Raw genomic sequence first — 144179 nt, forward strand, 5'->3', positions numbered from 1 at the left:
TTTAAAAAAATGAAAGAAACAAACGAATTTTGAAAGAAAATTGGGAGACAAATTAAAAATGTTCCAGCTTGCTTTTACATATCCGTCTATTTTTTTAACATTTAAAATGACTGTTTCGATTAAATGATTTGTGTTGTTCTTGATCCTTAGCTTACGAATTCTTCAGAATCAATCAATTGCCACAATGCAGTCAGATTTGAGTTTATTGATTTCATCGTCAATATTCCATTTCATTCTATAATTTGTACATTCAAGAATTAATAATTATTCATTATTTTATTTACTAATAGGGCTCAGGCCCTAGAATGTGACACGGAAATCTGCAGGAAAAAATCTTTCTAGCCATTAATCCGGAGGATTAAAAGATTCCCCAAAAATATTTATTTTTTCATATTTCGCGGTCTAGTCTCACCCAATAAGCTTGAGACAGTTAACGGTTCCAGCACAGTGGGAGCACACCTTTAAGAAAATATGCAAATATTTATTGTTTCAGTTGTATATTATTTTTTAATGTATTTATTACGATCTAATAGTAATTATATTATATTAAAAATTGCATTTTCTAAATTTAATAGCCTTGCTATACACTAAGAAATGATTACACTCGAAAGGTGTATACCCCAAATGACAGTAGAGTTGTTTGGGTTGTCGTCAGCTGATGGTCGTTGAAGGTTCTTGAGAGAGACAAAATACGAAAGTGATACGTGTGTTTGTCAGGCTTTAGGGCAGTCGCAATGCCTGCTCCAATGCCCGTCGGGGCCCTGACGATGGCGTCCTTTGGCCTAACTGCTGCTGTAATTGGTAACGCCTATTACCAGAAAAAACAGTTTTACCCATCCGTCGTCTACATCACCAAGTCCAATCCTAGTATGGCTGTAGGTATCTGTTCTTTTTGGGGTAATTTTTATATGTACATTTTATTTACTGAATATTCTGCTATTTTTTTTATTTGCTCTATATGTGAGATAATAGCCGTGTATTCTTAAATTCACCCTACCGGTAAATTACATGCTTAGTAGGCCTTCTTATAGGTTTATGTTAACAAGTAAATATTTACTGTAGGTCCATATTCCTAATAAAAAAACAAGATGTGTTTTTTATTCAATGGTACTTTGAACTGTTTTGATGTAAATAATTGTGAAATTTAGTAATCTTGCGAATATTCAAACTGCACATTTGTGAAAAGTTGGGTTATTCCTCGGTCTTTGTTAGGTGACGGTCAAACTATAGAATAGTTGTGTATTTTGGCTGAAGAAAGCCAAAATGCGAGTGATTTGCAGCGATGTAAAACCAGTAGGTGCTAGGGGAATTCTGCCGAAGGACGGTGGCTGTTCACGAGTTCGCACCTAATCAACTACAAAGGCTCCTATTTCCTTATTTATTGCAAAGAAAATTACCCAACATTAATATATCAAAGGAATGTCCTCAAAATGTTAGTTAATAATCGATTATTGAATGTTACATAAGTGTAAAGAATGTATTGAAATGAAAATGGAAAATAATACTCTAACAAAAACTTTTTGGTTTGGGTGATGAAATAGTTTTTGATGCATTTACATTTTGGGGTGTATGTAGGATAGCGGCCACCTGTATGTATAATTACGGCTTACTTGGAATACGGCAGTGTAAGGGGGGGTCGCAGGTGACGTTAGGCCCCCTGTTATGCAAGTAGGTAAGGACACGGCTTGTAGGTTTGGTTAGGGGGAAAGTTTAAGTTAGCTCATGTCCATTTTTAATCCACACAGGAACTGGCCTCTGATATACAAAGGCACCCTTGTGTGGAATGGATGTTTGTATGTGTATTTGGAATTGTGTTTTGTCATAAGCATTCTCTGGCCAACACTTAATATTACCTACTTATGAAAATAAGAAAAACAAAAAATATAGAAAAATTGTTACAAACATATTTACAATATATATGTACGTATGTACAGACGTCATTTTGGTGTTATACATTTTCAGCTGTCTTTGATGCCTGCTTTTAGTAACACTTCACATTCTTGACAGAAATAAGTCCAGTACATATACATGATCCTAGATACCATAAGATTTTCTCACAAAAGACAGGTATCCTTCAAGCATAAGATGTTATTGCGTCTCCTGACATTTGCGAGTCATTTCAGAGATATTTTTGATTTTCCTAAAAGCGAATGTAAACATCACGTGCAGTAACTCACCATTATTTTCCCAAAGGTAAACATGTGTGAGACATCGAATGATGAAAATGGCGACAGCAAGCAAATGCAATCGGTAAAATTTATGGGTATGAGTGTATCTGCCTGAAAATCTTAGTGTTGGAACTAATTTTAGCTTTTTACATAGCATATAGGGGTGGTTAACATACTGAAAAGCAAATCTTAGTTCCAAAACTAAGATTTTGTGGCAGTTTCACTCATACCCATAAATTTTACCGATTGCATTTGCTTGCTGTCGCCATTTTCATCATAAGATGTCTCAATCCATGTCAATGTCAAAATCTTTAAAAGATACAAAATCATTATCATCATCCTGAAAGACCATTCTAATGTATAAGAACAGAAAACAATAAAATGTATCGTAAATGAAAGGCGCTTTACCGCTAACATACTATAGGAACCAAAAAAAAAAAAGTGTCAATGGCTCTGCCCACCCCCTGAAGTTGTTACTTTTTCCTCTTTATTGTATGTAAAACAGTGTAGTGTATTATCTGGTACTTTTTTCCTCCTGCCACAAGCTGATTGGTTAAAGGATCTATTATATTACGGAGCCAAGCCCAAGAGGCATGAGGGAGAATCCCATGATGTTTGAAAATAAAGCATTAATAATACTATATTGACGTTATTCTTTGACAGCTCATAATGCATTGATAAAATCGACGTGTAACACCAGTTAGGTTAATGGTCAGAAATGTGTAATAAACAAAAGATAACCAGTCAGGAAATTATTATTCATCTACAGTAAGTGGCGTGATATTGAATTATGATTAACCTACAATTTATACCATAGCCCTGCAGTGGGCTTTGCTTGTATATAAACATTATCTCAAAGCTCCTCCGTTCTGGTGAAATTAATATTGATGAGCTGCATGTGCCAGGCATGAGAGTCTTCATTTCAGAGATATTTTTGATTTTCCCAAAAGTGAATGCAAACAACATATGTGCAGTAACCCACCATTATTTTCCCAAAAGTGTTGTTAGCAGACATTAAGTATTCACATACTCTTGCACACACCACAGATGGTGTGTGCCCATTAGCACATAGAGTGCTTCCTGGTGTAAGGAAGCTTCAAGGAAAATAAGGGCAATTTTTCCATATGAATTTTAAACCTTACAAGTACAATACATCAGGTATAAACACTCTCTCTCTCTCTCTCTCTCTCTCTCTCTCTCTCTCTCTCTCTCTCTCTCTCTCTCTCTCTCTCGTGAGAGACTGCCGAGTGGTAGCGCAGGCCCTAGTGGTGTTTCCCGACCTCAGGGTGCGGGAGAGGGCGTTGCCTCCCTTAGCGTGGCAGCTCCCTCTTCTCTTCCGGGGGAGGATAATTTGGATTTTAATGAATATGACCAAACTGTGTCTAATAATGATTTGTTCCAGCTTTGGGCTTCCTTGGGGCTTAAGGGCTCTCCCTCCAAGGAAGCCCTGTTTGACCTGGTCCAGTTGGGGGCTGCGGTCAAACAGTCGCCGGTAATACCGGAGGTTTTCCTTCGGATTTTGTCGACACTGTCTTAGCTGAGCCTTCCGACGGGTCTGGTCAAACCCTTGATGCTGCGCCTGTTGCGGGCGTTGCTGAAGATCCTCCGAGGGGGGAGGGGAGTCCCACGGTCTCTCCTGCGGGCGGGTCTCCCCCTGGGGGGAGCGCGCTGACAGAGACTCCTCTTCGGGGGACTGATGACCCGGACGCCCTTCCTCGTGGTCGTATTCGACGTAAGGCCCATCGGCCTCTCCGCAGCAGAGGACTTCCTTCTCCCTATAAGGGAGTTAGGAGGCGCCTCTTTGGATCGTCCTCTCCTGATCCTCCCCCTAAGGAGGAGCCCCCCCGTCAGGAGCAGACCGTCGCAGTAGCACCCCTTGACCTCTCCGCAGATCGTTCGCGATCTCCTACGCCTGCCAGACCTTCTGACCTGCCTTCTCCGTTCCTGGCTGCAGATGCGCTTTGGGCGCCTTCTCACCCTGTTATCCAACAGGCACCGATCCCTTCGGGGAAAAGGGACTCTACTCACGGGGTGGGTAAGTCCCTTGCGCGTCAGGGTTTCCCTGCGCGTTCGTGTGCAGTAGCGCACAAGCGCTCCCCAGAGTTACAGTCTTCGGACTTAACTCGCCAGCGCTCTCCTGCTCGGCAGCGATCACCTGCTCGCCAGCGCTCTCCTTGTCGCAGGTCTCCTGTGAAACAGTGCCCTCATGTTCCTGATGTGCGCAAGGCGCACCTACGTTCTCCTGAGCGCCCTCGTTCTCCTGTGCGCAGCCGCGCTACTACTCAGCCTGGTCCTGAAGCGCGCCCAGCGCACCAATGATCACCTCCGCGTCCACGATCACTGGATCTGGACTTAGGCAAGGGTTCCATCCCGTCGCCTCGGCTGCGCGCCCTTCTGCTCCGGCGCAACAGCGAGCTAAAGCTCCTGTTCGCGAGCGTTCGCCTGCGCGTTCGTCTCCATCCATCTCTTCAGATGTGCGCAGTAATATTACTACGTGCCAACGATCTCCTGCGTGGCCACGCGATCACTCGCCTGTGCGCAAACGCTCTCCTGAGCGCCATCGCCCTCTTAAGTCTGATCGCCCCAGGTCTCCGACTCGCCCGCGCGATAAATCGCCTGTGTGCAGTCGTTCGCCCGTCCGTGGTACTCGCCGTCTTTCTCTGGAGTACACGCGACATCGCTCGCCAGCGCTCTCCGCCTGGCAAACGCTCGCCAAGTCACTCGCGATTTTTTTCACCCGAACATCGTCGTTCTCCTAGTGCTCAGTGCACCCCTTCACCTACGCGACCACGCGCGCCATCGCGTCCCTTCGCCCGCGCCCCCACGCGTCATCTCGCCCGCGAGCGAACACGCCCACGCGCATTCTTCCACACGCGGCAATGTGCCCGCGCTTCGGAAATCGCCCGCGCGCGATTCCTCGAATGCCTTTTCGCGTGAGAGCCGCCGCGATCCCCATTCTCGCAGGGATCATCAACGCGGCCAACTGATAGGGACGCGGACTTCCAGATCGGCCTCTGGATGACCACCGCGCAAGCGTAGGATTATCTACCAGGATCAGGACCAGGAAGGATCTATGGAGAGGTCCATGCAACATTCTTTTTCTTCTTCTTTTCAGGCAGGCCCCGTGGCGTCCACTCCGAAGGGTCAGGAGATCCCCTTCCCTCCAGCAGGGATAACTGACACAGCGTCAGTTACCCGTCAGCCTTGGTTCCGTCACATAATGAACGCAGTGGTTCTGGCTGTGAAGCCTGCCCTCGTTGATTTGGGACTTAAACCAACGGCAGACTCATCCCCGCTGAAGAGAAGGAGAGGAGTGGACTTTGTGGTGACTTCTCCTCGGGAGAAGTTGGCTCCCAAGAGGTCGGTCAGGAAGGCTCCTTCTCCTTCGCGTGCTGTTTCTCCTTCTCCCGTGGACGAGGTTTTTCCGTCCTCAGGAGAGTCCAGCGAGGCAGGGTTGTCCCCCACGGCACCAATGGGAGGAACCCCTCCTCTTAGGCGAGAAACTTCTCGCGAGGAAGCTCCCTTCCGGACCTCTTTGCTGGAGTCCTGTATCATCCAGGATCCGTCCAGAGCCAACTAGACCCCGGGAGGATGTCCACGTGTCTCCCCAAGATGAGCCTTTGGGGACCGGAGACTTAGCTGCCAGTCCGCAAGGAGGAGACCAGTTCGAGTCAGAACACGCTTTCTGGCAGGTCCTAGGCTTGATGAGGCAACTCAACAAGTTTAAGGACCCGGAGACTGCCCCTCGTGAGGGCAAGGACACGGTGCTAGACCAAGTCTACGTCACCCAGAAACCCCCTAAGTCCAGCGCAGCTTTGCCTTGGTCCAAAGGGGTGAAAGGGGCCAGGGACAGGGTCGTTCTTCTGCCGGGTTCAAACTCCTCCCGCCTCCTCGAGTACATCAGAGGAGATACTTTGAGATCATGGGGGAGTCCAGTATGGCCCTTCCGCTCCACCACTCTGTGGAAGAGCTGACCAGGGGAACTCCTCTCGAGAAGCTCTCCGCCCGGCAGGTGACGTTCTCGGCGTCGGAGATCCTGAACCTTGAGAAGGTCGCGAAGAGTGCCATGCAGGCAACTTCGTGGCTGGACGTTTGGCTGGGATCTGTGGGCATCCTATTGCGCTCTGAGGATCTGTCCAAGGAGAGCAATATTATTTCTGGGTCGATCTGTGGCGCCGGGTGAAAAAGCAATCAAACGACTATCTCTTAGGTACGGACCTTACTTCCCCGTGGGACCGTCACCACCTCTGTCGATCTTACCGACCGCTATTAGCTTGCGCCTATAGCTCGAAACTTCTCTTCTTATCTGGGTTTCCACCTAAGCAGGAAAGCCTTTGTGTTTAAGACATGCCCTTCGGCCTCAACATTGATCCCAGGATATTCACGAAACTGGGAGAGGCAGTGTTAGAACAACTCAGGAACCAAGAGATACAGATCATTGCTTATCTGGCAGGTTGGCTCATTTGGGCCCGGCCGGCCATAGAAGGCAACAGAGCTACGAAGGAATTACTTCGATCGCTCGACAACCTGTGATTTCGGGTCAATCTCCATAAGTCTCGCCTGCGACCATCAGGCCACTTAGAATGGTTAGCCATTCAGTGGGACCTTTCGAAGCACACGTTGTTTCTCCCTTCCAAAAGTAAGAGGAATAGGTTCCAAGATCAAGAATTTCTCAAGCACAAACAGGTGTCCAAAGAGCTTAGAAAGTATCCTCGGCCTTTCCCAATTCACTTCAGTAACAGATCTCCTAATAAAAGCCAAACTCAAGACATCAATCGATTTTGGAGAAAGAGAGCTACAGTACCTATAAGAAGACAAGGTCTCGAAGATCCCCTCTGTCGGGAAAATGAGACTACGCCCATGGTCCGAACCGAAGAACCTCTCCAAAGCGGTTCCTCTACAATTCCCACCTCCACAAGTGACATTCCATTCAGCCGTGTCTCTAAGTGGATGGGGGGATTTCTCCGAACATCAGATGTTTCAGGTTCTTGGTCACTAGCCATGAAACAGTCCCATATCAATGTTCTCGAAGCCATGGCAGTGTTCTTGACCCTGAAGAGAGAGACTCCTCCGAGGTCGACCCACATCAGAGTAGTGTCAGACAGCACAGACGAGGTACACTACGGAAACAGGGGAGGATCCAAGTCACCCATCCTGAATCAGATCCTGGTCACTTTCTTCGCCTGGGCAACAGAAAAGAACTGGTTCCTGTCAGCACCTCACCTAGCGGGAGGCCAGGATGTGAGAACGGGCTCACTATCCAGGACGAGTTCCCTGGAGTCAGAATTTCACTCCGGTGGATACTCGGGTTCGTTCCAGGCATCCAGGTAGATCTATTCACATCTCAGATCAATCACAAACTTCCTTGTTATGTGACCCCAATCCTGGACCCTCGGGCTCATGCCATGGACGCATTACCCCGGGGTTGGAACCATTAGAGGAAGATTTCCCTATCTCTCCCAGTGAATCTTCTAAAAACTTAAACACCGACTGCGCTCCTTCCGGGGCGCAGTGGCTTTAGTACCACCTCACTGCCCAAGAACAGTTGGTTTCCTCTCCTCCTCGAGTGGAAACTCCGTCCCATCCGGATCCCGTTCCTCAAACTGACCCGAGTATTCCAAACTCACTGTGTCAGATTACTCAAGGATGTCCAAAACCCTAACTTTGTGGACTACAGGAAGTTGGCAGCTCGTAGAGACTCGAACATTGAACCGGAAAACGATTTCTTCATCGAATCAGACAAAAGGGACTCGACAATTCGCCAATATGATTCGGCCGTTAACCCCCAAAATAGGTGGTCCCCTTGGAAAGTTATTCCTCTTCTCCAAGATACTTTTCTATGTCCGGTCACCACTCTCAGGGCCTTTTTAGCCACGACTGCTACCCGATCGTCTGGCCCCTTGTTTATCAGAGAACAAGGAGGTACCATTCCCATACGTGGTATTAGGCTATAGATCCTATACTTCGTTTAACAAGCCAATCCGGGATCATTTCCCCCAGAAGATGGACTTTGATGACCTTATAAAGTTCACGGGTTGGGAATCTCCTATGGTCTTCAAACGCCACTATCTAATGAACTTACAGGCTCTTAAATACCCAACAGTTGCAGCTGGGAGCCGTATCTCTCCCCAGTGATCTTTTGTTCTTCCTTTCATCCATCTCTTTTCTTCTCCCTCCTACCCGCCACTCGCACCACGACGCCGCTTCCTTGGTGGTTCGTTAGCCCTAAGTTTATTACATATTAGGTTATGTTTGTAACTATTATTGATTACCGTTGTTACAGGGTTGGGATATTCTTAGCCATGTCAGTTTTGTAGCATGTTTCCTCTGATACTCGGAGGCTTCCCTGTTATCATGTTTGTTTACCTTAATTATTTATGATTTTCTTTACATGGTGTTGTTTCTCTCCCCTCATTAAATTAGTTATTGTTGGGCTTGGAAGGCATTCTCTGGTACATTTTCACCCGGCGCCACAGATCGACCCAGAAAAGGGATTTTGACGAAGGAAAAATCTATTTCTGGGGAGAGACCTGTGGCGCCCGGTGAAACCCTTCCCCCTTTATTTTACACGATCCCACCCTTTCCTTTCCAAGCCGTCATGACCATTACAGAAGGATGTTGTTCAGATGGCGCTCGCGTCGTGGCGTGGGTGGTGCGGCGATGGGGGTGTGTCTAGGGCCGTTGTATCGGCCCATCCCTTTGACGAAGGAATTAACTAAATGGAAGACAACCTGTGAATAGTGGATTTCACGCGCCTTTGCTTTATACACGACACCCAAAAGGTGCTCGCGCGAGGGTTGTAACCTCAGCATTCCATGCTTTTATCTTTCTCTGGTATAATTGGAAGGTTTTATCAGAAAAGACATACAAGAAGGACTTTTGGGATCAATGTTGAGGCCGAAGGGCATGTCTTGAACACAAAGGCTTTCCTGCTTAGGTGGAAACCCAGATAAGAAGAGAAGTTTCGAGCTATAGGCGCAAGCTAATAGCGGTCGGTAAGATCGACAGAGGTGGTGACGGTCCCACGGGGAAGTAAGGTCCGTACCTAAGAGATAGTCGTTTGATTGCTTTTTCACCGGGCGCCACAGGTCTCTCCCCAGAAATAGATTTTTCCTTCGTCAAAATCCCTTTATTATTATTATTATTATTACTATCCAAGCTACAACCCTAGTTGGAAAAGCAAGATGCTATAAGCCCAGGGGCTCCAACAGGGAAAAATAGCCCAGTGAGGAAAGGAAATAAATAAATGAAGAGAACAAATTAACAATAAATCATTCTTAAATAAGAAACAACGTCAAAACAGACATGTCATATAATAAACTATCAACAACATCAAAAACAAATATGTCATAAATAAACTATAAAAAGACTATGTCTGCCTGGTCAACAAAAAAGCATTTGCTCCAACTTTGAACTTTTGAAGTTCTACTGATTCAACCACCCGATTAGGAAGATCATTCCACAACTTGGTCACAGATTGAATAAAACTTCTAGAGTACTGCGTAGTATTGAGCCTCGTGATGGAGAAGGCCTGGCTATTAGAATTAACTGCCTGCCTAGTATTACGAACAGGATAGAATTGTCCAGGGAGATCTGAATGTAAAGGATGGTCAGAGTTGTGAAAAATCTTATGCAACATACATAATGAACTAATTGAACGACGGTGCCAGAGATTAATATCTAGATCAGGAATAAGAAATTTAATAGACCGTAAGTTTCTGTCCAACAAATTAAGATGAGAATCAGCAGCTGAAGACCAGACAGGAGAACAATACTCAAAACAAGGTAGAATGAAAGAATTAAAACACTTCTTCAGAATAGATTGATCACCGAAAATCTTGAAAGACTTTCTCAATAAGCCTATTTTTTGTGAAATTGAAGAAGACACAGACCTTATATGTTTCTCAAAAGTAAATTTACTGTCGAGAATCACACCTAAAATTTTGAAAGAGTCATACATATTTAAAGAAACATTATCAATACTGAGATCCGGATGTTGAGGAACCACCGTCCTTGACCTACTTACAATCATACTTTGAGTTTTGTTAGGATTCAACTTCATACCCCATAATTTGCACCATGCATTAATTCTAGCTAAATCTCTATTAAGGGATTCACCAACCCTAGGAAGGCTTTGGAGACCTTCCTCCTCTCGGGCACGCGTTCGATCGAGTTCCTCGCTCACTAGGTTGCTAACCTGTGGGCTAACTCGATCCTCAAGCGTCGCGACGTAGTGACCGAGAGGTTCCATCCGAAGGTCCCCGCCGTGGACGTCTGCAGGCTCAGGCACTCGTCCATCACTGGGAGAGATCTGCTTGAGCCCAAGGAGATAGAACGAACAGCTGAGAGGTGGAGGAGATCGAATCAAGATTCTCTCCACCAGAGGGCCCTGACATCTCGGCCCTACAAGCCTCCAGCACCTCAACAGCAACAGCAGCCTCGCAAGACACCGAAGCAGGTGCCGGTAGCTAAGACGGGTGTCTAAGTCGCAGCCCTTTCAAATTAAGGACAGAAGGCGCGGCAAGTCCTCTAGGGGAGGAAAGAATCCTAGGGGCAGTGGCCGAGGCCACAAGCGCTAGGATCGGCAATCCCCCCGCGTGTCCACCTGTGGGGGGATGCCTGAAAAGTTGCGTGCACAGGTGGTAGCAACTTGGGGCCGATTCTTGGACGGTCTCTGTGATCGGCCAAGGTTATCGCGTCCCATTCACGACATCTCCACCTCCCCTGACAGCGAATCCAGTGTCGCTGAACTCCTATGCCATGGGATCGGCCAAGTGGTTAGCCCTTCGGGCAGAAGTCGAGACTATGCTCAAGAAGGATGCTCTCCAGGAGGTCGACGACGGCTCCCCAGGCTTCTTCAGTCGACTCTTTCTTGTAAAGAAGGCGTCTGGAGGTTGGAGACCGGTCATCGATCTCTCAGTCCTGAACAAGTTTGTCAAGCAAACTTCGTTCAGCATGGAGACAGCGGACACGGTCAGACTTGCAGTGAGACCGCAAGACTTCATGTGCACACTGGATCTGAAGGATGCGTACTTCTAGATCCCAATCCATCCGTCTTCCAGGCAGGAAGTGCTGTACTTGAGATTCAGCCTAGACAGCAAGATCTACCAGTTCAAGGTGCTGTGTTTCGGTCTCTCCACAGCACCTCAGGTGTTCACACTGATTTCGTCTTGGGCGCACAGGAATGGCATACGTCTCCTCCGTTATCTGGACGACTGGCTGATCCTGGCAGACTCAGAGTCGACCCTTCTTCGACACCGGGACAGGCTTCTGGAGGTTTGCCAAGATCTGGGAATCATGGTAAATCTCGAGAAGTCCTCTCTGCTTCCGACGAAACGACTGGTATATCTAGGCATGATATTAGACACCGATCTCCACAAAGCCTTTCCAACAGATGACAGGATAGCAAGGCTGAGGAGGGTCGCAGAGGCTTTCCTCAGGCGGGAAGAGCTTCCGGCCCAATCATGGTTACGTCTTATAGGCCACCTTTCCTCCTTGGCACGTTTAGTTCTGAACGGTCGCCTCAGGATAAGATCCCTGCAATGGCGGCTAAAGTCCCGGTGGAATCAAGGCTCCGATTCTCCGGACTTAAAGGTTCCTATAGGATCCACGGAACTGACGGACCTTCGGTGGTGGCTGAACGACGAGAACCTTCGAAAGGGAGTGGATCTTCTCGTCCTCCCCCCGGATTTGACTCTGTTTTCGGACGCGTCAAAAGAAGGGTGGGGGCCCCACATTCTGAACCAAAGGATCTCAGGCCTCTGGTCAGAATCAGAAAAGTACCTCCACATCAACCTGCTAGAAATGAAGGCCGTTTTCCTGGCCCTTCAACAGTTCCAACGGACCCTGGCGGGCCACTCCGTAGTGGTGATGAGCGACAACACCACGGTAGTGGCTTGCATCAACAAGCAGGGAGGTACCTTTTCTCAACAGCTATCCCATCTTGCAGTAGAGATTCTGAGGTGGTCCGAAATCCACTCGATAACACTTTCGGCTCGCTTCATTCCTGGCAAGAGGAATGTGCTCGCCGACAGTCTGAGCAGAGCGACGCAGATAGTGAGTACCGAGTGGTCTTTGGATCCTCAGATAGCCAACAAAGTCCTGACTTTGTGCGGTTCCCCGATAGTAGATCTGTTCGCAACAGCCTTGAATTTCAAGCTGCCCCTGTACTGCTCTCCAGTCCCGGACCCCAAGGCTCTCTGGCAAGATGCTTTTCAGCAGAGGTGGGACAACATCGACGTTTACGCATTCCCACCATTCTGTCTGATGAGAAGGGTGCTCAACAAGACCAGACTATCGGTCAATCTCTCCATGACTTGTAGCTCTGCTATGGCATCCCGCGGAATGGTTCCCGGACCTTCTGCAGCTCCTGACGGAGCTTCCGAGGGAACTCCCCCCACGACACGAGCTACTCAGACAACCACACTGCAACATCTTCCACAAAGCCGTAGCGTCGCTTCGGCTTCACGGCTGGAGACTGTCCAGCGTCTCCTCACGGAGAGAGGATTTTCGCAACAGGTTGCGGACAGGATGTCTCGCCACCTGCGCAAGTCCTCTATCAGAGTCTACCAGGCGAAGTGGAAAGTCTTCTGTGGTTGGTGTCGTGGGAGGGGTATCTCTCCACTCGATGCCACTATTCCAGCAATAGCGGAGTTCCTTGTGTATTTACGGGAGGAAATGCCCCTTTCAGTTCCGGCGGTGAAAGGCTATCGCTCAGCCTTAAGCCTGGCTTTTAGGCTGAAAGGAGTGGACATTTCCTCTTCGTTAGAACTTTCCCTACTCATATGCAGCTATGAGCTTACCTGCCCTCAGTCAGAAGTAAGACCTCCTCCTTGGAACGTGGTTCAGGTCCTCAGGGCTCTGAAGAGAGCTCCGTTTGAACCATTACGCCAGGCGTCTGATCACCACCTGTCTTGGAAGACGGCTTTCCTGCTCGCTTTGGCCTCGGCCAAGCGGGTCAGTGAACTTCATGGTCTTTCTTACGACGTCGCCCATTCAAGGTGATGGGGGGAGGTAACATTCAGGTTCGTCCCTGAGTGTATTGCCAAGACTCAGAACTCTAGGGTGTCGGACCCTAGGTTCGACTCCTTCGGGGTAACGAGTCTTCGTTCTGTAACAAGTGACCCAGACCATCTGTTACTTTGCCCAGTGAGGAGTCTGAGGCGTTACTTGAAAAGAACAGCTGCAGTCCGTCCTCATGTGCAAGCGTTATTCATAAGCACAGGAAGGACGAAGAGGAGGGTCACCAAGAACACCATCTCGGCCTGGATACGGAAGGTTATTCAACATGCCTTGAATCCTGACCCTCCTCCGTCATGTCGCCCTAGAGCGCACGATGTCAGTGGCATCGCTACGTCCCTGGCTTTCAAGAGAAATTTCTCTGTGACGCAGGTCTTGCAAGCTGGGGTGTGGAAGCGCCAAACGACCTTCACAGCCCACTACCTGCAGGACGTGACCCACAGGAGCCTCGATACATTCTCTATTGGCCCTGTGGTGGCTGCACAACAGCTGGTCTAACCTCAGGCTCCTTAATGGACAGGTAGCAGAAGGTTGGGGGCATTGTTACCCAGTTTTAATCTGCGTGATTGAAAGAGTATGTCTGGCCCTTACTTCTTTCTTCATTCTCCCCTCCCTTGGGGAAAGCAGCATCCTGGTCTCTGCATAGCTGACCTCAACCTCTGCAGGTAAACCATGCTTTCTTGTGCTCCTAGTAATAGCTGTAATACTGTTTGCGTCCCCCATACCCTGACGAGGTGGTATTGGGAACGTCCCAGCCTAGATTTCTATCTAAAGAACTCCAGGTCAACTTCCTAGGACGAGTCACAACTTCCTCCACACACAACTTATGTAGGCCGCACATTCGTAGCAAGCAACGAAAGTGCGAGGTGCAGGGACCCCCTTTCTCGAGTGCTGCTCACTCGGATTTCGGGTCCCCGGGTAAAGCCAAAAGCCAGTAAGGCTGGGGACTTTCTGTCCTTCCTAAGGGGTATGTCACCCTATGTAAATAGCGTGGTTTGTATTTCGGTTACGGAACAAATGACAAATTCGGAGATAATTTGTATTTTTCCCAACCATACAAACCTTAGCTATTTACACATATTTTGCCCGCCAGCCCTGTCCCCCAAGTCAAGTCCTACCTCTAAGTGAAGTGAGACAACTCATCAGTGTGTGGGAGGGAGGGGTAGCAAGCTACCCCTTCCCTACCCCCTGCTAACTAGCAGGGGGTAGTTAACCCTCGTTATAAATCTAATGGCTCGTCATTTCAGCTACGCCAAAAGTAATACCCTATGTAAATAGCTAAGGTTTGTATGGTTAGGAAAAATACAAATTATCTCCGAATTTGTCATTTTTTTCCTTTTTCCTTTCCTCACTGGGCTATTTTCCCTGTTGAAGCCCCTGGGCTTATAGCATTTTGCTTTTCCAACTAGGGTTGTAGCTTAGAAATCAATAATGATAATAATAATTATAATTCCCAATGTTGTTAGTGCTGCCTTGCTCCATTTTTTAATTCCTATAAGAAATAATATTGGGATTTCTTAAAGATATCAAAATGTTACTCGAGGGCTTGTTAACTTTATGTATCATTTTCTCAATTGATTTTTGCAGAATGTTCTTATATTGTGATTATTTGTATACTGAACTGTATTTGTCCCATACTATATAATTCCATGTAAAGCTATGATAACTAATTTGAAAGGTTTATTTGTTAAATGAAATTTCTCTCTTTACATTATTCATTTTATTACAGTTTTGTATGTTAGCTACAATCATAGTCTCTGATTTGAATTTTTTATCATTAAGTTTTGGTTAGATTCTAATCTATTTCTCTTTTCCATCAGGCTATTTATCTCCTGGCATTCACACTAGTCATTCTGTTAGGGAAATTCCTCAAGAAAATCTTCTTTGGTTCCCTGAGAGCAGCTGAATTTGAGGTAATGTAACTATTTAATTTTATTTGTTAATTTCTTTTGTAGTACAGATGGACTGAGGGTCCACATATGGTTTTCTCTTTAGCAATATTTTATGTTAATCTAATCCGCAAGTGGTTCCCAACTTTTTATTACCATTGACCACTTTTATATAAAGGAGGTTTCCGTAATCAGACACATATAGAAGGTACTGCTCTTTTGTAAATATACTATACCTGACATGTCAGTTTTACTCACAAATGTTAAATGCATAAAATAGAAAAAAGAAGAAAGAGAAAATGTGTTTGTTCCGTAACCGAAATACAAACCACGCTATTTACATAGGGTTTACCTTTTAGCGCAGCTGAAATGACGAGCCAATAGTTTTAACGAGGTTAATTACCCCCGCGCTAGTTAGCGGGGGGTGGGGAAGGGTAGCTTGCTACCCCTCCCCCCTCCACACACCGGTGACTTGCTTCACTTCACTTTTGGCTCGGCGGTGATCAGACGTGTCTGCTCATCGTCCTCGTGACAGCCTTTAATTTTCTGCTTTTTCTTTACAGCGTGTGTGTTGGTTGGAAGTTGTCCTTCATTATTATTTCTTTACAATGCGTAAATGCCCTGGAGTTGCCGGTCGTCCTTGTGGGACTTTCATGTCGGACGTAACTACGGATCCGCACACCCTTTGCCCTCAATGTCGGGGCCGACGGTGTGACCAGGAGAACATGTGCCGTGAGTGCAGGGAGTGGTCTGCCTCCCAGTGGGAGAGGTTTGGCCGTCGGCGTGAGAAGAAGTCCAAGAGAGACCGTTCTCCTTCGGGGTTAGCCTTGAAGGAGGAAGGTTCTCGAGACTCTTCTTCCGCCGCCCAAACCTCCTCCGAAGCTCCCCCTCGTCCGCCTCCTAAGGAGAGTCGGCCGAGTGGTAGCGCAGGCCCTAGTTCTGTTTCCCGACCTTGGGTTGGGGGGAGAGGGCGTCGCCTCCCATAGCGAGGCGGTTCCCCCTCCTCCTCCGGGGGAGGTTATTGATAATGCCTTAACCAATGAAGATCTTTTACAGATTTGGTCGTCCCTGGGGCTTAAGGGCTTGCCCTCCAGGGTCGCTTTTATTGACCTTGTCTCGTTGGGGGCCGCTGTTAAGCAGTCGCTGGCGGTAGCAGAGGTAGACCCTCTGTCTATTGTCGACGTCGTGGTGACAGAGGCCTCTGACGTGGCTGGGCAATCCGCCGCAGGTGCTGTTGCGGATGATGGTGCTAAAGGCTCTCCTCCCCCTTCCGTACATCCTTCGAAGGGGGAAGTGAGTCCTTCGGTCTCTGCTGCTGCTCAGCTTCCTTCTGAGCGAAGTGCTTTGACGGAGACTCCCCTTCGGAGGACCGATGGTCCCGACGATCTCCCCCGAGGCCGTCTCCGCCGTAAGGCTCACCGTCCGCTACGCCGCAAGGGCCTACCTTCCCCTTACAAGGGGGTAAAGATGCGCCTTTTTGGGTCTTCTTCCTCCGAGGGGGACTCTCCTCATCAGCCTCAACCTACAGCTCCGTCTTCCTTGGACCTCTGCAGACCGTTCACCAACTCCTGCCAGATCTTCGCCTTCTGGAGAACTCGTCACCCGACGGGCAACAATCCCTTCGGGGCTAAGGGATCCTTCCCTTCCACGAGCAGTGCTAGCGCACAGGCGCTCTCCTGCTCGTCAGCGCTCTCCTGCTCGCCAGCGCTCTCCTGATCGTCAGCGGTCTCCTGCTCATCGGCGATCTCCTGCTCGCCGACGCTCACCTGCTCGTCGGCGCTCTCCTGATGTTCGCCCTCCTCGCCAGCTCTCTTCTGAGCGTCAGCGCTCATTTGAGGACCATCGCCCTGCGGTCTCTGACCATCCTACAGTTCCTGCTGAGCTCCCTGCTCACCATCTGCCTGATCCTGTGGCTACGCAACATCGTGCTGCGCGTGTGTCAAAAGCACATGTTCGCCAACGCGCCAGCGATCTTCCAGCTCCTGCTCGTGAACCTGCCCTCGCCGCGCCACCTGTCCTTTCACAGGACACGCTTCGACCTTCTGCTCGCCAGCGATCTCCGGCTTGCCAGCGATCACCTACGCGCCAGCGATCACCTGCTCGCCAAGCGTTCACCTGCTCGCCAGCGCGCATAGGCGATTTTAGTATCGCCTATTCAACAGCATTCTACGCATCAGCGATCACCTGTCTCTCGACGATCTCCGGATCGCCCGCGTGTTACAGCCGGCGCGCCAACGTTCTCCAACGCTTCTGAAGGAACATGGTTCGCTAGCTACTAGCTCGCCATCGCGCGATCGCCCACCTGCGCATGCTGCTCGCCATCGAGCGATCGCCCACCTGCGCATGCTGCTCGCCATCGCGCGATCGCCCACCTCCGCATGCTGCTCGCCATCGCGCGATCGCCCACCTGCGCATGCTGCTCGCCTTCGCGCGATCGCCCACCTGCGCATGCTGCTCGCCATCGCTCGCCAACGCGTCGACATGCCACAACGCGCCATCGCCAACCTGCGCGTCAGCGCTCACCAGCTCATCATCGATCGCCTGTGGATCTACATCGCCAGCGGTCTTCCTCACCCACGCGGCAGCGCGTTTCCTCGCTATCGCGCCAACGCTTGCGTTCTCGCCTAGGACACGCGTTCATTCACCTGCCCACCCTCGCGCCCGCTCGCCTGCGCGCCCGCGCGATCATTCGCCTGCACGCCCGCGCGATCGCTTGCCCGAGCTCCCGCGCGACCATCGTTCGCGGTGGATTCCGCAGCCGGTAGTAGCAGCAGGAACGCGTGTTCCTAGACGGCACTCGGGATCACCTCCACCCAAACACAGGTTGGTAGTGCAGGACGAGGAGAGGTTAGTACATCATTCTTCCCCACCTTCTTTTCAGGCAGGTACCGTGGTGTCCACTCCAAAGGATCGCCCGATCCCTTTCCCTTTAGCGAGGATTTCGGACTCTGTGTCCTTGGTGCAACAGACTTGGTTTGGTCCTCTGGCACGGGCGTTAGTGAGGGTTATGAAACCAGCACTCGCCGACCAGGGTAACAAACCAACGGCTTTCTCTCCTACGCTGAAGAGAAAGAGAGGAGTGGACTTCGTGGTGACTTCCCCCAGGGCGAAGTTGGTTCCCAAGAGGTCGGTCGCGAAGGTCCCTTCTCCTGCACAAGTGCTTTCTCCTTCTCCCGTAGACGAGGCCTTTCCGTCCTCAGGTGAGTCCAGTGGGGCGGTAGTCTTCCCCTCGGCACCAGGGGGAGAGACTTCGCTTCATGCAGGAGAATTGTCTCGTGAGGAAGGGGCCCCTCGAACCTCGTTGTTGGGATCCTGTATCCCTCCCAGGAGGGAATCCAAGGACTCCAAGACCGTCCCTAAATCCTCTGCAAGGATTCGTCAGGAACCCACGACTACCTGGGGGAATGTCCACGTGTCACCCCAGGAAGAGATCCCTGGGGCAGGAGACTTAGCTGCCAGCCCGCAGGGAGGAGAACAGCAAGAATCCGAACATGCCTTCTGGCAGGTCCTAAGCCTGATAAGGCAACTTAGCGGGCTTATGGATCCAGTCATCGCCCCCCGTGAAGGCAAATACAAGATTTTGGATGAAGTGTTTGAGGTTCGGAAGGCCCCTAAGACCAGTGCGGCTCTGCCCTGGTCTCGGGGGCTGAAGAGTGCCAGGGCTAGGCCCAACGCTCAGCTCGCACTTCTTGCCTCCTCCAGTCGTTCCACTGCCGGGAACAAGCTCATCCCTCCTCCTCGTCTTTAGCAGAGGAGGTATTTCGAGATCCTGGGTGAGCACAACCTCGCTCTTCCTCTCCATCACTCTGTGGAGGAGCTGGCAAAGGGAGTTCCCCTTGAGAAGCTCTCTGCCCGGCAGGTGTCGTTCTCGGCGGCAGAGATCCTTAGCCACGAGAAGGTCGCTAAGTGTGCCATGCAGGCCACTTCGTGGCTGGACTTTTGGCTAGGATCTCTGGGCATCCTATTGCGATCGGAGGACTTGTCCAAGGAGACCAATAGGAAGGCCCTGGAGACCTTCTTGCTCTCGGGCACCCGCTCCATCGAGTTTTTGGCGCACCAGGTTACCACCCTGTGGGCCAACTCGATGTTGAAGCGTCGCGATGCTGTGTCCGAGAGATTCCATCCGAAGGTCCCCGCCGTGGATGTGTGTAGGCTCCGACATGCTTCCCTTCTGGGGGAGAACCTGTTAGAGCCTCAAGACATGGAGCAAACGGCTGAGAGGTGGAGGAAATCCAGCACGGACTCCCTCCTCCATAGGACCCTTACAACTCGGCCCTATAAGCCTCCAGCCCCGCAGCAACAGCCTCGTAAGGCTCCCAAACAGGCACCGGCAGTTAAGAAGGTGGTGTCTAAGCCCCAGCCCTTTCCAGCCAAGGTCAAGAGGGGCGGTAAGTCCTCCAGGGGAGGCAAGACTCCTAGGGGTGGCCGCAAGCCCTAGGGGTGGCAGTCCCCCTGCGTGTCCACCGGTGGGGGGATGCCTTCAGCGTTGCGTCCGCAGGTGGCAGCAACACGGGGCCGATGCTTGGACGGTCTCAGTGATCGGCCAAGGCTATCGCGTCCCGTTCACAACATCTCAACCTCCCTTGACAGCGAATCCAGTGTCGTTGAGCTCCTATGCCACGGGATCGGCAAAGGGGCGTGCCCTTCAGGCCGAAGTCGAGACCATGCTCGAGAAGGGTGCTCTCCAGGAGGTCGTGGACGGCTCCCCAGGCTTCTTCAGTCGACTCTTTCTTGTAGAGAAGGCTACTGGAGGCTGGAGACCCGTCATCGATCTCTCAGCTCTGAACAGGTTTGTCAAGCAAACCCGGTTCAGCATGGAGACAGCAGACACGGTCAGACTTGCAGTGAGACCACAAGACTGCATGTGCACACTGGATCTAAAGGACGCGTACTTCCAGATCCCAATCCATCCGTCTTCCAGGAAGTACCTGAGATTTTGCCTAGACAACAAGATCTACCAGTTCAAGGTGCTGTGTTTCGGTCTCTCCACAGCTCCTCAGGTGTTCACCAGTGTTTTCACCCTGATTTCATCTTGGGTGCACAGGAACGGCATTCGTCTCCTTCGTTATCTGGACGATTGGCTGATCCTAGCAGACTCGGAGTCGACCCTTCTTCGGCACCGAGACAGGCTTCTGGATCTTTGCCAGGATCTGGGGATCGTGGTAAACCTCGAGAAGTCCTCTCTGCAGTCGTCCCAATGACTGGTTTATCTAGGCATGCTAATAGACACCAATCTCCTCAAAGCCTTTCCATCAGACGACCGGATAGCAAGACTGAGGAGGGTGGCGGAACCCTTCCTCAGGCGAAAAGAACTCCCCGCCCAATCGTGGTTGCGTCTATTAGGTCACCTATCCTCCCTGGCCCGTCTGGTTCCAAACAGCTGCCTCAGGATGAGATCCCTTCAATGGCGGCTCAAGTCCCGGTGGAATCAAGGATCCGATTCCCCGGACATTCTGATCCCAATGGGGTCTCTGGAACAGACGGACTTGCGGTGGTGGCTGGTCGACGAGAACCTGCGGAAGGGAGTGAGTCTTCTCGTCCTCCCCCCGGATTTGACTCTGTTTTCGGACGCGTCAAAAGAAGGGTGGGGGGCGCACGTTCTGAACCAGAGGGCCTCAGGCCTTTGGTCAGAATCAGAAAAGTGCCTACACATCAACCTGGTAGAATTGAAGGCCGTCTTTCTGGCTCTTCAGCAGTTCCAACGGTCCCTGGCGGGTCACTCCGTGGTGGTGATGAGCGACACCACCACGGTAGTGGCTTATATCAACAAGCAGGGAGGCACTTTTTCGCAACAGCTATCCCATCTTGCAGTAGAGACTCTGAGGTGGACCGAAACCCACTCGATAACACTTATCAGCTCGCTTCATTCCTGGCAAGAGGAATGTGCTCGCCAACAGTCTGAGCAGGGCTTCGCAGATAGTGAGTACCGAGTGGTCTTTGGATCCTCAGATAGCCAACAAAGTCCTGACTTTGTGGGGTTCCCCGACTCTGGACTTGTTCGCGACAGCCTTGAACTTCAAGCTGCTCCTCAGTCCCGGACCCCAAGGCACTCTGGCAACGGTGGGACAACATCGACGTGTACGCCTTCCCACCGTTCTGTCTGATGAGAAGGGTGCTCAACAGGACCAGACTATCGGTCAACTGTTCGATGACTCTGGTAGCTCCGCTATGGCATCCCGCGGAATGGTTTCCGGACCTTCTGCAGCTCCTGACGGAACTCCCGAGGGAGCTTCCTCCACGACACGAGCTTCTCAGACAACCCCACTCTGGCCCTCTTAATGGGAGAATGCCTTGATGAAGTCATTGAGCTTCAGCACGGCATTCCATTCCCGTGCTGAAACTTAGTGACGGGCAAGAGGGCTCTCGAACTTGGGGAAATTGCTCCCCCAGTTCGAATCTAAATTTCTCACTTTCACCTTTTTCTTTTTCTCAATATTACTTTGACCTTATCCTAATTTCATAAACTTTCTTTAGTCTTGCTTTCCTAACTCTGAGAAAAATTTCCCTCATTATATGTGTGTATATATTATGTACATATATATTTATTATTTATTTATTTTTTTTTTTCCTCCTATGGCTTGGATGTTTTTACATCCATTGTAGCCGCGGCGGGGATGTTCATACATCCTTTATTGCTGCCTGCTTTGATGAGTGGGAGGAGGTATCACGGTTGGGAGGTGTTTGCATTCAAAGCTATATGTGAGAGTATTGGATGATTTCAGCCATCCCGACCCTCTTAATGAGAGAATGCCTTGATGAAGTCATTGAGCTTCAGCACGGCATTTCATTCCTGTGCTGAAACTTGGTGACGGGCAAGAGGGCTCTCGAACTTGGGGAAATTGCTCCCCCAGTTCGAATCTAAATTTCTCTCTTTCACCTTTTTCTTTTTCTCAATATTACTTCGACCTTATCCTAATTTCATGAACTTTCTTTCGTCTTGCTTTCCAAACTCTTTGAGAAAAATTTCCCTCATTATATATGTGTATATATTATGTACATATATATATATATATATATATATATATATATTTTTATTTTTTTTTTTTTTTATTTTTTTTTTTTTTTCTCCTATGGCTTGGATGTTTCTACATCTATTGTAGCCCCGGCGGGGATGTTCATACATCCTTTATTGCTGCCTGCTTTGATGAGTGGGAGGAGGTGTCACGGTTGGGAGGTGTTTGCACTCAAAGCTATATGTGAGAGTATTGGATGATTTCAGCCATCCCGAAGATGGTTTGGACCTTTTTGGCGGAACTATTCTCAAGTGTTGGGTCTTCGGAATCCAGGGGGATCCGATGCTTGGGGTAGGACTCTTGGCTTTTGGCCGGAAGCCCGTCATTACAGATATGGGGAGGATGATTCCATAATTTCTTGGTCTCAGTCCTAACAGGCGGGTTCAGCTTACACCTGTGCCTCTATATCTGTTTTGATGCTATCCTTCGGGTAGGGTATGGAGTGGATCATCTGGGAAGTATACTCTCATTGTGCCGATAGTGGAGAGTGCAAATTTCCTTTCTGATGTGTGATGGCCTAACATTCTCGAGCAGGTACATCAAACTAACCCTTTTCTCTCTCTCTCGTCTATGGATTCTTTAAGTAACGAACCCCCATCCCCTGGATACGCTGACTCTCCCCCGGCACTGTTGACGACCTCTGCTAATTCAATTAAGGAAAATTCTGTTGACGACCTAGGAACAAAAAAGGACCCCTCTACTCATGTTTTAAACCCAATTAAGTCGGGTAACAAACGGAAACTCCAAATCCTTCATGTTACCCAAATTCCAATAAATACTGATTATGATATGATATATAAAGCATTTAGATGCTATGGAGTGATAAAAGAAATTAGAATGAAACTTGAATTGGACCCCTCTCTCTAGTCACGGCTTATTTTTTCTTTGCCTACACTTACACGGAATAGTCTGGCCTATTCTTTACATATTCTCGTCTTTCCTCATACATCTGACAACAATGAGATACTTAACACTTCTTCACTAAGGGGTTAATTTACTGCACTGCAATTTGTTCAGTGTACTTTCCTCTTGGTAAGGGTAGAAGAGACTCTTTAGCTATGGTAAGCAGCTCTTCTAGGAGAAGGACACTTCAAAATTAAACCATTGTCCTCTAGTCTTGGGTAGTGCCATAGCCTCTGTACCATGGTCTTCCACTGTCTTGGGTTAGAGTTCTCTTGCTTGAGGGTACACTCGGGCACACTATTCTATCTTATTTTTTTTTTTCTTCCTCTTGTTTTTTTGAAATGGTGTGTTGGGCAGGCTTAATAGAAGGGCCATGGATGCCTGGTGGTTTATCAAGAGGTTGTCTTTTCCTTTTTCTGATTTTTTCTTCTCAAAACCATCCTTACTGTCCTCCCTTCAGTTGAAGTGGCTATCCTGGAGGGTATTTAGCCTTGCATGGTGTATCGGCTCCTCCATGTTGACCAGTTTTTCCGACTTTTTACTATAGTCTATGGATATCATCAATCACTTTTATTATTATTCTCTACATATTGTTTTTGTTTTAATTCTTGTTAATCTAGTTTTTAAGTATGATGTGTCTTTTTTATTTCTATTAATTCTTATGCTGTCTGGAGACATTGAGCAGAATCCGGGACCAGTACGTCCTAGATTTCGTCAATGTCGTCTTCTGTATTGCAATATTCGTGGTCTTCATGCAAATATCCGAGACCTTACAGTTGCGTCCAGACAGTATGATATTCTTTTGTGCTCAGAAACTTTGGTTTCTAATATGAGGCACTCATCTGAGCTCCTTATAACTGGTTTTAAGAAGCCAATAATGCTGAAACGTGATTCCATTCCTAGGGCCAGGGGAATGGCGGTGTATATTAGGACCGAGTACCCTGCTTCTCATAAGTCCTGCTATCAATGTGGATGTCATGAGATTCAGGTAATAAAAGTTTGTGGCAGGCATAACAACTTTTATTTGTGTTCAATCTACCGGAATCCAGACATGGATGATTCTATCTTTGATTGTCTTCTTACCATTATGGCTAAGATACAAGAAGATGATAGAAAGGCTTCGTTTGTCTTTGTTGGTGATTTTAATGCTCACCATAGGGAGTGGTTGAGTTCTATCTCTCCTACCGATCGCCATGGCTTAAGAGCTTTAGACTTTGCCTCAGAATCAGGCTGTGAGCAAATCATAAATGAAGCTACTCACAGGTCTGGTAATTGCTTGGACCTCGTATACACTGACTCCCCTGGCGTTATAACTAGTAAGGTTGGTTCTCCAGTCGGGACTTCTGATCATGCCTTGATTTCATTATTAGTGAAGACTGAGCAGCCTGTCCCTGATATATCATATTCTTGTAAAATTTATATGAAATCCCAAGCAGACTGGAATGGGATTTTGCATGATCTTTTGTGCTTGAATTGGTCACAATTATATAATAGTGTAGATCCTGTTGTCCCTTTGAATGAGAATCTAGTCAACATAATTGATAGGCGTATCCCTTCTCGTGTGCTAAGGTACCGAATGAAGGACAAACCGTGGTTCAATGATGATTGTAGACGTGCTTATTTGGAGAAGCAGGAGGCCTATCACCTTTGGAAGGGTAACAGATCAGATTTGACCTGGAATAACTATACTCAGCTTCGAGCTTTTGCTCAGAGAGTTTATGCCTCAACTGAAAAGGAGTACAATTTAATCATAAAAGAAACCCTCTCTGGTACAACTCAGGAACATAAATGGTGGTCTACCCTTAAATCTGCACTCTTTGGTGTAGATGCAACAGTTCCTCCTTTACTTAAACCAGATGGCTCAGTCACTCACTGTCCAAAGGAAAAGGCAACCCTTTTGGCTGATGTTTTTGACAGTAAACAGAGTAATGAAAAACTTGAACTTCCTCATTCCTGTTTTCCTGAGGCTAAACTAACTAGTTTAGCTTTTCGATCTCGTGAGATTAAAGCTCTGTTGATGGACCTTGATGCTTATGGAGGTGTAGACCCTAATGGTATTTTTCCTTTGTTTTTTATAAAGACAGCAGATTTCTTAGCTCCAAAGTTATCTGTTATTTTACGCAAGTTAGCAAGAAGAGGAGCTTTTAGCACTTGTTGGAGAATTGGTAATGTTACTCCTCTATGTAAATGTGTTTGTGGTAGCTCAAGTCCCACTGATTACCGCCCAATTTCCATAACTCCCATATTATCTAAAGTTTTTGAACGTCTTCTGGCAAAACGTCTTAATAGGTTTGCTGAAGGTAATCATCTATTCCCTAGTTTGCAATTTGGTTTTCGGAAAGGCCTTGGAGCATGTGATGCCCTTCTTACAATCTCCAATGCAGTACAGAAATCCCTTGATTGTGGTCGGGAAGTTCGTATGATTGGCCTTGATTTTAGTGCTGCCTTTGACCGTGTTAATCATGAGGCCCTTGTTTTCAAACTGAAACAGTTGGGAGTGGGTGGGTCGTTTCTTAGCATTATTATTGATTTTTTAAGTAGTAGATCTCAAAGAGTTGTTGTTGATGGGCACCATAGTGAGTATAGGAATGTGATATCCGGTGTTCCACAGGGTAGTGTTCTGGGCCCATTACTTTTCATACTATATACACATGACATGTGGTTTGGCCTAGTAAATAAGCTTGTTGCATATGCAGATGATGCTACTCTCTTTGCATCAATTCCATCACCTGAATGTAGATCTGGGGTTGGTGAATCCCTTAATAGAGATTTAGCTAAAATTAGTGCATGGTGCAAATTATGGGGTATGAAGTTGAATCCTAACAAAACTCAAAGTATGATTGTAAGTAGGTCAAGGACGGTGGCTCCTCAACATCCGGATCTCAGTATTGATAATGTTTCTTTAAATATGTATGACTCTTTCAAAATTTTAGGCGTGATTCTTGACAGCAAATTTACTTTTGAGAAACATATAAGGTCTGTGTCTTCTTCAATTGCACAAAAAATTGGCTTATTGAGAAAGTCTTTAAAGATATTCGGTGATCAATCTATTCTGAAGAAGTGTTTTAATTCTTTTATTCTACCTTGTTTTGAGTATTGTTCTCCTGTCTGGTCTTCAGCTGCTGATTCTCATCTTAATTTGTTGGACAGAAACTTACGGTCTATTAAATTTCTTATTCCTGATCTAGATATTAATCTCTGGCACCGTCGATCAATTAGTTCATTATGCATGTTGCATAAGATTTTTCATAACTCTGACCATCCTTTACATTCAGATCTCCCTGGACAATTCTATCCTGTTCGTAATACTAGGCAGGCAGTTAATTCTAATAGCCAGGCCTTCTCCATCATAAGACTCAATACTACGCAGTACTCTAGAAGTTTTATTCCAGCTGTTACCAAGTTGTGGAATGATCTTCCTAATCGGGTTGTTGAATCAGTAGAACTTCAAAAGTTCAAAGTTGGAGCAAATGCTTTTTTGTTGACCAGACGGACATGAGTCTTTTTATAGTTTATATATGACATTTTTGTTGTTGACGTTGTTAATAGTTTATATATGATATATCTCTTTTGACATTACTTTTTTTAGAATGATTTATTGTTAATTTGTTCTCTTCAGTTATTTATTTCCTTATTTCCTTTCCTCACTGGGCTATTTTTCCCTATTGGAGCTCCTGGGCTTATAGCGTCTTGCTTTTCCAATTAGGGTTGTAGCTTGGATAGTAATAATAATAATAATAATAAATGAAAAATGGCATTCATGGATAACTTATAACAATCATGAAGAAGCATTCAACGCAATATGTAACATCAATGATATCAAAATTAATAACTTAAATGTCATGAGTGCCCTATGTGATAAGATACCAAACAGTTTGGATGTATATAGACCTGCTGACTGGTTTGAGAAAGATATTGATTTAACTATGCTCCCCCAAAGAAAGCCAAAACCACCAATGTGGCTTGTTGCTGAGCCTAAAGGGAGTAATGGGAATTATTTTAAAATTAGCAAACTAATTCAGAAAAAGGTAGGAACCATTGCACCAGGTGATATATCTCGCTTTGGGAAAAATAGCTTCCTAATCCATGCAAAATCATACACGCAATCAGTAATACTGTCTAACCTTATGACAAGCAGTGATGAGGATATGTTAGATGTCAAACCCCACCTAAACTTTAGTTACGGAAGGGGAGTAGTCTTCAATAAAGATCTGTATGAATTTACAGAAGAGGAAATACTAGCCATGTGCCCATTAACAGTGTGGAAAGTGCATAAGATTCCTGGGACGTCAATAATTATCCTTACTTTCCAGGATGCTGATGTGCCTTTCCACATCGATATTGAAAATGAAAGAATAAAGGTTCGACCTTTTAAACAAAAGCCCTTACAATGCTTCAAATGTTTCAAATTTGGACATCCTTCTAAAGTTTGTAAAAATGAAAAAGTGTGTAGCATCTGTGCCAGTCCTTATCATGGAGAGTGTACACTTGAGCCCAGCTGTTTGAATTGCAATTCAAACCATAAGTCAACTGACAGGAGCTGTGAGATTTATAAGTTTGAAGAAGCAGCCCTCAACAAATCCAGTGTAGAACACATAAGTGTAGGACATGCCAAAAGACTACTGAAAAAACCAAACAGCTATGCAAAGGCACTGAAATCAAGAGAAAATATACCACAGGAGTCATCGAACCCACATAGTGCTGCCAGTAATTCCAAGAAAAGAAATACATCATCTAATGATAGTAAAGTTTTACGTGACAAGGTAAGCATATTGCCTTCCAAGGCTTTGCCACTGTGTATTAAAACTGCGACACTGCCCACTTCTATACAAACTTCATCCCCCATTACCAGCAATAGTACTAACCTCTCTCAGGCCATGTCCTTGCCTGATTTGATGGAGGTTCCACCCGAAACAAAGTTACCAGGTGCACCTGTGGTAGGGAAGGTGCAAAAACCTGGTAGATCCTCACCACCTATAAATAGGAAAAGAGAGAGACCTCCATCTCTCTCACCCCCTTCCATAAGAAATATTAGAGTTATGACATCAAATAAATATGATGTTTTGTCTGTTGATGTTTCTGATCACCCAGAAGACAATTTAAATAAATCAGAAATTCAAGTTGAGGTCCACCATCCCCCTCAACAATTGGATCAGAGGGACAACAAGAAAAGCACAAACAAAAAACCATATTTATCAAGACCCTCTCTAATAAAACCACCGGGAAATAGCATTAGATCAAAAATTGCTAATGGGAAGACTTCATCTAAAAGCTCTTCCAAAAAATAAACCATAGTTTTTTCCTCCATTTTGCAATGGAACTGTCAGGGTTTGAGGGCGAAATATGAAGAACTTGAGCTCCTAATTCACGAGCAATCCCTCATAATTGTATGTCTACAGGAAAGTATGCTTGATTCTAACACTCCTAGTCCTCGAGAGTATGTTAGCTATAGAACACCATATAATCAACAAGCAGGGAGCCATGGCGGAAGTCTCATGTACATTCGTCGAGATGTTCCCCAAATACCTATGTCTATACGTACAACCCTGCAGGCAGTTGTTGTACAAATTGATATAGGGAGAAAATATACAATATGCTCTCTGTACTTACCTCCAAATGATAATATTTTATATGATGATTTAGCAGAGGTCATTCAACAACTCCCTCAACCTTTTCTCTTACTGGGAGATATGAATGGTAGACATCCTTTATGGGGTGATGTTTTGGCCAACACAAGGGGCAATATTATCTCATCAATTGTGGAGAATGAGGATGTGGGACTCCTTAATACAGGAGAGCCCACACACTTCCATGTTCTGACAGGTACTTTGTCATGCATTGACCTTTCAATTGCAAGCTCTAACTGCCTTCTTGATTTTGATTGGAGGACATTAGATGATTGGCATACTAGTGATCATGCACCAATCATTATAAACACCAACAAGGGTCCGCCTTTGCAAAGATCGCCACGTTGGAATCTAGACAAGGCAGACTGGGTTAAATTTTCCGAGCTAAGCGAAATCGAAGGGAGAGCAGAACAGTTTGAAAGTGTTGATGATGCCATAGACCTACTGAATGGAACTCTTCATACAGCAGGAGTCAATTCAATTCCCAAAACAACAGGGTTATTCAAACGACGACCAGTCCCGTGGTGGTCTTCAGAACTAACTGCACTCCACAGAGCCACAAGAAGATCTCTAACACGATTGCGTAGACGCAGAACTGATGAGAATTTAACTATGTACAAGAAATGTAGAGCACAGTTCCGTCGTGCCATGAAAGAAGCAAGGCGCCAGTCATGGATGTCTTTTGTTTCCTCCATTAACAGTAGAACACCACCATCTTCTGTGTGGAGGAAAGTAAAAAAGATAGCTGGCAAATTCACCCCCAACCCACCACCAGTGTTGAAGGTGAATGGCCAGTATGTAACTGAAGCAAATGAAGTTAGCAATGCCCTGGCTAATAATTTTTCAAATGTATCCAGCAAGTGTGAAGGAGCCCCTGGTCACCAGTATAGGAGCACTGAAGAAAAGAAAATTTTAAATTTTGCAACAAGAAGGGAAGAGTCGTATAATTCTCCTTTCACTGAAAGAGAATTTGATTCCGCACTTGCTCATTGCAACGATACAGCCCCTGGACCCGATGGAATTCCATATGCAATGATTAAACATGTCCATTTTAATACAAAGCTATTTATTTTAAGCATTATTAATAGAATATGGCATGATCATAGTTACCCAAGTGTTTGGGAACTAGCCATTATTTTAGCCTTTTTAAAACCCGGTAAAGACAAGTTTTTAGCAGCAAACTATCGTCCTATTGCATTGACATCTTGTTTATGTAAAATCATGGAGAAGATGGTCAATGCAAGACTGATATGGTACCTTGAAAAGAAAGGTATTTTATCACCGATTCAATGTGGATTCCGAAAAATGCACTCAACGACTGATGTGTTGATACGACTTGAGTCTTCTATTTGTGAAGCCTTTGCTTCCAAACAGCACCATGTTACAGTATTTTTTGACCTTGAAAAGGCATATGATACCACATGGAGATATGGTATTCTTAAAACCATTCATGAATTGGGATTGAGAGGAGAGCTGCCACTATTTATTCAGGCATTTCTTTCACGTAGAGTTTTTCAAGTGAGAGTGGGGGAAACTCTATCAGAGAGTAAGTGCCAGGAAGAAGGAGTTCCTCAGTGTAGTGTGCTGAGTGTAACCCTTTTTGCACTAGCAATTAATGGGATATCCTCAGCCATTCCCCAGGATGTTCTCTCAACATTATTTGTGGATGATCTCTCAATATCATTTGCTGGCACTAGAATGGCAATGGTTGAGAGAAAAATCCAACTCTCTATTGATAAAATTATCCAGTGGGCTGACATGAATGGATTTAAGTTCTCGACAAGTAAAACTACCATTGTCCATTTTTGTCGTATCCGGGGAGTACATCCAGACCCGGATATATACATTAAAGGTCAACGGATACCATGTGTATCGGAAACCAAATTTTTAGGTTTGATATTTGACTGTAGACTTACATGGGTTTCTCACCTAAAAGCGCTAAAAGCTAAATGTGTTGAAGCTCTGAATATCTTAAAAGTATTGTCCCATACATCATGGGGGGCAGACCGCAATACTATTTTAGAATTATACAAGGCCTTGATTTTTTCCAAAATTAGTTATGGTTGTGAGGTATATTCTTCAGCCACCCCAAGCCGGTTAAAAATATTAGACTCGATACATCATGCAGCTATTAGATTGTCTACTGGAGCTTTTAAAACCTCGCCTATCCCAAGTCTCCTTGTTGATGCTGGAGAGTTACCTCTAGACCTTTACCGAATGTCTTCCATTCTTCGGTATTGGTTTAGATTGCAAAGACTCCCTAACTCTCTAGCCTTTCAGACTGCAAGCCTTGTAAGACAAGCATCATACTTTGAGTTGCACCCAAAATCTCCTCAACCTTATGGCTTTTGGGTGAAACGATTATTAAATAGTCTGGATATAATTAGAAATAAGGTACTTCCATTCAAGGTATCATCAACGCCTCCATGGAAGTTACCAGAGATATCTTTTTGTAAATATTTTATTGGAGATAAGAAGAATATGTCAGACATAGAAGCCAGGTCTCTTTTTAATGAACATGTTAAAGAACATAGAGGATCAACTTTTATCTATACTGATGGCTCCAAATCTGATGCTGGCGTTGGATTTGGAGTACATAGTAATGGTTTTAATTGTAGAGGTGCACTTCCTCTGACCGCTTCCATATTTACTGCCAAACTGTATGGCATATTAACTGCTATTGAGAAAATAGCGTTGAAGAAGGAGGGTAATTTTACAATTTTTAGTGATGCAAGGAGTGTCCTTCAAGCTATGGAAGTTTTTAATTCTAATAACCCTCTAGTTTTAAAGATTTTAGAATGGCTTTTCCTTATTGGACGGAGAGGTATAACAGTTCAATTTTGTTGGGTTCCAGCACATGTAGGTGTGTCCGGGAATGAGAAGGCAGATTCACTGGCTAAGGAGGCTGCATCCGAGTTGCTGCCAAGAAGGTATCCCATTCCCTGTAATGATTTCTTACCTGACATCAAGAAATTGGTTTGCAATAAATGGCAACAGCAATGGGATAGTCAAGATGGCAATAAAATGAGGGAAGTAACAAATGACATATCTCCTTGGAGGTATAATATGATGCCCCGATAATGGGAGACGTCTCTTTGTCGTCTCCGTATTGGTCACACTCGGTTGACACATGAGTTTCTGCTGAAGGGCCAACACCAACCGTATTGTGACAACTGTTTAGTACCTCTAACAGTAAGGCATTTGTTGACCGAATGCCCCAATTATAACATCTTGCGGAATAGACATTTGTTTGAGGCTCGAGGTGAGGGTGGCAGGTTCATCCTTGCCAAGATTCTTGGAAATGATGTGTCCTACCATGCAAGTGGCATTTTTAGATTTCTTTCAGAAGCAGGTCTTCTGAAAAATATTTAACTTTTATGACATTCAATTTTTATGATTTTAATTGAATACTCTTTAATTTTTTATTTTCTTTCATTTTTTACTTTTGTATACATAAATTAAATGTTACCGGCGTCAACGACCTTAGATGTCAGGATGCCTGAAAACTTTAAATCATTCATTCATTCATTCATTCATTCAGCCATCCCGAAGATGGTTTGGACCTTTTTGGCGGAACTATTCTCAAGTGTTGGGTCTTCGGAATCCAGGGGGATCCAATGCTTGGGGTAGGACTCTCGGCTTTTGGCTGGAAGCCCGTCATTATAGATATGGGGAGGATGATTCCATAATTTCTTGGTCTCAGTCCTAACAAGCGGGTTCAGCTTACACCTGTGCCTCTATATCTGTTTTGATGCTATCCTTCGGGTAGGGTATGGAGTGGACCATCTGGGAAGTATACTCTCATTGTGCCGATAGTGGAGAGTGCAAATTTCCTTTCCGACGTGTGATGGCCTAACATTCTCGAGCAGGTACATCAAACTTACCCTTTTCTCTCTCTTTCGTCTAATGGATTCTTTAAGGAACGAATCCCCATCCCCTGGATACGCTGACTCTCCCCCGGCACTGTTGACGACCTCTGCTAATGGGATAAGGGAAAGCTCTGTTGATGACCTCGGAACGGGAAAGGACCATTCTACTGATATTTCTAAATCAAGTAATTTGGGTAACACAAGGAAACTTCGAATCCTCCTTGTTACACGAATTTCAATAGACAAATTATGATGATCTATGTAAAGCATTTGAATGCTATGGATGCTTAAAAGAAATAAGGATGAAACTTGAAGCTGAAACTTGGGATTCATGGATATCTCATAGTAGTTATGACGAAGCATTTAGTGCAATAAGTAACTTGAATAATATTAAAATTAATAACTTGAATGTCGCGGCTGCTCTCTGCGATAAGGTACCAAAAGATTTGGATGTGTACAGGCCTGCCGATTGGTTGGAAAAAGACGCAGATTTGGTTATGCCCTCCCAGAGAAATCCAAAACCACCGATGTGGCTTATAGCTGAATCAAAGGGGGTTACAGGGAATTATTTTAAAATATGCAAATTGATTCAGAAAAAAGTAGGAACTATTGCACCAGGCGATAAATCTCGTTTCGGAAAAAATAGTTTCCTTATCCATGCCAAATCCAGTACGCAGTCGGTAATATTGTCCAATATGAAAATAAGTAATGATGACATTAAGTTAGATGTCAAACCCCACCTAAATTTTAGCTACGGAAGGGGCGTAGTTTTTAACAGAGATCTATATGATTTTACAGAGGAGGAGATACTGGCCGTGTGTCCATTAAATGTATGGAAAGTTCATAAAGTCCCAGGTACATCAAGGATAATCCTTACGTTCCAGGATGCTGATGTACCTTTTCATATTATTATCGAGAACGAAAGGATTAAAGTAAGACCCTTCAAGCAGAAGCCATTGCAATGCTTTAATTGTTTTAAATTTGGGCACCCGTCCAAAGTTTGCAAAAATGAGAAGATGTGTGGTATTTGCTCCAAATCTTACCATGGAGAGTGTGCACTTGGAGCCAGGTGTTTAAATTGCAGCTCGAATCACAAATCCACAGACAAGAGCTGCGAGCTATATAAGTTGGAGGAAGCTGCCCTCAACAAATCAAACTTAGAACATATAAGTGTGACCCATGCCAAAAGACTATTAAATAAATCAAATACATATGCTAAGGCATTAAAATCAAACCAACCTAGCGCTGCCAATAGCTCAAAAAAAAGTATACTATCTGACAAAATGTCAAATAACGAGGTAACTATATTACCTCCTGAGGCTTTACCACGGTGTATTAACACTAGGTCATTGCCCATTGCTGTACAGCCTTCAGCCGCCATTACAAAAAGTAATACAAACCTCTCTCAGGCCATGTCCTTGCCTGATCTGATGGAGGTTCCACTTAAGACTAACTTACCTGAGCACCTGCTGTGGGAAAGGTGCAAAAACCTCGAATCCCACCATCTATTAATCGCAAAAGAGAGAGACCTCCATCTCTCTCTCCACCCTCCATTAGAAACGTTAAGGTTATGACATCAAATAAATTTGATGTTTTGTCTGTTGATGTTTCTAATGAACCAGAAGATGGACTGAATAAATCAGAAATTCAAGTTGAGGTCCACCATCCACCTCAACAAATAGATAAAAAGAATACAAAGAAAAACACAAATGTAAAACCCAACATAACAAGACCACCTCTGAAGAAACCTACTGGTAATAATGTTAAATTAAAAACTGCTAATGGGAAGACCTCATCCAAGATGTCTTCCAGAAATAATCCATAGTTTTCTCCTCCATTTTGCAATGGAACTGTCAGGGTTTGAGGGCGAAATATGAAGAACTTAAGCTCCTAATTCATGAGCATTCCCCCATAATTGTATGTCTACCGGAAAGTATGCTTGATTCTAACACTCCTAGTCCTCGAGAGTATGTTAGCTATAGAACACCAAATAATCAACAAGCAGGGAGCCATGGCGGAAGTCTCATGTACATTCGTCGAGATGTTCCCCAAATACCCATGTCTATACGTACAACCCTGCAGGCAGTTGTTGTACAAATTGATATAGGGAGAAAATATACAATATGCTCTCTGTACTTACCTCCAAATGATAATATTTTATATGATGATTTAGCAGAGGTCATTCAACAACTCCCTCAACCTTTTCTCTTACTGGGAGATATGAATGGTAGACATCCTTTATGGGGTGATGTTTTGGCCAACACAAGGGGCAATATTATCTCATCAATTGTGGAGAATGAGGAAGTGGGACTCCTTAATACAGGAGAGCCCACACACTTCCATGTTCAGACAGGTACTTTGTCATGCATTGACCTTTCAATTGCAAGCTCTAACTGCCTTCTTGATTTTGATTGGAGGACATTAGATGATTGGCATACTAGTGATCATGCACCAATCATTATAAACACCAACAAGGGTCCGCCTTTGCAAAGATCGCCACGTTGTAATCTAGACAAGGCAGACTGGGTTAAATTTTCTGAGCTAAGTGAAATCGAAGGGAGAGCAGAACAGTTTGAAAGTGTTGATGATGCCATAGACCTACTGAATGGAACTCTTCATACAGCAGGAGTCAATTCAATTTCCAAAACAACAGGGTTATTCAAACGACGACCAGTCCCGTGGTGGTCTTCAGAACTAACTGCACTCCACAGAGCCACAAGAAGATCTCTAACACGATTGCGTAGACGCAGAACTGATGAGAATTTAACTATGTACAAGAAATGTAGAGCACAGTTCCGTCGTGCCATGAAAGAAGCAAGGCGCCAGTCATGGATGTCTTTTGTTTCCTCCATTAACAGTAGAACACCACCATCTTCTGTGTGGAGGAAAGTAAAAAAGATAGCTGGCAAATTCACCCCCAACCCACCACCAGTGTTGAAGGTGAATGGCCAGTATGTAACTGAAGCAAATGAAGTTAGCAATGCCCTGGCTAATAATTTTTCAAATGTATCCAGCAAGTGTGAAGGAGCCCCTGGTCACCAGTATAGGAGCACTGAAGAAAAGAAAATTTTAAATTTTGCAACAGGAAGGGAAGAGTCGTATAATTCTCCTTTCACTGAAAGAGAATTTGATTCCGCACTTGCTCATTGCAACGATACAGCCCCTGGACCCGATGGAATTCCATATGCAATGATTAAACATGTACATTTTAATACAAAGCTATTTATTTTAAGCATTATTAATAGAATATGGCATGATCATAGTTACCCAAGTGTTTGGGAACTAGCCATTATTTTAGCCTTTTTAAAACCCGGTAAAGACAAGTTTTTAGCAGCAAACTATCTTCCTATTGCATTGACATCTTGTTTATGTAAAATCATGGAGAAGATGGTCAATGCAAGGCTGATATGGTACCTTGAAAAGAAAGGTATTTTATCACCGATTCAATGTGGATTCCGAAAAATGCACTCAACGACTGATGTGTTGATACGACTTGAGTCTTCTGTTTGTGAAGCCTTTGCTTCCAAACAGCACCATGTTACAGTATTTTTTGACCTTGAAAAGGCATGATACCACATGGAGATATGGTATTCTTAAAACCATTCATGAATTGGGATTGAGAGGAGAGCTGCCACTATTTATTCAGGCATTTCTTTCACGTAGAGTTTTTCAAGTGAGAGTGGGGGAAACTCTATCAGAGAGTAAGTGCCAGGAAGAAGGAGTTCCTCAGGGTAGTGTGCTGAGTGTAACCCTTTTTGCACTAGCAATTAATGGGATATCCTCAGCCATTCTCCAGGATGTTCTCTCAACATTATTTGTGGATGATCTCTCAATATCATTTGCTGGCACTAGAATGGCAATGGTTGAGAGAAAAATCCAACTCTCTATTGATAAAATTATCCAGTGGGCTGACATGAATGGATTTAAGTTCTCGACAAGTAAAACTACCATTGTCCATTTTTGTCGTATCCGGGGAGTACATCCAGACCCGGATATATACATTAAAGGTCAACGGATACCATGTGTATCGGAAACCAAATTTTTAGGTTTGATATTTGACTGTAGACTTACATGGGTTTCTCACCTAAAAGCGCTAAAAGCTAAATGTGTTGAAGCTCTGAATATCTTAAAAGTATTGTCCCATACATCATGGGGGGCAGACCGCAATACTATTTTAGAATTATACAAGGCCTTGATTTTTTCCAAAATTAGTTATGGTTGTGAGGTATATTCTTCAGCTACCCCAAGCCGGTTAAAAATATTAGACTCGATACATCATGCAGCTATTAGATTGTCTACTGGAGCTTTTAAAACCTCGCCTATCCCAAGTCTCCTTGTTGATGCTGGAGATTTACCTCTAGACCTTTACCGAATGTCTTCCATTCTTCGGTATTGGTTTAGATTGCAAAGACTCCCTAACTCTCTAGCCTTTCAGACTGCAAGCCTTGTAAGACAAGCATCATACTTTGAGTTGCACCCTAAATCTCCTTAACCTTATGGCTTTCGGGTGAAACGATTATTAGATAGTCTGGATATAATTAGAAATAAGGTACTTCCATTCAAGGTATCATCAACGCCTCCATGGAAGTTACCAGAGATATCTTTTTGTAAATATTTTATTGGAGATAAGAAGAATATGCCAGACCTAGAAGCCAGGTCTCTTTTTAATGAACATGTTAAAGAACATAGAGGATCAACTTTTATCTATACTGATGGCTCCAAATCTGATGCTGGCGTTGGATTTGGAGTATATAATAATGGTTTTAATTGTAGAGATGCACTTCCTCTGACCGCTTCCATATTTACTGCCGAACTGTATGGCATATTAACCGCTATTGAGAAAATAGCGTTGGAGAAGGAGGGTAATTTTACAATTTTTAGTGATGCAAGGAGTGTCCTTCAAGCTATGGAACCCTCTTAACGAGAGAATGCCTTGATGAAGTCATTGGGCTTCAGCACGGCATATCATTCCCGTGCTGAAGGCTTGTGACGGGCAAGAGGGCTCTCGAACTGGGGAATTTCTTTTCCTCAGTTTGACTCTAAATTTCTCTCATTCTTTTTCTATTACCTCTTATTGCTTATTCCTCCTTCATAATTATCAGCTGTCTCCAACCTTGCTGTCAAAACTCTTTTACCCATTTCACTGTCCAGGTTTTTTAGAGGGGACATTGTATCCATGATCGGTTTTTATTTCAAAATCAATTGTGGGAGCTGTGGTGGTCTTGCCAACTGCCCGAAAATGTTTGGACACCTAGGAGTGTCAGTATTCCCATACTGGCACGCGGAACTATCTCTTAGGAAATTTGGCCTTCGGATTCCAGGGGTTGGCGATTTTATAGAGATAGGACTCTCGGCATTCTGTCCGGTTTGCCTGCCACTATGATTAGAGTGGGGATGATTGTATTCATGAAATGCTCTCAGTCCCATCAAGCGGGTTTGGCATACACTTGAGCCACTCTAATCATAGTGGTACCATCCCTTTGTGGTAGGGTAGGGAGTGGACATTTGGTAAGCAGCTTTCACAGGTGTCATTGGTGGAGAAATTAATTCCAGGAAAGGCTAACGGTGTCTTCTTTGGAATTTCAGACAGTCTTAATTTTTCTCTCCCTTAAACTATATTTTTTTCCATTGTTTTTTTTTTTCATTGTTATTATGACCCCTTCCCTCCCCCTGAAAAATAATTAATGAGTAAACTTAATATTTCCCGTACCCCTGGATCAAATGGCGAACCCCAGACACCGTTGACGACTTCTGCTTGTTTAAATAGGGAAAGCTCTGTTGACAACCTCGGCAATAAAAAGGATTCCTCCAACAATACTTTTTTGACCAGTGTTGTTAAAGACAATTTATCGGCACTGGTGGAAAATGATGCTTGTAATAACCGTAATACTTTACTCTCTGGTTCTGGCTCATTACCAGATCCAACAAAAAATCTGAAAATTCTCCACTTAAAAAACATACCAATTGGTTGTAGCTATGACATAATTCATGAAGCCTTCTGTAGATTTGGAGCAATCAAAGAAATTTTAATGGAGCTTAATGGTAGTAAAGGCTTTTGGGAAGCTTGGGTATCATTTTCAAGTTTTGAGATTGCTTTAGAAGCAAATAAAAATTTAGAGAGCATAAAAATTGACAATTGTTTGATTTCTGGGGCTTTATGTGATAAAGCACCAAGACACCTAGAGGTATATAAACCAGAAGAATGGATGGAAAAAGAAATAGAGCATAGACTTCCAGAAGTAAGAACCCCCAAGCCCCCAACATGGATAATTGCATCTGGAAAGATAGATAATTATAACTATTATAAGATGAGTAAATTTATACAAAAAAAAGTTGGTTTAATTAAAAGTAAGGATATTAGTAGATACGGTAAGCAATCTGTTTTGATTAATGCAAAATCAGATACTCAAGCTCACATGCTTTGTGGCATGAAGATTGCAGAAATTGATCCTATTAAGGATATTAAACCACATATGAGCTTCAGCTATGGTAAAGGAGTAGTTTTTGATAAAGATCTATATGAATTCTCAGAACCAGAAATTCTGGACATGTGCCCTGCTAATGTTTGGAAAGTAAGTAAGATTCCTCAAACAAGCATGGTAGTTTTAACATTTGAAACCCCTGTTATACCAGATCATATAATTATTGAGAATGAAAGAGTACGTGTTCGAGAATATAAACCTAGGCCTTTACAATGCTTTAATTGTTTCAAGTACGGTCACCCTTCCCGGTACTGCAATAATACGAAGATCTGTATTAACTGTTCTTTGTTAGAACATGGCCAATGCAACAGAGATACAACCTGTGCAAACTGTAAAGATAATCATAAACCAAATGATAAAAGATGTAGAGAATACAAGAATGAAGAAGCTGCAATCTTGAAAGCAAATGCTGAACATATAAGTGTAGGTTATGCAAAGCATTTACTCAATCGGCAACTTAATTTTGCTCGCGCGGTTAAGATGCCAACAAAAGATTATAATCCACTACCCCTTACTACCACAGGGGGACCAGTGGCAGCACCTGGCCCGTCAGGTGCATCTCCCTTAGTGGTAGTAGCCCAGCCATCTGGGTCAAGTGCTCAGGCTATAAAAGCCAGAGCACAAACCTCCAAAGAGGTCAATATGGTGTCCAACACACCAAAAGTATTGTCACCGATAGGAGCATCTCCCCTAGAGGTAGTAGCCCAGCCTTCTGGGTTAAGTGCTCGAACTGTTGAAGTTCTAGCACAATCCTCCAAGGAAGCCAATGTGGCTTCCACCACCTTAAATGTATTGTCTCAGGCAGAATCTCTACCTGATTTAATGGAGATTGGAAAACAAGATCTTCCAAAGAGGAAAAGGTCCCCATCATCCTCACCTTCATCTAAGTCAGGTAAGTGCCCTACTGCTCATGATCCTAAGGTTGACTCTTATAAAGATCCTAGAAAGAAAGAAAAGAAGAGTGGTGGCCTAGTAAAGCCTTCCATCTCCAGGCCTTACATGGCTTCATCTGAAAAGTCCCAAAAGACAAATGAGACAAAGAAAAAATAACAAAAGATAATGTCTATCATCCAGTGGAATTGCAGAGGTCTAAGTACTAGCATTGAGCAAATAAAAACTTTAACCAGGGACTCAGACACGAAGGTAATTTGCCTACAGGAAACCAAGATCAGTGACAAACCATTTAATCCTGGACTCAATTATCATTTTTGTAGATCCCCTCCTTTGCAAGCTGCAAGAGCTCAAGGTGGTACAGGTTTTATTATTCACAAATCTGTAAAATTTGAAACAATCCCACTCAATACACCACTACAGGCATGTGCAGTTAGAACTCATATCGGGAAAAAAATTACTTTATGCTCGCTATATATTGAACCATCCTTAGAACTTTTCCTCTTAGATCATGCTGGTAATCGAAGAAGGCTTAGACTTTCTGACCTCCAAGACTTGATCAATCAGCTTCCTGCCCCTTTTATTTTAATGGGTGATTTTAATGCAAAGCATACTTTATGGGGTGGAAATGTGTGCGATAGATGGGGTAATCTTGTTGAAGAATTAATCGACAACAATGATGTAATACTAATGAATGATGGTTCTCCAACTAGGTATGATGTATTCCACAACTCTACATCAGCCATTGATTTGTCAATCTGTTCCTCATCCATTCGATTGGACTACCTTTGGTCAGTAAATGAACACCTACATGGCAGTGACCATTGGCCAATAATGTTAAATTATGTCCATAATCTTCCTTCTCAGTGTCCACCAAAATGGAAGATAGATGAGGCAGACTGGGCAGCTTATGAAAACTGTTCACACACTGATAAAGAATATGATGAATTTACATCTCCAGTGCATGCCTATCAACATCTTGAAAATATTATTGATGATAATGCTAGCAAGTTTATACCTAAAACATGCGGTTTACCTCATCGCTCTGTAGTTCCTTGGTGGAGTAAAGAATGTGCCAACGCAAGAAAAGTGACCCGAACTTGCTTCAAAAGATACTTGAGGACAAACTATTTAGCAGATAGAATAGCATATCTCAGAGCCTGTGCCAAACAAAAAAGAATTTTTAAAAAAGCAAAGAGAGCATCTTGGAAGAAATATATATCTAATATTAATACCAAAACTCCTTCAAAGGAAATATGGGACAAGATTAGAAAACTTCAAGGTAAATTCGTCCCTAAGCCTCTACCAATATTAAGGGAAAATAATAGATATATATCTGACCCCAAAGATGTAGCAGAGGTTCTTGCTAAGCACTTTGCTCATGTATCAAGTGCTGAGAACTATTCCCCAGCATTTCAACAAATTAGAGCATCAACATCTGTTGTTCCTCCTGCTTCTTCAAATACTGAAGCTTTTAACCTGCCTTTTAGTATGGAGGAGATGCAAAATGCTATCTCCAGCTCTTCTTTAACTGCCCCAGGTGAGGATGGCATCCGGTATGAAATGATATCACATCTTCCAGTGGATACCAAGGAATTTTTATTAGAAACCTTTAATGGTCTATGGGCTTCCCATACATCTCCTGATTCCTGGCATACTTCAATTGTAATTCCAGGCCACAAGTCTGGTAAAGACCCAGAACTGCCATCTAGTTATAGGCCCATATCCTTGACCAGTTGCATATGCAAACTATTTGAGAGAATGATCAACAACAGACTTGTGTGGTATCTAGAATCAAAAAATCTTTTATCTAACAGACAGTTTGGTTTTAGGAAGAACCGAAGTACTCTGGACCCTTTGCTGATGTTATCAAGGGAAATTTCAAATGCTTTTTCTAACCAAAACCAGGTGGTGGGTGTCTTTTTTGACCTCGAAAAGGCATATGACACCACCTGGAGGGGTGGTATTTTAAAGCAATTGGCCTCGTGGGGTATAGGAGGACATATGTTCTCTTTTATTGAAGAATTTTTATCAAACCGCTCCATTAAAGTGAGAGTAGGGTCAGAACTATCTTCATCCTACATGCAAGAAGAAGGTGTCCCCCAAGGCAGCGTATTGAGTGTGACCTTGTTTGCTGTTGCAATTAATAGTCTCATTAGTCACATACCTCCTGGCATACAAGGATCACTATTTGTCGATGACTTTGCAATTTATTGTAGTGGATCCTCTGCACTACAAGCATGCCAAAATCTTCAAATTGCAATAAATGCTGCTTCCGCATGGGCAAATTCTCGCGGATTCATGTTTTCTCCTCAGAAGACCAAAGCCATTCGCTTTACTCGTACTCGTAAAAGGGAAGAGATCCCCACCCTTTTCTTAAATGATTGTATTTTGCCATATGAGGATAGTGTCAAGTTTCTTGGAGTCATTTTCGACAAGAAAATGAGTTTTGGTCCCCATATAAATGACCTATCTATCAGGGTTAAGAAGTCACTGAACATTCTGAAAGTGATATCGCATTTTGATTGGGGTGCTGATAGAACAACTTTGCTTAGAATTTATACATCTTTGTGTCTGAGCAAGTTAGACTATGCATGCCAAATATATGGGTCAGCTACAAAGACTTTACTTGGAAAACTTGATATTGTTCACAATGCTGGGCTTCGCATCTGCACAGGTGCTTACAGAACATCTCCCATTGACAGTCTCTATGTTGATTCTGGCATACCTCCCCTTTCCATTCGCAGAGAGGAGTTGAGTTTGAGGTTTTTAGCTAGGTCCCTTGCTGTGAGAAACAATCCTAACTGTAAATATGTTAGGGCGCCTTTAGATCGGGCTCCTAACAGATCTAGAGTGCCTAAGCCTTTGGAAGTACAGCTGAAAAATGATGCTAGAGAAGTAGGCTTGTTAACAGCACAGATAGCAGAGGTAGGATATCCCAAGTCTCCTCCTTGGTGTAATCCACCTGTTAAAGTATGTTTTACGGCAGGAGGGAAAAATACCTTACCTAGTAGGGTAATGAAAAGTGAGTTTTTAAATCATGCTGCTCAACATCATGGGAAACATGTTTTTACAGATGGCTCCAAATCGGCTGCAGGAGTTGGAAGTGCAGCTGTGGTGGGGGATATTGTTATTAGAAGGAAACTCCCATCCTCTTGTTCAATTTTTACTGCTGAGCTGTACGCAATAATTCTCGCAGTCCAACATATTTTTAAAAATGGCAACCAAAATAGTTTTTATACAATTTTTACGGATTCCAATAGTGTTTTACTCTCATTAAAACAAATTATGCCAGGCCATCATCTAGTACAAGAGGTGCAGGACTGGTTAGTACTTCTGCAGTCTAGGAAGAGTATCAGTGTTCACTTCTGTTGGGTCCCTGCCCATGTTGGGGTGGATGGGAATGAACAAGTAGATAAGGCAGCAAAGGAAGCTTCAGGGCTAAGTAATCCATCCCCCTTGAGTATTCCTTACAAAGATCTTAGAAGTGAGATTCATCTTTACTGTAAAAATAAGTGGCAAGCTCGATGGTCTGAACGGACCACCAATACAAAATTGAAACAAATCCACCCATTGGTGGATAAATGGTCATCTTGTAATTCTACAAGTAGAAGGGATACCATTATTTTAACTAGGCTGCGTATTGGCCATACACATGCAACGCACAATTATTTAATGAAGAGTGGGGAAGGGAGACAGGCCCCTCTTTGTAATACCTGTCAAGTGACAATGGATGTTAAACATATTTTAGTCGATTGTCCTGTTTTTAATCTCCAGAGGAGGACACATTTACTCCAGGACAAACCGTTAAGAGATATACTGGGGGAAAACTGTAATACCCTGAACTTGAGAAAATTTATACAAAGTATTGGGTTATATTACGAGCTATAATTGATTTTATTAATTTATTTATTTATTTTACCCTTTTAATCCCTATTTATTTCACATATAGATTTTATTGTATGAAAGTGTTACGATTTGTATTAAAGGTTAAAATGATACTAAATGTTGTGAGTGTACAGATATGATTGAATGATTTTAGTTATATAGCGCTGAATGGCCTTTGATGCCCCAGTGCTTGGCTTAATGCCTAAATCCCATATTCAATTCAATTCAATTCAAGCTATGGAAGTTTTTAATCCTAATAACCCTCTAGTTTTAAAGATTTTAGAATGGCTTTTCATTATTGGACGGAGAGGTATAACAGTTCAATTTTGTTGGGTTCCAGCACATGTAGGTGTGTCCGGGAATGAGAAGGCAGATTCACTGGCTGAGGAGGCTGCATCCGAGTTGCTGCCAAGAAGGTATCCCATTCCCTGTAATGATTTCTTACCTGACATCAAGAAATTGGTTTGCAATAAATGGCAACAGCAAAGGGATAGTCAAGATGGCAATAAAATGCGAGAGATAACAAATGACATATCTCCTTGGAGGTATAATATGATGCCCCGAAAATGGGAGACTTCTCTTTGTCGTCTCCGTATTGGTCACACTCGGTTGACACACGAGTTTCTGCTGAAGGGCCAACACCAACCGTATTGTGACGACTGTTTAGTACCTCTAACAGTAAGGCATTTGTTGACCGAATGCCCCAATTATAACAACTTGCGGAATAGATATTTGTTTGAGGCTCGAGGTGAGGGTGGCAGGTTCATCCTTGCCAAGATTCTTGGAAATGATGTGTCCTACCATGCAAGTGGCATTTTTAGATTTCTTTCAGAAGCAGGTCTTCTGAAAAATATTTAACTTTTATGATTTTAATTGAATACTCTTTTATTTTTTATTTTATTTTATTGTATATTTTTTTATACATAAATTAAATGTTACCGGCGTCAGTGACCTCAGATGTCAGGATGCTTGAAAACTTTAAATCAATCAATCAACCCCACTCCGGCGTCCCTCATAGGGCCATAGCCTAGCTTCGGCTTCACGCCTGGAGACTATCCAGCGTCTTCTCGCGGAGAGAGGTTTTTCGCAACAGGTTGCGGAGAGAATGTCTCGGCACCTGCGAAGGTCCTCTGAGGGAGTCTACCAAGCAAGTGGAGAGTCTTTTGTGGTTGGTGTCGTGGAAGGGGTATCTTTCCACTCGATGCCACTATTCCAGCAATAGCGGACTTCCTCGTGTATCTGCGGGAAGAAATGCGCCTTTCTGTCTCGGCAGTGAAAGGCTATCGCTCAGCCTTAAGCTTGGCCTTCAGATTGAAGGGCGTGGATATTTCTTCATCGCTAGAACTCTCTTTACTCATACGTAGCTATGAGCTTACCTGCCCCCAGTCGGAAGAGAGACCCCCTCCTTGGAACGTGGTTCGAGTCCTCAGGTCTCTTTAGAGACCTCCCTTCGAGCCATTACGCCAGGCCTCCGATCGCCACCTGTCTTGGAAGACGGCTTTCCTACTCGCCTTGGCTTCGGCCAAGCTGGTTAGTGAACTTCATGGTCTCTCGTACGACATCGCCCATTCAAGGGGATGATGGGGGGAGGTAACGTTCAGGTTCGTCCCTGAGTTTGTTGCCAAGACTCAAAATCCTGGAGTTCCGGATCCTCGGTTCGACTCTTTCAGGATCGCGAGTCTCCGTTCTGTAACAAGCGACCCAGACCAGCTGCTACTATGTCCAGTGAGGTGTCTGAGGCACTACTTGAAGAGAACGGCTGCAGTCCGTCCTGAAGTGCGAGCTTTGTTCGTGAGCACAGGCAGGACTAAGAGGAGGGTCACCAGGAACACCATCTCAGCTTGGATTCGAAGGGTTATCCACCATTCCCTGAATCCTGACCCTCCTCCGTCACGTCGCCCTCAGGCCCACGATGTCAGGGGTATTGGTACATCCCTGGCCTTCAAGAGAAACTTCTCGGTGATGCAGGTACTTCAAGCTGGGGTCTGGAAGCGTCAAACGACCTTCACAGCCCACTACCTGCAAGACGTGACCCACAGGAGCCTCGATACGTTTTCTATCGGCCCTGTGGTGGCTGCACAACAGCTGGTCTAACTTCAGGCTCCTTTTTGGACAAGTAGCAGTAGGTTGAGGGCGTTGTTACCCGGTCTTAGTCTGCGTGAATGAAAGAGTATGTCTGACCCTTACTTCTTTCTTCATTCTCCCCTCTCTTGGGGAAGCAGCATCCTGGTCCTCGCATAGCTGACCTCGACCTCTGCAGGTAACCCATGCTTCTTTGTGCTCCTAGTATTAAGCTTAATACTGTTGCGTCTCCCATACCCTGACGAGGTGGTATTGGGAACGTCCTATCCTAGAATTCCTATCTGAAGGTCTCAAGGTCAACTTCATAGGACGAGTCACACACTCCTCCTCACACTGCTTATGTAGGCCACTCGTTCCTAGCGATGCTAGGAACTTGTGAGGTACAGGGGCTCCCTCTCTCTAGTGCTGCTCACTGAGGGATCGAGCCCCCGGGCAAGCCGAAGTCAGTAAGGCTGGGGACTTTCCACCCTTCCTAAGGGGTAAGTCACCCTATGTAAATAGCGTGGTTTGTATTTCGGTTACGGAACAAATGACAAATTCGAAGATAATTTGTATTTTTCCTAACCATACAAACCTTAGCTATTTACACATATGTGCCCGCCATCCCTGACCCCCAAGTCAAGTCCTACCTCTAAGTGAAGTGAAGCAAGTCACCGGTGTGTGGAGGGGGAAGGGGTAGCAAGCTACCCTTCCCCACCACCCACTAACTAGCGCGGGGGTAATTAACCCTCGTTAAAACTATTGGCTCGTCATTTCCGCTGCGCTAAAAGGTAAACCCTATGTAAATAGCTAAGGTTTGTATGGTTAGGAAAAATACAAATTATCTTTGAATTTGTCATGTTCTTTGAGAAGTCAACAACACAGTAGAGCTGTTTGCAAGGTTCATCCAGGTGAGGGTGATGATGACCAAATCAATGCAAACCCATTTCTGTGACTCCTAGTCAGTCGGTGAAGAAACTCTCGTTAACCTTACCAACTTCTGTGACTGGTTTTAACACTGCGGCCATGCCACCCCCCCCCCCCACCCCACCTGCAGGGGGGAACGTTGATTTGACCTGTTAGATCAATCTGAGACTTTGGAAGGTGTATTTGATTACAGATCCCCACTTTCCACCACTTTTTGTCTCCAGTCAGTTCAACCTTCACATGACAATTTCGAGAGAGTTAATGAAATACCTTCAGCCTCCCTCTCCTACCTGCCTTATTACCATGACCTCATTGTCTACAATTGATGCGGGTAGTACAGTACTTGTCTCCCATAGGGAAAGAGGAGAGTGTGCCTTCAGAGCTTCTCAAGGAGATCAATCTCTTCATTGGTTATTCATACAAAGAGTGTACAGTACTTCTAAATTTTTTCACAGAGCACAAAGATATTCTAGTCTTCATGAGAGACCTTACGCATGCGCCCATGCTAGCATGTGCTTACCAGTTATGCACATTCATCAGATGATACCCATTCTCTGACTGCATGCATACTCGCCTGTGAGCGAGCATACTCCTGATCCTAATCGTTCATCTATTCGTATGCACTCGCCTTACTAGGCATGCTATCATACTCTCACCTGTTAGGACACATTACTCAAAGCACTCATGTTCATCTCTTAACACACATTTGTCAGATTTTGTGGGGTCAGCTTCACGGTATGCTCAGCTTTTCATGCTTGCTTATCTCTTGATGCTTACATTCTTATGTACACAAGTGACATTATACACCCGCTTCCCCCAATAAGACCACTCTTATCTGAACTTGAACATTCTCCTGTTTGTTAGCACAATCCTCAGATCTTGACACCTTATCTGGGTGTGTCTATAAGAACCCTCACTTGCCTTCGGAAGTAGGCTCATCACTTTGTGGTCACTTCTGGGCTCGCACACGACAATTATCACACAAACTTCAGGCCAATAGTATTCATCTATGGCCATGCAGTCTTCAGTGCACGCACACACGCCAAGGAAAACATTACCACTTATTTGCGCACTCTTCTCTTCAAGCACGCTCACCTTAGTAAACACCTCTATGCAAGTGCAATCGAAGTCTTGTGCTCAGTTTAAGAATAACACGCACACACTGTATTAAGCATACCCACTTGATCTAGAATGTACATGGGTTTGCAGATGCACTACTCCCTACATGTGCTCACCTTTTTACACTCCCATGCATCCACGCACGCATGCTTTCCTCTGTGCAGAACTTCCCCTCGTGCTGCAATTGCACACTCCTTTTCATGCTTGTTTTACTACCGTCATGCATATTATACATGTATAGGGGATTCTTTGGGTCAGAGGCACTTCTCTTCTACAACACATCTGTGCACTTGCGCCCTCCTGTTAGTGAGCAGTCGCCTCTTAGGTCACACTCACCTATATAGTAGATGAGCACTTACCTGTTCTCTCATGGCCTGGGCAACAAGCATTCACCCTCCATTGAGTTATTCCATGTACTTCTGTGCTCTCCCTTTCTTTTTTTTACACACTGTGCTCGCCCGCCCTTCAGGCTAAGCACGGTCTTTCTATATTAGAGCGCACGCTAACCTTGTAGTGCACAATCCTCAGGGGAGGAGCCCACAGCTTTTAGGTCAACGAGTTAGGTTCAAGTGTAAAGTTTTTTCTCATGATTGATCCTCATTGATCATTCGCTTTTATAGTCATTGGATATCTCTTTTACGCTCTCCAACTCCTGAGATCTTGTGTGTCCCTGATCATAGAGAGTCTTGATGCATGAAGTAATGATTGCCAAAACAAGATACCCATCTAGAAGGAAAGCTTCTTTCTCAATGACAGATAGAACTAGCTCAGAATTTCCATGATCTTGTCAAAGAGATTCCCCTGAGCCAAAGGAGGACTGTCCGAGGACAACTCAGTTCATAGGCATTCATGACTTGACTGCAAAATAAAAGGGTACTCCTGAAACTGTAGGAGACAGTTCTGCCCCGTCCATTTCATCGGGCTACCATTCAGGCTTGGTTTCTGGCCAGACAGAATTCCTAAATAGTCCTCTGAATGAGTCTACTCCCCATCCCCTAGGACTGAAGAGTCATTAGACATAACCGACCCTTTATCACCAGACTCTGGTCCTGCTCCATCAGAAGCTGAAACTTTGGAAACCGAGTCACGTTCTTGAAGGTGCTTTGCCCTTTTCAGGCAGCCAAAGGGCCAGTTAAGAGAGGGAAAGGGGTCGGTAGACAGTCTCTTTGGAGCCCCACAGGGATTGATGTCCTCCTTGGAACTACCCTAGTCATAAATGGCCAAGGAATTTTTAGACAGCATGTACACCTAGGTCTCCAGTCAGAGTAATTAACTCTAGGCCAGCAGATTAAGTAAGATCTTATCTCCTGCTCTTTCAAGATAGAAGGTTCTTTGTCCCAGAAAAGGCCATCCAATCTCATCTTTAAATTGATCCAACTGTCACAACATTGACCCCAGGTACTTCTGTCAAAAGATTGGGAGCACAGACTCCAAGCAACCTGCTGTTTGGACCACTGGTCGGGGATGGGGGATTACTTCGCTTTCTCTCAGGGTCTCTCCTGTACAAGAGGGAGGATGGATTGAATTGGTGCACCCCCCATTTATCTTATTGCCCATACATTCAGACATCATATATAATTTGTATCTATCATAACCTCCAGAAAACAAATCTCAGTCCTGTAAGTTGCACTGCCTCCCGCAACCACGCCACAAGTCCTAGGTTTACCTTGTTAAAAGTTTAACAGCTGTTCCAACTTCACTGAAGTCATATTCCTATTAATGGTCTCAGTTTTGTATATTCAGGGAAAATAAGTATTACCATACTATAAACATTTAATTTTTTTCTCATAAATCTGTCCGATAAGCACTTGCTGCCATCTGGTCTGCAGATGCTGGTTCTACTAATTTTGATATTTTTACAAATTACATCTCCTGAACTCATCAGCCCTTCCTTTACTTGTTGTAAACAGTTTATCTTCTCTGGTTCCTATAATAGTGCCACTGGTGGTATATTCTTGAAAGTGTAATGACTTTGCTGTAACACATAAGCATCCTTCTCTAGGTCACATTCTCAATCCACATTTGTTCCGTAACCGAAATACAAACCACGCTATTTACATAGGGTTTACTTTCGGCGTAGCTGAAATGACGAGCCATTAGAATTTTAACGAGGGTTAACTACCCCCCACTAGTTAGCAGGGGTAGGGAAGGGGTAGCTTGCTACCTCTCTCCCCCCACACACTGGTGAGTTGTCTCACTTCACTTTTGGCTCGGACGAAGTACAGACGTTGCTGTTTTCGTCCTCGTTAATGACAGCCTTAATTTGTTTTTGTGCTTTTTCTAGTTCTGTGTGTTTGGAAGTTGGCCTCGACTGTTATCTTCCTTTTGCGCAAATGCCCTGGACTCGCTGGCCGCCCTTGTGGGACCTTCATGTCAGCGGAGGACACCGATCCTCACACCCTTTGCCCGCAGTGCCGAGGCCGACGGTGTGATAGGGAAAATACTTGCAGTGAGTGTAGGGAGTGGTCTGCCTCCCAGTGGGAGAAGTTTGGCCGTCGGCGTAAGAAGAAGTCCAAGAGAGACCGTTCTCCTTCAGGGGCAACCTTGAAGAAGGAAGGCTCTAAGGACTCTTCTTCCGCCGCTTGAACCTCCTCCGAAGCTCCCACTTGATCGGTCTCTCGTGAGAGACTGCCGAGTGGTAGCGCAGGCCCTAGTGGTGTTTCCCGACCTTGGGGTGCGGGTGAGGGCGTTGCCTCCCTTAGCGTGGCAGCTCCCTCTTCTCCTCCAAGGGAGGATAATTTGGAATTTGATGAATATGACCAACCTGTGTCTAATAATGATTTGTTCCAGCTTTGGTCTTCCTTTGGGCTTAAGGGCTCGCCCTCCAAGGAAGCCCTGTTTGACCTGATCCAGTTGGGGGCTGCGGTCAACAGTCGCCGGTAATACCGGAGGTATTCCCTTCGGATTTTGTCGACACTGTTTTGGCCGAGCCTTCCGATGGGTCTGGTCAAACCCTTGATACTGCTCCTGTTGCGGACGTTGCTGAAGGCTCTCCGCCCCCCTCCGAAGATCCTTCGAGGGGGGAGGGGAGTCCCACGGTCTCTCCTGCGGGCGGGTCTCCCCCTCAGGGGAACGCGCTGACAGAGACTCCTCTTCGGAGGACTGATGACCCGGACGCCCTTCCTCGTGGTCGTATTCGACGTAAGGCCCGTCGGCTTCTTTGCAGCCTAGGACTTCCTTCTCCCTATAAGGGAGTTATGAGGTGCCTCTTTGGGCCGTCCTCTCCTGATCCTCCCCCTAAGGAGGAGCCACCCCGTCAGGAGCAGCCAGTCACAGCAGCGCCCCTTGACCTTTCCGCGGATCGTTCGCGATCCCCTACGCCTGCCAGCCCCTTGACCTCTCCGCGGATCGTTCGCGATCCCCTACGCCTGCCAGACCTTCCGACCTGCCTTCTCCGTTCCTGGCTGCAGATGCGCTTTGGGCACCTTTTCACCTTGTTATCCAACAGGCACCGATCCCTTCGGGGAAAAGGGACTCTACTCACGGTGTGGGTAAGTCCCTTGCGCGTCAGGGTTCCCCTGCGCGCCCACCTGCGCGTTCGCGTGCAGTAGCGCTCAAGCGCTCCCCAGAGTTACAGTCTTCGGACTTAACTCGCCAGCGCTCTCCTGCTCCGCAGCGATCACCTGCTCGCCAGCGCTCTCCTTCTCGCAGGTCTCCTGCGAAGCAGCGCCCTCATGTTCCTGATTTGCGCAAGGGGCACCCACGTTCTCCTGTGCGCAGCCGCGCTACTGCTCAGCCTGTTCCTGATGCGCGCCCAGCGCGCCAACAATCACCACCGCGTCCACGATCACCAGATCTGGACTTAGGCAAGGGTTCCATCCCGTCGCCTCGCCCACGCGCCTCTGCGCGCCCTTCTGCTCCGGCGCAACAGCGAGCTAAAGCTCCTGTTCGCGAGCGTTCGCCTGCGTGTTTGTCTCCGTCCACCTCTTTAGATGTGCGCAGTAATCTTACTACGCGCCAACGATCTCCTGCGCGTTCACGCGATCACTCGCCTGTGCGCAAACGCTCTCCTGAGCGCCATCGCCCTCTTAAGTCTGATCGCCCCAGGTCTCTGACTCGCCCGCGTGATAAATCGCCTGTGCGCAGTCGTTCGCCCGTCCGTGATACGCGCCGTCGTTCTCCGGAGTACACGCGACATCGCTCGCCAACGCGCCGGCGTTCTCCAACGCACCAGCGCTCTCCGCCTGGCAAACGCTCGCCAAGTCGCTCGCGACTTTTTTCGCCTGAACGTCGCCGTTCTCCTACCCGCCGCCGACGGTTGCCTAGTGCTCAGCGCACACCTTCACCTACGCGATCACGCGCTCCTTCACGTGCGCGCCATCGTGTCCCTTCGCCTGCGCGCCCACTCGCCATATCGCCCCTTCGCCCGCGAGCGAACGCTCCCGCGCGCATTCTTCCACACGCGGCAATGCGCGCGCGATTCCTCGAATGCCTTTTCGCGTGAGAGCCGCCGCGATCCCCATTCTCGCAGGGATCATCAGCGTGGCCAACTGATAGGGACACGGACTTCCAGATCAGCCTCTGGATCGCCACCGCACAAGCGTAGGATTACCTACCAGGACCAGTACCAGGAAGGATCTACGGAGAGGTCTATGCAACATTCTCTTTCTTCTTCTTTTCAGGCAGTCCCCGTGGTGTCCACTCCGAAGGGTCAGGAGATCCCCTTCCCTCCAGCAGGGATAACTGACAGCGTCAGTTACCCGTCAGCCTTGGTTCCGTTACATAATGAACGCAGTGGTTCAGGCTGTGAAGCCTGCCCTCGTTGATTTGGGACTTAAACCAACGGCAGACTCATCCCCGCTGAAGAGAAGGAGAGGAGTGGACTTCGTGGTGACTTCTCCTCGGGAGAAGTTGGCTCCCAAGAGGTCGGTCAGGAGGACGCCTACGCCTTCTCCTACGCGTGCTGTTTCTCCTTCTCCTGTGGACGGGGTGGTTCCGTCCTCAGGAGAGTCCAGCGAGGCAGGGTTGTCCCCCACGGCACCAATGGGAGGAACCCCTCCTCTTCGGAGAGAAACTTCTCGCGAGGAAGCCCCCTTCCGGACCTCTTTGCTGGAGTCCTGTATTCTTCTTAGGAGGGAGCCCAAGGACTCCAAGACGATTCCTAAATCGTCATCCAGGATCCGTCCAGAGCCAACTAGACCCCAGGAGGACGTCCACGTATCTCCCCAAGATGAGCCTTTGGGGACCGGAGACTTAGCTGCCAGTCCGCAAGGAGGAGACCAGTTCGAGTCGGAACACGCTTTCTGGCAGGTCCTAGGCTTGATGAGGCAACTCAACAAGTTTAAGGACCCGGAGACTGCCCCTCGTGAGGGCAAGGACATGGTGCTAGACCAAGTCTACGGCACCCAGAAACCCCCTAAGTCAAGCGCAGATTTGCCTTGGTCCAAAGGGGTGAAAGGGGCCAGGGACAGGGTCGAAGCCCAGCTCTCCGAGCTCGCCTCCTCCGGTCGTTCTTCTGCCGGGTTCAAACTCCCCCCGCCTCCTCGAGTACATCAAAGGAGGTACTTTGAGATCATGGGGGAGTCCAGTATGGCCCTTCCGCTCCACCATTCCGTGGAAGAGCTGACCAGGGGAACTCCTCTCGAGAAGCTCTCCGCCCGGCAGGTGACGTTCTTGGCGTCGGAGATCCTGAACCTTGAGAAGGTCGCGAAGAGTGCCATGTAGGCAACTTCGTGGCTGGACGTTTGGCTGGGATCTCTGGGCATCCTATTGCGCTCTGAGGATCTGTCCAAAGAGAGCAATAGGAAGGCTTTGGAGACCTACCTCCTCTCGGGCACGCGTTCGATCGAGTTCCTCTCTCACCAGGTTGCTAACCTGTGGGCTAACTCGATCCTCAAGCGTCGTGACGCAGTGACCGAGAGGTTCCATCCGAAGGTCCCCGCCATGGACGTCTGCAGGCTCAGGCACTCCTCCGTCACTGGGAGGGATCTGCTTGAGCCCAGGGACATAGAACGAACAGCTGAGAGGTGGAGGAGATCGAATCAAGATTCTCTCCTCCAGAGGGCCCTGACATCTCGGCCCTACAAGCCTCCGGCACCTCAACAGCAACAGCAGCCTCGTAAGACACCGAAGCAGACTCCAGCAGCTAAGACAGCGGTGTCTAAGCCGCAGCCCTTTCAAACCAAGGACAGAAGGTGCGGCAAGTCCTCTAGGGGAGGAAAGAATCCTAGGGGCAGCGGCCGTGGCCGCAAGCACTAGGATCGGCAATCCCCCCGTGTGTCCACCTGTGGGGGGATGCCTGAAAAGTTGCGTGCACAGGTGGCAGCAACTTGGGGCTGATTCTTGGACGGTCTCTGTGATCGGCCAAGGTTATCGCGTCCCATTCACGACATCTCCACCTCCCTTGACAGCGAATCCAGTGTTGCTGAACTCCTGTGCTATGGGATCGGCAAAGGGGTTAGCCCTTCGGGCAGAAGTCGAGACCATGCTCAAGAAAGATGCTCTCCAGGAGGTCGACGACGGCTCCCCAGGCTTCTTCAGTCGACTAAAGAAGGCGTCTGGAGGCAGGAGACCGGTCATCGATCTCTCGGCCCTGAACAAGTTTGTCAAACAAACTTCGTTCAGCATGGAGACAGCAGACACGGTCAGACTTGCAGTGAGACCGCAAGACTTCATGTGCACACTGGATCTGAAGGACACGTACTTCCAGATCCCAATCCATCCGTCTTCCAGGAAGTACTTGAGATTCAGCCTAGACAGCAAGATCTACCAGTTCAAGGTGCTGTGTTTCGGTCTCTCCACAGCTCCTCAGGTGTTCACCAGAGTGTTCACACTGATTTCGTCTTGGGCGCACAGGAATGGCATACGTCTCCTCCGTTATCTGGACGACGGGCTGATTCTGGCAGACTCGGAGTCGACCCTTCTTCGACACCGGGACAGGCTTCTGGAGGTTTGCCGAGATCTGGGGATCATGGTAAATCTCGAGAAGTCCTCTCTGCTTCCGACGAAACGGCTGGTATATCTAGGCATGATATTAGACACCGATCTCCACAAAGCCTTTCCATCAGACGACAGGATAGCAAGGCTGAGGAGGGTCGCAGAACCTTTCTTCAGGCGGGAAGAGCTTCCGGCCCAATCATGGTTACGTTTTCTAGGTCACCTTTCCTCCTTGGCATGTCTAGTTCCAATCGGCCGCCTCAGGATAAGATCCCTGCAATGGCAGCTAAAGTCCCGGTGGAATCAAGGCTCCGATTCTCCGGACTTTCTGGTTCCTATAGGATCCATGGAACTGACAGACCTTCGGTGGTGGCTGAACGACGTAAACCTTCGAAAGGGAGGGGATCTTCTCGTCCTCCCCCCGGATTTGACTCTGTTTTCGGACGCGTCAAAAGAAGGGTGGGGGGCCCACATTCTGAACCAAAGGATCTCAGGCCTCTGGTCAGAATCAGAAAAGTACCTCCACATCAACCTGCTAGAAATGAAGGCCGTTTTCCTGGCTCTTCAACAGTTCCAACGGACCCTGGCGGGCCACTCCATAGTGGTGATGAGAGACAACACCACGGTAGTGGCTTACATCAACAACCAGGGTGGTACCTTTTCTCAACAGCTATCCCATCTTGCAGTAGAGATTCTGAGGTGGTCCGAAGCCCACTCGGTCACACTTTCGGCTCGCTTCATTCCGGGCAAGAGGAATGTGCTCGCCGACAGTCTGAGCAGAGCGACGCAGATAGTGAGTACCGAGTGGTCTTTGGATCCTCAGATAGCCAACAAAGTCCTGACTTTGTGGGGTTACCCGACAGTAAATCTGTTCGCGACAGCCTTGAATTTCAAGCTGCCCCTGTACTGCTCTCCAGTCCCGGACCCCAAGGCTCTCTGGCAAGATGCTTTTCAGCAGAGGTGGGACAACATCGATGTTTACGCCTTCCCACCATTCTGTCTAATGAGGAGGGTCCTCAACAAGACCAGACTATCAGTCAATCTCTCCATGACTCTTGTAGCTCCGCTGTGGCATCACGCAGAATGGTTCCCGGAGCTTCCGAGGGAACTCCCCCCACGACACGAGCTACTCAGACAACCACACTGCAACATCTTCCACAAAGCCATAGCGTCGCTTCGGCTTCACGCCTGGAGACTATCCAGCGTCTCCTCACGGAGAGAGGGTTTTCGCAACAGGTTGCGGACAGGATGTCTCGCCACCTGCGCAAGTCCTCTATCGGAGTCTACCAGGCGAAGTGGAAAGTCTTCTGTGGTTGGTGTCGTGGGAGGGGTATCTCTCCGCTCGATGCCACTATTCCAGCAATAGCGGAGTTCCTTATGTATTTACAGGAGGAAATGCACCTGTCAGTTCCGGCGGTGAAAGGCTATTGCTCAGCCTTAAGCCTGGCTTTTAGGCTGAAAGGAGTGGACATTTCCTCTTCGTTGGAACTTTCTCTACTCATACGCAGCTATGAGCTTACCTGCCCTCAGTCAGAAGTAAGACCACCTCCTTGGAACGTGGTTCAGGTCCTCAGGGCTCTGAAGAGAGCCCCGTTTGAACCATTATGCCAGGCGTCTGATCGCCACCTGTCTTGGAAGACGGCTTTCCTGCTCGCTTTGGCCTCGGCCAAGCGGGTCAGTGAACTTCATGGTCTTTCTTACGACGTCGCCCATTCAAGGGGATGGGGGGAGGTAACGTTCAGGTTCGTCCCTGAGTTTGTAGCCAAGACTCAGAACCCTGGGGTGTCAGACCCTAGGTTCGACTCCTTCGGGGTAACGAGTCTTCGTTCTGTAACAAGTGACCCAGACCATCTGTTACTTTGCCCAGTGAGGAGTTTGAGGCATTACTTGAAAAGAACAGCTGCAGTCCGTCCTCATGTGCAAGCGTTATTCGTAAGCACAGGAAGGATGAAGAGGAGGGTCATTAAGAACACCATCTCGGCCTGGATCCGGAAGGTTATTCAACACGCCTTGAATCCTGACCCTCCTCTGTCACGTCGCCCTAGAGCGCACGATGTCAGGGGCATCGCTACGTCCCTGGCTTTCAAGAGAAATTTCTCTGTGACGCAGGTCTTGCAAGCTGGGGTGTGGAAGCGCCAAACGACCTTCACAGCCCACTACCTGCAGGACGTGACCCACAGGAGCCTCGATACCTTCTCTATTGGCCCTGTGGTGGCTGCACAACAGCTGGTCTAACCTCAGGCTCCTTAATGGACAGATAGCAGAAGGTCGGGGGCATTGTTACCTGGTTTTAGTCTGCGTGATTGAAAAAGTATGTCTAGCCCTTACTTCTTTCTTCATTCTCCCCTCCCTTGGGGAAAGCAGCATCCTGGTCTCTGCATAGCTGACCTCAACCTCTGCAGGTAAACCATGCTCCATTGTGCTCCTAGTATACTGTTTGCGTCCCCCATACCCTGACGAGGTGGTATTGGGAACCTCCTACCCTAGATTTCTATCTATAGAATTCCAGGTCAACTTCCTAGGACGAGTCACAACTTCCTCCACACACAACTTATGTAGGCCGCACGTTCGTAGCAAGCAATGGAAAGTGCAAGGTACAGGGACCCCCTTTCTCGAGTGCTGCTCACTCGGATTTTGGGTCCCCGGGTAAAGCCAAAGCCAGTAAGGCTGGGGACTTTCCGCCCTTCCTAAGGGGTAAGTAAATAGCGTGGTTTGTATTTCGGTTATGGAACAAATGACAAATTCGGAGATAATTTGTATTTTTCCTAACCATAAAAACCTTAGCTATTTACACATATTTGCCCGCCAGCCCTGTCCTCCAAGTCCAGTCCTACCTCTAAGTGAAGTGAAGCAACTCACCAGTGTGTGGGGGGGGGGAGGGGTAGCAAGCTACCCCTTCCCTACCCCCTGCTAACTAGCGGTAGTTAACCCTCGTTAAAATTCTAATGGCTCGTCATTTCAGCTACGCCGAAAGTAAACCCTATGTAAATAGCTAAGGTTTGTATGGTTAGGAAAAATACAAATTATCTCCGAATTTGTCATTTTTAAAACTTTGTTTTTACTCAATTTTATTGTGTACCTTTAAGCTCACGTAAGCAGTGGAAAGGGGAATGGCTATGATTGTACCTAAAATTTATTCTCCAATAGAAAATCTCCCAAGTAAAAGATTTGCTCCTTTATAATACTTTCGGGCAACATTGGTAAATTATTTTTCTTTTTATATTGAAAATAAATTCGACTTGAAAGAATACCAGATGAGCCCACTTTAGCTTTGTACCAAGTCTTGAATCACTTATAACATGCTGTATCTTGAAAACCAGTTGCAAAAGATGTGGAACAGCACTTGGCCCAATTACAGGTTATACACAGTCATCTTAATATTGTACATTATCACTGCTTGAGGAGAGGAGGATGAATGGTGTGATTTGACAATTTTTATTATTAAAGTCATTTAAAAGTGAATTGTTGTCTATAATTGTTAACAAACATACCTACAATATTTTGTTGGCCTCTTATAAGTGAACCCAGAAAAGGACGACGTACTGTACTCAAATTGGTTACTGTATAAGATTTCTTACCTTACAATAGTTTTAGTTTCTTTTCCATCTGAGTAAACTGCTTCAGTCACTTTACAAGGAAATTTAATGTAAGGAAATAAGTAACAAAAGAAATTATTCTGGTCTCAGTAAAGGACACTAAACTTATAATTTGAAAAGAATTTGTATGATTTTAATATTGATAAAGATGTTTCATAAAATTTTGATGTGTATCACTTTTAAGTTATAATTAAAGCACAGTAAATATTGATAATCTTCACTAATGACTTTATTTCATTTACAGCATCTTATCGAACGATCATTTTATGCCGTCACAGAAACATGCCTGGCTTTCACAGTTTTCCGGGATGATTTCTCTCCAAAGTTTGTGGCACTATTTACTGTGCTACTTTTCCTCAAAGCTTTCCATTGGCTTGCCGACTACAGGGTTGATTTCATGGAAAGATCCCCTGTCATAACATTCTTGTTCCATATCAGAGTTACTTGTAAGTATAATGTATATTTTACTTTTTACATTATCTCAATATTTATTGAATGTTTTTGAGGTTGAAAGAACTTGGTTGGACCCTTGAAATAAATTTTTGATTTGCTTAGACAAGAATGAATATTGTGTACAGTTTAACAGGTAATTAATGGATAGAAAGAAAAGACTGGTTAAGTTTGACATGTGTAGATTGTGTAATATTATAGTTATATACAATATGTGTTTACTGTTAACCCAAGTGCACTCTCAATTCAGATTATGTAGGAGCTGAGAATTGCAAGGCAGAAGTAATACCAATGAAAATTGGGTTAATTATCATTAAAGTATTTAATGGTTATTAATTTATATGAACCTTCCTTGGCATTCATATTGGTTCCTTCTCGAAGGTGGTTAAATGCCAACATCTGTGAAATCTTAAAAGTATCCCATTTCTTTCACTATACTGTATAAAAATTACATTGCCCCAGTAATGGAGTATTAAGATTTTAAGGCCCTGAGTGTGTTATTCATCTTGTCACCACGTTGCTTCCTTCTACTCATCATTTCAGTGTGAAATGTGTGGCTGTTCTACCCTCAATTCCAGGTTGTTTTTTTTTATGTTTTGAGTTGTTACTTAGTTTTATTTTGAAAGGGAATCTCTTTTGCATTTGGTGTGGATTGTTCAGTTGGATTTATTGCTTTGGGATGAATATCCACATTCTCATAGTTTCACATTTTGAGGGAAACGGTGTGATTTAAACAATCTGTTATGAATCTTGTGACTCATGAGTCCATTACAGTATATGGAACAATGTGTTTAGCTTGTGTCTGACCCCTTGCACATGAGATTCCAAATATAGAAGAAAATCAAGGTAAGACTAAGCTAGTGAGTTACAGTGGGGATAGTAATTAAGCCACTCATGCTATTACTGAGCTTGGATTGGTGGTAGTGAGCTTCAGAAGTTGCTTACTAAATTTATTATGTTCGTGCAAGAAAAGGCTAATGTGCCTTAAGGTGAAGGCAGTGATTCTAACTTAATCTAACCTACCCCGTTGGAACAGTCACTAACTAGTATTCCATTGGTTTGGAGTTTAAACCCTGCTGAAGCCTTATTGTTCTTGTGAGGTAAGGGTGGTGGGGTTAGGTGAGCTCATAGGTCTATCTGCTGAGTTATCAGCAGCCAATGACTTGACTATACCTGGACCTAGCTTAGGTGGGGAGGAGTTTAATTTGTTCTTAAAACAATTTTTCACACAAGAAATAAAGGAAATTCACTTGATGCTTTTTTATGTCCTTAAATACACGTGCATTAATTTTTGTAAGTTTTATAATGGTAATTATTTTACATATTATATCCCCAACTTCAGAAATGAAATTAATGGCAAATATAAATGATTGATAATTTAACTCTCATTTTACCTTTGAGGAGATTCATGGCTGGTGAGAGGGAAATGAAGCTCTTTCCACAAAACTGGTAAAATATTAGAGTTCTCTTCCTTGAATGAAGTTCACCATTGCTAACTGAATCACATTATGTGTGCTTTTTAGACACTTGGTCATTTCTTTATACTCCGACATTCAGTTTTGAAGAGGAACCTATCTAGAGAGGACTGTGTTTGCCATTTCTTTATAATGCATTATCTGGGTGATATTTCTACAAGTTTTGCAAGGTTTCCCACAATTCTAGCATATCCATAATATCATGTGAAGCAAGAAGTTTGTTACTCTGTATCACTCTCTTACTGCTTGTCATTAATCCAGATAAGAAATTCAACGTTATCAAGAACACATGCGTGTTGTTTCGTCAATTTCAGCACCCATATCGCAGCATCAATTGATTTGATATCTTGATTCCTACGTGAATGTAAACCCTCCTCCTTTAGTAGGGTAGTTTCGGGCAACAGCTGGTAACAGCCAGTGAAGAATTATCAGGGTTCTGGAAACTGGCGCCCAGTATCACTGAAGGTGTGAGTGCCAGACTGCTGCACCTCCTTCAGATTCTGGCAGTTGTGTTGAACAGTCATGTTCCCAACACTCTCCAACCAGCCTTAGTAAAGATTTGCACAGTACTTTCTAATAGTCTCCTCTTTCTCAGTACAGTACGTGTGAGTGAACCTGGTAATATGTAGACATATCCAGGATTGCTGGATCATCATGTGGAACCTTTATGAGAAAGGTTCAGGTTGATCCTTATTTTTGGTGACCGACATGCAGAGCGCACTTTGGATTCCAACTGTGATGTGTTCAGGTAGTGGTTGCCCTCCAAGTGGGTGAGATTTAAACATGGGAAGAAGTAGAAAGCCAAGCCTGATCGTTCTTCTTCGGCTTCATCAGCAAGATCCCGCCTTCTGATTACCAAATCTCACCTCTCCAAATCTTCAGTTAATTCTTTGGATGGCAAAGCAAAGAAGATCGGGACCTTTGTCCTCAATGGCATTCGTCCTAGGTGATAGACCCCTGCTTCCCCTAGAGAAGAAAGGAGGCTTACACTCCAGGGTGATTGCCGATCGCCAGGTTCGGATATCCCGGCCGTTAAGCTAGCACCGGCAGAAGCTTTTCATTAATCAGATGAGAAGCCCCATGTGGCACCATCAAAGCACTCTGTTGTGTCATGGCCTTCTTCGCCACCCATGAGCATTGATTCCTATGACAAGGACTTTGTCTCTGAGGGTTCTGCTTACTCCTGTGAGAGAGAAGGAACCATGTTTTTATGTTACAGTCTTGTAGATCGTTCTGCTTTGACCAAATCAACGAAAAGCGCTCTTGTATCTCTCCTGAGAGATCTTGTCACAACTCTCCCGAAAGCGCCATTAACAAAGAAAACAGGAACCTCAGAGAAGCAAGGCTTCAGTCATGAGTGTGAGGCTTATGGGCTTACCAGACTGACCAGAGCACCGCACTAACAATGTGCTACTCTCACTCATGATAGCGCGACCTTCAACCATGAGCATACAACTCTCAACCCAGACAGCGCAATGCTCAGTAGCGTGCGCTGTTCAATGAGGTCTGACTTCCACCAGATAGGCTGACATTTCCTCAAATAATTGTCTGTGCTGCAAGGAGGCATTCAGAAGATATGCCTCTTGAGGTCCTCATTGATAGGAAAGCGTAGAAGCAAGCTGCTCGGTTGAGCGAATGTCCTGTCCATTTTCTTCCTTTCCCTAGAGTGGTGATTGATAACAGGAAGGAGGTGAAACTCAAACACTCGTCAGAGTTGCAGGTCGTTCCTATGAAAGTTGTGGACTTTCTGGTGTACCTGCGGGATGAGAAACTCCTCGGTGTCAGTGGTTAAATGCTATCCCTTTGCCTTTAGCCAAGTCTTTAAACTAAGAGGAGTAGACCTCTCTTTCTTGTGAGACTTATCAACTTTAACTTAAAAGTTTTGAACAATCTTGTCCCCCTTGTGAACTCAGTCACTTGAAGAGCGCCATGAACAATGATCTCACTTTTAAGACAGTTCCCCTGTTAGCCTTAGCCTCATCCACAAGAGTGGGAGAACTGCATATACTATAATATTTTGTGTCACATTCCCGTCGATGGAGTCAGATTTCGTTCTCATTTGATCCTGAATTTGTTGCAAAAGCACAAAACCCTTTGATCAGTGACTCTAGGTTTGATTCCTTTTCAGTATCGTCACTAAAGGGAACGACCGATAATCCTGACAACCTTAGGCTGTACATTAAACAAACAAGATCATGTAGACCACACTTGCAGAATCTTCGTTAGCACAAGGAGGACAGGTTGTTATCCCCCTAACCCCATCATTAATGGTGGAGTACATGTAATCTAATTTTGATTGAGAGAAGTGCTTTCCCCCACCCCATCCTCCTGACAATGGTGAGGGACTGATAGTAATGTAAACCCAAGACTTTATTTTAGCCTTACATTTAAGACCATATCCCTTGGGGATAACGGTTCCTCTATTGCCTTCTGTTTAGTGACAGAAAACTAGCCTTATCATCTGAATTTCAGGTCATAGAATGTGGATTGGATTCGAGACACTTTCTTCTCCTAAGGTCCGAATATTTGACATTCTTGGATTTTAAACCTGCCAGTTTGGTTAAGGGACTTCCTCCCACCTAAGGATAAGTTTCCTATTAAAGGACAAGTGTTTGTATCTGTAGGAACAATTTACAATCTTTTAAAGTAAATTGTATTCTTCATAACAATTTAAGCCTTAGTTCTTTGAGTTATACTTCCCGCCTCAACCACCCAGCAAGCCCGAGGAGAGGGTCACACTGGCTACTCGGTGAGCTGATATTTGGCTGGGGCTTTCCCTGCTACTTGCCAGTAAATACTTACACCTCTCTTTATATTTTAACAGCAGAATTTCCATCTTCTCTGAAATCATTCTCTTAAATGACTCGGGTTTCTGCAGTATAGTTGGTAAAGATACTTAATTTCTTAAAAGAAAATAAAATTATATTTTTGTGTTAAGTTTTGAGTTTTGGAACTAGTTAATAACTTGACATGAGGTATAGCTGTTTTTTTAGATGGGAAACATTAAAAAACAAATTTGTAAGAATTGGATAAATAGTATTTTATCTGTTGATCATTTACTTTTTAATTCAACAAACTTTCATTTAAATGATTTTTATATCAAAATGTTTATACAAAAAAAAATTATGGATGTCATAAATGTGGAATATGATTCAAGTCGAATGGGAGTGAAGAAAACTAAAGGAAACTTTGTGCCCTATATTTTATGGCTGTTCTTCAATATTTTGCAAGAATAGTTGTATAGTAAATAATGAAGCTTACTACTTTTGTGTATATACTGTAGTTAGTTCATTTAGTCTGACCGAAAGATGCAGCATTATTACCATGTGTTGTAATCTTGTTTTTACTTGAAATTTTTTGTTATATAGTATTTTGTTTGGGTGCTACATCTCCTTCTAGCATAAACATGAGTGCTAGATAGCTGTATCACTTGTATGTATCCTGTTGCGATAAAGATTTTTTTAAGAAAACTAATTTTTGGGAACTTTTCAAATTGCCAAGTCTTTATTAATTTATATTACATAGTATTAACTTATATTATTTAGTACTTTTTTTTTTTTTATTCAGCTATTGTAATAGTTCATCACATATTACCCTCTTTCAGCTTTATTGTTGTTGTTGAGTCTTCTGGACTTGGTGCTTGTAAGTCATGCATATCTCTCGACAATCACCAGGGGAGCGTCGGTACAGCTTGTGTTTGGCTTCGAATATGCCATATTGTTAACTGTGGCATTGAATATAGGAGTCAAATATGTTTGCCATACAATCGATCTTCAATCAGAAAATCCATGGGAGAATAAAGCCATGTATCTTTTGTATACAGAACTCTGTATGGGTAAGTATTGTTGCTTGTTTTGATAATTTTTAACTACTTGGATTTTAGCTTTTTGTTTTATATGCAAAACCTTGCAATTTTGGTTCGGTTGCAGGCTTGAAGTTTAGCCAGCTATTATTTTTGGCAAGATCTTGAGACTGGGTGAACTGTTATAATTCAAGAGTGTTGTTTACTTAGGTTGTAAATGATATGCATTCTGCTGATACCAAAAGTAAAATTTATCCAGAAAAATACATTGTAATTTCGTTGCTTGTTTATATATTTAAAATCTTTTGTTATAATTATGCTGAAAGATGCATAGTCTCAGATGATAACTAAATATTGTATGTCAAAAGCGTAAAATTTATCCAGAAAAATAAAGATGAAAATATATTATGGGAACTACATTTGTTCCTGTGCGTATTTGGTACATATAACATGTATTTGTGTGTGGAGAGCAATATTTTTGGATTTGAGGGAAGGGGCTCACCACTGATTATTAAATAACATTAAAATAAGATGATTGTGTCCTTGTTATTCTCAGTGGTGAGGAAAATTAATGCTAAAAGCCCATATCTAAAATTTAGTAAAGTCAAATCAATAAAGTAATGAAGTTAATCAAAATTAAAAAATATTATGAAGCCCTATTTCTCCAAACATGAGATTTTTGAAGAAAAATTTCAACTTCATTTATATTAAACCATTTTTGTCATATAAACATAAAAGGATAGGGGAAATTTATAGCTCACACACTGTAGGTTCATTGAAAAAAAAACAACAAAAAACGAACTATATAAAAAGTCACCTTTAAAAGTGTCTTTTATACATACATACATATACCAAGGCGCTTCCCCCAATTTTGGGGGGTAGCCAACATCAAACAAATGAAACAAAAAAGGGGACCTCTCCTCTCTACGTTCCTCCCAGCCTGACAAGGGACTCGACCGAGTTTGGCTGGTACTGCTAGGGTGCCACAGCCCACCCTCCCCCGTTATCCACCACAGATGAATCTTCATAATGCTGAATCCCCTACTGCTGCTACCTCTGCGGTCATCCAAGGCACCGGAGGAAGCAGCAGGGCCTACCGGAACTGCGTCACAATTGCTCGCCATTCATTCCTATTTCTAGCACGCTCTCTTGCCTCTCACATCTATCCTCCTATCACCCAGAGCTTTTTTCACTCCATCCATCCACCCAAACCTTGGCCTTCCTCTTGTACTTCTCCCATCAACTCTTGCATTTATCACCTTCTTTAGCAGACAGCCATTTTCCATTCTCTCAACATGGCCAAACCACCTCAACACATTCATATCCACTCTAACTGCTAACTCATTTCTTACACCTGTTCTCACCCTCGCTACTTCGTTCCTAACCCTATCTACTCAAGATACACCAGCCATACTCCTTAGACACTTCATCTCAAACACATTCAATTTCTGTCTCTCCGTCACTTTCATTCCCCACATCACAGTTGGTACAATCACTTTCTCATACAGAACTCTCTTTACATTCATGCCCAACCCTCTATTTTTTACTACTCCCTTAACTGCCCCCAACACTTTGCATCCTTCATTCACTCCCTGACGTACATCTGCTTCCACTCCACCATTTGCTGCAACAACAGACCCCAAGTACTTAAACTGATCCACCTCCTCAAGTAACTCTCTATTCAACATGACATTCAACCTCGCACCACCTTCCCTTCATGTACAGCTCATAACCTTACTCTTACCCACATTCTCTCAACTTCCTTCTCTCACACACCCTTCCAAATTCTGTCACTAATCGGCCAAGCTTCTCTTCCTCTTTTGCAACCAGTACCGTATCATCCGCAAACAACAACTGATTTACCTCCCATTCATGGTCATTCTCGTCTACCAGTTTCAATCCTCGTCCAAGCACTTGAACATTCACCTCTCTCACCACTCCATCAACATACAAGTTAAACAACCACGGCGACATCACACATCCCTGTCTTAGCTCCACTCTCACCGGAAACCAATCGCTCACTTCATTTCCTATCCTAACACATGCTTTACTACCTTTGTAGAAACTTTTCACTGCTTGCAACAACCTTCCACCAACTCCATATAACCTCATCACATTCCACATTGCTTCCGTATCAACTCTATCATACGCTTTCTCCAGATCCATAAACACAACATACACCTCCTTACATTTTGCTAAATATTTCTCGCATATCTGCCTAACTGTAAAAATCTGATTCATACAACCCCTACCTCTTCTAAAACCACCCTGTACTTCTAAGATTGCATTCTCTGTTTTGTCCTTAATCCTATTAATCAGTACTCTACCATACACTTTTCCAACTACTGTACACTCAACAAACTAATACCCCTTGAATTACAACACTCATGCACATCTCCCTTACCCCCTTGTATAGTGGTACAATACACGCACAAACCCAATCTACTGGTACCATTGACAACATAAAACACATATTAAACAATCTCGCCAACCATTCAAGTACAGTCACACCCCCTTCCTTCAACATCTCAGCTCTCACACCATCCATACCAGATGCTTTTCCTACTCTATTTTATACATTGATAGAATATTACATATAAAAAAGATGAAAATAATAAGAAAACTTCCAAAGTACAACATTTAGTGCATAAAATTCTCTTTCAAATGATAATAATAATTATTTTAATTATAGGAACAAATTATAGTTTGGGGTTATTAGTTAATCAGATAAATAATCAGATATATATAACTGGACAGAATATCAGCGTCTACCTTAAACTAAGAATTTTCCTTTTCTTTCCTTGTAATTGCCCTCTTTGTATTGTGTAGTATTGGGATCACATGAATGTGTATGGCAATACTACTGCGTGTGTAAACCACATACCTTTGCCTTTCAGTTCTTTTGTTACCAGGTTGTAGTGCACACACTACCCCTTGTTCCAGATTGAATGGTGTATGTTAAGAAGTGCTATAGAATTTTGGTATTCTAGGTAGGGGATGTCTTTCTGGCTTCTCTGTCTTGTCACATGGTGGAGGCAAAAGTGTGATTTGAATAACCATTGTGAAACATGTAGATTTCTTTCAGTTCCTCTCATTAATGGTTATTTTCGGTTACTAGTTTATCACCTAAAATAAGCTTCGAGTCGTAAAAGAAACCAGTCTTTTGATTCCAGTGAAAAGGTAAAAAAAGACTAGGTCACTGGAATACTGTGGAAGGATGATGGGTAATAGTAAAAATATAATTTGAAAATTAAGTGTTTATATATCTTAGAGGAATATTTAGGCTTTAAAATACTTTATATCCTTATTAAGTTTTAGCTCCTTAAGAATGTAGTTTTATCATTTTCAATCTGGATCTGCACTTTTATTGTGAAATAATGTTAAACTAGTTTTAAGTAATGGTAAATCTCTAGTAATTTGAAGTACATAATTAGGCTACAGCTTTAGGTTTCGTGATTCTTTCCTTCTCGGGCCCACCTCCAGTTTAATTCAGTAAGTCAGCTATATGAATGCCAGTGTATGTTCATAGCAATAAAGAATTTCAGTAATACAATTACCTACGGTATTTACATACAGAACTTACCTGGCTCTCATATTCATACCCCCACCTCCCTATCAAGAGGCTGATGAACTAATTTTTATTTCAAGGCTGAAATTCTAAGGTATATGGTCTAGTCATATGATATTATTGCCATACACTACCACCTGATCCAATATTATGCTAGAAGTTGGGGCAATTAATTACAATGAAAGAAATTGGAAAAAATATTAGTTATAAGGTAGACAATATTTAACCAGCATTGAGAGAGATGCAATATGCCGGTTGTGTATAGAAATAAGTAATTTTATTATTGAATTCTATTTTTCTGTATTGTCTTTCAGGTTTGTTCAAAGTTCTACTTTATGCAGTATTCATGATCATAATGATCAGAATTCATACCTTCCCATTATTCATCATCAGGCCAATGTATTTAACTATGAGGTAAGATGTTGTTTTATTATATCATTATTGTTTATTTAATGCAGTTTTTTATCCATATATTCCCATTTTTCCCCAGATTTTACTTTTTAAATTTTTGTTGAGAACTCCCTATTGTTGGTTGTTGAAGCCAGAAATGATTATTTTATATCTTAATCTTTACTGTACAAACTTGTTCCTTCGTTAAAAAACATAAGAAAAGTGGATAGTTAGGAGAAATTAATAATTTTAATACCAATATAGGTAATTATCAAGCAGAGAAAGATTTGAAAAATTTTACAGTCTGAAATTATTGGCTTCCAAGGGGTGAAGTGAATAATACTGTGTGGCTCATACAAAATTTCTTTATTTCAGGGCATTCAAGAGAGCTTTGAATGATGTCATTTTGTCCCGCCGAGCTATACGAAATATGAATACATTGTACCCGGATGCCACACCTGAAGAGTTGCGAGCTGTTGATAATGTGTGCATCATCTGTCGTGAGGAAATGGTCACTGGTAAGAAACTACAAACACCAAATATCTTTGCATGTTGCATGCATGAACTTTATGTAATTTTATAATCAGGGCATTCAGACCTTAAAGAATTTCAGTAACATTGGAGTGGCAGTTTATAAGAAAGAATTTTAAATGTTTTGGCCAAACTATTGATCAAAGCCATATCTATGATTTACAATACATACATGTAAATTGGAGGTATCTGCAAAGATTTCCTAACCATGTTAACTATAAGGTACCGTATCTTTACTTTGAATATCATACAGTTGCTAAGTATAAAGTCGGAAAATCTACAAATGAAATAAGAGAGAGCGAAAAATATAAATATTATGTATTAGATATGCTAAATATGTGAGAGAGAAAATAATAACAAGGAAAAATGAAAGTACCTGTATAATTTTCAAGCTTTTTATTAGAAGTACTGTAACGAATAAACCCTGATTTTTTTTTTTTAGATTAAACTTTAGCAAGGCTTTCCAAAATATTTTCTTCTGTATAAGTACCTGTAACCCAGTGTTTTAGTAGAAGTAGGCGGTTGGAGGGAGGAAAGTCTTCAGATGACGAAAGGTAGTAAGCTTAGCTTACTTTGTGAACATAGGTATATAAAATTTATGTATTTCTTTGCTACTTTTTTACTATAAGAGGAAAACTGTCACCCTTGATTTCTTATTGTAATACCATGACTCACTATGATTGTAAGTAGGTCAAGGATAGTGGCTCCTCAACTTCCAGATCTTTGCATTGCCAATGTTTCTTTATACTGCACAACTCATTAAAATTCTTGGTTGTAAATGTACTTTTTGAGAAACATATCTTAAATCGTCAATTGCTCAAAAAAACTTTGCCATATCGAGTTTTGTAAGGTTTTTGGTTATCAGTCTGTCCCTGAGGAAGTGTTTAAATTCTTTCATCCTACCATGTTTCGAGCTTTGTTCTCTTATCAGGTCTTCAAATGCTGACTTTTATCTTAATTTGATGGAAAAAATCTAGTGGTCTATTAAATTCCTTATCCCCAACTTGGATATTAATATTAAATTATTTATCGCTGATTTTGATATTAATCTCTGGCACTGTTGTTTAATTAGTTCTTTATGCATGCTTTACAGGGTTTTTCCTGATTTTGACTATCCTTTGCAATCGGATCTTGCTAGACTACCATTCTGTATGCTGTAGTATGGGGTATGCAGTTAATTTCAAGTCTATTCAAAATAATACTGAATTCGCATTATTCTTGATGTAGGTTTTTCATCTGTGACCAGATTTTAATCTCGGTTGTAGTTTATTTGTTATTTATTTCTTTAATGTTCTGCAATTGGCTGCTTTCCTGTTTGAATCCTTGGGCTCTTAGCATCCCAAATTTCCAGCTAGGGTTGTTGCTTTGTTTGTTTGGCTAGTAATAATAATGACTTATGAATGTTACCTTTACTTTATAGAATATTAAATTTTATTTTTGTTAATACCATGACGAACTTCAGCCTTTTGTCAGTGACTTGGGTTAACAATGAAAAAAAAGAGTAATTTCAAAACCATGTGACTTTAGTAGATTGTTTAATATACAGTTGATAGATCCATACAAACAGAATATGTTTCCGACTTAGCAAGTTCTTCTTTTAATAATTTTTATAATTAAAATAGCATAGTGTTAAGAGGTTTATTGTTTTATGATCAGGTGCCAAGAAGCTTCCTTGTGGTCACATCTTCCATGCATCATGCTTACGATCGTGGTTCCAACGCCAGCAGACCTGTCCCACTTGTCGTATGGACATCCTGCGACAGACTCAACCTGCACCATCCGCTCCTCCTCCCCAGCCAGAGCAACCCGCACAAGGGGCACAACCACTGCAGGCTCCTCAACCTGCACAGCAACCCCAACAGCAGCAGCCTCCACAACAGATTCGTAAGTATTTAGGGAATTCAGTAATATAGCATCCTATTTTTCCAACTAAGGTTGTAGCTTACATAGTAATAATAATAATAATAAGATTTGATGTATTTAGTCTTCTTAAGTATTTTTATTTGCTTTAGGGTAGGTTTCAACAAAATTTATTTCCCCTTACAGCAAATCCATTTGCTGGGTTATTTGGAGGTGCACATGTACGTATTGGTCCACCTCCTGCTGGTCTTCCTCCTTTCCCATTCCCGCCAATGCCAATGCAGCACCTGCAACAACAGCAAGATCAGCAGCAATCACAAAGTACAACAAGTGCGTCAAGTGCCACACCATCTACAAGTACAAATACTATGGGAACTACGACTACAACTAATTCAACTAGCACTCCTGCTGCCAATGCTTCAGCTTCAGGAATAGGTATTTTATCTTGCTTTTTTTTTTACCTAAGTATTTTATTTTCACTCTTAATATAAGTAAAGCTGTAATATAGGTTTATTATTTGTAAAACCTAATCTCCCCTGATGTTCGTAATGATTTTCTCCAGAGGCTCGGTTTCATCAAAATTTAACTATACAGGGTATACCTAAAATTTCCCTTTTATGAATAGAACTTAACCTGGCAGTTATATATATATAGCTGAGTCTCTGACTGCGGCAGAATTTAATCGAAAATCGCGGCAACCGCCTTGTGGTGGTTGTGTGGTTAGATGGTTAACAACCCTTACAGGGTGGTACTTGGAATCATTCCCATTTTCTGTTCCTCAGATTATCTCTGCCGGCCGGATCGACAACATTGTTGGTCCGCCTTTCAGAGTTTTTCGGATTGCTTTCCTTTCATCACCTTTTTGGACTTCGTTTTTGGTGAAGTACACTGTGTTGGGATTTGGCAATTGTGTTGTTTTTGTTTTTTGTCTTTTTTCCTTTATTATCATGAGTGAGAAAATTCATTATCGTGTTTGTGCAAATGATATTTGCAAGGTGAGGTTGCCGAAACTTTCGGTTGACCCTCACACTATCTGTATGGGTTGCAGGGGGTTTGAATGTGCTTTAGATAATAAGTGCAAGGAATGCGAGGTTTTAAGTGATAATGATTGGTTAGCTATGCAGCGCTATGTGCGCAAACTCGAGATTGATAGAGTTAGAAGAGCTAAATCAAAGTCAAAGTCTGCTAGTGAGCCTAGCTTAGATTTATCTATTGACCCTTTGCTTGTATCCCCTTTGGAAGGTATTCCTTCCCCAAATGTAGTGACTCTTGCCCCTTCTACAGGACCTGTGCCTACGTATGACCCTGGGTATGCTAAATTAGATGCTGAATTGGAGGCCATTAAAACACAGTTGGAGGCCTTTAAAGGTAAGGGTGTTGGTGAAATTAGTGCTTGTGAAAGTGCAGTGGAGGTGGCGACTGATCGAATCTGTCATACCCCTAGGTCTAGACCTCTACCAAGGTCCCAGGACCAAGGGAGAAGGTACGTCGAAAGCCGAAAGGGGGTGAGAGGTGCTTATCCTCGGTCAGTCGTCGCCTCAGACAGTCCTGTTGCGATCTCCCAGGCTGCTCTTGACCGCCGTAGGAAAGGCATGTCGGATAAGTTTGTGTCTTCGCCTGATCGTTCTCCCAGACGTAATTGGCGTTACGAATCAAGACCAATGAAGAGAGGGTGGAACCGGGACGTGCAGTCTCGTTCTCCCTCTCCCGGTTCGAGTAGCAGAGACCCTGATCCTTCGGAAGACGATTTCGATGTTCCTGTTAAAAGGGCGAAACAGAGAGTCCTTAGCCCAGTTAATCCTGCTAGACTCCCTGCTTCTTCTGCCAGCGCTCCCAGTCAAGCCGTACGACAACGGCCGTCTTCGGCACCGCGAGAGCCAGCGGAGGTTGCTAAAGCTTTCATGGTTGTTATGCAGGAACAACTTTCATCGTTAGTTAAAGCTTTCAGCCACCCTTCTCAGTCCGTCAGACGTAAGGACGTCTCTTTGCCTGTTAAGAGATCTTCTTCTAAGAGAGATTTTAGTATCTCTCCCAAGAAACCTCTGCGCACTTCGTCGGCCGTACGACAACGTACACCCTCTTCATCGGCACGCTGCCAGGAATTTCCTTCCCCCCCCTCCCGCCGCCAGGGCGATACTGCCTCTCGTTCTCGGCGCCGTGACGATTCCGTTTCCTTTTCAAAACGCCTGGACGTTACTGCCTCGTTTCTTAGAAAACAGGATGAATGCAGTCTGCATTTTCAAGGCGACGGCAGCCTGCATCTTCAGGACGCTTCCGTTTCTCGTCATCGTGACGATACTGCCTCTCGTCATTGTGACGATACCGCTGCTCGTCATCGTGACGATACCGCCTCTCGCCGACTGGATGTTAGCGGCGCTCGGCGCCAGGATTCAAACAGCTCTCGCTGCCAGACTGCTGGCAGCCCAACTCTTCGGGATGTTATCCTTGAGCAGGACCTCGAAGATATTTCGGAAGAGGAAGAAAAACCTGCCGACTCTTCTAGCGATTACAAGGTTCTTTCTCGCTCTCTTTCGGAACTTTATGGGGAGGAATTTCAACCTTCGGCCCCCTCGTTCTCCTCAGTCTCAATTTACCAGGAAGAAAGCTACTAAGTCTTCGGCCTTCATCAAAATGAAACTTTCTATTTCGGCCAGGAAAGCTCTCACTAAAGTGGATGATTGGATGAAGGAACGGAGACAAGCTGTCAAGACCACCTTTTCTTTTCCACCGTCCCGGCTCGCTTCCAAGGCCGGTATGTGGTATGAGACAGGGGAACCTTTGGGGTTAGGAGTGCCTTCCTCCTCCCAAGGTGACTTCTCGGCTCTTGTGGACTCAGCAAGAAGGCATGCTTTAAACTCTGCCAAGGTGATGTGGTCCATGTCGGAGCTTGATCACCTCGTCAAGGGAATTTTCAGGGTTTTCGAGGTTTTCAGCTTCCTGGACTGGTCTCTCGGGACTCTGGCCAGTTAGTCTGAACTCCTGGAGGACACGAAGGACCTGACGAGTATCATGTCCTGCATGGACAAAGCTCTAAGGGATGGAGCTAATGAATTGGCTTCCCTTTTCTCAGCAGGGGTCTTAAAGAAGAGGGCCCTTTTGTGCTCCTTCACCTCTAGATCTGTGACTGTTGCCCAGAAGTCGGAGCTGCTTTACACCCCTTTTTCTCGTCATCTTTTTCCTGAAGCTCTTGTCAGAGATATCTCCCTTTCTCTGGCTCAGAAGGCTACTCAGGACCTTTTGTCTCGGTCGGCTAGAAAGACCTTACCTGTTGCTCCTGCTCCTCTGAAGAAGGAGGAGAAGAAGTTTCAACAGCCCTTTCGGGGCAGGATCTCCTCGAGAGCGGATTTTAGGGGGAGAAGACGAGTCAGGGCCAAGGACCAGCAGGGGTGCGTTTAGGCCCCGGTCCAAAAAATGAGATGGAAGTCCTCCAGACACCAGTAGGGGCAAGACTGTCTCGTTTTTGGCAGTCTTGGGAAAGGAGAGGGGCGGACACCTGGTCCCTCTCAGTCGTCAAGGAAGGTTACAAGATCCCCTTTTTAAAGAAACCACCTCTCTGAGACTCTCCCCTGGCCTTAGTGGCTCAGTACACCGACGCGGGGAAACGAGAGGCTCTTCTGGAGCTAGTCGACCAGATGTTGGTCAAGGGAGCAATAGAGCCAGTTCAAGACCTCGCCTCACCAGGCTTTTACAATCGCCTGTTTCTGGTTCCCAAGAACTCGGGTGGATGGAGACCAGTCCTAGATGTCAGCTCTCTGAACGCCTTCGTGGAGAAAACAAAGTTCTCCATGGAGACGACTCAGTCAGTGCTGGCTGCAGTTCGTCCAGGAGACTGGATGGTTTCTCTCGACCTGCAGGACGCTTATTTTCACGTCCCCATTCATCCGTCTTCGAGGAGATATCTGAGGTTTGTGTTCCAGGGCAAGTGCTTCCAGTTCAGGGCACTTTGCTTCGGTTTCAGCACAGCTCCCCAAGTCTTCACCAGACTTATGGCGAATGTGGCAGGCTGGTTACACCAGGAGGGGATAAGGGTCTCCTTCTATCTAGACGACTGGCTGATCCGGTCACAGTTGAAAGAGAAATGTCTGGAGGACCTAATGAAAACTTATACGATCACTCAGGACCTGGGACTCATCGTCAACTGGGGGAAGTCTCAGACCGAGCCGAATCAGACTATTCTCTATTTGGGGATAGTTCTGAATTCAGTTCTTTTTCAGGCTTCTCCCTCCCAGGAGAGGCAGACCAGGTGCCTGGACAAAGTCAAAGACTTTTTGAGGAAGCAGGAATGCTCAGCGAAGGAGTGGATGAGTCTGCTGGGAACTCTATCCTCCCTGGAGCAGTTTGTCCCTTTGGGGAGACTGCACCTAAGGCCTCTGTAACACTTCCTCGCAAAGGTTTGGAACAGAAAGATCCAGGAGGACACTTTTTCTTTTCCCATTCCGACAGAGATCAAGGATCTTTTAATGTGGTGGCTGGACCCAGCTCTGTTGGGAAAAGGGATCTCCTTGTTCAAGAAGAACCCCGACCTAGTGTTATTCTCAGACGCGTCCGAGTCAGGCTGGGGAGCAACACTAGGGAACAAAGAGGTCTCAGGTATTTGGGAAGGGAGTCAGGTCAGTTGGCATATCAACAGGAAGGAATTGATGGCCATTTTGTTAGGGCTCAAGGCCTTCAAAACCTCGGTCTCGGGAAAGACTGTGGAGATCAATTCCGACAACACCACAGCTCTCGCGTACATAAGGAAGCAAGGGGGAACTCACTCCCTCTCCCTGTTCTCAACTGCGAGAGAGCTTCTCCTCTGGGCGAACGAGAACGAGACCCAGCTGTTGACAAGGTTTGTTCAAGGGCAGAGAAACATCAGGGCAGACATGCTCAGCAGGAGGGGACAGGTCTTTCCTACAGAGTGGACTCTCAACCCGCATGTCTGTCGGAGCCTCTGGAATTTGTGGGGCAGACCAGTAATAGACCTTTTCGCCTCCGGTCTAAACAAGAGGATCCCCAACTACTGCTCCCTAGTCCCGGACGAGGAAGCTGTTGCAGTGGACGCCTTCTTGATGGATTGGACGGGGCTGGACATGTATGCCTTTCCCCCGTTCAAGATCATCAATCTGGTTGTCAGGAAGTTCGCTCTCCTCGATTCGGGACGAATGACCCTAGTGGCTCCATTCTGGCCTGCGAGGGAATGGTTCACCGAAGTGGTAGGGTTACTGATGGACTTTCCAAGAAGACTCCCGGCAAGTCCAGATCTTCTCAGACAACCCCACTTCGAGAGATTTCACCAAAACCCCCTCGCTCTCAATCTGACTGCCTTCAGACTGTCGAGAAGCTCGTTAGATCTCGAGGCTTTTCGGCACAAGCGGCGAAAGCTATTGCCAGGGCAAGGAGGATCTCTTCACAAAGAGTCTACCAGTCAAAGTGGGAGACCTTTAGAGCTTGGTGCAGGAGGCGCAAGGTTTCCTCGTCCTCTACCTCTCTGAGCCAGATTGCAGACTTTCTTTTGTACCTCAGGCAGGATGCTAAGCTGGCTGTATCTACCATTAAAGGATACAGGAGCATGCTCTCAACCGTCTTTAGGCATAGAGGCTTAGAGTTATCTCAGAATAAGGACTTGCAGGACCTCATTAGGTCTTTTGAGACAACGAAGCAGGTGCACTTAAGGCCCCCTTCTTGGAACCTGGATGTGGTGCTTAAGTTTTTGTGCTCCAGGAAGTTTGAGCCTATCTCGCAAGCTTCTCTCCGAGATGTGACTAAGAAAACCCTCTTCCTTTTGTCTCTAGCGACTGCCAGGAGGATCAGCGAGGTCCAGGCAATCGAGAAGCGTGTAGGCTTCACCCTAAATGGAGCGGTTTGTTCCTTGAGGTTCGACTTTCTCGCCAAGAATGAGAACCCTTTGAAACCCTGGCCTAGGACTTTTGAAGTCCCTAACCTCACGAATCTAGTAGGTCAGGAACAGGAAAGCCTCCTCTGCCCGGTTAGGGCTCTCAAGGCTTATTTGGCCCACACTAAGAGCGTGAGGGGTGCTTCCAACTCCTTATGGTGTTCAGTGAAGGATCCTCAAAAACCCCTGTCAAAGAATGCTTTGTCTTTTTTCCTGAGGGAAACTATTAGGGAAGCCCACCTCTTTTGTGAGGAAGAAAACTTCGCCCTGTCAAAAGTACGGGCTCACGAAGTAAGGGCCATTGCTGCTTCGCTGGCATACTGGAAAAATATGTCAGTTAAGCAGATCATGGACGCAACGTTCTGGAGGAGCAACTCTGTCTTCGCTTCTCATTACCTCAGAGAGGTAAGAGTGGACTATGACAAGTGTTATACCTTGGGCCCATATGTAGCTGCGGCTTCTGTATTAGGCAAAGGAGTTACTACCCCCACTCAACCTTAGTTTATGTACTTGTATATAGGTTTGTGTTTTTTTTTATGGTTGTCTGAGGTCCTCGTCCTGTGGTACGGTTCCCTCAGTCTAGATAGATAGTTTATATCTATTTCTGCAAGGTTAGATGGTTAGCTTTAGTAAGGTTGCAGGTTTTTTTATTTGGGAAGGTAGTTTTCTGAAGTCTAGTCAAGTTGTTGGTCCTACCCCTTTGACAGACTCGATTGAGTTGTTTGCAGCGTAGCAGGTCTACTCCTGGCTGAACACTCCTAAGGGAAAGCGACTCTAGAGGCAGTTACCTTTGAAGTCAGCTACCTTAGCAGGTAAGGAATCAAGGTGTTTGTTCTCCTACAACTCTTTTGTTGTTTCCCCAACTATGTTTTTGCTGTCTGTTTCCCTCCTCCAAATGTGTGAATCGGCTATATATATATATAACTGCCAGGTAAGTTCTATTCATAAAAATGGAGTTTTTATGATAAAACAAAGTTTTATGAATACTTACCTGGCAGTTATATATATATTTTAAAGCCCACCCACGTCCCCTCAGGAGACAGGTCGGGCAAAGATAATCTGAGGAACAGAAAATGGGAATGATTCCAAGTACCACCCTGTAAGGGTTGTTAACCATCTAACCACACAACCACCACAAGGCGGTTGCCGCGATTTTCGATTAAATTCTGCCGCAGTCAGAGACTCGGCTATATATATATATAACTGCCAGGTAAGTATTCATAAAACTTTGTTTTATCATAAGAACTCCATTTTGCTCCAACACTAAATACTAACCCTTCGCTATTATAGGGATTTACTTTCAGTGAAGCTGGAAGACTAGCCATAAAGACTTGTAAGCGAGGTATAACTGTCAACCTGCTAGTTAGCGGGGATAGCCAGTTACCCCATTCACTCTCTTTTGGCTTTGCCGAGAATGGAAATCTCTCCTCTTGGTCTCTCAACAGACTTGTCATTTTGATTAATTCTTCTCTCTTTCTTTTCAAGTGTGCAGTTTCTTCTTCCTGCCATCCATCATACGGACCTGTCCAGGACCTGAAGGACGCTCTTGCGGGAACTTCTTGGCCTCTGCTGAGACCGACCCCCATTCGTTGTGTCCGGCCTGCAGAGGACAATGTTGTAACCAGGCTAATACCTGCTATGAATGCTGGGAGTGTCCTCCAGTGGGAGAGATTTGTGTGCCGGCACAAGAAGACGACCAAGAGATTCTTCACCTTCAGGGTCTTCCTCGAATCTCTTCCTTGACCCCCAAATCTTGTCCTGAAGCTCCTGCTCAATCAGTCTTTTCCGAGGATCGGTCGAGTAGGAGTGTTGACCAGCTAACACCAGGCCAACCCCAGGGTTCCAGGGATAAAGCTCCTAACCCTAGAAAAGCAATTCTGCCCCCGCCCTCAGGGGAATCCTTTTCTCTTTCTGATTTGTTACAGGGTTGGTTGTCGCTGGCTGTTGCAGGCCCACCTTCGAATGGCTGGATATAGATAGTCGTCGACTTACCACCTATGCTACTTACGACTATTGGACTTTACGACCACTGTGATAACTTCACAAGCATGTCGGAAATAGTACACTAATAGGACAAACATTTTCTCAGAAATAATCTATATACTGTATAAAAATGAACTGATTTATCTTGGTAAGTTGGTATTTTCTCTTATTGATAATACAGTAATCCCTCACCTATCGCGGTTAATGGGGACCAGAACCGACCGCGATAGGTGAAAAACCGCGAAGTAGGTTCCCTCCTTATTTTTGGAATACGTACATTTTTTGTGTACATGTACATGTATATATAATAACAATAAGTGTATATTAACCCTATGAATGCATATGTTATCATTAGAACATTAACGAATCATGTGAATAAATACTGATAATATAAATTATATAATGTACCTAAAAAAAAGTACTGTACTGTATAAATACTGTAATATAAATTCAGTATTTAATACATTACGTATACTGTATGTACATTTACATTTATACATAAATAATATAAATAGAGTGTAAGTGTACATGTACATACATATGTAGATATAAATAGTGTACGTGTATATACTGTAGATATGATTTTAGAACACTTATTCTTATAACAAGATATGTAACTCACCTCTAACAATGACGATGATCTTGTTAAATGATGATGAAACACCTGTGCAGTATGATGGAGGTGATGAAGATGATTTACTGCACAGGTTAATGAGAGCTTTACTGCTCCTCAGGTGACGCCTCATCGTCAGTTGATAGAGGCGGTGGATCGTCAACGACAGCTTCCAATAGAGCTGGAGAAACTGCAGGAGGCGGCGTAGTGGCTCGGTGAGAAGCCGGAGAGTCAGCAGGAGGAGTATCTGATGCTTCTGCAGAAGGTTTTTGGCGCACTAGGAACATCGTGATGGGAAGTTGTTGACGTTTTTTCATCTGAGCAAAGATGCTCTTGTACAACGCCATTACACCGTCAATACGGTTACTAAATTCGATGGCTCTGATCATATTATCATCGATTTCTTGCGCCCTTTGTTGCAGAGCCCATGCCATGTTGCAGAGCTCTTGCAGGTTGTCCAAGGGAAGGCCACGTTCTTCAGCTTCGTCGTCGTTGCCGACATCGGCTGCCTCTTCTTCCTCACTCGCTGATCTTGTCATTTCGACAAGGTCCTCGTCGGTTAGGGGCTCCGAGTGGCACTCGATCAGTGAGTTGACGTCATGCGTCGTCATGACAGAGAAACCTTCGTTGGCTACTAACTGTGCCAGTCTCACTGCCTTATATACGGCGGAGTGGTGAACTTCGTCCATTTCGACAAGGTCCTCGTCGGTTAGGGGCTCCGAGTGGCACTCGATCAGTGAGTTGACGTCATGCGTCGTCATGACAGAGAAACCTTCGTTGGCTACTAACTGTGCCAGTCTCACAGCCTTATATACGGCGGAGTGGTGAACTTCGTCTGGCGTAAACCCCTCATAGTCATGAACAACAATGTCTGGCCACAATTTTCTCCAACTTGTATTCGGTGTTTGCTGTTTCATCTCATTAAGAGCTTTCTGAAGGTTGGCCAGGCACGTTGCAATATTGTATTCCCGCCAATATCTCTTGAGGCTGAAGTCCTCGTCATCTTCATCGATGGAGGAGATGAGGCCCTCCATCGTGGATCTCGTGTAGAGGGCCTTGAAGGCCGGAATGACCCCCTGATCCATTGGTTGTATGAGGGAAGTGGTGTTGGGGGTTAGGAACTCCACTTGGACCCCGTCATAATGCAGGTCCGTTGCATGTCCGCCTGCACAGTCCATCAAGAGGAGGACCTTAAAGGGCAACCCATTCTCCGCGAGGTACAGCTTCACCTGTGGGATAAAGCAGTTCACAAACCAGTGGAGTGTGAGGGCTTTAGTTATCCATGCCTTTTTATTATTCATCCTGTAGACGGGCAGCAAGGCTTTGTTTTTGTTTTTCAAAGCCCGAGGATTCATGGACTTGTAAATTAAGCCGGGCTTGAGCATGAAGCCCGCAGCATTCCCGCACATGAGGAGAGTGACGCGATCTTTGTGGGCCTTGGACCCTGGCTTCTTTACTTCGTCCTTGTAAAGGAACGTCCGGTACGGCATCCTCTTCCAGAAGAGGCCAGTCTATTCCATATTGAACACCTGCTCCGGGAGATAGCTACCTTCTTTAATTAATTTCAGGAACTCTTCCTCGACGTAACGAAGAGCTGCCTCTTGGTCTGCCGAGGTGGCTTCCCCATACAAAGGAACGCTGCGAAGGCCAAACCTCCTCTTGAATTTCTCGAACTAGCCCTTACTAGCAACAAAACCACGTTTTTCTTGTGGGGCAGGATCATCATCTTCGTCGTCATCATCACCTTCGTCGTCTTCGTTAGATTTTTCTTCAGGAACTAGGCTATCATACAGGGTTTTGGCTTTCGTTCGAATCATGTTGGTATCGAGGCTAACCTTCTTTTCCTGACAGTCCGATATCCACATTGATAATGCATTCTCCATTTGCACAATCGTCTTATTACAAGGAGTTACAACGCGCTTAGTGTCCGTGGAGAACGTTATTGAGGCAGTTTTACGTATTTTCATTTCATCTTTTTTTATGTAGCGAACCGTCGATTCATTCACTCCATAAATGTGGGCAACAGACTCATAGCTACTGCCTGCCTTAAGCATGTCCAATAATATTACTTTCTCGTTCACCGTCATCATTTTTCTCTTCTAGGGTTCACTAGAGGATGTAGAGTACGTTTAGGAGCCATTTTCAAGGGCGTCACAAGCACTATTTTACACTAAAAAGCTCAAGAAAACAGCTAAAAGTTCCACGTGGCAAGACTAAGCAACACAAGCGAAGCAAGAGAGAACAATGAATGTGGTCTCCCTTCGCGGGGCGCACAGCAGGGAGAGATGCTGGGTAAAGCGTTTCGGCGGCTTGGCCAATCAGCTTGTGAGATTCTGGAGCCGAGATGGCCAGCGAATCAGAGAGGTGGACTTTGAGTTGCGCGCCATCTCCGTGTTGATACCTGATGTTCTACTGTACTCTCTGCCTTCTGCTAGCGCCCGCGTAACTCTATGGATGTGGTTCGCGTCCTTTGATCTCTGAAGGGTGCTTCCTTAGAACCATTACGCCAGGGAACAGATGGCCACCTCACTTTGAAGACTCTTCCTGTTCACTTTGGCTTCGGCCTAGAGGGTTAGCAAACTTCATGGTCTATTCTACGACATCGCCCATTCAAGAGGAGGGGGGAGGTAACACTCGGTTTCATCCCCGAATTTATTGCAAAGACTCAAAATCTGGGAGTAGTGGATCCTAGGTTCGGGCCTTTTTGGATTTGGAGTCTTCATTCTGTAACTGATGATCCAGATCAACTGTTACTTTGTCTAGTGAGGAGTTTCAGGCATTACCTTACATGTACTGCAGTCAGTACGGGGAAGGTCATGAGGAGGGTCATGAAGAACACCATCTCTACTTGGATTCGCAGTCATAGACCATGCATTGAATCCCAACTCTCCTCCTGCACAACAACTTGAGCTCATAATGTTAGGGGCATTGCAATGTGCTTAGCTTTTAAAAAAAAACTACTCTTTGGTGTAGTTACTACAAACAGGCATGTGGAAACGTCAGACGACCTTCAATCCCCACTACCTGTATGATGTGATCCAGGGGAACATGGAGGCATTCTCCATTGGTCATGTGGTGGCTGCACAAGAAGTGGTATAAAATGCCTCTGGCTCCTTGATGGACAAAGTAGCAGATGGTTGAGGGTATAGGTTACCTGGGATTAGTCTGGGATGAATGTCAAGAATGACTGGCTCTTTCTTTCATCTTCCCCTCTCTTGGGGAACAGCACCCATGATCCTCTGCAAGCTGGCCTCTCTTATCTGCAGTTAATGACTATTTCCCTTGTGTAACCTAGTATAGAAATAATACTTAAGTCCTCATACCACCTTGCGAGGAGGGATTGGGTAATGTCTATGGATGATAACAATACAAACCTGTAGCTATTTATACAAATTGTCCCACCATCACATATCCCCCTAGAAAGTCCTACCTACAATTGAAAGGGAGTTGGACACTAAGGTGTGAGTGAATGGGGTAGCTGGCTACCCCCTGCTAACTAGTGGGTTGACAGTTATACCTCTCTTAAATGTCTTTATGGCTAGTCTTCTAGCTTCACTGAAAGTAAATCACTATAAATAGCTACTGGTTTGTATGATTAGGAAAAATACAAATTGCATCCAAATTTGTCATGTTTTCTTTCCTTTCAATAAACTTTTGCTTCTAGTAAAGTAATGAGATGATCTAGTGATTAATGGCAACCAATGATGGCTTATGGAGCCACAGGTCATTTTTTTTAGGGGGGGGGGAAGGCAGTACAGTATTGTGATGTAAATAACTGTTATGAGGAATCTGAAGGCCTTGCAGTTCATTTTATGGGTAATTATGTTTCTATGGTTGCTAACCATGTTTAAGTGAAGGTGCAAAAGGAAACTTTTAGTTCAGGGGATATCCATAGAAGACTAAGCTAGTTGATTATAACATGCCAGTACTAAATTCCAAGAAAGCACTAAACAATCACATATTGATAATAAGTTTGAATGCTCTTAACTACTTTTGCTGCTTTTTATTCTTGCTTCGGGGAATAATCACACATGCACTCCCACAAAGGGCAATCTTGCAGAGAGGAATCAAACTAGGAAATTCTGGATAGAAGTTTTCACATTATTACATTCATGAAAAGTGAGGAAGGTGACAGGAAGATGCTTACTCAGGGTCCAGATGGTGCATATGCCTGACTAGACAGTCTGCTTTTGGCTTAAGAAAATAGTCATTCTCAGACAATGGAGAACACAAAGATTTGATGAAATGATAATTCTCATGGGTTTTGTAAACACAGGTTCACCTTAGAATTATTAGTATGGATTTCAGAAAAAATGTGTGGTACTAGTTCCTCTTAATTCTAGTGAGGATTGATATATTTACTTTATATAAGTTTTTGTATAAAGTACTTTGACTATTGGATATAAAAAATATATAATTTATTTATTAATAAAAGCAAACTTTTTTTTATGCTTATTTTTAGGTGGCAGTATGGGGCAACCATCTGGAACCTTACCAAGTGCTCCTTTCAACTTCATGCCTCCATTCTTTCCAGTCCTTCCTTTCAGTAAGTATTATCTTTATTTAGAATCTTGAAAATTATTAGTTTGATAGCAAATCTTTTTTTCCTCTTTCAACTGTACCAGTGTTTTATTATATGAGGACTAGCAGGCTTTGTAACCACAATTTTTTTTTTCTTTAAAAACATAAGAGGTACTGCAATAAAATATCAAAATAAAATTCAAAACTCTAGGTTAAGGCTGTCACTGAATAAAAAAAAAAAAAAACATACTTTATTAGCGACTGCTAGAGCCTAGCAAGTACTGTACTAGGGAGTAGTTTTGCCAGAGCACCAGCCACCCATTGAGATACTACTGCTAGAGTGTTATTGGGTCCTTTGACTGGCCAGACAGTACTACACTGGATCCCTCTCTCTGGGAAACTTTAAGAAGATTACAACAATAGCATTCTGAACGCTTCATATCTTCATGTTGACTTGGAAAAATATTGTTGTATCCTCTAGATTGTCAGGTTTTTGTATGTGGTTTGTCTTTTATTGGTTTAAAGATTTCTCCTCCCAGATTTGTTAGCAATTGTTGCTTAGCCATGAATTGATACAAATGTTTAAGATTAAATCATAGCAATACAAAATACCAGTACTTTATTACTTCAGAATTATCAAAAATGACCTAAAGGTTACTTACTCCTACCTCTAAGGGCCAAGTCATAAAAGACCCAGAATTATAAATTTAAAAAAATAGTGAGAAGTTGGAAAGATGCAGAATAGCTAATCATAACCTTTGTATATACTGTACCGTAAAACAAACTTCATTTTGATTGAATATATACTAAAGGCTTTAACTAATTTGATCAAGAATTAGTTCTATAAAATTTTAACTAGCTAAATATATTGTCGCTTCCTGATTGATGTGAAACAATGAGCCTTTATTAAAAACTAAAAACTTTGAAATCTTGAAACTACCTGAATAAGCATAAAAACTCACTCAAATCATTGATAACTGCTACAAAAAAAAAACAGTGGATAATTACTTAAGCCCATGAAAGTAAGGAACCATTAACCTATGTGATTGAATTCAGCATAAAGTTGCTCTTATGTTAAGGGAAGAAATGTACTCGTTATCACTTTTGGGAAAAAATTAGTAAAAGGGATGAAATTGTCAATTGTTCTCCAAACACAGAAAAAGAAGGCTATCAGCTGCTTTGGATCTGAGGATCCAGGTGATGGATGTGTAGAATTTATTGGTGGTCATTTATTTGTTTGTTATACAAGTCTACAGTGTCTGGGATGTTCAAAGATGATAAATGTAGAATGTATGAATGATGAGTTTATGGTAAACAATACAATTTGGTCTTGGTTTATTTGATTGTCAGCAAAACACACCTGTTAATATGACAAATTCGAAGATAATTTGTATTTTTCCTAACCATACAAACCTTAGCTATTTACAAAGGGTTTTACTTTTAGCGCAGCTGAAATGACGAGCCAATAGTTTTTAACGAGGGTTAATTACCCCCGCGCTAGTTAGCGGGGGGTGGGGAAGGGTAGCTTGCTACCCCTCCCCCCTCCACACACCGGTGACTTGCTTCACTTCACTTAGAGGTAGGACTTGACTTGGGGGTCAGGGATGGCGGGCACATATGTGTAAATAGCTAAGGTTTGTATGGTTAGGAAAAATACAAATTATCTTCGAATTTGTCATTTGTTCCGTAACCGAAATACAAACCACGCTATTTACAAAGGGTGACTTACCCCTTAGGAAGGGTGGAAAGTCCCCAGCCTTACTGACTTCGGCTTGCCCGGGGGCTCGATCCCTTAGTGAGCAGCACTAGAGAGAGGGAGCCCCTGTACCTCACAGGTTCCTAGCATCGCTAGGAACGAGTGGCCTACATAAGTAGTGTGAGGAGGAGAGTGTGACTCGTCCTATGAAGTTGACCTTGAGACCTTCAGATAGGAATTCTAGGATAGGACGTTCCCCATACCACCTCGTCAGGGTATGGGAGACGCAACAGTATTAAGCTTAATACTAGGAGCACAAAGAAGCATGGGTTACCTGCAGAGGTCGAGGTCAGCTATGCGAGGACCAGGATGCTGCTTCCCCAAGAGAGGGGAGAATGAAGAAAGAAGTAAGGGTCAGACATACTCTTTCATTCACACAGACTAAGACCGGGTAACAACGCCCTCAACCTACTGCTACTTGTCCAAAAAGGAGCCTGAGGTTAGACCAGCTGTTGTGCAGCCACCACAGGGCCGATAGAGAACGTATCGAGGCTCCTGTGGGTCACGTCTTGCAGGTAGTGGGCTGTGAAGGTCGTTTGACGCTTCCAGACCCCCGCTTGAAGTACCTGCGTCACAGAGAAGTTTCTCTTGAAGGCCAGGGATGTAGCAATACCCCTGACATCGTGGGCCCGAGGGCGACGTGACGGAGGAGGGTCAGGATTCAGGGCATGGTGGATAACCCTTCGAATCCAAGCAGAGATGGTGTTCCTTGTGACCCTCCTCTTTGTCCTGCCTGTGCTCACAAACAAAGCTCGCACATGAGGACGGACTGCAGCCGTTCTCTTCAAGTAGTACCTCAGACACCTCACTGGGCATAGTAGCAGCTGGTCTGGGTCGTTTGTTACAGAACGGAGACTCGCGATCCTGAAAGAGTCGAACCGAGGATCCGGCACTCCAGGATTCTGAGTCTTGGCCACAAACTCAGGGACGAACCTGAACGTTACCTCCCCCCATCCCCTTGAATGGGCGATGTCGTACGAGAGACCATGAAGTTCACTAACTCGCTTGGCCGAGGCCAAGGCGAGTAGGAAAGCCGTCTTCCAAGACAGGTGGCGATCGGAGGCCTGGCGTAATGGCTCGAAGGGAGGTCTCTTGAGAGACCTGAGAACTCGAACCACGTTCCAAGGAGGGGGTCTCACTTCCGACTGGGGGCAGGTAAGCTCATAGCTACGTATGAGTAAAGAGAGTTCTAGCGATGAAGAAATATCCACGCCCTTCAATCTGAAGGCCAAGCTTAAGGCTGAGCGATAGCCTTTCACTGCCGAGACAGAAAGGCGCATTTCTTCTCGCAGATACACAAGGAAGTCCGCTATTGCTGGAATAGTGGCATCGAGTGGAGAGATACCCCTTCCACGACACCAACCACAAAAGACTCTCCACTTCGCTTGGTAGACTCCCTCAGAGGACCTTCGCAGGTGCCGAGACATTCTCTCCGCAACCTGTTGCGAAAAGCCTCTCTCCGCGAGGAGACGCTGGATAGTCTCCAGGCGTGAAGTCGAAGCGAGGCTACGGCCCTGTGAGGGACACCGGAGTGGGGTTGTCTGAGAAGCTCGTGTCGTGGAGGAAGCTCCCTTGGGAGTTCCGTCAGGAGTTGCAGAAGGTCCGGAAACCATTCCGCGTGATGCCATAGCGGAGCTACTAGAGTCATGGAACAGTTGACCGATAGTCTGGTCCTGTTGAGCACCCTTCTCATCAGACAGAATGGTGGGAAGGCATACACGTCGATGTTGTCCCACCGTTGCTGGAAAGCATCTTGCCAGAGTGCCTTGGGGTCCGGGACTGGTGAGCAGTACAGGGGCAGCTTGAAGTTCAAGGCTGTCGCGAACAAGTCCACCGTCGGGGAACCCCACAAAGTCAGGACTTTGTTGGCTATCTGAGGATCCAAAGACCACTCGGTACTCACTATCTGCGAAGCCCTGCTCAGACTGTCGGCGAGCACATTCCTCTTGCCAGGAATGAAGCGAGCTGATAGTGTTATCGAGTGGGTTTCGGTCCACCTCAGAGTCTCTACTGCAAGATGGGATAGCTGTTGCGAAAAAGTGCCTCCCTGCTTGTTGATATAAGCCACTACCGTGGTGTTGTCGCTCATCACCACCACGGAGTGACCCGCCAGGAACCGTTGGAACTGTTGAAGGGCCAGAAAGACGGCCTTCAATTCTAGCAGGTTGATGTGTAGGCACTTTTCTGATTCTGACCAAAGGCCTGAGGCCCTCTGGTTCAGAACGTGCGCCCCCCACCCTTCTTTTGACGCGTCCGAAAACAGAGTCAATTCCGGGGGAAGGACGAGAAGACTCACTCCCTTTCGCAGGTTCTCGTCGGCCAGCCACCACCGCAAGTCCGTCTGTTCCAGAGACCCCATTGGGATCAGAGTGTCCGGGGAATCGGATCCTTGATTCCACCGGGACTTGAGCCGCCATTGAAGGGATCTCATCCTGAGGCGGCTGTTTGGAACCAGACGGGCCAGGGAGGATAGGTGGCCCAAGAGACGCAACCACGATTGGGCGGGGAGTTCTTTTCGCCTGAGGAAAGGTTCCGCCACCCTCCTCAGCCTTGCTATCCGGTCGTCTGATGGAAAGGCTTTGTGGAGATTGGTGTCTATTAGCATGCCTAGATAAACCAGTCGCTGGGACGGCTGCAGAGAGGACTTCTCGAGGTTTACCACGATCCCCAGATCCTGGCAAAGATCTAGAAGCCTGTCTCGGTGTCGAAGAAGGGTCGACTCCGAGTCTGCTAGGATCAGCCAATCGTCTAGGTAACGAAGGAGACGAATGCCGTTCCTGTGCGCCCAAGTCGAAATCAGGGTGAACACTCTGGTGAACACCTGAGGAGCTGTGGAGAGACCGAAACACAGCACCTTGAACTGGTAGATCTTGTTGTCTAGGCAGAATCTCAGGTACTTCCTGGAAGACGGATGGATTGGGATCTGGAAGTACGCATCCTTTAGATCCAGTGTACACATGAAGTCTTGTGGTCTCACCGCAAGTCTGACTGTGTCTGCTGTCTCCATGCTGAACCGGGTTTGTTTGACAAACCTGTTCAGAGCCGAGAGATCGATGACGGGTCTCCAGTCTCCAGTAGCCTTCTTTACAAGAAAGAGTCGACTGAAGAAGCCTGGAGAGCCGTCCACGACCTCCTGGAGAGCACCCTTCTCGAACATGGTCTTGACTTCGGCCTGAAGGGCCAGCCCCTTTGCCGATCCCATGGCATAGGAGCTCAACGACACTGGATTCGCTGTCAGGGGAGGTTGAGATGACGTGAACGGGACGCGATAACCTTGGCCGATCACCGAGATCGTCCAAGCATCGGCCCCGAGATGTTGCCACCTGCGGACGCAACGCTGAAGGCATCCCCCCACAGGTGGACACGCAGGGGGACTGCCACCCCTAGGGCTTGCGGCCGCGGCCGCCACCCCTAGAAGTCTTGCCTCCCCTGGAGGACTTAACACCCCTCTTGACCTTGGCTGGAAAGGGCTGGGGCTTAGACACCACTTTCTTAGCTGCCGGTGCCTGTTTTGGAGCCTTACGAGGCTGTTGCTGCTGTTGTGGCGGGGCTGGAGGCTTATAGGGCCGAGTTGTAAGGGCCCTGTGGAGGAGGGAGTCCGTGCTGGATTTCCTCCACCTCTCAGCCGTTCGCTCCAAGTCTTGAGGCTCAAACAGGCTCTCCCCCAGGAGGGAGGCATGTCGGAGCCTACACACATCTACGGCGGGGACCTTCGGATGGAATCTCTCGGACACAGCATCGCGACGCTTCAACACCGAGTTGGCCCACAGGGTGGTAACCTGGTGCGCCAAGAACTCGATGGAGCGGGTGCCCGAGAGCAAGAAGGTCTCTAGGGCCTTCCTATTGGTCTCCTTGGACAAGTCCTCAGATCGCAATAGGATGCCCAGAGATCCTAACCAGAAGTCCAGCCACGAAGTGGCCTGCATGGCACACTTAGCGACCTTCTCGTGGTTAAGGATCTCTGCCGCCGAGAACGACACCTGCCGGGCAGAGAGTTTCTCCAAGGGAACTCCCTTCGCCAGCTCCTCCACAGAGTGATGGAGCGGAAGAGCGAGGTTGTGCTCACCCAGGATCTCGAAATACCTCCTCTGCTGAAGGCGAGGAGGAGGGATGAGTTTGTTCCCGGCAGTGGAACGACTGGAGGAGGCAAGAAGTGCGAGCTGAGCATTGGCCCTAGCTCTGGCACTCTTCAGCCCCCGAGACCAGGGCAGAGCTGCACTGGTCTTAGGGGCCTTCCGAACGTCGAACACTTCATCCAGAATTGTGTCTTTGCCTTCACGGGGGGGGATGACTGGATCCGTAAGACTGTTAAGTTGCCTTATCAGGCTTAGGACCTGCCAGAAGGCATGTTCGGACTCTTGCTGTTCTCCTCCCTGTGGGCTGGCAGCTAAGTCTCCTGCCCCAGGAATCTCTTCCTGGGGTGATACGTGGACATTCCCCTGGGTAGTCATGGGTTCCTGTCGAATCCTTGCAGAGGATTTAGGGATGGTCTTGGAATCCTTGGGCTCCCTCCTAGGAGGGATACAGGATCCCAACAACGAGGTTCGAGGGGCCCCTTCCTCACGAGACAATTCTCCTGCCTGAAGCGAAGTCTCCCCCCCTGGTGCCGGGGGGAAGACTACCGGTCCACTGGACTCACCTGAGGACGGAAAGGCCTCGTCCACGGGAGAAGGAGAGAGTACTCGTGCAGGAGAGGGGACCCTCGAGACCGACCTCTTGGGAACCAACTTCGCCCTGGGGGAAGTCACCACGAAGTCCACTCCTCTCTTTCTCTTCAGCGAAGGAGAGACAGCCGCTGGTTTGTTACCCTGGCCGGCGAGTGCTGGTTTCATAACCCTCACTAACGCCCGTGCCAGCGGACCAAACCAAGTCTGCTGCTCAAAGGACACAGAGTCCGAAATCCTCGCTAAGGTGAAAGGGATCGGGCGATCCTTTGGAGTGGACACGACGGTACCTGCCTGAAAAGAAGGTGGGGAAGAATGCTGTAATGACCTGTCCTCGTCCTGCAATACCAACCTGTGCTTGGATGGAGGTGATCCCGAGTGCCGTCTAGGAGCACGCGTCCCTGCTGCTACCACCGGCTGTGGAATTCGCCGCGAACTATGGTCGCGCGAGGGTGAACGGTCGCGCAAAGGCGAATGGTTGCGCGGGCGTACAGGCGAGCGGTCGCGCGGGCGCGCAGGCGAGCGGTCGCGCGGGCGCGCAGGCGAGCGGTCGCGCGGGCGCGCAGGCGAGCGATCGCGCGGGCGCGCAGGCGAGCGATCACGCGGGCGCGCAGGCGAGTGGGCGTGAGGGTGGGCAGGTAAAGGAACATGTGTCCGAGGCGACGAACGCAAGCGATGGCGCGACGGCGAGGGATCGTGCTGCCGCGTAGGTGAAGAAGATCGCTGGCGATAATGATCACGTGATGGTAAGCGATGGCGAGCGGCATGTGAAGGTGAATGATTGCGCGCAAGAGGGCGGTCGTTCAGGGTATTGCGATGAGGAGCAGCATGCGTAAGCGGGCGATCGTTCAGGGTTGTGCGATGGCGAGCAGCATGCGTAGGTGAATGATCGCGTGAAAGGGTGCGATGGTGATCAGCATCCGCAGGAAGGCGATCGTTCAGGGTTGTGCGATGAGGAGCAGCATGCGTAAGCGGGCGATCGTGCAGGGTTGTGCGATGGCGAGCAGCATGCGCAGGTGAATGATCGCGTGAAAGGGTGCGATGGTGATCAGCATCCGCAGGAGGGCGATCGTTCAGGGTATTGCGATGAGGAGCAGCATGCGAAAGCGGGCGATCGTGCAGGGTTGTGCGATGGCGAGCAGCATGCGTAAGCGGGCGATCGTGCAGGGTTGTGCGATGGTGATCAGCATCCGCAGGAGGGCGATCGTTCAGGGTATTGCGATGAGGAGCAGCATGCGTAAGCGGGCGATCATGCAGGTTCGTGCGATGGCGGGCAGCATGTGAAGGTGATCGCTGGCGAACTGGTGATCGCTGGCGAGCTGGTGATCGCTGGCGAGCTGGTGATCGCTGGCGAGCTGGTGATCGCTGGCGAGCAGAAGGTCGACGCGTGTCCTGTGAGAGGATAGGTTCACGAGCAGGAACGGGAAGATCGCTGGCGCGTTGGCGAACATGTGTTTCTGACACACGATGGTGAGCAGGGAGTTCAGCAGGAACTAAAGGGTGGTCAGAGACCGCAGGGCGATGGTCCTCAAATGAGCGCTGACGCTCGGAAGAGAGCTGACGCTCGGAAGAGAGCTGACGAGCAGGAGAGCGCTGGCGAGGGGGGCGAACCTCAGGAGAGAGCCGACGAGCAGGTGAGCGTCGGCGAGCAGGAGAGTCTTGGCGAGCAGGAGATCGTCGACGAGCAGGAGATCGCTGGCGAGCAGGAGAGCGCTTGTGCGCTGGCCCTGCTCGCGTAAGGGAAGAATCCCTTAGCCCCGAAGGGACCGTTGCCCGTCGGGTGACGAGTTCTCCAGAAGGCGAAGATCCGGCAGGAGATGGAGAGCGGTCCGCAGAGAGGTTCAAGGAGGGCGGAGTAGTCGGTTGAGGCTGACGAGGAGAGTCCCCCCCGGAGGACGAAGACCCAAAAAGGCGCCTCTTAGTCCCCCTGTAAGGGGAAGGGAGGCCCTTGTGGCGTAGAGGGCGGTGAGCCTTACGGCGGAGGCGGCCTCGGGGGAGATCGTCGGGACCATCGGTCCTCCGAAGGGGAGTCTCCTTCAAAACACTTCCCTCAGAAGGAAGCTGGGCAGCAGTCGAGACCGAAGGACTCACTTCCCCCTTCGAAGGATGCACGGAAGGAGGAGGAGAGCCTAGAGCACCATCACCAGCAACAGCACCTGCGTCGGAAGGCCCAGCCACGTCGGAGGCCTCTGTCACCACGACGTCGACAATAGACAGAGGGTCTACCTCCGCTACCACCGGCGACTGTTTAACAGCGGCCCCCAACGAGACAAGGTCAATAAGAGCGACCCTGGAGGGCAAGCCCTTAAGCCCCAGGGACGACCAAATCTGCAACAGATCATCACTGGATAAAGTATTATTATCAATAACCTCCCCCGGAGGAGGAGGGGGAACCGCCTCGCTATGGGAGGCGACGCCCTCTCCCCCCACCGAAGGTAGGGAAACAGAACAAGGGCCTGCGCTCCCACTCGGACGACTCTCCTTAGGAGGCGGACGAGGGGGAGCTTCGGAGGAGGTTTGGGCGGCGGAAGAAGAGTCCCGAGAACCTTCCTCCTTCAAGGCTAACCCCGGAGGAGAACGGTCTCTCTTGGACTTCTTCTTACGCCGACGGCCAAACCTCTCCCACTGGGAGGCAGACCACTCCCTACACTCACGGCACATGTTATCCTGGTCGCACCGTCGGCCCCGACATTGAGGGCAGAGGGTGTGAGGATCCGTACTCACGTCCGACATGAAAGTCCCACAAGGACGGCCGGCAACTCCTGGGCATGTCCGCATATTAAATAAAAGAAAATAACTGAAGGTCAACTTCCAACCAATCACACAAGCTGTAAAGAAAAAGAAGAAAATTAAAGGCTGTCAGCGAAGGCGATGAACAGACACGTCTGATCACCGCCGAGCCAAAAGTGAAGTGGAGCAAGTCACCGGTGTGTGGAGGGGGGAGGGGTAGCAAGCTACCCTTCCCCACCCCCCGCTAACTAGCGGGGGGGTAATTAACCCTCGTTAAAAACTATTGGCTCGTCATTTCAGCTGCGCTAAAAGTAAAACCCTTTGTAAATAGCGTGGTTTGTATTTCGGTTACGGAACAAATTGCAAAGTCTCCCTTACATACTGTAGCTGTTACTTTCAGTCTGGTAAAATTAAAACTACCAATTTAAATAAAGTTTAACATATTAATTTTTAGGAAGATTTTCTTTTATGTCACAGGACCAGTTGTTTAAGACTGAGAAACCAACTAAATGGAACTATTGTAGTATTCAGTAATACAGTTTGTGAAAACCTAGTTATTAATATTTTCAGTTCATTGTAATTTAAGTTTATTTTTCTGTTAAAGTTTGTTTGTTCCGTAACCGAAATACAAACCACGCTATTTACAAAGGGTTATTACTTTTAGCGTAGCTGAAATGGCGAGCCATTAGAATTTAACGAGGGTGTATTACCCCCGCGCTAGTTAGCGGGGGGGGTAGGGGAGTGGTAGCTAGCTACCCCTCCTCCCCCTCACACACAGGTGAATACTCACTTTAACTTTTGGCTCGGACTGTGACAGACGTCTCTGTCTTGGTCCTCGCTTGGCAGCCATTGTCTGTTTTGTCTTTACTTAATCGCTTACTTTTCTTTTACTCAATATATATGTAAACATGTTTTCATGTTTGTATATATATTTGAGTATAGAAATAAGTAAGTTTCCTTTTCAGATGTGTGTGTGTAGTGTACGATATCTACGTGGAGGCCTCGGCAGTTAGGCCACCACGGCGTATTTTATGGGTGGCAATCGAGTTTGACTTAGGTCTTTCTCTCTCTCTCTCTCTCGAGGTCATTCACCCTTTTACTACGTGTTACTACGCCCTTGTAGCCTAGCTTCCTTTCCGTGTGGGGGGTTGCTACGCCGTACGTTTGTATCAATTAGTTATGAATCTAATTGTAGTTGTATTTTGTTTTTTTTCAGCTTGTAGAACGATTCCTTTCGGGGTTTTCGTTCTTTCTTTAGTGTTCATTCATTTTTAAATTACATAATTACATATTTACATAATTATAATTGTTATAATTCTGTTTTGGTTACAGCTCTCCTTCCGCGAGTGTAAGTGGTTGTGAGGGCTTGTGCCTGTTGTGTAATTCTTGTTCCTTTCCCTCGTGATTCCTCTTCGGAGCCTTCCCGGGGGAATGAATGTGTACTAATATTATTTGTTTTACAGTTACCGATCTAGTTCGTTTCTGTTATATAGCAACGGTGTGAGCTGTCTGGTTGAGTCCTGGGGATTCGGCTGTTGCTGCCTCCCCCCTTGTATTTTCGTCAGGGGCGTGTCTCCTTCTACTGGTAGTACTCCCGTGTCGACGGACAACTCTCCAGTTCATTTTAGAACAGTCAGGAGGCTTGCCTCCTTGGGCGGATAACTTTCCTTCCGAGGGAAGTTTTTCCTGTCCAGGCTTGAGTTTTTCCCCTTTTGGGGGGTTCTTCTCTTGCCTTTTTTTCGTGCGACTATGCTCTTGGTGCTGAGCGGTCGCACCTGCAGTTTCGCTCAAGGGGCTGGGCAACTGCAGGAGCTCCTCTTCGGAGGATTGCTCCTTTTAGGTCACTGGCTGACCAGTCTCTTCCACGAAGTGTTTCTCTTTTGTTCGCGAGAGAGTACGCTCATAGAGACTCCTCTTCGGAGGTTTCTTCTGTTGCTGTTGCTGTTGGCCTCCCTCGCCGTAAGGCCCACCGTCCGCCTCGTCGTAAGGGCCTCTCATCTCCCTATAAGGGTGCTTGAGGCGCCCTTTTGGATCTCCGTTTGCAGCCTACAACTCCTTTTTCTCGATCTTCCGCCTTGGTGCAGATGGACAGCAGTCTGATCTCGTCTTCCAACGGGCAACGGTCTTCCCGACGGACAACGGTCTGCCCGACGGACAGCGGTCTTCCGACGAACATCAATCTCCCGGCGGACAACGATCCCTTCGGGGCAAAGGGTTGCCCCCACGGGGGTTCTTCCCTTGCGTGTCAGGGTTTCCCTGCGCGCCCTTCTGCTCATCAGCGCTCTCCTGTTCGTCAGCGCTTTCAAGATGATCTTCCCTGTGGTTCCTGTTACGTGCCCTGTGCGCCCACGTTCGCCCTCACGATCTAGAACTTCGGTCCAGGTCGGGGTCAAGGACTCTTCTTCTTTGCGCAGCCTTCCACGCGTAGCCTTCTGCTCGTCAGCGATCATCAGCTCGCCAGCGATCTCCTTATCGCCCACGTGTGTTACAGCTGGCACGCCAACGTTCTCCAACACTTCTGAAGGAACATGGTTCGCCAGCTACTAGCTCACCTGCGCATGCTGATCGCCATCGCGCGACCCTCAACTGCGGATGCTGATCGCCATCGCGCGACCCTCAACTGCGGATGCTGATCGCCATCGCGCGACCCTCAACTGCGGATGCTGATCGCCATCGCGCGACCCTCAACTGCGGATGCTGATCGCCATCGCGCGACCCTCAACTGCGGATGCTGATCGCCATCGCGCGACCCTCAACTGCGGATGCTGATCGCCATCGCGCGACCCTCAACTGCGGATGCTGATCGCCATCGCGCAACCCTCAACTGCGGATGCTGATCGCCCGCTTACGCATGCTGCTCCTCATCGCACAATCCTGCACGATCGCCCGCTTACGCATGCTGCTGCTCATCGCACAACCCTGAACGATCGCCCTCCTGCGGATGCTGATCACCATCGCACCCTTTCATGCGATCATTCACCTGCGCATGCTGCTCGCCATCGCACAACCCTGCACGATCGCCCGCTTACGCATGCTGCTCCTCATCGCACAACCCTGAACGATCGCCCTCCTGCGGATGCTGATCACCATCGCACCTTTTCACGCGATCATTCACCTGCGCATGCTGCTCGCCATCGCACAACCCTGCACGATTGCCCGCTTACGCATGCTGCTCCTCATCGCACAACCCTGAACGCTCGCCCTCTTGCGGATGCTGATCACCATCGCACCCTATCACGCGATCATTCACCTACACATGCTGCTCGCCATCGCTTACCATCACGCGGTCATTATCACCAGCGATCTTCTTCACCTACGCGGCAGCATGATCCCTCGCCGTCACGCCATCGCTTGCGTTCGTCGCCTCGGACACGTGTTCATTTACCTGCCCACCCTCACGCCCACTCGCCTGCGCGCCCGCGCGATCGCTCGCCTGCGCGACCGCGCGCCCGCGCGACCGCTCGCCTGCGCGACCGCTTGCCTGCGTGCCCGCTCGCGTGTGCGCCCGCGCGACCGCTCGCGTGTGCGCCCGCGCGACCGCTCGCCTGTGCGCCCGCGCGACCGCTCGCCTGTGCGCCCGCGCGACCGTTCGCCTTTGCGCCCGCGCGACCGCTCGCCTGTGCGCCCGCGCGACCGTTCGCCTTTGCGCGACCGTTCGCCCTCGCGCGACCGTAGTTCGCGGCGAATTCCACAGCCGGTGGTAGCAGCAGGGACGCGTGCTCCTAGACGGCACTCGGGATCACCTCCATCCAAGCACAGGTTGGTAGTGCAGGACGAAGACAGTCAGTACAGCATTCTTCCCCACCTTCTTTTCAGGCAGGTACCGTCGGGTCCACTCCAAAGGATCGCCCGATCCCTTTCACCTTAGCGAGGATTTCGGACTCTGTGTCCTTGGAGCAGCAGACATGGTTTGGTCCGCTGGCACGGGCGTTAATGAGGGTTATGAAACCAGCACTCGCCGGCCAGGGTAACAAACCAGCGGCTGTCTCTCCTACACTGAAGAGAAAGAGAGGAGTGGACTTCGTGGTGACTTCCCCCAGGGCGAAGTTGGTTCCCAAGAGGTCGGTCTCGAGGGTCCCCTCTCCTGCACGAGTACTCTCTCCTTCTCCCGCCCTGGAAGGATTTTTGGCGGGGGGGCTTTCCGTTCAAGATTTCTCCATCGGACAAGGGGTGACTGCTTACCTCTTCCTCTGGGAGCTTACCAGGTTCTTTCCCTCCTCGGTTACGGCCCGAGGTTTGGTTCAAAGAAGCTACAGGTAGATCAAGGGTACTTTCCTCCTCTCGAGCTCAGACACCTTGGCCTTTCGTCGTTAAGTATCTACTTGCGGACAAGCTCGATGTTGTACCATCTGGACGCGCTGACTGAAGGCTTCCTTCGGGTGTCTCATCTGTGGAGGTCGAGGAACTCAGACACCCTTCCATCCTTGAGAAGAGTTTTGTCTGTGCCCAAGGACAGAGACTTAGACAGCTGCTGTGCGGAGTAAATCGACTTCCGGTTTCACTCCTCCAAGGCGCTTTCTTCCCGACTCTGCAGGGCTCCAGCGCCCTTTTCTTTCAACCACGTCGGCCTAAGTTATCGGCTACGACAACTGGGACAAGGTGTCCAATTGCAGTTTCCTCCTGTCAGGAACAGATGGCACGGGAGACTCCCCTGGGGGGGGCATAGTCCTAAAAGGAGTTCACGAACTCTAGGATTGCAGGTTTTTTCGCTGGGAGGATGCTTAAGGTTACTCATCCGAATGACAGCTTCCCGATGCCCATTCCCGCACAATCTCTGTGAGTAGCCAAGGATATCGCGCCTGCCGTCTCTGTCAGCGAATTCAGTGTCTCTGAACCTCTATGCCATAGCGTCAGCAGAGTTGCCCGGTTGGGCAGAATGATCCATACCTTAGGCGAAGGTCTTCCTTAGGATCATCGACGGCTTCACCCCCGGCCCCCTCAGTCGATCCTTTCTTGTAAGGAAGGATCTGAGAGGGGATGTCCATAGTCGACCTCTCAGCCCTGATCAAGTTTGTCGAACAAACTTCGGCCAGCGTAGACAGCAGAATCGATCAGACTGGTAACGAGGCGACAGGACTCCTTTAACCCTGGATCGGAAGGACGGGTACTTTCAGTTTCCATTCCATCCATCTTCCAGGGTGCTCGTCGAATTCAGCCTAGACTGCAAGTATTCCTGCTTATGATGCAGTGTGGCTATCCCGCCGTGGCATAGCAGGTTTGTTTCCCCAGAGAACTCTCCCTGCCTTCCTCTTGGCCGCTCAGGTGCAGGCTTCCGCCTCCTCTGCTGTTTGGAGGGCTGGTCAACTCCGGTAGGCTCGGGTTTCGACCTTCTTCAGCGCCGGGACAAGCTTCCGGATGCTTACCATGAGTGTGGGCTCATGGTATTTTGCTTGGAGCCTTCTCTTCCTCTGCCTCAACATCTGGAGTATCTGGCCATGATATTGAGTCAACCGCCTTACCACATTGGAAACCCCGCTTCTCGTCCGTCCAGCGAGGTTAAGCAACGTCGGTACTTGGATGGGTGACCACCTGGGGACGCCAGATTCTGTTACCGCATCCTCCGAGCCTTCCTTTCGGTTGACTGTGGCAAGACTGAGGACAGTCGCAGTACCTGTTCTCAGTCAAGCAGAGCTTTCAGCCCTACCTTGGAACGTTTCCTAGTTCTTCTTTCCTCATTGACCCGTCTATAGTCCGAACGGTCGCCTCAGGATAAGTTCCATGTGGGGCGATCCAAGTTCCGGTGGCTTCAGGCAATGTTTAACCGGACTCCCTGGCCCTATGGGACCAGCGGAACTATTAAACCTGCAATGGGTGTTGACCTATGGAGCCTCTTGATGGTAGTGGATATTCTCGTCCTTTCCCCACATTCTTGATGCAGTTCTCGGACTCGTCAAAGGAAAGGGGGGGGGGGGGGGGCATGTTCCGGTCCAGGCCTATGGTCAAGACCTGAAGGATACCTCTCCATCATTCAGGCAGGCTTAAGGGCCTTAGTCTGGCCCCTCTTCAGATCCTACAGCTCCTGCCAAGTCGCCCCGTTGCGCGTCGACTTCATTCTAACCAGCAGGGGACGCATTTTCACACCTTCACATCTTGCAGTAGAGATACCGGGATGATTGAGATTCTCTCAATTCCACCATCGGCTCTCTCATTCCAGGCAGGGGAATGTTTCTCTCAGACTATCCGAGCAGAGCCTCATAGAGAGAGTGTACCTAGGGGTCTTTGACCTTGGGTAACCAGCAAGTGCTGGTCTGGGGGACCTGATCGCGACACCTTGGAACCTCAAGCTTCCACTTGTCTTCCCCCCAGTCTCAGACCCCGAGACTCTGGCAAGATGCATTCCGGTGATGGTGGGACAACTTCGACGCCTGCGTCTTCCCTCCTTTTTGTCTGCGGACAATGGGTCTCAACAAAACCAGGTTGTCTGTCAACCTTTCAATGGGAGAGCTCCACTGGGACTATGCGCAGAACGGTTTCTGGACCCTCTGCTTCCCCTGACGGAACTCCCGGGAGAGCTTCTCCCACGGCGCAGACTACTCAAGCAACCACACTGCGACATCTCTCCCAAACCGGGGCGTCGCTTCGGCTTCATGCCTGGAGACACTACGCTTCCTCCTCTAGAAGAGACAACCCGCTACAGTCGCGGTACGGAGGTCGCGTCATCTGGGATAGTCATCCACAGGGGTCTCCCAGGCAAAGTGAAGAGTCTAAGGTGGTGGGTGCCGTGGGAGATATACCTCTTCCCGTGAGGCCTCTTCTCCAGCAATAACGGTCTTATTGCCTTTCGGCGGGAGGAAACTCCTTTCCGCTCTCGGCAATGAAGCCTGTCGCTCAGCCTTTCCCTGACCTTCAGGCTTAAAGGAATAACTTTTTCTGCCCGCTGGATCTATCCTCGCTCATGCGAAGCTACGATCGTCCCTGCCCTAGTCGGAGGAAGACCTCCAACTTGGAGCATGGCTCGGACTTTTAGTCCTTTAAGAGATCTTCTCAAGACCCTTTTACGACAGGCCTCGGATTGTATTCCGCCTTGGGTCTTCTGCTCACTCTGGCCACGGCCAGTGTGTAAGCAATCTTCTTGGTCTCTTACTACTCCCCCCTTTCTAAGGAAGAGGGGAAGGCAACATTCAGGCTCGCTCCTGAGTTGTTGGCTAGACTCAGAATCTGAGGGTCCCGACCCTTCGGTCCGATTCATTCAAGATTTCGAGTCTCCATTCTGTGTGTGATGTCCCAAGACCTTCTCTTTCTTGCCAGTAAGGAATCGAGAGGTTAGCGCTGGGAACAGCTGCAGTTTGGCCTCAGTTGCAGCCGATTTGGGAACACAAGGAGGACATGGGGGGAGAGTCACCAGTATACCTCTTCAGCCCGGACTCAAGGACATTCATCTCGACCTGTCTTCAGACCCTCCCCCGTCACGTCGCCCTACAGCACGATGTTGGATACATCGCAACGTCCCTCGCCTTCGAGTAATACTACTCTGTGACGCAGGTGCTACAAGCTGGCGTCTGGAAGCGTCTGATGACCTTCGCAGCCCGCTTCCTGCAGGGCGTGACCCACAGGAGTCTCGATACGTTTTCTATCGCTCTGTGGTGGCTACACAACAGCTGGTCTAACCTCAGGCTCCTTTTTGGACAGGTAGCAGAAGGTTGAGGGCATTGTTATCAGGTTTTAGTCTGCATGAACGAAAGAAGTATGTCTGGCCCTTACTTCTTTCTTCATCATCCCCTCTACGGGGAAGCAGCATCCTGGTCTCTGCATAGCTGACCTCGAACCTCTGCAGGTAAACCATGCTTCCTTGTGTTCCGAGTATTGAGTCAATACTGTCGCGTCCCCCATACCCTGACGAGGTGGTATTGGGAACGTCCTAACCCAGAGTTCCTTCTGGAACTCCAGGTCAACTGCCTAAGACGGGTCACACTTCTTCCTTCACACACAAGCTTACGTAGGCCACATGGTTCCTTGCCGAGCAAGGAACTTGTGAGGTGCAGGGACTCCTTTTCTCGAGTGCGACTCACTCAGATTCTGAGTCCCCGGGTAAAGCCAAAGCCAGTATGGCTGGGGACTTTCCACCCTTCCTAAGGGATAAGTCACCCTTTGTAAATAGCGTGGTTTGTATTTCGGTTACGGAACAAATGACAAATTCGAAGATAATTTGTATTTTTCCTAACCATACAAACCTTAGCTATTTACACATATTTGCCCGCCAGCCCTGTCCCCCAAGACAAGTCCTACCTTTAAGTGAAAGTGAGTATTCACCTGTGTGTGAGGGGGAGGAGGGGTAGCTAGCTACCACTCCCCTACCCCCCCCCGCTAACTAGCGCGGGGGTAATACACCCTCGTTAAATTCTAATGGCTCGCCATTTCAGCTACGCTAAAAGTAATAACCCTTTGTAAATAGCTAAGGTTTGTATGGTTAGGAAAAATACAAATTATCTTCGAATTTGTCATATTGCACTTCTTATTTCCTCCTTTTATTGTTTAAATTGATTATTGAGATGTTCCTTATCTTTTACCTGGAATATTTTATAAATTATATTTGTATTTTACGCAAGTGTGTCCAGTTGACTCCTATTTCCTTCTTCCCCTCTCCTGTAATTCTCCTTGCATGACTTGAGCTCTTGCTTTGTTTTTATAATAACCAATTATAATATAAGTTTTCTATTAAAGGATTTTCCTTTTGATAGATATACCACCACCACCTCCTCCATTAAATTTCTCAGCCATGACAGATGAAGAAGTGCGACAGATGGAAGGAACGGAGAGACAGCATGTAGAAGCCAGAATTCAGGTCCTGAGGAACATCCAGACTTTACTTGATGCTGCTGTTGTTCAGGTATTTATTAAATGTATGGTACATACTGTACTGGCTTTTTTATATTTTTTGGGGGGGGTATTTGTAATATAGGTTTGCATACCTTAAAAATTTAACAAATAACCTATTGTTGCTAAGATTTCTTTTTTATTTTTAAACATTTAATAGAAGAAATGGTTTTTCATAGCAAAGATAGTTTAAGATATGAGAATAACTTTAATCTTCAATTGCTAGCATAAAATTTTTTCATATTAACTAGTATTCAAGGGTCTTTTGATATCTGAAAAAAATTACTTAAATTAGTAGTATCCTCTCTTCATATCAAAGGTACAGTGGATATATTTTGGACCTTTTTATGAAGATTTTTCTTTCCTATAAGCCTGTATTCTAGATGAGAACTACAATGCTTGTTTTATTTTATTTTGCGTTATCATAAAAAAAAAGTTTTGAAACTTATCCAGTTGATTATTTTGCAGTAATGATTTCCGATCTTCCCTTGAGTTGACTGGATAGCTGTGTTTTTTTTCTCTGACCATGGAATATTTTACCACTAATTAAGAACTTTGTAAAAATTTAGTTGGTGGGCTGTGGATTCGTGAAATTTTTTTAATAACCATTTCTGTACATTCCTCAAAATCCTATCGGTATGATGATAGTTAAAAAATCCATCAGAAATGACAAAAAAACATGATACAAACAGGGCTGAGATTCCATGCACTTTTATAAACTCCTTCATCAGCATTTGTACCTTAAATCAAAATTTCTACTGAAAGATATTGGTTCACCAGTAGGAACCTTTGTGGGTTATATTAAAAAAAAAACTTCTTGAAGTTCCCTGCAAAGGATCATCAGTTGTCTCCTTTCTCCTTAGTGACGTTGGAGGTTCGACAAATTTCAGTTACCTATCCTAATCTCTCCAGGGCACCTTTCATCTACCTGTTCATTCCTCACCTCTGCCTGCCACCCATTCATCAACTGTACTTGTTTCTGATAATTTTAAGCATTAAGTATTCCTTATTTTCTTCAATAACAGAAGTCCCCAACAACTATAATATTAAACAGGAAATGATCGGCAGGAGGGCTTTGACCATGCAGTCACCACATGTTAGTGTTTCACCTGCTAGCATAGTCATGCCTGCTCTCCTTCCAGTAATTACTAAAGTTGCAGTACCCATGCAAAAGTCAAGGTCCAGTTTCCTTCTTTTGCTGACCTGTTCTAGTCTTTATACAGTATTGTGGTTCACCCTTGGCCATGAATGGGGTTTATGAATGAATATGGTGCTTCTGTGAAATCATTTGTCACAAAGTTGGCCCCAATTGCTTGCCAAGATACATTTGTGGCAGCCACTAGCACAGTGATTGCTATAATAATGACTAATGACAGATCAACTAAGGAACAGTTTCTTCCATATTACAGTCTAAAAGTGATGTGCTTTTGTCTACCACTCCTTAGAGCACAGCAAGAGTAGAGAAGTCATACTTCCTGTTTATTCCCTGGTCCTGTAAAAGGAAGCCAGGGAATTAGGACTTTCTCGACCCAAGATTACTACTGTTCTGAAGACATTCCTTGCTTAAAATATGTCCTCATTCTCCTGTGGTTCTTGTAATGGTGCTAAGAGAGCCAGTTTTCATTCAACAAAGGATAATATTCAGTTGGGCAGATATTTGGAAGACCAGGGTCTGGAGGATATCTCGCAGAGAAAGAATTACATTTTTGAGATTGTAGACTAGGTCAGAATTTTGTATCCTGTGCAGCTAGAATGAAAAAATAATTGATGATGGAGGCTAACGATGGTAATTTAGCCATCCGTGTTGTTCAATATGGAAGGATAAGAGAAACAGCTAATGGCTACAAGAACAGTGATATCAACCTTAATTGGCCCTAGCTTGAATTCCAAAGTAGGCTAGTTTTTTTTCAGGCAGTTAACTTATACCGTTAGAGGCCATCAACCTTTTGTGTGGTATCAAATCACTGCTGGTGGAGTAAAGTTGTAGAAGATTTTCTTGTAGGATAATAAGGTGAGGTATGGAAAGGATTGAATGAGTTTCATAGTTGCTTGATCATGGTATCAAAGCTGACAGATTGACATCTGAAGTTGACGATAGTTGCTGTGACTGTCCATCTTATCATTGCTGGCATCAGACTTTCAAGGTATCTGGATAGCTGGCTGGATTTGGGAAACTTGCAGTAGATTTATGGCATAATGTAGGTCTTTTATCAGTTGTGTGTCAAAGATTTGAAACCCTAGCTTGACAGGGTGAAGTTAGATATCTAAACATTAGTAGCTTTGCTTTGACTAACAGAGGGAAGAATCACGATATTAATCTCCTTGATCCTCAGTAATTTCAGTGAAGTATGGGTAAGAAAGCCAAGTAGTGGTAGTCCATGATCGGTCATCTTATGTCTTTTGAAGAACTTTTTATGCTCGTAAGAGGGGTCCATTTCAACTGCAATTGTTATAGTTGCAGCCTTGGATCAAGTATTGCATGAATGTCAGTGGTGGTGAAATTTTCACCTTTGTGGAAGTTCTCTTGCCTCCTCCATCATTGGAGATAATGATGCTGTTATTTCTAACCACAGATAGAGCTCCAACTATCTGGACCAGCAGAAAGTTTGCCACTTGGAAACTCTAGGTGGAGCATGTGTATATTTTCTTTTTTCCCCTCTATTGTAGATGAAAATTTTTTATTTTGAAACCAAGAATTGGGGCTAATTATGGTTAATGCATTTGTGTGAAGAACCTAGTGTTGTATTATCAAAACTTAGTTTTTCATATTGCAGATGAATCAGTATGCCTCAGTTGTAGCATCGCTTGACACTGGTAACCAGAATGTTACTAGGAACTCTAATAATCCCACATCAACTGTCGAGCAACCTCATGAATCGTCACCAGATAATACAAAAGTCTTCCATGAAAGAAATGAAAACAATGCCAAAGAAGGCCAGGATGACATTCCAGGACCAACCCCAGTCGAGGTAAACCAGGACTCTAAATCAACGGCAGGCGTCGTATCAGATGTAAGGTATGAATATGTTTCTTGATTATTATTTTTTTATAGTACAGTACATGAATTTGGTTTTTCAGAGATGGGGGGAAGTGTGTATAATAGATATGTAATTTTTACTCAGGAGGACTTATTTAATTTAGTTCAAGTAATAATATGATGCCTTTATTTAGTTATGATTTGGCTTCTCAAGTTCTAATATGATGCCTTTATTTAGTTATGATTTGGCTTCTCAGGGCCATTGATAAAAAAATTTAGTTGTGGGGGGGGGGAACGATCCAACTATGACCCAGTATGAATCCTTTTGCTAGTTAGAATGTTTCGTGATTCCCATGATTAAAAATTAAATAATTTCATTCCTAAAATAAGGTAGCTATTACAAGGTAATAAGGTAGCTATTACAAGAAATAAATACCTGGCAATGTTACTGTAGTTGAAGTAAGTGAGTGAAGAACATGCACAGAAGAACAATTTCACAATAAAATATAGGGGTTTGATGAAGGAAAAACCTTTTTATTCCTATGCGTATACAAACTTCTAAATCATTAAAATGAGTTTACTCCTATGTTGATTTTCTATGACCGGACAAAAAGAAATCAGGATTCAATGAGTACCTATAATAGGTTACTTGGCAACTCCACTGCTGTCAAGCAAGCTCCAGTCTTCTCCAGGTCGTCATGTCGTTAGGAGGTTGGCTCTTTTACTTAACAATCATGACTATTATTATTATTATTATTATTATTATTATTATTATTATTAATAGCTAAGCTACAACCCTAGTTGGAAAAGCAGAATGCTATAAGCCCAGGGGCTCCAACAGGAAAATTAGCCCAGTAAGGAAAGGAAACGAAGAAGAATAAAATATTTTAAGAATATTAAAATAAATATCTCCTATATAAATTATAAAAACTTGAACAAATCATGAGGAAGAGAAATTAGATAGAATAGTGTGCCCGAGTTTACCCTCAAGCAAGAGAACTCTAACCCAAGATAGTGGAAGACCGTGGTACTGAGGCTATGGCACTACCCAAGACTAGGGAACAATGGTTTGATTTTGGAGTGTCCTTCTCCTAGAAGAGCTGCTTACCATAGCTAAAGAGTCTTCTACCCTTACCAAGAGGAAAGTAGCCACTGAACAATTAGAGTGCAGTAGTTAACCCCTTTGGTGAATAAGAATTGTTTGGTAATCTCAGTGTTGTCAGGTGTATGAGGACAGAGGAGAATCTGTAAAGTATATGCCAGACTATTCGGTGTATGTGTAGGCAAAGGGAAAGTGAACCGTAACCAGAGAGAAGGATCCAATGTAGTACTGTCTGGCCAGTCAAAGGACCCCATAACACTAGCGGTAGTATCTCAACGGATGGCTGGTGCCCTAGCCAACCTACTACCTTTTTAGTGCTCTTGTGCTTTTTGTAGTTTTCACTTGTGCCTGATGTCTAGTGTTGCTAGTGTCATGTGGACTTACTCTGACCGTGATGGTCACCCTTGTGACACCTCCATAACTCGGTTGAAGTTGATCTGCACCCTTTCTGCCCTGTATTTAGAGGCAAACAATGTTCGGTAGAACCTCGGTGTGATTATTGTAGGGAGTAGCTTTCCTCCCATATCATTCTCGTTGCAAGAAACAAGCCTAAGGGATCATTCTCCTTTATCATTGTAATCTGCTGATAGTAAGAAATGTAATTCTCCACTCTTCTCCTCTGATTCCAGAACCTTCAGGGACTTCGGTTACTGAGGACCACAGTCATGAATTACCTTTAATTATTGATGATAATTTTGTGAATGTGTCATTGCCCCACGGGCCGAGTGATTACGTCACTCCCAGAGACTGATCCCTTGGCTACAGCCGCTACACTTTTTGTGCTTGATCCAGTCCCAGTGTCCCTGGTGCCGAATTACTCTGATTTGCAGAGATGATATATCCTTCGCCTCACACTAGTGTGCTGATTGTTGAGTGCTTTACGGTGGCGTTTCTGCAGGATGACTTTTCACTTACTGAGGCATCACCTGTAAAAGCATCAAAAGTTTCCCCTCGTTCTCATGTGCAAACAACACACTCACGAGATGAGACTGCCATTTCCCCATGTACTGAGGCAGCCATGTTAGAACATCTACAGTATATCTTTCCCCTACTTGTTCTTAAGAGTCCGGCTTGCCTTGTACATCTAGGTGTCCTCTGCATTTGTTCTTCTAAGAATTCTCACTTTGGTAGTGTCCACAACCATGGCTTTACTTTGAACTTTCCATGTAACTAATTAAGTTTCAGATAAATCTTCTTTTCAGGTTCAGGATAGGAAAAGGACCACAGAGCCATTACCCCCTTTTCCTTGACTGGTACCCCCATCCACTCCCAATGGGATAGAATTCCACCTGGTAAACTTCATGGACATAGTCCTCATATGAGGCACCCTAAGTGGCCTTTCTCGGAGAGATCATACTAGTCTCGCAGGTCGGGCCTTTCTCCCAGACTGTTAGAGGTAGAGATCCTTACCTGAGGAGTGTTTATGATTCCTCCCATTCCTCCCAAACTTTCTGCACCCTCTCCTCTCACCATTCAAGCAATGTTGCTAGAGAGAGTAAGAACGTTCGAGGAAGAATAAAATCTGACGTATCTCCTAAAGTGTAACTGCCTGTTATCCCTAAGCAAGGAAGAATAAAATCTTCTGACACATCTTCTAAAGTGTTACCACCTGTTATCCCTAAACAAAAACCAAATTAATAGGAACATTCCCTGATTACTATTGACAACTCTTCGGACCCTTTTGCGCACAAGGGCCCCAGCTCTGCTGATGTGGCCCCACATCTGGGTCAGAAGCATCACACTTCCTGAAAATTATGGGTCTCGTCCACCACTTAGAAGGCCTCTCATGCAGGTATTTAATAGATTGTATCATTGACACAATCTTTCCACAATTGCAGAGTGCGAAATACTGTTTAGATATAATGTGGCACTCTGAAACCAGACCCGGGATAGGCTAGACATGTTTAATACACAACTCTAAAATCAAGCAGATCCTTAAATTAAAATTACTACCTCTTTATATCGACTCGAGTGCTCATCAGAGCCCATTTGCCAACCTGGTACTCGTCCTGCCAAGCGACAAGTTGGCTAACCTCCCCTCTCCCTTCCGAGAACACGTGCAATGAGGTGGTTATGAGACGGCTTGAGTATCTTTATAGATTTGGAACCAAGGGATTAAGTTTCTCCTTCGCCAGACGGGGACAGTGCATCCTCAAGAGATGTGATGTAGTCTTAGCCAGATGCACTACGCAATTGTCTCCCAGGGACGTGCTCTTAGGAACTCTAACCTCGTTGAACTCTCCACTCTGTTCCCAACTCCAGATATAGCTTTTGCCACTGAGAAGGCTAATCAGTCTTTGCTAATGAGGAGAGCTCTGGCCCCACAGATGTTGATCCCCACGTCTCAACAACCTCAAAGGAACTCTCCTTTTAATCAGGCTGCCCAATGTAGATGCTTACTTACTCTTATAGAATCCCAGCTGCCTAGGAGGCAAGACCCTCAGCCCACCTTTCACCAAAGAGGACATCACTCTGGACAGGGGTTGCGGCCGTAGAGGCTCCTGCTAGGGAGGGCATATCCCCAACTTACCACCAGTAGGGGAATGCCTACAAAGCCATTGCCACAGATGGCAATTCTTCTGAGCCAATCCCTGGACCTTGGAAGTTTTGCATTCAGGGTATTGAGAGTCCCATTTGTGGACTCCCCACAACCACTAACTCGGACTGACAGTCCAACCATTCTTTAGGAGAGTATATGCAAAGGACCTTTTCGTGCAAGAGGAATTGTCTAAGATTTTGGACAAAGAGGCCCATAGAGTGAGTCGTAAATGACTTCCCAGGCTTCCTTAGCAATCTCTTTTTAGTAGAGAAGCCGACAGGGGCTGGAGAGCCGTCGTAGACTTGTACGATTTGGATCTGTTTGTATTAACAGACAGGTTTAAAAAATGGATACCTCAGCCACCGTTCTTCAGACCATCAGGAAGAGAGACTTTCTTCTGAACATAGACCTGAAAGACTTGTACTTTCAGGTCCCCATCCATCCAGAATTGAGGAAGTACCTGAAGTTCCCCTTCAGAGAGTTCTATCACCTAAAGTGCTGTGCGTCGGCTTCTCAACAGCACCTCGGGTCTTTACCAGGATCTTTGCTCTTGTCTCAGCCTGGGCTTATAGTTATCTAGGTTATAAAACTGCTGTATATACAGCTGAATAACTAGATGAATCCCACCTCTAGCCTAACACCTCTAATTATTGTTATTATTATTACTTGCTAAGCTACAACCCTAGTTGGAAAAGCATGCTGCTACAAGCCCAGGGGCCCCAATAGGGAAAATAGTGGTGAGGAAAGGAAATGAGGAAAAATAAAATATATTAAGAACAGTAACATTAAAATAAATATTTCCTATATAAACTATAAAAACTTCAACAAAACATAGAGAAATTAGACAGAATAGTGTACCCTCAAGCATGATAATAAACAGGTTACCTATAAAAAACACACTATGAGGGATTCAACTAACATTAAGCCCGTGAACTAATTGCTGTTACAAATAAATGTAATAATATTCACTAAGTGATATGCTAGACAACCACCAATGTCAGCCTAACTGTAGTTATAGATTCCACAAAGTTAGCCTTCTTACGTATTTCATTACTAACTGTAATTTTAACTCATTGAGAAAAAAAATCCCTGGCTGAGACAGTTAAGGCATAAACTGAATCTATTTATGAATTAGGAAGTGTTGAGCTAACACTTGGAACGGAAAAATTAACAGAACCAACCGTGAATAGAAAGCCATGCGTGAAAGCTAACAAGACTGATCAAGTCGGTGATCAGTACAATTACTCAACTGCTGGTGGTTTAACTTGAATCATGCTTTACTGTATATTCATTCAGTTGCTAAAAACAAGAATAAATCTGATTTCCAGTACATGACTTAATGCTTGTCGTCTGAAGTCTCTAAATTATGAAAGTAGATGTTCTATCTATGGCCGACGAATAGCGAATGGTGACTGAGAGGATAGTTCCTTTCTATGATGCTGCTCATGACATCCCTTATAGCAGATGAATTTCAGCTACAGAGGTGCTGCGGCGAGTTCAAGCAAGCCTGAACTCTTGGGTCTACCTTATTCACACTTAGAGTGCGGTCCGTGTTTTGTAGTCACTTACATTAGCTTCATGCCAAATCACCTTATTCCTTGGTAGTAACTCAAGACATATTTTAGAAATAACTTTCTAACCCCGTTTAAACACATCAGTCATATAAATACCCTTCTCTTTCAAGTATAATTGTTTGACTATAAATCTCATTTGTTCCAACACGGAGTACTTACCTCGAACTACTTTCTTAGGAGTATCTGAGATCTCCTCCCAACCGACCAGAATTTTGTGTAGTTTCCCCTATCTCCGTTTTCTATAGTGGGTACCTCTGGCGGAGGAATACGCGCCATGAGGCGACCCGGGGTCAGAAAGTGTCCTCGCCCAGGTCTCGACCTCCAGTAAGTTTCTGGTCGCAACGTGATTAACATCTCGCCGCGCTCTCTTCACCCAGTGCGACCCTTTGTCTTCACGCGGTACCCACGCGATTCCCTCGTGTTCATTCCTCAACCTTATCCACCTCTTTCCTCTGTGTCCCTGTGTCGATTGGTGCTTAGTGTTTCGTTATGGAGCATCCCCGCCGTTGCCCCGGGCCTATGGCCGGTAAATCTTTTGGTGCCTTTCCTCAAAGCCGGAGGTCGACCCCCACACCTTGTGTTTCTCATGTAGGGGCAGTGTCTGTTCCCCTACAGCCACGTGTCTGGAGTGCGAATCTTGGAACGAGATCCAGTGGGTGCGCTACGGCATGAAGAAGAAGGCTACCAAGAGATCACCGAAGAAGTCTAGCATTTCCTCGCCTCTAGCGTCGCCTGATGCCTCTTCAGAGAGGGGTTCCCTACCGCCTTCCCCTACCCAGAGGAGGGGACAAGGTAAGTCCGTTGCGGGGAAGCGGCCCATTGCCCTTCCCCAGGAGTCTGAGATGCCTGTTGGTGGGGATATTGTGTCGGTTCAGGCAAGTGGGGGCCTGAGGGAGGGGCGGGAGTGTGTTCGGGAGACAAGGTCCTGGTGCCCGCAGGGCCCGTCTCTTCCGACGATCCGATGTGGGGGAAGCCTGCTACGGCCTCTTCCCCCACATCTTGGGTGCGTATTTCAGGTACTTCAGCGACCGGGGGAGACGCCGAGAAGGAAGGAGAATCACTGAGTTCGGATCCCGTCGCCTGGGCTCCTCCGAGGACGCCCTTCAGGTCGTCCATGAGACTGGAGGAGGAGTTCGACACCTGGTTCGCCCACAAGAAGGTTCCTCGGTCTCCCCCGGCGCCGTCGTCAATGCTCCTGCCCGTCTTTCTACAGCCTTCTTCGCCAGCGGACCGGCACGAAGATCCTGCAACAACTCGTGACGCCTCGGATGACTCAGCGGGCTCTCCTTCCTCCCAGTCGTCGTTCTCCTCGGAGGATGAAGGCTCGAGGGACTCGAGGAGGAGACGGGAGAGGTCCCACTCACGATCACGCCACGCCAGGAGATGTTCCAGGACCTCCAGGAAAAAGCACAAGAGGAGCCGTTCGTCGAAAGGTGAATGGGTGCAAGTCACGATCCCCTGGAGTCATCTCCTCAAAACTACCGCTGCCCCGAGCACCTCTGGCTGGCTCCCTAGAGCCCCTTCGTCACCCTCGCGGCATGGCTCCTCCAGCAGACCCAATCATCGTCGGAGGTCGTCGCACCAGGTCTCGGTAGACAAGTTTAAGTCCGCGAAGGCTCCGGCTCCATCCGCCCAGCGGAAAGAGTCGCTCCTTCGGCCTGGCAGCTTTGTCCCGGCCACCGGTCCCTTGACGACCTGCCCTGACCGCCAAAGCCAGCCAGCTGGTACGGAGAAGCCCGCAGCTCCGCGATGCTCCGCGGGAGGGAGTAGACCCGTGACGGCTACTCCCGTCTCAGCGGGTCGCCCTGCCAATGGCTCGGCTCAAGAAGAAGATGCCTCCTCCCGCATCGACGAGGCTTCCCATGTGGAGGATCGGATAGCGGAAGACCTCGTCTAAGGGGGAGAATGCTCCACGGATGACGTCTCCACCTACAGAAAGGTCTTGGCCCTCATCAGGCGTCACCATAGGCTGGATGAGCCTAAGCCCTCAGCAGAACAAGCCTGGCTCTCCGGCCTTAGCAGACTGGTATACAACCCAGTACAACAGAAGCCTTCCCTGGCCCTTCCCCTGGCGAGGGACGTGAAGCTGGGTATGGACCACATAGATAGGTTCATAGCCAGCCAAAAGGACGCCCCCAGGAGCCAGGGAGCCTCCAAACACCTCCGGGGACTTGAAACGCAAAAACACTTTTATGTCCCAGAGGGGCGTTGCGGAGGTCCCCGTATGGTCGAGCCAGCGATCGCCATCCTGAACCAAGGAGCGGCTGAAGATAAGGCATCCTCCGCTACGGTGTGTTTCTCACCAGGGGAAACCTCCATGATGGAGGATATGGCCCTAGACCTGGTTTATGTGTCTTCGTGGTTGGACTGGTGGGCCTGCACGTTAGTGGGATTCCAGTCATCTCATAACCTCTCCGTCCCCGAGAATCAGTCCATCCTGCCCCGAGTGCCTTACAGGACTTTTGGAACCTTATCTATCATAAACTTACTGGAGGTCGAGACCTGGGCGAGCACGCTCTCTGACCCCGGGTCGCCTCATGGCGCGTATTCCTCTGCCAGAGGTACCCACTATAGAAAACGGAGATAGGGGAAACTACACAAAATTCTGGTCGGTTGGGAGGAGATCCCAGATACTTCTAAGAAAGTAGTTCGAGGTAAGTACTGTTAGGAAAAATACAAATTACTTGAAATTTGTGATTTATCTTTCACTCCAATATTCTGCAACAATCCTGTAATATTTAGTGGCCAAAAAGTTAATTTAGGCCGACTGGTTAAATAAGAGTTAACCTTTAAAAGCCTTACTGTCCAATTTCTTACAATACAGCATTAATATTACGGTAAAAGATATGAAAGAAGGAAATGTATATGTTAAAAATTTACAAAGGAACTCATAATATTCAACTATACTTTTATTACAAAGAAAATTACTACCCTACTGTATAGTTCATTACTTTTGCCTGAACCAACTAAGTGACTCATCTTATGAAGATTGGTAGTTCATCTGTTAGCTAGAGAAATTTAGTTATATTAGTTATATCCGTATAAAGTAGTTAAGGCATTCAATGTCTGATAAATAGGTACGGTACTATATATAGCTTTTTGTGTTGTTTCAGAGGTGATGTGACGTCTACATCATCATCTGGCAATGAGGCAGCAGCCATTGATGATGTATCATCATCATGGACAAGTGCAACAACTGCTGCAGATACCACTACTCCAGATAATGCTGATCCAGATGATCCTCAAGAAATTAGGAGGCGAAGACTTGAACATTTTAATCAGTCGTCTTAGAAACGTAGTTGTTACTTATCCTATTGTTGTTTTCAGATTATTTTTGAATGAATGGTCTACTTGGTAGTTGGCTCTGGGATTTTGAGAATACTCAGATGCTAAACTGAACATTTTTAAAGCAGACTTTGCTCATATTGCACGTGTATGAGGTATTGGGATTAGTTTCAAGTTAGCATAATTTTTTTTTTTGTGAATATACACATAGACTGAATGCAATATATTTTTCATACTTAAGGAGTAAGTTGGCCTATCCTGCTAGAAAAGCTTTAGTGCTAAGTTTGCCTGTTGTTGTAATACACACATTCTGAAACTATGAGGGAAGGTAGTAAGTGTTAATACATGTACTGTACAGTACATGTAGGAAAGAGGATTTAAACTATATTATAAGCACTAATCATGTTACGATGCAATCAAAATTCTATGATGTATTCTTTTCAAGTGTTGTATTTATCTATTGATGAAAAGCTGTTCTCCAAACATTGCTAACAGGTCAACTTTTGTCCAACAATCTTTCAGATGTATTAGAAAAAAAAAATACATTATTTATTTATCCATAAAGAGTACAACATGAATATTATTTGTTGACCAGTTTTGCTAATAAAAATTCATTTAATTATTGTCATGACATTGAGATTTTGAGATTTGATGAGAATATCCTCCATTTCTTCTGCTCATAAGAAACTTTTAAGACTGTTTGAACAATTGTGTGATGAATGCCAAACTCTAAGTTACATGAAAACTTGACTCTTTGATGCTAAAAGCAGCAATCTTGTTCAAAAGTATCTAAGTAGTATTGGTTATCTTTGGATATATCATGTATTGATCAAGGAAGATTTTTTTTTCTACCATAAGGATTTTGACAGATTTTGACAGTAAAGCACTTGTTTTATGTAAAACTAGGCAAATATATAAAATGGAAAGGGGCATTGGGATGGGTTTGTTCCGTTGAAAGAAACCTTCATATTTTTTTTTTCAATTATTCAATGAAGTCAGTTATGACCGGTAAATTGTATGCTGTTTTCATCTGCCACATTTAGGCAAACTTTCAAAGAAATACAGATATTCGTATTTGTATTTTTGTTATGAACAGATGTAATTGCAGTATATGATATACTGTAAACTATAAAAGTTGATTGTATAATTCTGTGAATTTATTATTGGTTTCATTAGTCCCAAACTATTCTTTCATATTGTATAAAATGTTTTTTCCCAATATAAAGAAATTTAATGCTATAAAACAGAAGGAATATTGCAAGCTTATCTACTATCCTACCCACTGTTATCCCTATATTATGGGATTGGTTGTCTCCATTCAAAGGCATCCTCTTCCACAAAACCTTTTCTGTACATATCATCCTTCACCTTATCTTGCCATCAAATTACCTGCCTCCTTTTTCTTCTCAACCCCCTAACAGGTTCCTCCCAAGCCCTCCCCACTAAGCTGATACTGTATAAGACAGCAAAGGAGTTATATTTATCAAGATCAGGTGTAGCAAAGAACTCACACACTGCATTTTTATCTACACTAATACTTTTAATATAAGGTTTTAGAAAGTAATATGGTACATTATTTGTGTTCAAAGGGATTATTATTGTATCACGATCATTGGAACAATAACAAAATTAAGAATATACATTTAAATTTGAAAAAAAATCTGTCATATTATCGGGAGCTAATAAGTTTTGAAACAAAGAATTACTCTAGTTCATAATAGAGCTCCAAAACTGCAATACAGTACTACTGTACTCTATAACTTATGCCATTGTAATAAATGAAAAGATGCTCCCGTTTACCACAGATTAAAAGAAATTTACTCTTAGGTATAAGAAATTACTAAAAAGTAAGAGGCTTTAATGAATAAAAAGTGAAATTTTAATAATGTTATATCTATACTCACTGATGTTCATATTGGATGTTTGGTAGCTCAGTCTTATCAACTTACCCGTAAAACTTTCAATAGGTAAAGTTATGAGAATTTAGTGATTAATGACACCCTTGAGTCCTTTACAGGTACTATAGGATTAAAAATATACCAAAACCTGGAACAGAGCAGTTCAAATCATCTTTGAGGTGTAAACTACCAGGCAGTAGTTCAGTGGCCGGCCGCTATATGAGTCGGTCCGCCAGTGATCCCAAACACTAACTGCAGCCAGGAATTCCTTGGGGGTTGGTGACAATGGGCAAGTTTGAGTAAAAGATTCAGGTGAACACTAAGAATACTGACATTCAGGGGAATAGTGACCTTGAGTGGAGCAATATTCCCCCAACGACACCAACCACAAAGTTGACCACTGGGCTTGTTATTTTGCAGTTGGTCCCGGAAAGCCTCTCTTTCAGAGATGCTGGATAATCTCTAGCCATGAAGAGATGGGCAGTGATCACCTCATTGAACTTTCTTGTACGTGGTTGGCATAGTAGATTTGGCCATTGTGGAAGTTCTCTTGGTACTTTTAGGAGATCCATCAAGCCTGGATACCACTCTGCCTGTGGCCATTCTGGGCTTACTAGCATTACTCCGGCGTCCCTGGAAAGTGGTATTCTATTTAACAATTGACGAATCAGACAGAATGGAGGAAAGGTGTAGAACTCCAATCCATCCTATGGGTGTTGGAAGGCATCTTCCATCACCTCTACTGAGTCCGGGACTGGGGAGCAATACATGGCAAGTTTGATATTCCGGTGAGTGGCGAACATGCCCAGTCGGGGAATCCTATAAAGTCACAAGACACTTTGCCACTAGAGGAAGTGGAACTCGAACCCCAGTCTGGCATTCACTAGTCAGGGACATTACCACATCGTCCACCACAAACCTACCACCTTTCTTTTGCAACACAAAAAAATTGCTTTTGAATGCCAGGGACATACTGATGCCCCTAACACCATGAGCTCTAGGTCTTTGAGCTGGAGGAGGGGTTTGGATTCAGAGCATAGTCTATAACTTTGCAAATCCATGAAGAGATGGTGTTTTTGGTGACTCTCCTCTTGGTTCTACCCAAACTAACTAATAGGACTGACAGTTGGGGCCAAGTTGCTGCAGTCTGTTGAAGATAATATCTCAAACTCCTCACTGGGCATAATAACAATTGATCTTGGTCATTGGTTACAGAGTACTCCCGGATTTTGAGTCTGCAATAAAATGAGTGACGAAGCTTAGTGTTACCTCCCCCCATCCCCTTGAATGTCGTACGAGACCATGAAGTTCACTAACTCTCTTTGCCGAGGCTAAAGCAAATAGGAACACAGTCTTTAAAGTGAGGTTACGGTCCTTTCCATGTTTCCAGTTTCATAAGAAGGACCTTTTAAGGATCTCAGAACACAAACCAAGTTCCAAAGAGGAGGTCTTATCTCTGACTGGGGGCAAGTGATCTCAAAACTCCATATGAGTAAGAAAAGTTTAAACGAAGAGGAAAGATTACTCCATTCAAACGAAGAGGAAAGATCTACTCCATTCAATCTAGAGGCTAGGCTTAAGGCTGAGCGATAGCCTATCCCCACGGAGACTGAAAGGAGTTTCTCCTCTCAAAGGTATACAAGAAACTCCAATATTATTGGAATAGTGGCATTAAGGGGAGAGTTACCTCTTCCACGACACCAAGCACAGAAGACTGTCTATTTTGCCAGGTATACAGAGGCTGAGGATTTCCACATATATTCAAACATCTTTTTCGCAGCTTGTGAAAAGCTTCTCTGAGTGAGGAAACAATGGATAGTTACTAGCCGTGAACCCAAAGAAACAGGACAGCTTTGTGTAAGATGTTTACATGTAGTTGTTTGAGTAGACCTGGTCGTGGGGGTAGTTCTCTTGGGAGATCTACTTATGAGTTGCAGAAGGTCTGGGAACCATTCTGCATGCCATAGCAGAGCTATGAGGGTCATTATCAATTTGTTGGATGCTCTGGTCTTGTTGAGCATCTTTCTCATCAGACAGAACATGGGAAATGTGTACACATCAATATTGTCCCAATGTTGTTGGAATGCATCCTGCCATACAGCCTGAGGGTCCAGGACTAGGATGAAGTACAACAGGAGCCTGAAGTTTAGGTTCATCGCAAACAGGTCCACAGTCGGGGAACCCCACAAGGTCAGAACTTTGTTGGCTATCGGAGCATTCATAGACCATTTGGGGCCTTCTATCTGAACCACCCTGCCCAAGTTGTCTGCGAGCACATTACTCTTGCCGGGAATGAAGAGACCTGATAGAGTAACCGAATGTTCTTCTGCCCATCGTACAATCTCTACTGTAAGATGGCATAGGGACTGCAAAAAGGTACCGCTTTGTTTGTTTATGTAAGTCACCACTATAGTGTTGTCATGCATCAACAACAGTGACCCCCCAGCAACAGATGAAACTGATATAGAGCTAGAAAGGCTGCTCTCATTTCTAATAGATTTATGTGGTGGTAGTTTTCAGACTTGGACCACAGGCCTGAGACCATGTGATGCAGCAAGCGGGGCCGCCATCCTTCTTTTGATGCATCTGTGTACAGCATCAAGTCCAGAGGAAGGAGGAGAAGATCTAGCCCTCTGTGAATGTTCTCATCTGCTACCCGCCATTACAGATCCGTCATTTGGTCCCTTCCTATAGGAACTAAGGTGTCCGGGGAGCCGGTGTGCTGGTTTTATATGGACTTTAGCTGCCATTGCAGGGATCTTATCCTGAAGTGGCCGTTGGGAACAAGATGAAACAGGGAGGTCGGCCTAGGAGCATAACCACTCTTGGGCTGGGAGATTTTTCTGTCTGAGGAAGTGTCTTGCCACCTCTCTCAGCCTGTGTACTCTGTCTTCTGATGAATAGACTTTTTGAAGGTTGGTGTCTATAATTATACTGAAATAGATCAATCTCCGAGATGAAAGCACTGATGACTTCTTGAGATTTATCATGATCACCAGATTCTGATAAAACTCGAGAAGCGTGTCCCGGTGATGAAGAAGGGTTATCTCCGAGTCTGCTAGAATCAGCCAATCGTTAAGATCTCTTAAAAGACAAATGCCGTTCTTGTGAGCCCATCTTAGAAGACAAATGTCGTTCTTGTGAGGTCAAAGATGACCCTAGGGCAACCACCCTGGTAAAAACCTGGGGTGCGGTTGCGAGACCGAAACAGAGAGCTTTGAACTGGTAACGTTTGTTCTCGTGTATGAATCTATTACTGTGATCGTCCAGGGATCCGCCCCGTGAAACTGCCACTTACGCCAGAGGTATCATAGGCATACTCCCACTGGTGGACTGATGAGAGGATTGCTCTCCCTACCAGGACTTGTTCCCTTTCTGCTCTTTTGCTTGAAAAGGCCACTTGGACACCTTTGCCGGACCTGGATGTCGAGGGATTCGAAGTACAGTACTATGCTGAACTTGGGGGGGTTGAGAAGTCCTTCCATAGGAACAAGAAGTCAGGGCCCTGTGGCGGAGAGAATCTTTGGAGGATTTTCTTCACCTGTCAGCTACTCTCTCTACCTCTTCTGGGTCGAAGAAAGAGAGGATCCCTCAAGGGTAGAGTTCCTATGGCGCGTAACCTCCCCTTACAGCCCCTGGTTGTGAAATCTCCCAATTACGGTATCCCTTCCTTTAGGATAGCATTCGCCCACAGGTTAACCGCATGGTGCGAAAGGACCGCCAAAGATTTTGTGAATGCAGAGTCCAGAAAAAGTTCACAGCCAAAACGCAAACCCTGGGGTGCAGGAGATCAGTCTCATAAAAGCACTGGTCAGGAACGTTTGCAGCCTCTCTCTTCCATCTGCTTTGGGAATTTTCCGAGAAGCTACGGTGATGCCATTTCGAGAAATCCACTCTTTGATCTAAATCTTCCCTCACTCTGAGCCTCTTGAGAGTCAACTCCTTGGATAGGTCCTCGAAGCGTACAATGTGGCCTAACGACGCCAGACATAGGTTGAGCCACGAAGCAGCCTGCATGGCATACTTGCACCTCTCTCTATGTTGAGGAGCTCAGATTGCGAAAGGAAGGCTCTCAACGAAGAAAGTCTCTGAACTGAAAGACCCCTAGTAAGGGATTCTAATGAGGGGTCGATAGTCAGGAAGGGGCTCATTCTCGACCTCGTAATATTTCCTTAGCAGGATGAAAGGAAGTGGGAGAACCCCAGAAGAAGAACCTCCTCTCAGAGAACTGGAAGCACCTGCTATCTGGGAGTTAGCCTTCCTTCTGATTGCTGTCAATCTCTTCGACCAGGGCAAAACTGTACTGGTCTTAGGGGGTCTCTTTGTCACAAACAGTTGGTCTTGGACCATGTCCTTGCCTTCCTGGGGAGTGGTGCCAGGCTAGGACTTACCAGAAGGCATATTCAAACTCCTTACTTTCAACCTCGGAATGGAACTTTGGCCTTGCTACCCTCGGGAGATATTCCTCTTCCGTGTCATTAAACTCGTCTACCTCCAAGCTCTCATCCATAGGAGCCTGGGGTAGGTCGAAGATGTCATGTGGGTCATGAGAGGGACCAGGCTAAGGGGATCTCCTAACTCCGACCTCAGAATTTCCCTCGCTCTCGTGTTCTTGGGAACCGTTTTAGACTCCTTCAACTCTTTCCGGGGAGGAAAGTGTCTCTTCCAGGAAGGAAGGTTTGGGAAGAGCCTGTAGTTCCTTCGGATCATGAGACTTGGGAACAAAGGATTGTTCTTCCACAGGTGGTTTGGAAACCGGACGTTGGTCCGAAGGAACAATTCAATAGGTTGAGGCTGGAAGTCTAATGGTAATCTCCTGAGGCGAGCCAGGATCCCTGCTCAAACGAAGTTGGATAAAATTAGTGTGAGGTGGAGTACCACGCTTCATCCTCCTCTTTTGCCTAGTGATAAGCCTGTCTCCTGGGCGAATCGTCGTCAGAGGGAGTTGTCCTGAGACTTGTGACGAGTCAGAACGAACTCTTTCTTCGGTACTGGGTCTAATGTGGAGAAGAACAGTGTACCAAAGAAACAGTACTGCTTGGGCAGACTTCCTCCTGGGGTCAGAAGGGCCATCAGTGAAAGATGCCACAGATACCAACCACCCTGTATAGCGGAATTCATGGAGTAGTCTGGCTAAGGCTGCCGTGGCTGTGGAGGGCTGGAAGACCCAAGCCAAGCAAGGACTTCTGGAGGGTAAACAAGAGTGTCATACCATGAAGAAAGTTCGCCGACCTTCACCAAGTCTGAGGTCTCCTTCGGGATACCTAGAGCCTGAAAAACTCCAGGAGACAGTCTCTTCGGCATGAGGAGTTCCTCTTTGGTAATACGTAGAGGACGATCAGGTGAATTTGAAACACCCACTTTCTTATTCGGAGGTTCTTTAAACCCTTCAGAGAAGGATATCGGCCTGCCACTAGAAGTTACAGCTGCGGAGGCCTTGGGTCTGCGCTCACTCGTGAAATCGAGACCTCAATGAGTAAAATAAGTATGGGATCGGCAGATTCAAGCGTGATATCAGGAGATTCACACGTCAAAGGGCGTGATTCATGTGTTAAAGGACATGATTCACACGCCGAAGAAACCGTTTCCAAACGATCAACGGTGAGCCAGGAGGAGGGAGCCTCGGGGGCTTCTGTGGCTCTGTAGGGCCACTAACACTCGCTGGAGGAGGAGATGGAAGCCTCCTAGATGGCTTAGCATTAGCGATTAGCTCTAGATTAGGAATGCCTTCAGGAAGAAACGTGCAGAGACCACGAGGACCTGTGGTCTCTAGGGTGCGAGTACTCTTTGAGATGATCCTTGGATTGTCGCAAACAATGTCCAGAGGGAGATCATCCAGAAGGAAGAAAAGCTCCAGGCGATCGGCGAGCAGGTGGAGTGCTGGCCATCAGAAGATCATCTCTACTAACATCAGTAGCAGGAAAGAGGTGCACATACAAGCTGGAACCTTTTCTGTGAGAAGAAACACCAGAGGCTGTTGGTTAGGTGATGACGTAGTCCCAGGATGGCGAGATGACTCATCTTCAGCAGGAGGCCGTTAAAGAGGAGAGCGAGAACGTTGACCTCATCCACTTGTGGAATGGGCAGGAGAGGGTGAGAGATGGACTTTGCAGCTGTCCAGTGTGTAGGATGTTGAAGCCACTGGCAAAGGGTCTCTCCGTGCCCCACGCCTAAGGAGTTGCAGCAGCACTTCCTTTGAAGGGGGAGTAGAAACCCCCTTAGACAGCCAAGCCTGCAACACATCAGCAAGAGAAAATGGCTACCCAGTGGCTGGAAGTGAAGGGGCTCCTATATTGGAAGCCCCTGTACCCCGAGGTTGCCAAGAAGTTAAGCAGTCTGCACTCCTTCTCCACAGGCCCCCGGAGAAAGGTAAGCAAGGAGAGCTTCGGAGAGATCCAGGAGTGCGTACAGAAGCCTGAGGTCTTTTCATGCCGGAGGAGGACCTTGGGGGAGAAAGATCTCACTTGGCCTTCTTCTTCCTGCGATGCCCAGATTTCTCCCACTTAAAGGCAGGCCACTCCCGATACTCGTCAACCCGTTCGCAGCTACGCACCTACTACAAGTCAGGTACAGAGAGTGCGGGTCAGTATCAACTGACAACACAGAGGTACCGCAAGGTCGACCCTCGCGACCAGGAGAGCCACACGTGGGAGCGTCAGAGAGAGATCAAAGTTATACCAGCAAAAGAAAAAGGATGAGCGTAAAGCAATCAGTCTGTATGGCTAAGCCTTGAAAAGGAGAGAAAGGAGATGTCCGCTCTCTACCAGTCAAAAGAAAAAAGTGACGTAGCTCACCGAGCTGTGAGTAGATATAGGTGGTTGAATCACCCCCAGCCACCCACTACCAACCCACTACGGTGGTTAGGTAGGGTTGCCACCTCACATTTAAAGTCTAATGGCTACTTTCCAGCTTCGCCGAAAGAATATCCATATAAATAACGTAAACTTTGTTGATGTAGGAACAAATAAGAATCAACTTTGCCAATATAAATAATGAAACACCTGAACTGGTACCAAACATAACTGTAGAAGTAAAGAAAACATTAAAAGGCTTGAAAAGAGGCAAAGCGGCAGGAGAAGCTGGCCTAACAACTGATTTAATAATAGGAGGAGGAGATTTCATAGTAAAACTTGCTGAACTTTACACAAAATGTCTGCAAAAATAGTCTATACCTATACATTAGAAAAATTTTATCATACTAATTCCAAAAAAGGGGGGAGGTAAAAGACATGAAAAATTACTGTCCAATAAGTTTACTCTCAGTAATATACAAAATATTTACGAAGATCATATTAAGCAGAATAGAAAGACAGCTAGTCTTTATTCAACCAAGAGAGCAGGCAGGCTTTCAAAGTGGGTATTCAACAACTGACCCTACCCATGTAATTAACCAGCAAATGAAAAAATCAAGAGTATGACAAACCACTATGCATGGTATTTATAGACTATGAGAAAGCTTTTGATTCTGTCAAAACGTCAGCAGTAATGAAAGCCCTTCAAAGACTGAAGAATAGACAAACCTTATGTTAACCCTCGAAGATATCTGTATAGGAAGTACAGCAATCCTAAAACAATATATAGTGAGAAAATTCCAATTGAGAAATGATTTAGAGAGGGAGACCCCATCTCCCCTAAATTATTAACAGTATACCTAGTAGTAGTTTTTAAAAAATGTAGGAATTTATATTAATAGGAAATACCTTAACAACTCAAAATTTGCAGATAACATAGTTGTATTTAGTGAATCATGGGAGAAATTTCAATAGATGATGGAATATTTGAATAGAGTAAGCAGAAATGCCGGACAAAATGAATATGAGTAAAACTAAGACAATGTTCAATGAAAATGTAGAGACAACATATGAATTATGATTGAACCTTTAAGTGATTGTTAATGAATATACAGTACATACAAAGGACAAACATTAAGTCGGACACGCAACCGAAATGAAAAGAAGGATAAGCATGGGATGGAGAGCTTTTGGTAAACAAAATGAGATTATGAAAATTAAAATGCCACTTTTGCTAAAAATTAAAGTATTTAATCAGATGGTCTTACTGGTTTTAACCTAAGCATCAGAAACTTGGATCCATGATAAAGCCTTAGAATATAAGCTAGTTATAACTCAAAGAGCTATGGAAAGAATAAGATTAAATAACACCAACAGACAGAAAAGGAGCAAACATGCATATGACAGCAAATTAAATTACCATAGATATCCTAACATATGGGAGGAAAAAAAAGAGATGGACATATAATGAGAATAGCAGATAACAGATGGCCCCTAGAGATTGCAAAAGATGCAGGGAAAGGAAGAAAAAACGACGGATTGACGAATAAAGAAATTTATCAGGTGTGGACTGACATAGAAAGACACAAAGACCACACACACGCTAGTGCAAGGACATGTCTGAGGCCTTTGTCCTGCAGTGGACTACTAATGGCTCATGATGATGATGACATATATATATATATATATATATATATATATATATATATATATATATATATATATATATATATATACACACACACACATACATACAATATATATATATATATATATATATATATATATATATATATATATATATATATATATATATATATATATATATATCCCTACACATACATTGTCTAATATGCACAACACGTGTTCCATCATCTCCATTTTAATGTCCACGGTTAAGTTGGCTTTAAGAAAACCCGATAAAAATGATCAGTGGAAAATAAACCAGAGCTAACTTTAATATTTAACTCTTATGTGCATTGTTTACCGGAGTTGAGCCCATGGATAGCCAGGGCATTATTCGTACACCTATTTGACTACAGTTTCACACTATCTGGTTGTTATAAGCCTACATAATGTCTCAAGATGTTTGGCCCAAATATGATTAATTACATTTTGGACACAAGAAATAGTATATCACTATTTCTATGGTTATTTTCATATTTAAACACAACCTTTATACGTCGTTTTCGCCTTTGTAAATGGGAAAATGTTTGAATAATATTTATGAAAAGATAGAGCATGTAATCCTGCGACTTTTTTTTCTCTAGCTGGACATTAAAACGAGGCTTTTGTTGCCTTTATTCCGACATTTTCTAAGAAAAAAAAAACTTTAAGGTAGCATAGATTATAAACAATTTCTTCTCGTTAAGTAAGACCATCTTAGTGTATTCAAGAGCCCTCAAATACATGGAGAAAAAATTAAATTTGATAAATATAGAATGGGCTAAAACAATATACATGTAGATATCAGTTATCATGATGGTTTCTGTTTACGCAAAATTTAAATTTCTTGGCTTATGAAAATCAAAAATTTTGACATTGTCATTTTCTACCTTTTCTAAAGTATATAATATCTGGGTATCCAACCAATATGAAATCCTTCACATAACGATATCAAATAATTCGAGAAGGGAAGACTGAATGAATCTGCGTTGAATTAAAATATATTTTTCATAAAAAAAAAAAAATAGAATAAGTAAATTCACTAAAAGAGTTGGGTTTTAAGGATTTTTTTAGTGTTGAAAATAAGGTCATAACATATTGTTCTTTAGTTGTTTTTTTTTTCTAAATAATGCTAAATAAAAAAAAATCACAAGATGATTAATTTACCAAGTTAAAAATCGGGCAAACTGAGAAAACGCATACAGTATTTTTCAAAATCACAGGAACCTAGCGTTACTTGACTTTGTGACAGTAATAGCCTAAAATCATTTTGGTAATATAGATATGATTGATGACTATTAAATAATCGTGACAGAATCAACTGCATTTATCTATTTTTTTATTTCAGGACAGGTTACATACGTAAAAGGTCCAGCCACATTAAAGTACTGAATCTACAAAGCACTCCCATTAGATATTACATAAGCAATAGAATGCGCTTTGATACACAACCAATACAAAATTACATCATTCCTTTGGTAACAAAGAATCTATTGAAATGCACGCCTTTACACACTCTGGAATTCTCATCATAAGGAATAGATCGATATGTAGCAGGGGGGAGGTCTCCATCCCTTAGAAAAGCTCATAATAATTCTATTATTCATGAAGGTACGTAGTGTCACATATCATTACATCAAATCATGTCCTTCATGACCATACGTTTATCTTTAAAATATTTCAATAAGGAAGTGAAATTCTCGTTGCAATTTGGCAGATATTATCTGGGATGACATGTGCTCTCCTGAATGGTCAACTCGCAGATCAATGCATCGATTGTTAATCAGGAATGTAAAAAATGGCTTTTATCGTACATCCGACAGTGCCAGAAGGGACCTCCGGCAGCCGAGAAGTCTCATTCCAAGGAGCAGTTAAGAGGGCGCAACATGTGGTGTTCTTTTTGGTGTCTCGGCTAATCCGAAATATATTGGTTTATGGTACATCCAAAAAACGTTCGCATAAAAACTATAAATATCTGAAAAAAAATATATAAACAATGCATTGCATGTGTTAGAACATTCATTCGAAGATAACTGAAGTTTTAGGAACTCAAACGTGTTGTAACTAAGTGGCAATACTTTCCTAGCTTGGCAGGGCTATTACTGCTGGTTTAGATCGTCCACCTGCCGTTGCAGGGCGAATTTGTTTCAACTGTACCAGTGATCACAAAAGACAATGGCAGTCAATCCAATCGTCTTTATGGATGGGGACCAGGTAGGTTTAATATTAATAAAATCTTTTCTCTTTCTCTTACACACACACACACACACACACACACACACATATATATATATATATATATATATATATATATATATATATATATATATATATATATATATATATGGATATATAAAGCTATTTTAATCAGAAGGAAAATTTATCAAAATGTGTCCATAAATGCAATTGACAATCGTTGGAAAATGGGATGGGGTTAACGGCACTGTTGCACAATAGTAGTTGTTATTCATTAAAGAATATGTAAATTGAATGATAGTCAAGAAATCCTCCGAAAGAAGCAACGGAAACATTAATATTGGAGATGCAATTTTGTGACTAACAATCGTGTGAAGAAATATAGGCAGTTTGATATGGTAGAAAGAAAAGAAGTATGGGAGTACAAGAAGGGAGTGAGAGTAAATGAAGCAATGAAGGGAGGAGACGAAGCATTACTGTTAGAAATTAAGTGTAATTCTGGAGGGGGTTAAAAAACATGAATAAATTTGGAAGAAAGAAGGTGAAATGGAGAGATGCTGTCTGAAGATGTAGCAGACCTGTTGAACTGCCACAGGCCACTTGAACCGTTCATTCTCCTCTCTACGTATTCTAACCTTCACAACTCAACAAATATGTATACATCCTTATCACTTTCACCTTTATTTATCTATAGATAATTTTGATAGTTTTTACTAGGTCCGACATACAGATTTAGTCCTTTATTCAGAAATATAGTTACATCCAGCACCATACTCTTGTGCAAAAGATCATTTATTTGTCCTGATAATACCTTTGGAATATCTACCTCACCAAAAGATACCTTAACTATCCTGAACATCACACTTTCACTGCCACTTCACAGCTTCTAAAACGATTGGAGCCTTCTCATACTACCCTCCTTAAAACCTTCACGTCCTTTTAATTAACCTCAAATTTCCATGAAATCCCATCCCCTATGTAGATCTGTCTCGCTTTCTAATATTCTTCAAAATTCTTATATCGATGAACCATATAACTCTATATTAAAGATGCATTTGCTCAATAACCTCTGATATTGCATATACTTTCTTTCAGAACAACGTTCTCTCAGAATTACTTGCATAGTTATTCCAAAATTTTTACCAATCTTCATTCATCAATCACACACACACACACTCACAAACTATATATATATATATATATATATATATATATATATATATATATATATATATATATATATATATATATATATATATATATATATATATGTGTGTGTGTGTGTGTGTGTGTGGGGGGGGGGGTGTAATTAAAAATGTATATGAATTTGTGCGCGTGTCGCTCTGTAGCATAAACAGCTCTTCATGACTTTCTAAATGACCCAATATGTTCGAGAATACATTAAAAACTAACAGCGTCATAGTCTTCTACATAACACATCAGTTTCGTAACAGCCTGTTTTAAACGGATCTGAATACTCACAATTTAATTGATCGCGATAAAAGTATTCTCAATAGGGATCTAACAACTTTTACTCTGTATATTATCAGTACATTTCTCGGGTAACAAACTGACTTCCTATGTAAACACGGGTCATCTATGTCATAAGGCTCATTTGACTGGTCAATTAAATATGTCCGAAAGCGAAATTGGTAAAAAAGCATGACAACATCTAAACACGTAATTAAACTATTACTATTAATGTTGTTAACTATCTTCAAATGTTCCATTTTGACTGATATTACTTTTCTTACAGTTTAATTATTTACTTCTGTCCTTTCCTCACTGGGCTATTTTTCCCTGTTGAAGCTCTTGGGCTTATAGCATCATGCTTTTCCAACTAGGGTTGTAGCTTAGCTAGTAAAAATAATAATAATAATAATAATAATAATAATGCTATAAATAATAATAATAATAATAACAATGCTATAAATAAAATAATAATAATAATAATAATAATAATAATAATAATAATAATAATAATAATAATACCATCGATAATGAGAACTATGAGAAACATAAAAAAGATACTGGATCAAATATAACAGAAAAACATTGTATTAACTACCTCCTAAAAATATTTTAAGTGAGCTTTGCAATGGTAAACTGTAACAGTTATAACCTATAATAAGGTTTCTCATTCAGATTGCCTCTACACTTCTCCCGGTTGTTGAAAGAGATCTGTGAAGCTATAGACAGGAAACAACAGTCACTCAATACAATCTATGGTGACAGCAAAATTATATAAATGTTTTTACACACACAAATATATATATATATATATATATATATATATATATATATATATATATATATATATATATATATATATATATATATATATATGTATATATATATATATATATATATATATATATATATATATATATATATATATATACACACATACACACACACTACAGTACACGACCCATCAAAACTCACGGGGAAATGTCTAGATATGCAGACACGCCCCTCTTACCAGGGTATGACTACTAACTCTCAACCCTACCGGAGGGACAGGGAGAGACCGAGTAGTTATACAGCCGACAATGCCAGTGTGATTGGAAATATATATATATATATATATATATATATATATATATATATATATATATATATATATATATATATATATATATATGTGTGTGTGTGTGTGTGTAGCCAGACATTTGCTCTTTATTACAGTTTATTTACTTCCTTGTGTGCGCGTGTACGTGTTAAATAAAAATAGTTATATTACAATAAACAGTCCGCATAATCTTAACCGACGTCCAAAGTAGGATAAAACACTAGAAGAAACTGCTTAAATGAATGATGCCGCCATGGAGGGGAATATGTCAATTACTTCTGCGAGGGGAGGTGGCGTCGAATAGTGATAGCTACATGCATATATCATACATAGAAGGGGATAATAAAGCTTTGAAAATAGTATTGGGATGTCAATGTTTACTTCGAAGGTGGTATTTGAATGTGTAAGGTTTGTAAAGGAAAATATTTTAAGCTTAGATAGCTCCATAAAAGTAAACAAAAAAAACGAAATGCAGTTAATGACCAAGTTACGATACAGAAACCTTTTGACATTGAATGACAAGGGGAAAAGTACAGAGACCACACGATAATATTACAGTATATATGATTCATTTATTTATTACCGTACCGGAAAACACCCACAATAACAGGCACTTGCGTTAATAACATTAATTATGATTTCAGATATAAATGATCCCTAAATATCTATCAGATAAAGTTCTAGGAATAAAAGAAATATTCCTAATAAAAACTCATAAGACTTCAGCGAGGCGGCTTTTTTTTATTAAGTAAACTAAAATCAAACTATATTCTGATGAATTTTTCTAAACCTTTAAAAGGCAAGACTAAAAACACGAAAAAATGCCTCTCCCATGTTCTCTACAGTGATTAAAAGTGAGGTATTGGTGCTGGGTTCCGGACTAAATATTATTTTGCACTGTGCCTTGTCTTGTCTTTCTTTTATGCCATAGTCAACCCCTAAGAAAGTTTAATCGTGAAAAAAACTCGTGTATATGTATGCATGTATGTATGTAATGTATATATGTGCAATATATATATATATATATACATACATACATACATACATACATATATATATATATATATATATATATATATATATATATACATACATATATATATATATATATATATATATATATATATATATATATATATATACATAAATATATACATATATACTGTACACACACACACACACACATATATATATATATATATATATATATATATATATATATATATATATATATATATATATATATATATATATATATATATAGCACCACATCTGGTTAATGGGATATGAGCTCCACTTACAAATTCACTGGTGGGTTTGGGTCTTTGTAAGGGACTTACGTTTCTGATGTTTTGTTCTAGCTATATTATCATTATTAATATTATTATTATTATTATTATTATTATTATTATTATTATTATTATTATTATTATTATTATTATTATTATTATTATTAATAGCTAAGCTACAACCCTAGTTGGAAAAGCAAGAAGTTATAAGCCCAAAGGCTCCAACAGGTAAAAATAGCCCAGTGAGGAAAGGAAATAAGGAAATAAGGAAATGAATAAATGATGAGAACAAATTAATAATAAATAATTAACAGTAATGACGCCAAAACATTTATGTCATATATAAACTATAAAAAGGCTTATATCAGCCTGTTCAACACAAACACACGCATATTTATATATATATATATATATATATATATATATATATATATATATATATATATATATATATATATACATATATATATGTTTCCAGTCACGCTCAGCTCTGCCTGTCCATCAGGTAAGGGGGAGAGCAGTAGTCATGGTTGGTGAGAAGGGTTACATGTGTGTGCTTATGTATTTGACAGGTCGTGTACACTAGTGTGTGTGTATGTATGTATATATATATATATATGTATATATATATGTATATATATATATATATATATATATATATATATATATATATATATATATATATATATATATATATATATATATATATATATATATATATAGTCATGACCACTATCTTAAGACGAGATACTTCTTGTCCACGACGTGAGGGCGCTAGATTTGCTTCATGATCTTTTGAGCCCCTACTACTAATTCAAGGATATTCATCTTCACTCAAGGGGTTAACTACTGCACTGTAATTGTTCAGTGGCCACTTTCCTCTTGGTAAGGGTAGAAGAGACTCTTTAGCTATGGTAAGCAGCTCTTCTAGGAGCAGGACACCCCAAAATCAAACCATTGTTCTTTATTCTTGGGTAGTGCCATAGCCTCTGTACCATGGTCTTCCACTGTCTTGGGGTAGAGTTCTCTTGCTTGAGGGTACACTCGGGCACACTATTGTATCTAATTTCTCTTCCTCTTGTTTTATTATAGCTTTTATAGTTTATATAGGAAATTTATTTATTTCAATGTTGTTACTGTTCTTAAAATATTTTATTTTTCCTTGTTTCCTTTCCTCACTAGGCTAATTTCCCCGTTTGGGGCCCCTGGGTTTATAGCATCCTGCTTTTCCCACTAGGGTTGTAGCTTAGAAAGTAATAATAATAATAATAATAATAATAATAATAATAATAATAATAATAATAATAATAATAATACATTAGGTATCAAGGAATCTGTGGGTACTACTGTAGTCAAAGGACAACAAAGGTCATCTGTTGCTAACAGATTACTGTCTTTGTGAAAAAAATCTCTGACAGGTTCTTCCTGCAAGCTGAGGTAGAACCGATAGTCTGGCTTCACGTGATTGAATCCAGGATTATCCTCTTATCCCCATGTTAGTTTGTGTCTGATAACTGCATAATGTCATACAGAACCGAGTTTTAAGATCTCTTCTCCAATTCACTCTATATTGAAGAAAGGCTGTGTGTTACCAAACCCTTTCAAAACAGGAAGCCGAGTCATTCTGGTCCCTACTAGCAGCCTTTGTAGGGAAGAGATGAAGGGTTTGACTTATGGCCACCTGGATTCGAGGTCCTGGCCATAACCTCCTAAACCAAAGCATATGTGTGCATATTTGCATGTGTGTGGCTCAGAGGATGCTGGAGAACAAATGAGCACGCTTCTCTATTTACACGTGTGAATACAATTAAGTAACTAAGTGATGAATCTGACTGCATCCTGAATCTCTTATGGATAGGTTTTAGCAAACATGCAAGCGAGCAAGAGTATCATCTTCATAAGCAAGTTCATCTTCCAAAGAATGAAAAGCACTTTGAGGCAAGTTCATCTTCTGAAGAATGAAAACGCTTTGCGGTGCACGCACATCAAGACTGAGGATCCACCTTATGAGGGAAATCTTCAATAAAATGGGTGCGTTATGGTGCACGCACACGCAAGAATGAGTATTAATATCATCACAGTTCCTAAAAACGAGAGGGGGCACTGAAGGCCATGCAATCAGAAATGAGAAACCACTTCAAAAACAATCTCTTCTTTGGAAGACCAGGTGCACTCTGATCCAAGTACTCAATTGACTTTCAACCCCATAGGAAAGCTCTTCCTTACAAGAGCATGGTCTGAGGCTCACTATGGGCCTCGTGTGCATGGCTGAGAACAACCTCCTCCTGAATCGTAAGTGCGCTCTGGGGTGCGCACGTGTATCTTAGTGCGCATAAAATGATGAGGGTTCACCTCAAGAGTTAACTCTTCAGAAATGTGAGCGAGTGTTATTCGACCAAACAATGGATGCACTCTGTAGCATTTCCGCTAGTCATGTCTCTATGTAGATCTGTCTCGTCCTCCACTTTGGAAAGACGCCTTCAGAGATCCACCATCGGATTAGGTGTCGGTTCACTTTCAACTGGTGACTGTTCCCAGCTAGAACTGGCAGCATCCTTGCCATGCTTCTATGATGATGGGTCAACTGGTTGTGCACGGGCAAAGTCAACACTTAGGAGGTGGGCACCAGTTAAAAACTCCTCTTCTCAAAAATAGGATGAAATGGGCTTTGGATGGAAGGAGAACGAAACGGTTCCTCTTGTTCTCAGTTGCCATTAAGATTAAGTCCTTATCAGTTGGCGACAGGGCTACTGAAGGTGAGGAGCTGTCATTTACTGCACCTTAAAAAAGCCAGGCCATGCCGGAGGGGGTCAAGGCAGGAACTAATCCTGCCACAGCAGAAGGGGCTGCACTAACCTTCAAGCACAACCAAAATGGAAGAACTTGACATCTAGGAAAACTTGAGTCATGGATCACTCTCTGCGCACGGGAAGATCTACATCTAGGACCCGTAACGCAAGCGTGTCCCCGAAGTGTCTTAGGAACAAGAGCAGCCGACATGACCTGACCAGCAGCGCTCGTGCTCAGTCTCATAAGACACATAGTACAGTTTTGATACAGTGCATCAGTTCCTTCAAATCCGTGCACAGGAATTGGTTGAAGTCTCCAGAGAGACTGACTATTTGGTGGTTCTGTGCTTTGGTGCTTCTATCCTCTTTAGCAGTAAGAGTGCTGAGAAGTAAGAGGTACAGTAATAGGCACGCTTAAGTTTCAATCATTGTTTTAGGTCATGTAGTTACCGATCACCTGATTCCCAATCACGGAAACCAATCATAATCTTCCCCATCGCAGTAACTGATCGCAAGGTTCCCGATCATGGTAAACGATCGCAAAGTTCCCTATCACGGTAAACCATCGTAGGATTCCTGATTGCGGTAAGTGATCATAAGGTTCCCAATCGTGGATCTTAAATTTCCCATGTGAAGAGATTGGGGAAAATATGCTAGAGCAACCTATTTGCAAGGTACAGTACAAGGAAACTTTGTTACTTATTACGGTAAGATCTTGTAGCATATACAAGCGATGAGAACATTTATAAGTTGTTCTTCCACAATAAAGTATTGTGTATTGGAAGAGCAGGAGTGATGTAAAAATTACATATGTTGTGACTCTAAAGTAACTGAAGAATAATGTGAAGTGTCTGCTCGTGTAGCGCTGATAAAGCACTGTGAACACTAGAACCTCAGTACATGAACTGTTCAGTCTCATAGTGTTGAGCAAGCACTGTGAACCTCACTACATGAAATGTTCAATCTCATAGAGTCGAGAAAGTGAGGTGAGCACCTGTATCACAAAATGCTCTCATACCAGTTTTCTTGGTACATACTGTACTCAAGAGGTCATCAGAGCATGTAAGTTCATTGCTCAGAACTGCATTCGGTACGAAACCAAGTACAGTTGCAAAACAGCGTCAGCCGATGTCTGTTCCTGAAGGAAGGACTCTCAGCCCTCTCCCTCATGAAAGTGAGTGAGGTATCATCAAGGAAGGAGAGAAAACAGCAATGCTTTTATTCCGACCAGCAGTATGCAACTTCATTCTTGTGAGAAAAGAGCACAGGTAGTTGGTATGTGAGCATCTGTACCTCATATTGATAAATATTTCCAGGGAAGATACAATCCTGGTATGCATCTCTCACTTCGTGAAACATTTTAGTGAACATAGAATTATCAAATTTCTAGGCTTCCTAGAAAATGAATATGCACTCTTCAAAGGGGATTAGGATAGAGGTGAGGGGACTCACAAAGAGCTATACCATAAGAGAGTGCTCTAGGGTGCGGGCGAACATGTGAGGGTTTGCTCCTGTTGGAGTGCGAGAGAACAGATGAGAGTACAGTATGCTTCCTTAAGAGCTAGCACACAACAGGAGCACGCTTAAGGGGCACAAATAAGTGAAATTAAACTGAAAATAATCTTCTATGCCTCCTCCTGTAAAGCCAGTCGTCCAAGTATCTCATCCACCTTAGCCCTCTCTTGTGGAGGGCTGGTCATACAGGTGCCATGAGACGAGTGAAGACCCCTGGTGCATCGTCATGCTGAATCAACGAGGTTTGAACTGCCATACCTCCTGTTCCCTGCAAACTCTTAGTAGGTGTTGAAACTGAAGATGGAGGGGAACTCTGAGGTAAGCATCTTTCAGGTCTTGTGAGAAGAATGAGTTCTCTCATTATTATTATTACAGTACTATTATTATCACAAGCTAAGCTACAACCTAAGTTGGAAAAACAGGTTACTTTAAGCCCAAAGGCTCCAACAGGGAAAAAACCCCTGTGAAGAAAGGACACAAGGAAATAAATAAACTACAAGAGAAGTAAAAAGCAATTAAAATAAAATATTTTAAAAACAGTAACATAAAAAAATAGATCTTTCATATATATGCTATGAAAAATGTTATTTTCATTAGTAAAATAAATTTTTGAATATACTTACCCGATAATCATGTAGCTGTCAACTCCGTTGCCCGACAGAATTCTACGGAAGGGATACGCCAGCGATCACTATACTAGAAGGGGGTGTACTCACCAGCGCCACCTGTGGCCAGGTACTGCAGTACTTCTTGTTGACACCACCTCAATTTTTCCTCGGTCCACTGGTTCTCTATGGGGAGGAAGGGTGGGTCAATTAAATCATGATTATCGGGTAAGTATATTCAAAAATTTATTTTACTAATGAAAATAACATTTTTCAATATTAAACTTACCCGATAATCATGTAGCTGATTCACACCCAGGGAGGTGGGTGAAAACCAGTGTACATGACTATAAGATAGCTAAGTATCCCGTATTTCATATTATCAGTTATTCAAAATAACAATGAAATTATAAGTACCTGGTAAGGAAGTCGACTTGAACCATTACTCTGCCTTTAATAAGTTCGTCTTCCTTACTGAGCGCAGCGTTCCTCTTAGGAGGCTGAACAACCCAAAGGTGCTGAAGTATACAGGGCTGCAACCCATACTAAAGGACCTCTACACAACCTTTAACCCAGGCGCTTCTCAAGAACGAATTGACCACCCGCCAAATCAAAAAAGGATGCGGAAGGCTTCTTACCCTACCGTAACAACCAAAAAACAACAATAAAAGCATTCAAGAGAAAGGTTAAAAAAGGTTATGGGATTAAGGGAATGTAGTGGCTGAGCCCTCACCTACTACTGCACTCGCTGCTACGAATGGTCCCAGGGTGTAGCAGTTCTCGTAAAGAGACTGGACATCTTTAAGATAAAATGATGCAAACACTGACTTGCTCCTCCAATAAGTTGCATCCATAATGCTCTGCAGAGAACGGTTCTGTTTAAAGGCCATCGAAGTGGCTACAGCACTCACTTCGTGGGTCCTTACCTTCAGCAAAGCAAGGTCTTCATCCTTCATGTGAGAATGGGCTTCTCTAATCAGAAGCCTTATATAATACGAAACTGCGTTTTTGGACATAGGCATCGAAGGTTTCTTGATTGCACACCATAAGGCTTCTGACTGTCCTCGTATAGGTTTTGACCTATTAAGATAGTATTTCAGAGCTCTGACAGGGCAAAGAACTCTTTCTAGCTCGTTACCCACCATGTTGGAAAGGCTAGGAATTTCGAACGATCTAGGCCAAGGACGTGAAGGAAGTTCATTCTTAGCTAAAAATCCGAGCTGTAAAGAACATGTTGCTGATTCGGATGTGAACCCAATGTTCTTGCTGAAGGCGTGAACCTCACTAACTCTTTTAGCTGTTGCAAGGCAGACGAGGAAAAGAGTTTTGAGAGTAAGGTCTTTGAAGGAAGCTGACTGGAGAGGTTCGAACCTAGGAGACATAAGGAACCTTAAGACTACGTCTAGATTCCAGCCTGGAGTGGATAGACGACGTTCTTTAGAAGTCTCGAAAGATTTAAGGATGTCTTGAAGGTCCTTGTTGGATGAAAGGTCCAAACCTCTGTGGCGGAGAACTGAAGCCAACATACTCCTGTACCCTTTAATCGTCGGAGCCGAAAGGGATCTCACATTCCTTAGATGTAATAGGAAGTCAGCTACTTGGTTTACAGAGGTATTGGTAGAGGAAACTGCATTGGCTCTGCACCAGCTTCGGAAGACTTCCCACTTGGATTGGTAGACTCTACGAGTGGATACCCTCCTTGCTCTGGCAATCGCTCTGGCTGCCTCCTTCGAAAAGCCTCTAGCTCTAGCGAATCTTTCGACAGTCTGAAGGCAGTCAGACGAAGAGCGTGGAGGTTTGGGTGTACCTTGTTTACGTGAGGTTGACGTAGAAGGTCCACTCTTAGAGGGAGAGTCCTGGGAACGTCGACCAGCCATTGTAGTACCTCTGTGAACCATTCTCTTGCAGGCCAAAGGGGAGCAACCAGCGTCAGCCGTGTCCCTTCGTGCGAGACGAACTTCTGAATGACTGTTGATGATCTTGAACGGCGGGAATGCATATAGGTCGAGATGGGACCAATTCAGCAGAAAAGCATCCACGTGAACTGCTGCTGGGTCTGGAACTGGGGAACAGTACAAAGGAAGCCTTTTGGTCATGGAGGTGGCGAACAGATCTATCGTAGGCTGACCCCACAAGGTCCAAAGTCTGTTGCACACGCTCTTGTGAAGGGTCCATTCCGTGGGGATGACTTGATCTTTTCTGCTGAGGCGATCTGCTGAGACGTTCATGTTGCCCTGAATGAACCTCGTTACCAGAGTGAGATTTAGACTTCTTGACCAAATGAGGAGGTCCCTTGCTATCTCGTACAGCTTCCTCGAATGGGTCCCTCCCTGTTTGGAGATGTAAGCCAAGGCTGTGGTGTTGTCGGAGTTCACCTCCACCACCTTGCCTAACAGGAGGGACTTGAAGTTCATTAAGGCCAGATGAACTGCCAGCAGCTCCTTGCAGTTGATGTGGAGCGTTTCCTGTTCCTTGCTCCATGTTCCCGAGCATTCCTGTCCGTTCAAGGTCGCGCCCCAGCCCGAGTCTGATGCGTCCGAGAAGAGATGAAGATTGGGGGGTCTGAATCTCTAACGATAGACCCTCCTTGAGAAGGATGTTGGTTTTCCACCACAAGAGAGTAGTCTTCATCTCTTTGGTGACAGGAATAGAGACTGCTTCGAGCGTCAAATCCTTGTCCCAATGAGCTGCTAGATGGAATTGGAGAGGGCGGAGGTGGAGTCTCCCTAACTCGACGAACAGGGCTAACGATGACAGAGTCCCTGTTAGACTCATCCACTGTCTCACCGAGCAACTGTTCCTCTTCAGCATGCTCAGGATGCATTCTAGGGCTTGGCTTATCCTTGGGGCCGATGGAAAAGCCCGAAAAGCCTGACTCCGAATCTCCATTCCCAGGTAAACGATGGATTGGGAGGGAATGAGCTGGGACTTTTCTAAGTTGACCAATAGACCCAGTTCCTTGATCAAGTCCAAAGTCCAGTTGAGACTCTCCAGACAGCGACGACTTGTGGGGGCTCTTAACAGCCAGTCGTCTAAATAAAGGGAGGCTCTGATGTTCGATAAGTGGAGGAATTTTGCAATATTCCTCATCAGAAGCGTAAACACCATAGGAGCTGTGCTTAGGCCAAAACACAGGGCTTGGAATTGGTACACAACCTTTCCAAAAACGAATCTCAGGAAAGGTTGGGAGTCTGGATGAATAGGAACGTGAAAGTAAGCGTCTTTCAGATCCAACGAGACCATCCAGTCCTCCTGCCTGACCGCTGCTAGGACCGACTTCGTCGTCTCCATAGTGAACGTCTGCTTGGTGACATAAGCATTGAGCGCGCTGACGTCCAGCACCGGTCTCCAACCTCCTGTCTTCTTGGCCACCAGAAAGAGACGGTTGTAGAAGCCCGGGGATTGATGGTCCCGGACTATCACCACTGCCTTCTTCTGTAACAGGAGCGACACCTCCTGGTGTAACGCTAGCCTCTTGTCCTTTTCCTTGTAGTTGGGAGAGAGGTTGATGGGAGAAGTGGTCAGAGGGGGACTGCGGCAGAATGGTATCCTGTAACCCTCCCTTAGCCACTTGACAGACTGGGCGTCTGCACCTCTTCTTTCCCAAGCTTGCCAGAAGGTCTTGAGTCTGGCTCCTACTGCTGTCTGGAGAGGAGGAGAGTCAGTGTTTGCCTTTTGAAGTCTTGGGACCTTTCCTAGACCTGCTCCTGGAAGAGTCTGGACGGGTACTTCCTCGGCTGGGGGCTCTGCCACGAAAGGGCGGAATAAATCTCGTAGCAGGAGTATCGGCCACTGGGGTGCGGTAAGTTCTGGGAACTGAAGGAGCAACCTTAGCCTTACGAGCTGAAGAGGCCACAAGGTCATGAGTGTCCTTCTGAATAAGGGCCGCAGACAATTCCTTGATAAGCTCCTCAGGAAACAGGAACTTAGAAAGCGGAGCAAAAAGTAACTGAGACCTTTGACAAGAGGTGATGCCAGTAGAAAGAAAAGTGCAAAGTTGTTCCCTTTTCTTGAGTACTCCTGAAACAAACATTGATGCAAGTTCGCCGGACCCATCCCGAATTGCTTTATCCATACAGGACATTATAAGCATGGCTGAGTCCTTGTCCGCAGGGGCAGTCTTCTTGCTCAAGGCCCCCAGGCACCAGTCGAGAAAATTGAAAATCTCAAAGGCACGAAAAATACCCTTTAAGAAGTGGTCTAAGTCGGAAAAGGTCCAGCAGACCTTAGAGCGCCTCATAGCTGATCTACGTGGAGAGTCGACCAAACTTGAGAAGTTTAGAGCGCCTCATAGCTGATCTACGTGGAGAGTCGACCAAACTTGAGAAGTCAGCCTGGGCAGAGGCAGGGACTCCCAAGCCTGGTTCCTCTCCTGTGGCATACCATACGCCCGCCTTAGAAGTCAGCTTAGTAGGAGGGAACATAAAAGAAGTCTTCCCTAGTTGCTGTTTGGACTGCAACCAATCCCCTAATATTCTTAAAGCTCTCTTAGAGGATCTAGCAAAGACGACCTTAGTATAGGCCGACTTAACAGGTTGCATGCCTAGCGAAAACTCAGATGGAGGAGAGCGAGGGGTAGCAGAAACAAAATGATCCGGGTAAACCTCTCTGAAGAGAGCCAGGACCTTGCGAAAGTCAATGGAGGGAGGAGAAGACTTGGGTTCCTCCACGTCCGAAGAGGGATCATCTAGGTGCGCAGCTTCCTCCTCAGAAACCTCATCACCAGAGTGTTGCGAAGCGAGAGGTAAAGTTACAGCGGTGTGCTGAACAGCAGAATCTTGACAAGCGGGTGCATAAACACTTGCGGTTTCATCCTCAAGTCTCTGTTGAAGAGGATGAGGGCTGGTAACGACAAAGTCAAGAGGTTGGGATGAAGGAGGTTCTGCGGCGGTTTGAGGAGCAAGAGTGGAGAGAGGCGACTGTATTAAAACCTGAGGTTCAGGCTGCAAAGACTGGTCAAGTAGAGTAGAGGAAGGTAGGTGCATGCGTTGAGGTGGCTGACTCCTAGCATGAGTTTCCTGTCTCAAGAGTTGCGCTTGCTTCAAGGGTTGAGGTGGATGCGCAGTAGCAGGTTCCTGTCTCACGAGTTGAGGTTCTTGAGGTGTGAGCTGCGAGAGTTGAGGTAGTAACTGCGCAGAACGCAGTTCCTGTCTCACGAGTTGAGGTTCCTGAGGTGCTAGCCTCAAGAGTTGAGGCTCTCGCCTTGAGGAAAGTTGAGGTAGCAGCTGCGAGAGCTGAGGTGGCTGACTCAAGGATGGTAGAGGTTGTCGTACCTCAAGAGGTTGTTGCCTCGAAGATGGTCTAACCGCAAGAAAATCTTGCCTCAAAGCATAAGACTCCTGTTCCCATTGCTGAGGTTGCCTTAAGGAAGGTGGAGGTTGCTGCACAACGCTGGTAACTGGCAACTCCGAACGCGGTAAGGTAGCCTGAGGAACCTCAACTTCGTACGCCTGGCAGACTGGACTGCGGTGAGGCGGAGCGCTCGCAGGAGGAGGTGTAACCTTCTCTGCCTGAAACTCACGCATTAAGACCGCAAGCTGCGACTGCATGGACTGCAGCAAAGTCATCTTGGGATCAGCAGACGATAAGGTCTGTTGAGGCAAAACCTTAACAGAAGATGAGGTCTGTTGAGGCATCGCCTTACCTCTCTTAGGAGGTGTGCAGTCACCTGATGACTGCGGAGAGTCAGAGCTAACCCAATGACTGCATCCGGGTTGTTGAACTCTTGAGGTCTGGACTTTACGTTTAAGAGGTCTTGAGACCTGAGTCCAGCGTTTTCTCCCCGAAATTTCTTCTGCAGACGAGGAAAATAAGGGCTCAATCGTCTGCGGGTGGGAGTGACGGTCTCTGTAAGACACGCCCGCAACCACCGAGGATACTTCTGTGCGCCGATCAAGGCCTGCCGAACCCTTTTGCCCTTCGACATTGCTTCTCCCCTGGGCTTGGGAGCTTGCAAGAGGTCCCGGACTGGGAGGACGACTGGCACGCACAGAAGTACCCTCACGCACAACACTGACACTGACACTAGCACTCGGCACCGCACTGACACTAGCACTCGGCACAGCACTGGCACTACCACTTCCCACTGCACTTTTGACCTTAAGTTCCTTGACGTCCGCCAAGAGGAACTTGTGGTCACTCACTACCGATTCCACTTTGTCACCTAAAGCCTGAATGGCACGCAAAACATCGGACATATCAGGCTGAGCACAAATAGTAGGATCGGGGGTAGCCACTACAGGGGGAGGAAAAGGTTGAGGATCATGAGGTGAGGAATAAAGCGAAGAGCGAGCCGAACTCCTCCTAACTCTCTCTCTCTCTAACTTAGTGGTATATTTAAGGAATCGAACAAACTCAAGTTCCGAAAGTCCGGCGCATTCCTCACATCGATCTTCCAACTGACAGGCTATTTCCCTACAGTCGGAACAAGCGGTGTGAGGATCAACCGAGGCCTTCGGAATACGCCTATTACAAGACCTACATCGTCTATGGGGAGGGGCTTGAGAAAGGTCGGACATCTTGAATCAAAGAGCTAGTCAAGGGGGATTCCAAATAAAGCAAAAGATCGTTAACCATTAATCAAATCAAAAAAAAAAAAGCTATCTAAACTATTAGAAAAGTTTCCAGTATAGCGAAAGCTGAAATCTTAGAGCAATACTTCACCAAAAACCGTGAACAATACTCTCAAAATTATAAGCGTATCCATGAACGTCTTGCCGGAAGCACGACAGAGGAAAAATTGAGGTGGTGTCAACAAGAAGTACTGCAGTACCTGGCCACAGGTGGCGCTGGTGAGTACACCCCCTTCTAGTATAGTGATCGCTGGCGTATCCCTTCCGTAGAATTCTGTCGGGCAACGGAGTTGACAGCTACATGATTATCGGGTAAGTTTAATATTGAAAAATAACAAATTTGGATATAATTTGTATTTTTACTAACATACAAACCTTCGCTATTTATAGGGTATTACTTTCGGCAACGCTGAAAACCACCCAAGACAAATTTTAGTGAGGGATAATTACCCCATCCGCTAGTTAGCGGGAAGGGGTTGGAGTAGACTGGCTACCGCGCTCACTCACACCTGTCGGTTGAATAACCACTTTTGCTTTCTGGCATGACTTCTAGGGGGACAGGGTGGTGGGCCAATTTGTATAAATAGCTCCAGGTTTGTATGTTAGGAAAAATACAAATTATTTCCAAATTTGTTATTTGTTCCAACATAGATACAAGCCTTCGCTATTTATAGGGTGGCTTACTCTTAGGAGGGAGGAAGTTCTACCAACTGGCCTTGGACATGACCCAGGGTTCCCTCTAATTGATCTTTGATCTAATTAGTAGGAACCCTACCCTCGCTAAAATCAAAGTAGTTACAAGGTAACTCAATGATAGCAGCCTGCAGAAGCTTGTGTGAGAGAGACTCGTGGCTTGTCTTTACGTAGGAACTCAAGAAGCATGAGTTCTAAGACCTATCCAATACCCTCCCTTACGAGATATTGGTGACGTAACAAAGTATTTATTCATACTCAGGATGCACAAGGGAAATGAATCTTACCTGCAGAGGGGTGAGGTCAGCTATGCTTGGGTCTTGCAGAGCTGTTTCCCCAGGGGGGGAGAAGGAGAAAGAAAGAAGGGAGCCAGACATTCTTTTCATTCACCCCAGACTAACCCGGGTAACCTCAGCCCTCAACCCTCTGGTACTTGTCCATCAAGGAGCCTGAGGCATTAGATCACTTGTTGTGTGGCCACCACAGGACCAATGGAGAAGGTTTCCATGCTCCTGTGGGTTACGTCTTTCAGGTAGTAGGCTGTGAAGGTCTTCTGGCGCTTCCACATGCCCGCTTGCAATACCTGTGCCAAAGAAAAATTCTTCTTGAACGCCAGAGACGTTGCAATGCCTCTGACGTAATGAGCTCTGGGTCGGTTGGACAGAGGAGGATCTGGATATAGAGCGTATTCAATTACTTTCCTTATCCAGGAGGAAATAGTATTCCTTGTGACCCTCCTCTTGACCTTCCTCGTGCTGACAAAAAGTGCTTGTACACGGGGGCGAGCTTTTGCTGTTCTTCTTAAGTAACACCTCAGACTCCTTACTGGACATAGTAACAGTTGGTCTGGATCTTAGGTTACAGAACGAAGACTCTTTATCCGAAATGGGCCGAACCTGGAGTCCGGCACACCCAGATTTTGAGTCTTGGCTACAAACTCAGGGATGTAGTTGAGGATTACTTCCCCCCATCACCTAAAGTGGGAGACATCAGCAGATAGACCATGAAGTTCGCTGAATCTCTTGGTCGGAGCCAGAGCGAGCAGGAACACCATCTTCCACGTGAGGTGGCTATCGGAGGCCTGGCGTAGTGGTTTATAGGGGAAGCCCTTCAGAGACCTGAGGACCCGAAACACGTTCCAAGGGGGAGGTCTTAGCTCTGCCTGGGGACAAGTAAGCTCGTAACTATGTATGAGCAAAGAAAGTTCCAACGAGGAGGAAATATCAACTCCTTTCAGTCCAAAGGCGAGACTCAAGGCCGAGCGGTAGCCTTTGACTACTGAGACCGAGAGAAGCATTTTTTCCCGAAGGTATACAAGAAACTCCGCTATAGTTGGAACAGAGGCATCGAGAGGAGAGATACCACTTCCACGACACCAACCACAAAAAACCGACCACTTCGCCAGGTAGACTGCCTCTGTGGATCTCCTGAGGTGTCCAGCCATTCTTTTCGCAACCAGTTGCGAAAAGCCTCTCTGTATGAGGTGCTGCTGGATAGTCTCCAGGCGTGAAGTCGAAGCGAAGCTACGTCTTTGAAAAAGATGTTGGCATGTGGTTGTTTGAGGAGGTCGTGTTGTGGAGGAAGCTCCCTCGGGATCTCCGTGAGGAGATGCAGAAGGTCCGGGAACCATTCTGCGTGATGCCATAGCGGAGCTACGAGGGTCATTTGCAAGTTGTTGCTTGCTCGTACCTGGTTGAGGACTTTTCTTATCAGACAGAACGGGGAAAACGCGTAAGCGTCCAGGTTTATCCACCGTTGTTGGAATGCATCTTGCCAAAGAGCTTGGGGTCCGGGACTGGGGAGCAGTACAACGGGAGCCTGAAATTCAGGGCCACTGCGAACAGATCCACAGTCGGGGAATCCCACAAAGTCAGGATTTGGTCGGCTATCAGAGAATTCAAAGACCACTCGGTGCCGACTATCTGAGTCGCTCTGCTCAGCTTGTCTGCTAGCACATTCCGCTTGCCCTGAATGAAGCGAGCTGATAGAGTCACCGAGTTGTCCTCTGCCCATCTGAGTATCTCTACTGCAAGATGGCACAGCTGCTGCGAAAAGGTACCGCCCTGTTTGCTTAGATAAGCTACTACCGTGGTGTTGTCGCTCATCAACACAATGGAGTGCCCCGCCAGGACCTGGTGGAACATTTTGAGGGCCAGAAAGGCTGCCCTCATCTCTAAAAGATTTATGTGCTGGTACCTTTCTGATTCAGACCATTGGCCGGAGATGTAATGGTGCAGCATGTGAGCTCCCCACCCTTCTTTTGATGCATCTGAAAAAGCATCAATTCCGGGGGAGAGACGAGAAGATCGACCCCTTTGAAGAGGTTCGGCTCCGCCAGCCACCACCTAAGGTTCGACTGTTTCTCTGGCACTATGCGGACTAGGTGATCCCAGGAATCGGAGTGTTGGTTCCACTGGGATTTTAGTAGCCACTGCAGGGATCTCATCCTGAGGTGACTGTTGGGGATTAGTCTGGTCAGGGAAGAGAGGTGACAGAGAAGGCAAAGCCAATACTGCGCCAGGAGCTCTTCCCGACTGAGGAAGACCTGTGTTATCTCCCTCAGTCTCCGGATCCTTTCGTCCGATGGAAACGCTTTGTGTCTTAGGGTGTCTAATCACATGCCTAGGTACTGTATACCAGTTCTTGAGAGGGGAGCAGTTGAGACTTCTCGAGGTTTACCACGATCCCCAGATCCTGGCGAAATCTTAGAAGCTCGTCTCGGTGGCGGAGAAGGGCTGCCTCCGAGTCTGCCAGAAA

The 144179-nt window shown here is 45.0% G+C and overlaps 1 protein-coding gene across 5 annotated transcripts; it reads left to right on the forward strand.

Moving 5' to 3' along the window:
• Positions 1–621: 621 nt before the first annotated feature.
• Positions 622–113997, forward strand: LOC137616692 (E3 ubiquitin-protein ligase synoviolin B-like). Of its 5 annotated transcripts, none has more exons than XM_068346685.1 (12): positions 622–875; positions 15008–15100; positions 58573–58774; positions 63858–64088; positions 67938–68037; positions 68389–68531; positions 70201–70428; positions 70591–70839; positions 83338–83421; positions 101261–101373; positions 104120–104376; positions 112666–113997. In XM_068346685.1, the coding sequence occupies exons 1-12, from the start codon at positions 735–737 to the stop codon at positions 112841–112843; spliced, it is 2019 nt and encodes a 672-aa protein (XP_068202786.1). In that variant the 5' UTR covers positions 622–734; the 3' UTR covers positions 112844–113997. The 5 variants fall into 5 exon arrangements, with proteins under 5 accessions (XP_068202786.1, XP_068202788.1, XP_068202784.1 ...); XM_068346687.1 differs by having other exon boundaries at positions 101225–101373; positions 104120–104371; positions 112666–112909; XM_068346683.1 differs by having other exon boundaries at positions 623–875; positions 101225–101373.
• Positions 113998–144179: the final 30182 nt, after the last annotated feature.

This window comes from Palaemon carinicauda, chromosome 22 (genome assembly GCF_036898095.1).
Source record: "Palaemon carinicauda isolate YSFRI2023 chromosome 22, ASM3689809v2, whole genome shotgun sequence".
Classification (NCBI taxonomy): Eukaryota; Metazoa; Arthropoda; class Malacostraca; order Decapoda; family Palaemonidae; genus Palaemon; species Palaemon carinicauda.

Bases quoted from the DNA above. Each gene is read 5' to 3' on its own strand.
- LOC137616692 (XM_068346683.1), top strand. From the start codon at position 735: ATGCCTGCTCCAATGCCCGTCGGGGCCCTGACGATGGCGTCCTTTGGC. The intron at 15,101-58,572 runs GTAATGTAACTA...TTTCATTTACAG, and splicing joins TGAGAGCAGCTGAATTTGAG to CATCTTATCGAACGATCATT. The intron at 70,840-83,337 runs GTATTTTATCTT...GCTTATTTTTAG, and splicing joins TGCTTCAGCTTCAGGAATAG to GTGGCAGTATGGGGCAACCA.